The sequence below is a fragment of the Chiloscyllium punctatum genome, chromosome X (assembly GCF_047496795.1).
Source record: "Chiloscyllium punctatum isolate Juve2018m chromosome X, sChiPun1.3, whole genome shotgun sequence".
Lineage (NCBI taxonomy): Eukaryota > Metazoa > Chordata > Chondrichthyes > Orectolobiformes > Hemiscylliidae > Chiloscyllium > Chiloscyllium punctatum.
Window position 1 is genome coordinate 12,472,563 of NC_092791.1, and position 144,179 is coordinate 12,616,741.

General features: G+C 47.5%; 1 protein-coding gene across 4 annotated transcripts; it reads right to left on the reverse strand.

Moving 5' to 3' along the window:
• Positions 1–4,939: 4,939 nt before the first annotated feature.
• LOC140471345 (beta-1,4 N-acetylgalactosaminyltransferase 1-like) lies at positions 4,940–107,329 on the reverse strand. Of its 4 annotated transcripts, XM_072567368.1 has the most exons (13): positions 107,171–107,329; positions 107,008–107,059; positions 86,741–86,791; positions 70,549–70,764; positions 69,240–69,416; positions 67,056–67,162; positions 64,018–64,055; positions 57,065–57,245; positions 39,237–39,329; positions 36,225–36,412; positions 32,045–32,185; positions 21,018–21,255; positions 4,940–10,395 (listed from the first exon to the last, which is right to left on the reverse strand). In XM_072567368.1, exons 3-13 carry the CDS (start codon positions 86,743–86,745, stop codon positions 10,178–10,180), a joined length of 1,602 nt encoding a protein of 533 aa, XP_072423469.1. In that variant the 5' UTR covers positions 86,746–86,791; positions 107,008–107,059; positions 107,171–107,329; the 3' UTR covers positions 4,940–10,177. The 4 variants fall into 4 exon arrangements, with proteins under 4 accessions (XP_072423469.1, XP_072423468.1, XP_072423470.1 ...); XM_072567367.1 differs by lacking the exon at positions 107,008–107,059; XM_072567369.1 differs by lacking the exons at positions 39,237–39,329; positions 107,008–107,059 and having other exon boundaries at positions 107,171–107,328.
• Between the last annotated feature and the right edge of the window lie 36,850 nt (positions 107,330–144,179).

Below are 144,179 nucleotides of genomic sequence, written 5' to 3' on the forward strand. Positions count from 1 at the left end.
CCAAACAACATAAGCCTGACCTGACCTCTCAGACGCGCGGCCTGCCAATGTTTGAACTGTTACAATTCTTATCCTGGTGTTCTATCTCTTCATTGCCTCACTCCCCACTCTCTCCAGCCCAGCACAATCACTGCTCTCCTCCAATTATGGCCCCTCATCCCATCACTGACAGTCATGCCTTCGGCCATCAAAGCGGCGAGCTTCAGACTGCCCTCTTCTCCTCTTTAAAAACGGCAATTCTCTGGTTCAGTGTCAACATCTGTGAAATAACACTCTGGTGAGGCACCTTGGCATCTTTCACATCAGTGCAAGTGCTACGTAAACACCAGTTATTGTTGTAAAACAGACAGTTGCAAAGAAAAGCAAGGGAGTTCTCCTTCCAAAAACAAAAATTCCCAAAGAACCACGGACGCTGAAAATCAAAAACAAAAACAGTAAGTGCCGGAGAAACTCAGCAGGTCTGTGGAGAGAGACAGCGAAAGAGAGAGGGGGAGAGAGACTGACAGAGTTAATGTTTTGGGTCCAGTGACTCTTCATAAAATCCATACAGTGTGGAAGCAGGCCACACCAACCCTCCAAAGAGCATCCCATCCAGAACCACTGCCCTACTGCTACATTTCCCATGACCAATCCACCCTAACTTGCACATCCCTGGACACTATGGGACAATTTAGCACGGCCAATCCACCCTAACCTGCACATCCCTGGACACTATGGGACAATTTAGCATGGCCAATCCACCCTAACCTGTACATCCCCGGACACTATGGGGCAATTTAGCATGGCCAATCCACCCTAACCTGCACATCCCTGGGCACTATGGGACAATTTAGCATGGCCAATCCACCCTAACCTGCACATCTCTGGACACTACAGGACAATGTAGCATGGCCAATCCACCCTAATCTACACATCTTTGGTCTTGTGGGAGGAAACCAGAGCACCCGGAGGAAACCCACGCAGACACGGGGAGAGTGTGTAAACTCCACACAGATAGTGGCCCAAAAATCAAGCCCAGGTCCCTGGCGCTGTGAGGCAGCAGTGCTAACCACCGAGCCACTGTGCCGCCTTCTTCTGTGTTTGTCCAGCTTCCCCTTAAATGACTTCAAAATGCTTTGGGATGCAATGAGGTTACTTCTGAAATGTTTAATTCATTTGTGGGATGTGGGTGTTACTGGCTGGCCCAGCATTTATTACCCATCCCTAGTTGAGAAGGTGGGGGTGAGCTACCATCTTGAACCGCTGCAGTCCATGTGCTGTAGGGTGACCCACAATGCCCTGAGGGAGGGAATTCCAGGATTTTGATCCAGCGACACACTCAAGGAACGGCGATATATTTCCAAGTCAGGATTGTGGGTGGCTGGGATGGGAACTTGCAGATGGGTGGTGCTCCCAGTTCCCAAATTGTCTGAAGTTTAAAACATATTTGATAAAGTAGCGTATGAAAAGGTGGTTGTGGCTGATAAAGCAGGGTCAGAGTTCAATTAGACAGTAAATTAGCCCAAGATCAGCAAGTCAAAGTAAATGGTTTCCAGGCTGGAAAGTGAGAGACTATGGGGTTTCCAAGGGTATGTGCTGGAACCACTACTTTTTGACAATAGACAATAGGTGCAGGAGTAGGCCATTCTGCCCATCCAGCCTGTACCACCATTCATTATGATCATGGCTGATCATCCTCAATCAGTATCCTGTTCCTGCCTTATCTCCATAACCCTTGATTCCACTATCCTTGAGAGCTCTATCCAACTCTTTCTTAACATGTATATGTAGGCGTATCTTGGAAGAAATTAATATTTAAAAATTGCTAACGATTTCAAATTTGATGGTGTGACAAACAAGGATTCCAACAGGGCAGTATTATAAACAGGCAAGTGGTAGATGGCGTTTAACACAGAGTAGTGTGAAGTGTTGGAAATTGACAGAATGGATAAGGAGAGGGAATATTGAGTTTACTAGCCCAGTTTTAAAGAGCGAGAAGGGACAGAGGAAATTATCCATTTATGTGGCTGCATAGCCAATTGGCAGGCAGGCGCATTAACATCCAGTTCCAAGGACTGCACACATTGGCAAGAAAGACGAGGCAGAGCGCAAGAACAGAGGGACGTGGTGTAGGGGCAATCATTGAAGGTGCCAGGAGATATCAGATTGAGCGGTCAGCGAAGCGCGTGGGATTTTGCGTGTCACCAAGACAAGTGCGGAGTTTGGAAGTGGGCAAGTTCCAAAGAGGAACGTTCGGAAGAACATTTACTTCAGCGGCTTGGAACAAACTAGACCCGCGATGACTGATTTCAGAAGGAGAGTGGATGGACATCGGAGTGAAACTAATCACGGGGATTGAATGGGGGAAATGGGATTGACTGGACATCCCAACAAAGTTAGCATGGTCTGAATGGTTTCCTTGTGTGTCCTATTGACTCTAGGAAACATGGCACGTGGTAGATAGGAATCAGATCGTCTGTTTTAGTGACACTTGCTGAGGGATAAATATTGACCAGCGCTAGCAAGAACTCCCCTCTCCTTCTTCAAACTGTTGCTATTGTGCGTCCACCTGAGGGGCAGAAAAGGAGTCAGTTCAATGTCTCATCCACCTGCTACTCCCTTAGTACTGCACTGGGAGTGTCAACAGAGACTTGAACCCCCAACGCTTAGAGTCAAAAGTGCTTGTCCTTTCATTGGAGGAAGTGGTATTATCACTAGACAATTAATCCAAAAGAACCAGGAAAGGTTCTGGGGACCTATATTCAAAGTCCTGCCATGGCAGATTCAATATTAAAAAAATCTGGACTTGAGAGTCTATTGATAACAATTAAACAGTTATCAATGGTCAGGAAAAAACCCATCTGGTTTCACTAACACCCTTTGGGGTGATGTGGAGGTGCTGGTGTCGAACTGGGGTAGACATGTTGGAAGTCACTTCACCTGGCAAAGGAGTGTCACTTTGAAAGCTTGTGTTTTTCCAATAAACCTGTCGGACTATAACCTGGTGTCATGTGACTTCTGACTTTATCCTTCAGGGAAGGAAAGCTTCCCTCCCGACCTGGTCTGGGCCTACATGTGACTCCAAACCCACAGCCAATGGGGTTGACTCTTAACTGCCCTCTGGGTAATTAGAGATGGGGTAATAAAGGCTGGGCTTGGCCAGTGACACCCATACTCCTGTGAACGGGTTAAAAAAAAAGCCACAGTTGACCTAGATGATACTATTCATGCCCTCTATACCACTCTGCTGTTCAATTAGGTCACTGGTGATCTTCACGTCAAGCTCACTTACTTGTCTTTGGTCTCTAAGTCCTCACCTAACCAGAGAAGAGGATCAAGCTCCATTCTGACAGCTTCAATTCCTCAATCCACACCCTTACTAATTTCACCGCTGGACAGTCTCGCTCTGATGTTGGGATTAATGGCCCCTTCTCCTGTCCACTCCCACCAGGGGAATTCATTGTTCTATATATTCCCAACACATCCCTTAAAACATCAAACACGCATCAATCAGATCAGCCCAGAGCTTCCAAGCACAGCCAAAGTCAAGCCAATCTATGTGACTGGCTGGGGAGGTCTCACAATTGAACCCTTTAAGCCTTGCATTAGAATTGTGGATTCCCTACAGTGTGGAAACAGGCCATTCGGCCCAACAAGTCCACACCGACCCTCTGAAGAGTAAGCCACCCAGACCCATTTCCCCTACCCTATCACTCAGCATTTCCCCCTGACTAATGCACCTACCCTACACATCCCTGGGCACTATGGGACAATTTGGCATGGCCAATCCACCCTAACCTACACATCCCTGGGCATTATGGGACAATTTGGCATGGCCAATCCACCCTAACCTACACATCCCTGAACACTATGGGACAATTTGGCATGGCCAATCCACCCTAACCTACACATCCCTGGGCACTATGGGACAATTTGGCATGGCCAATCCACCCTAACCTACACATCCCTGGGCACTATGGGACAATTTGGCATGGCCAATCCACCCTAACCTGCACATCCCTGGGTACTATGAGACAATTTAGCATGGCCAATCCACCCTAACCTGCACATCCCTGGGCACTATGGGACAATTTAGCATGGCCAATCCACCCTAACCTGCACATCCCTGGACACTATGGGACAATTTAGCATGGCCAATCCACCCTAACCTGCACATCCCTGGACACTATGTGACAATTTAGCATGGCCAATCCACCCTTACCTGCACATCCCTGGGCACTATGGGACAATTTAGCATGGCCAATCCACCCTAACCTGCACATCCCTGGACACTATGGAACAATTTAGCATGGCCAATCCACCCTAACCTGCACATCTTTGGACTGTGGGAGGAAACCGGAGCGCCCGGAGGAAACCCACACAGACACAGGGAGAATGTGCAAACTCCACACAGACAGTTGCCTGAGGCTAGAATCGAAGCCAGGTCCCTGGCGCTGAGGCAGCAGTGCTAACCACTGAGCCACTGTGCTGCCCAGTGGGCAATTTAGAGTTCCCTTTGTGGGGGCTTTATAATGACTTTGGTCATTAAGTATATTCAGAAGTATAGTAAGTATCTCAGAATAAGGGCTGGCCCATTTAGGACAGAGATGAGGAATTTCTCCTCTTAGATAGGAGCGAATGTGTGGAATTCTTTGCCACAGAGGGCCATCGAGGCTGGGTCATTAAATCGATACGGGGCTGTGATAGACAGATCTCTCAGCAGGAAGGGAATCAAGGGAAAAAGCAGCAAAGTGGAGTTGATGATGATCAGAACGGCCGTGACCTCAGTGAATGGCAGAGCAAACCCGATGGGCTGAATGGCCTCCTGCTGCTCCTGTGTCTTGCTGTATGTCTGGAGTCACATGTCAGTCAGACTAGGTAAGGATAGCAGATTCTCATCTTTACAGCACATTGTGAACCCTGATGTGTTTTTTCCCCAAACGACAATCAGCAATAGGGCTTGATTCTAGACTTTTATTGAATTCAAATTGCACCGTGTGTCGTGGTCCTGGGTTCCTAGCCCAGTGACAGTATCAATATGCCACTGCCTCTGTGTATTCCTTTCCCACCATTTTGAAAATATTCAGCTTTATCCGGAATGATCTTGAACTGTCACAGTTTTGCTTGCTCACTTACTAAACCATGCAACACAGAAAGAGACCCTTCGGCCCAATCAGTCCATGCCGATCATAATCCCAAACTGAACTAGTCCCACCTGCCTGCTGCTGGCCCATCTCCCTCCAAACCTTTCCTATTCATGTCCTGATCCAAATGTCTTTTAAACATTGTAACTGTACCCACATCCACCACATCCTCAGGAAGTTCATTCCACACACGAACCATTCTCTGTGTAATAAAAAAATGCCCCTCATGTCTATTTTAAATCTTTCTCCTCTCACCTTAAAAAAATATGCCCCTAGCCTTGCAATACCCCATCCTAGTGTAAAGACACCCGCCATTCACCCTATCCATGCCTCTCATGATTTTATAAACCTCTATAAGGTCATCCCTCAATCTCCTACGCTCCCATGGAAAAAGTCCCAGCCTGTACAGCCTCTCCTTCTAACTCAGTGCCTCCATTCCCGGCAACATCCTGGTCAATCTCTTCTGAACCCTCCCCAGTTTAATAATATCCTTCCTGTAACAGGGGGACCAGAACTGGACACAGTTCTCCAGAAGAGGCCTCACCAATGTCCTGTACAACCTCAACATGACGTTCCCACCTCCTACACTCAAAGGGCTGAGCAATGAAGGCAAGTCTGCTAAACACCTTCTGAACAACCATGTCTACACTGGAAGCAAACTTTCAAACAATGATGTTCCTGAACCCCTCGGTCTCTCTCTTCGACAACACTTTCCAAGGCTCTACTTTTAATTGTTTAAGTCTTGCCTTTGTCAGTTTAACCAAAATGCAATATCTCGCATTTGTCCGAATGAAATCCCATCTGCTACTCTTCAGCTCAGTTTGTGAATTGATCAAGATCCCAACGTAATCTTGGATAACCTTCCCCACTATCCACTGCACCACCAATTTTGGCGTCATCAGCAAACTTAGTCATGGTGCCTCATGGATTCTCATTTGACCTTGATCTATCAACATCCCTTTCTCTTGCTGCCAACCATGCAGATTTACCGTGTAAACTTTTTTTTAAAAAACGGACTTGTTGTGACACATCTCTGGGGCAGATGGGACTTGAGCCCAGGTCTCCCAAGCCAAGAGGTAGGGACACTATCAAGAGCCCACCTGATATATAGGGTAAGCTGTTGAGCAACAGGCCATTAAATCAACTGCAGGAAGGGTAGAAATGGCTGCTCTTTGATCAGAAGCAAAGCAAGTGGGTGGCACGGTGGCACAGTGGTTAGCACTGCTGCCTCACAGCGCCAGAGACCCGGGTTCAATTCCGCCTCAGGCGACTGACTGTGTGGAGTTTGCACATTCTCCCCGTGTCTATGTGGGTTTCCTCCGGGTGCTCCGGTTTCCTCCCACAGTCCAAAGATGTGCAGGTCAGGTGAATTGGCCATGCTAAATTGCCCATAGTGTTAGGTAAGGGGTAGATGTAGATGTAGGGGTATGGGTGGGTTATGCTTCGGCGGGGCGGTGTGGACTTGTTGGGCCGAAGGGCCTGTTTCCACACTGTAAGTAATCTAATCTAAGCTTTAATGGGCGCTTGCTAAGTTGGAGTCATCAAGGGAAGCAACCTCAGTGCTGGGGAACGGAAGGTGTTTCTGCTGTTAGTATCAAGCTGTCCGAGGGCACATGTAGTTTACAGACTTCTGTAATGGGCTCCTTATGACTCTACTGAATAGCATGTCACACTGTGACTTTTCCACTTCTAACACCAGACATCTTTGCACCCTTTCTGAATGCGATTGGTGAAACTGATGGGCTTCTTTTTCCTGCTCACAGCCATGAGAAACTAGGCTTTTCAAAGAAAACATGTTCATAACATGCAAGCATTTTACCAGCATTTATTGCCCCGTCCCTAGTTGCCCCCTTGAGAAGGTGGGGGTGAGCTGCCATCTTGAACCGCTGCAGTCCACGTGCTGTGGGTGGACCCACAATGCCCTGAGGGAGGGAATTCCAGGACTTTGACCCAGCGACACTGAAGGAACGGTGATATATTTCCAAGTCAGGATGGTGTATAACTCTTGTTGCCTCTGTCTTTCTAGGTGATCGAGGTCATAGGTCTGGAAGGTGTTGTTGAAGGAGCTTTAGTGAACTGCTGCATTCGTGTTGGTGGTACACACTGCTGTTACTGAGCGTCGATGGCGGTGGAGCGAGTGGGTGTTTGTGGACGTGGTGCCAATCAATCAGCTGCTTTGTCCTGGATGGTGTCGAGCTTCTTGAGTGTTGTTGGAGCTGCCCCCATCCAGGGGCAAGTGGGGAGTATTCCATCACCCTCCTGACTTGTGTCTTGGAGATGGTGGGATAGGCTTCGGGGAGTCAGGCGGTGACTGACCTGCTGTAGGATTCCCAGCCTCTGGCCAGCTCTTTGTAGCCTGTGGTTAGTCTAGTTCCGTTTCTGGTCATTGGTAAGGCGAAGAAGGATAACGATGGGGCAGTTCAGTGACGGTAAAGCCACTGAATAACAAAGCAGAGATTTGGCTTCGGCCTTGTTGGGGGTAGTTAACATTCACGCCTGCAAAGCCAGCAAATTCGAGACTCTGACTCGTCTTCAGAGAGGAATTCTTTCTGAATGGAATTCTGAAAAAGATTCATAATGGTCCCGAGACAGTCACTCTGTTTCTCTCTTCACAGATGCTGCCAGACCTGCTGAGTTTCTCCAGTGTTCTCTGCGTTTCTTCCAGATTTCCAGCGTCTGCAGGATTTCGCTTCCTGTCAGATTGTGAAATCAGATTTCAGTGCTGGTGAAGTCACTAGTGAGGAGTGGTTTTCTGGCCCTCTGACAGGAACAATAAGTGTATAAGAAATATTGGAAGCTTGTAACAAAAGGATAATCATGGATAATGGACCAATGGCCTGAACCAGAGACTCACTAGGCCAGATGGTGTGAGTCAGTACCTTTATAACCTCAAATATCTTGCCAATATCAGTGCATGATTGAGCATAAAGAGAAATGTCAGTATCACTGAAATTGGCCACCTTGAACTTGGCCAAAGGTATTAAACAAGATTTTATAAAAAGACATTACAGGAGTAAGGTGACACCTTACAAGCTAGTTCTGTAAGGCACATTTTCTCAAGCATGTACCTTGACCGTCCTAAGGGTTCCAGAACCACTGGTGAGGAACATTGGACATCTTAAGGCCTGCTTCAGCCTTGACAGCAGACTAGAGAGTATAAACAAAAGAACGACCGAGCATGGAAGATTTCTGCTCTTTGTACAAGAACAAACTGTAAACAATGTATGGCTATAAAGCTTGATAATTTTCGATACATATCAGAGAGACGTGGGACTGACATTGGACAGGTGTGGGCCACAGACATGGGACAGAGCCAGGACAGAGTATCAGACAGAATTCAGCTGAGCTCGTTTTAGATGAAGACTGTTTGAATTAAACACAAAGTTGACCTGCATCCTGGAGTCCTCCTGTGATTTGTGTTGTGAGAACAGCCGCAACACAGGAGCTTGCAAAACGCAGCTTTGATCCTTATTTGCAAACCCCACCATGGCCTAGACCCTCGTTAACATGGGCCATCTTGGCCAGCCCCACAATCCCCTCCTTTAATTCTGGCTTCTTCAGCAACCCAAGTTGAAATGGTCCCACCACTGGCAGCCATACCTTAGGCACAAAGCTCGAGAATTCCAAAGAAGCCCCATTCTCTCTCTCTCTCTCCCCACCTTCCAACCCATTTCCCTTGACGAGGACTCTCCCGCCACATCCTTCCACGGCTTGGTGCTGGAATCGTATTCCAATAGTGCTCCCGCGAGGCTCTTCGGAACGCCCACAGAGGTGCTGCATGAATGCAGGCCAGTGCTGTTTAACAGTCCCAACCTGGAAGCAAAATGGTGAACTCAGCAGAGCTTGCCGGCTCTGTAGCGAGCTCACATTTTGTGCCCACTATCTCCACCCTACCCCGTGTGGAGTAGCTGGGGGAAGGCATTAAATGTTGCAGAGGAGAAGCGAAAGGGAAAAGGAAAAGATTGCAACTCGCTTCTACAACTGGAGGCGAAGGGCGATCTTGATTATATATCGTGGCAAGGAACGATACTTAGTAAATTGACCAGCAGGAGGACGGTGTGTAAACTGGGGACATGACAAGCCTGCATCGCTGGGCCAGGTGGGGGACCATTTGTTCCCAAAGTCAAAAATGCCAGTTGTACCCTGGCCTCAATGAGTGGCAATTCCAGGCCTTCGATTCAAAGTGCAAAGGGGCCCCCTTGTACACCCCGCCAGCTGACTCATATTTTTTTCAAAGCGAGACATGCTCCCAAGACACCCCTCCGTTGTATCGTCCAACCGGTGCTCACCCAACACAGTCCTGTCTTGAGAGGAACTAATCTTGCAATGGCGGTGGTGGTGGTGGGAGGGGGGAGGGCAAAGAAAGTCATGCCTTTCAAAGGAAGCAGCCAAGCCTTGACCCAATCTGCCTCCGGGCCAGATTCATTGGAGGGAAGCAACAATTTGACTTTTCGACTCAACGCTTTAGTCAGTTATTACAGGATTTTGAACCCTGGATTACAGGAGCAACTGGCACGAATCAGCTACACACTAAGTCAGTTGAAACGGCAGCGAGATCATCAATCAACTGCAGCTGCACCAACATTATTCGAGTCGGTCGTCTGGTTAAATTTGGAAATAGGGAGGCAGATGTGTACTGCAGCTGTATCCAGGAACAGGTACCATCTTGTTTGAAGTGACAGAGTGATTGCAGAACATTACTGAGGCAATTCTCAGTCTTGAAACTCAGCGAGGTCCTTGAGAAGCAAACACTTTAACAATTCAGCCATTTAAGAGAGCATTCTCAGTTGCCTGTTCTGGAATTCCAATTGTCTTTCAGCAGCCATCATGGATAAATTATTTTGCATTCCAAACTCCCAGCTAATCTGAGAGTTCTCCACGAGGTGATGGAATGAGTAGCAGTTCCTACCGTGATGTAAAATTCAGGCCCTAATCCTACACATCCATGTGTTTTGTTCAATTTGTAATGAGGACCCAGCTCTCTCTGCTTTGAGCATGACATTAAAGATTAGTTTTGATGTTTTTTTTTCTCTTCCCCCTTGCCATCAGTCCATTTAGTCCTTGACCATACACTTAAACCTGTTTTTCAAGTAAAACAGCCTTTGTTTCAGCTGGACATTAGCCTCTGATGACTTGGGGTATCGGAATTCTTTGTAGGTTTTCTCGTTTTCATCAACGCTGCTCCAGGGCAGTTTGATCTTGGTGGCGTGGTCTACAGTGACATCGTCACAAGAGCCAACATGAAGAATGCCCAGTCCATCGATAAAAAACTCTGCCAAAAGAAAACACAAGGTGCAGCCATTACCTGCACTCAGTGAACACAATCGCTACAAGGAGTAACTCATATTGGAACAGAGGTAAGTCAAAATGGTGCCACACTGAATCATCAATACAGTCACACTGAATCGTCAATACAGTCGCACTGAATTGTCAATACAGTCGCACTGAATCGTCAATACAGCCACACTGAATCATCAATACAGTCACACTGAATCATCAATACAGCCACACTGAATTGTCAACACAGCCACACTAAATCGTCAACAGTGCCACACTGAATCATCAATACAGCCACACTGAATCGTCAATACAGCCACACTGAATCGTCAATACAGTCACACTGAATCATCAATACAGCCACACTGAATCATCAATACAGTCACACTGAATCATCAATACAGTCACACTGAATCGTCAATATAGTCACACTGAATCATCAATACAGTCGCACTGAATCGTCAATATAGTCACACTGAATCATCAATACAGTCACACTGAATCGTCAACAGTGCCACACTGAATCATCAATACAGCCACACTGAATCATCAATACAGCCACACTGAATCATCAATACAGTCACACTGAATCGTCAATATAGTCACACTGAATCATCAATACAGTCACACTGAATCGTCAATATAGTCACACTGAATCATCAATACAGTCGCACTGAATCGTCAATATAGTCACACTGAATCATCAATACAGTCACACTGAATCGTCAACAGTGCCACACTGAATCATCAATACAGCCACACTGAATCATCAATACAGCCACACTGAATCATCAATACAGTCACACTGAATCGTCAATATAGTCACACTGAATCATCAATACAGTCACACTGAATCGTCAATATAGTCACACTGAATCATCAATACAGTCACACTGAATCGTCAACAGTGCCACACTGAATCATCAATACAGCCACACTGAATCATCAATACAGTCACACTGAATCGTCAATATAGTCACACTGAATCATCAATACAGCCACACTGAATCATCAATACAGCCACACTGAATCGTCAACACAGTCACACTGAATCGTCAATATAGTCACACTGAATCATCAATACAGTCACACTGAATCGTCAATATAGTCACACTGAATCGTCAATATAGTCACACTGAATCATCAATACAGCCACACTGAATCGTCAATACAGCCACACTGAATCATCAATACAGTCACACTGAATCATCAATACAGTCGCACTGAATCGTCAATATAGTCACACTGATTCGTCAATACAGCCACACTGAATCATCAATACAGTCACACTGAATCATCAATACAGCCACACTGAATTGTCAATACAGTCACACTGAATCATCAATACAGCCACACTAAATCGTCAACAGTGCCACACTGAATCATCAATACAGCCACACTGAATCGTCAATACAGCCTCACTGAATCGTCAATACAGTCACACTGAATCATCAATACAGCCACACTGAATCATCAATACAGTCACACTGAATCGTCAATATAGTCACACTGAATCATCAATACAGTCACACTGAATCGTCAACAGTGCCACACTGAATCATCAATACAGCCACACTGAATCATCAATACAGTCACACTGAATCGTCAATATAGTCACACTGAATCATCAATACAGTCACACTGAATCGTCAATATAGTCACACTGAATCATCAATACAGCCACACTGAATCGTCAATACAGCCACACTGAATCATCAATACAGTCACACTGAATCATCAATACAGTCGCACTGAATCATCAATACAGTCGCACTGAATCGTCAATATAGTCACAATGATTCGTCAATACAGCCACACTGAATCATCAATACAGTCACACTGAATCATCAAAACAGCCACACTGAATTGTCAATACAGTCACACTGAATCATCAATACAGCCACACTAAATCGTCAACAGTGCCACACTGAATCATCAATACAGCCACACTGAATCGTCAATACAGCCTCACTGAATCGTCAATACAGTCACACTGAATCATCAATACAGCCACACTGAATCATCAATACAGTCACACTGAATCGTCAATATAGTCACACTGAATCATCAATACAGTCACACTGAATCATCAATACAGTCACACTGAATCGTCAACAGTGCCACACTGAATCATCAATACAGCCACACTGAATCATCAATACAGTCACACTGAATCGTCAATATAGTCACACTGAATCATCAATACAGCCACACTGAATCGTCAATACAGCCACACTGAATCATCAATACAGTCACACTGAATCATCAATACAGTCGCACTGAATCGTCAATATAGTCACACTGATTCGTCAATACAGCCACACTGAATCATCAATACAGTCACACTGAATCGTCAATATAGTCACACTGAATCATCAATACAGTCACACTGAATCGTCAACAGTGCCACACTGAATCATCAATACAGCCACACTGAATCATCAATACAGTCACACTGAATCGTCAATATAGTCACACTGAATCATCAATACAGTCACACTGAATCGTCAATATAGTCACACTGAATCATCAATACAGCCACACTGAATCGTCAATACAGCCACACTGAATCATCAATACAGTCACACTGAATCATCAATACAGTCGCACTGAATCATCAATACAGTCGCACTGAATCGTCAATATAGTCACAATGATTCGTCAATACAGCCACACTGAATCATCAATACAGTCACACTGAATCATCAAAACAGCCACACTGAATTGTCAATACAGTCACACTGAATCATCAATACAGCCACACTAAATCGTCAACAGTGCCACACTGAATCATCAATACAGCCACACTGAATCGTCAATACAGCCTCACTGAATCGTCAATACAGTCACACTGAATCATCAATACAGCCACACTGAATCATCAATACAGTCACACTGAATCGTCAATATAGTCACACTGAATCATCAATACAGTCACACTGAATCATCAATACAGTCACACTGAATCGTCAACAGTGCCACACTGAATCATCAATACAGCCACACTGAATCATCAATACAGTCACACTGAATCGTCAATATAGTCACACTGAATCATCAATACAGCCACACTGAATCGTCAATACAGCCACACTGAATCATCAATACAGTCACACTGAATCATCAATACAGTCGCACTGAATCGTCAATATAGTCACACTGATTCGTCAATACAGCCACACTGAATCATCAATACAGTCACACTGAATCATCAATACAGCCACACTGAATTGTCAATACAGTCACACTGAATCATCAATACAGCCACACTAAATCGTCAACAGTGCCACACTGAATCGTCAATACAGCCTCACTGAATCGTCAATACAGTCACACTGAATCATCAATACAGCCACACTGAATCATCAATACAGTCACACTGAATCGTCAATATAGTCACACTGAATCATCAATACAGTCACACTGAATCGTCAACAGTGCCACACTGAATCATCAATACAGCCACACTGAATCATCAATACAGTCACACTGAATCGTCAATATAGTCACACTGAATCATCAATACAGTCACACTGAATCGTCAATATAGTCACACTGAATCATCAATACAGCCACACTGAATCGTCAATACAGCCACACTGAATCATCAATACAGTCACACTGAATCATCAATACAGTCGCACTGAATCGTCAATATAGTCACAATGATTCGTCAATACAGCCACACTGAATCATCAATACAGCCACACTAAATCGTCAACAGTGCCACACTGAATCATCAATACAGCCACACTGAATCGTCAATACAGCCTCACTGAATCGTCAATACAGTCACACTGAATCATCAATACAGCCACACTGAATCATCAATACAGTCACACTGAATCGTCAATATAGTCACACTGAATCATCAATACAGTCACACTGAATCATCAATACAGTCACACTGAATCGTCAACAGTGCCACACTGAATCATCAATACAGCCACACTGAATCATCAATACAGTCACACTGAATCGTCAATATAGTCACACTGAATCATCAATACAGCCACACTGAATCATCAATACAGTCACACTGAATCGTCAATATAGTCACACTGAATCGTCAATACAGCCACACTGAATCATCAATACAGCCACACTGAATCATCAATACAGCCACACTGAATCGTCAATACAGCCACACTGAATCGTCAATACAGCCACACTGAATCATCAATACAGTCACACTGAATCGTCAATACAGCCACACTGAATCGTCAATACAGTCACACTGAATCATCAATACAGTCACACTGAATCATCAATACAGTCACACTGAATCGTCAATACAGCCACACTGAATCATCAATACAGCCACACTGATTCGTCAACAGTGCCACACTGAATCATCAATACAGCCACACTGAATCATCAATACAGTCACACTGAATCGTCAATATAGTCACACTGAATCATCAATACAGCCACACTGAATCGTCAATACAGCCACACTGAATCATCAATACAGCCACACTGAATCATCAATACAGCCACACTGAATCATCAATACAGTCACACTGAATCATCAATACAGTCACACTGAATCGTCAATATAGTCACACTGAATCATCAATACAGTCACACTGAATCGTCAACAGTGCCACACTGAATCATCAATACAGCCACACTGAATCATCAATACAGTCACACTGAATCGTCAATATAGTCACACTGAATCATCAATACAGTCACACTGAATCGTCAACAGTGCCACACTGAATCATCAATACAGCCACACTGAATCATCAATACAGTCACACTGAATCGTCAATATAGTCACACTGAATCATCAATACAGCCACACTGAATCGTCAATACAGTCACACTGAATCATCAATACAGCCACACTGAATCATCAATACAGCCACACTGAATTGTCAATACAGCCACACTAAATCGTCAATACAGCCACACTGAATCATCAATACAGCCACACTGAATCATCAATACAGTCACACTGAATCGTCAATATAGTCACACTGAATCGTCAATACAGTCACACTGAATCGTCAATACAGTCACACTGAATCATCAATACAGCCACACTGAATCATCAATACAGTCACACTGAATCATCAATACAGTCACACTGAATCGTCAATATAGTCACACTGAATCATCAATACAGTCACACTGAATCGTCAACAGTGCCACACTGAATCATCAATACAGCCACACTGAATCATCAATACAGTCACACTGAATCGTCAATATAGTCACACTGAATCATCAATACAGCCACACTGAATCGTCAATACAGCCACACTGAATCGTCAATACAGCCACACTGAATCGTCAATACAGTCGCACTGAATCGTCAATACAGTCGCACTGAATCGTCAATATAGTCACACTGATTCGTCAATACAGCCACACTGAATCATCAATACAGTCACACTGAATCATCAATACAGTCACACTGAATCATCAATACAGCCACACTGAATCGTCAATACAGTCACACTGAATCATCAATACAGCCACACTAAATCATCAACAGTGCCACACTGAATCATCAATACAGCCACACTGAATCATCAATACAGTCACACTGAATCGTCAATATAGTCACACTGAATCGTCAATACAGTCACACTGAATCGTCAATACAGTCACACTGAATCGTCAATACAGCCACACTGAATCATCAATAGTCACACTGAATCATCAATACAGTCACACTGAATCATCAATACAGTCACACTGAATCGTCAACAGTGCCACACTGAATCATCAATACAGCCACACTGAATCATCAATACAGTCACACTGAATCGTCAATATAGTCACACTGAATCATCAATACAGCCACACTGAATCGTCAATACAGCCACACTGAATCGTCAATACAGCCACACTGAATCGTCAATACAGTCGCACTGAATCGTCAATACAGTCGCAATGAATCGTCAATATAGTCACACTGATTCGTCAATACAGCCACACTGAATCATCAATACAGTCACACTGAATCATCAATACAGCCACACTGAATCGTCAATACAGTCACACTGAATCATCAATACAGCCACACTAAATCGTCAACAGTGCCACACTGAATCATCAATACAGCCACACTGAATCGTCAATATAGTCACACTGATTCGTCAATACAGCCACACTGAATCGTCAATACAGTCACACTGAATCATCAATACAGCCACACTGAATCATCAATACAGTCACACTGAATCGTCAATATAGTCACACTGAATCGTCAATACAGTCACACTGAATCGTCAACAGTGCCACACTGAATCATCAATACAGCCACACTGAATCATCAACACAGTCACACTGAATCGTCAATATAGTCACACTGAATCATCAATACAGTCACACTGAATCGTCAACAGTGCCACACTGAATCATCAATACAGCCACACTGAATCATCAATACAGTCACACTGAATCGTCAATATAGTCACACTGAATCATCAATACAGCCACACTGAATCGTCAATACAGCCACACTGAATCATCAATACAGTCACACTGAATCGTCAATATAGTCACACTGAATCGTCAATACAGCCACACTGAATCATCAATACAGCCACACTGAATCATCAATACAGCCACACTGAATCGTCAATACAGCCACAATGAATCGTCAATACAGCCACAATGAATCGTCAATACAGCCACAATGAATCGTCAATACAGCCACACTGAATCGTCAATACAGTCACACTGAATCGTCAATACAGCCACACTGAATCGTCAATACAGCCACACTGAATCGTCAATACAGTCACACTGAATCGTCAATACAGTCACACTGAATCGTCAATACAGCCACACTGAATCATCAATACAGCCACACTGATTCGTCAACAGTGCCACACTGAATCATCAATACAGTCACACTGAATCGTCAATATAGTCACACTGAATCGTCAATACAGCCACACTGAATCATCAATACAGCCACACTGAATCATCAATACAGCCACACTGAATCATCAATACAGTCACACTGAATCGTCAATACAGCCACACTGAATCATCAATACAGCCACACTGAATCGTCAATACAGCCACACTGAATCGTCAATACAGCCACACTGAATCGTCAATACAGTCACACTGAATCGTCAATACAGTCACACTGAATCATCAATACAGTCACACTGAATCGTCAATACAGCCACACTGAATCATCAATACAGCCACACTGATTCGTCAACAGTGCCACACTGAATCATCAATACAGTCACACTGAATCGTCAATACAGCCACACTGAATCGTCAATACAGCCACACTGAATCGTCAGTACAGCCACACTGAATCGTCAGTACAGCCACACTGAATCGTCAGTACAGCCACACTGAATCGTCAATACAGCCACACTGAATCGTCAATACAGTCACACTGAATTGTCAATACAGCCACACTGAATCATCAATACAGTCACACTGAATCGTCAATACAGCCACACTGAATCGTCAATACAGCCACACTGAATCGTCAATACAGCCACACTGAATCGTCAGTACAGCCACACTGAATCGTCAATACAGCCACACTGAATCGTCAATACAGCCACACTGAATCGTCAATACAGCCACACTGAATCGTCAATACAGCCACACTGAATCGTCAATACAGTCACACTGAATCATCAATACAGCCACACTGAATTGGCGATAACAGGCCTTTCATACCACTTTGGCTGATGAGTGAGCAGACGTCAGCGTACCATATTTATGTAGACTGTCCTCAAGATTGTTAACCCGGCCAGTTTTCTGAGTGCATGGCAGTTAAAACCTTGGTCTAGTTTATGGTCACCCAAGTCATTTTTGACTGGCTTGATTTCTTGCAATTGGGGATCTCGAATTGGCTCTCTCCCTTTCAGTGAGGTTCACGGGAAGGCTATCCCTGTGAATGGAGTGGGCAGGTTGGGATGTGAAGGGAATCAGCCATGTTATCCAATCCTGATTATAACCTTGTGATTATAACCTGCTGGAAGGCGAGTGTGTCTTTTTTATTCATTCATGGGATGAGGGTCTCGCTGGCACGATCCAGCAGACATTGCCCAGCGAGAGGTAAAGAGGCAACCCATTGCTGTGGGTCTGGAGTCACCAGGTAAGGATGGCAGTTTCCTTCCCTCAAGGGCGTGAGTGAACCAGATGGGGTTTTTCCAACAATGGATCCACGCCATCATTAGTCTCATCATTCCAGATTTATTATTGAATTCAAACTCCACGATCTGTCGTGACGAGATTTGAACCAGGATTCCCACAACATCACTTGGCTCTCTGGATTACAAGTCCAGCGATAATCCCATGAGGCTATCACCTCCACTATCTCACGGGGCACTTGTGAACTGCAGCTGACCGGTGCTCACAATGCCCCCACAAATAGAACTGGGATTAGGTGCTTTAAATGTTAATTCAAAGGTAAATGGCAACCAGGTCACAGGGGACAACTGGCTTGTTGCCTTCTTTGAAGAGTGCTGTTGGGACCTTTCACAGGCAGCCATTTCCTCTGGCAGCCTTGACTGCTTCCTCTGTCTCAGAGGTGTGTCATAATGTGCCCAGACAGATTGATTAAAATAAACTGTAGGACAGGTAACTAAAAAAAAACTGGGTGAAGACAGAGGTATTAAGGAGGGTCTCAAAAGGAGGCAGAGGTTTAGGCAGCGAATCCCAGAGACTGGGACCTTGGCAGGGAAGGCACAGCCATCAATGGTAGCTGTGCCAGAATTCGAGTGACGCCAGGATTTCGGAAAATGACAGGCCTGGAGTGGTCATGGAGTAACAAGGATGGGAATTTGCAAACTGCTCAGTTGGGAAGGACAGTTCCAGCAAGGCCAGCCACGACGGGTTGGTGACTGACGTTACACTCGCCATGACTCCACATCGTGATTGTAAATTGAGACTTCGTCACATAAAGTCACACAATACAGCACAGAAACACACCCTTCAGTCCAACCCGTCCATGCTGACCAGATCTCCTAAATTCATCTAGTCCCACCTGCCAGCACCCGACCCATATCCCTCCAAACCCTTCCTATTCATATACCCATCCAGATGCCTCTTAAATGTTGCAATTGTACCAGCCTCCACCACACCCTCTGGCAGCTCATTCCATACACGTACCACTGTGTGAAAAAGTTGCCCCTTAGGTCTCTTTTATATCTTTCCCCTCTCACCCTAAACCTATGCCCTCTAGTTCTGGACCCCCCAACCCCAGGGAAAAGACTTTGTCTATTTATCCTATCCATGCCCCTCATGATTTTATAAACCTCTACAAGGTCACCCCTCAGCCTCCCACACTCCAAGGAAAACAACCCCAGCTAATTAGCCTCTACCTATACCTCGAACCCTCCAACATGCTTGTGAATCTTTTCTGAACCCTTCACAACATAGTAAGGAGACCAGAAATGAGCGCAGTATTCCCAAAGTGGTCATCCATTAATGCCTGCCTCACAGGGCCCTGTCCTCGTTGGCCAGTCTGACATTGAACAGAACCCTGGTGGCCTGATTGGACGGTGATTAGTTGACCAAATTTTTTTTTAAAAAGCCCTTTCTTTATCAATCTCCAATTTCCTTTCAAAACAAGACAATAACGGCATAACGAGGGGACGCATCAGACAGCCAGCTCTCCGAAAACCGGATGATTTTGTTTTGTTCTCTCCAGGATTCTTCCTCGCAATCCTGGAGACCCTGGAAGTTTAATTCGGATAAATGCAAGGTGCTGCATTTTGGGAAAGCAAATCTTAGCAGGACTCATACACTGAATGGTAAGGTCCTAGGGAGTGTTGCTGAACAAAGAGACATTGGAGTGCAGGTTCATAGCTCCTTGAAAGTGGAGTCTCAGGTAGATAGGATAGTGAAGAAGGCATTTGGTATGCTTTCCTTTATTGGTCAGAGTATTGAGTACAGGAGTTGGGAGGTCACGTTGCGGCTGTACAGGTCATTGGTTAGGCCACTGTTGGAATATTGCATGCAATTCTGGTCTCCTTCCTATCGGAAAGATGTTGTGAAACTTGAAAGGGCTCAGGAAAGATTTACAAGGATGTTGGCAGGGTTGGAGGGTTTGAGATAAAGGGAGAGGTTGAACAGGCTGGGGCTGTTTTCCCTGGAGCGTCGGAGGCTGAGGGGTGACATTATAAAATCATGAGGGGCATGGTTGGATAAATAGACAAGGTATTTTCCCTGGGGTGGGGGAGTGCAGAACTAGAGAACGCAGGTTTAGGGTGAGAAGGGAAAGATATAAAAGAGACCTAAGGGGCAACTTTTTCACACAGAGGGTGGTACGTGTATGGAATGAGCTGCCAGAGCAAGTGGTGGAGGCTGGTACAATTACAGCATTTAAAAGGCATCTGGATGGCCAATCCACCCTAACCTGCACATCTTTGGACTGTGGGAGGAAATCCACACAGACACAGGGAGAATATGCAAACTCCACACAGCCAAGGTTGGAATCGAACCCGGGTCCCTGGCGCTGTGAGGCAGCAGTGCTAACCACTGAGCCAAATAGGAGTAGATTGAGTTGGGATATCTGGTCGGCATGGATGAGTTGGACTGAAGGGTCTGTTTCTGTGCTGGACATCTCTCTGGGTGGGCAGTGGCAGGTCTGTGCCAAGTTGGACACTCGCTTACCTGAATGGGCGACCCGTGTCAGCCGGGGGTCAAAGCCCACCCGTTGCACCTTGTCCGTACGGGCCAGGAAGAAATTGACAACGCCGTCGGTCACCACGCAGTTTGGAAAGCCCTGCAGGACGTGGTAGTGGCCCATGCGGGTGTGCAAGCAGTCGCCCTCCTCTCCTCCTTGCTCCACGCTGATCTGGTGACGGAAAGTGGTGGAAAACCCCGTTTTCTCTCGCACCGCTCCTCCAACCTACAGCAGAACACAAGAGCAGGACGCTAGAAGTCTTGGGGGGGGTGGGTGGTGGCTCTATCGAGCCCGGGGAGGGGGAGCTATAAATGGAATGGCCCTCGGCCTACTCGCATTAATGAACAACAGGTCGTGACGACTGAAAGCTCACGTTATCGCGATAGGTGCGCCCGGAAGTGTGAATTCAAGTGCTGTAGAGGATGTCAAGTGGATGCCAGAACATGCAGGAATGAAAGAGACCCCTAATCCCAAATGTGCAAAACCACGGGGCCATCACAGACCAGTGGCTCCTCAGTTGGATGATTTTTGTTTGGACCCGCCTGCGTTTACACAATCCACGACTAATCCACTCGAACCTGCATATTCCTGGACAGTAAGGTCACTGTGCACAGGGTGGCACGGTGGCTCAGTGGTTAGCACTGCTGCCTCACAGTGCCAGGGACCCGGGTTCAATTCCAACCTTGGCTGTGTGGAGTTTGCATATTTTCCCTGTGTCTGTGTGGATTTCCTCCCACAGTCCAAAGATGTGCAGGTTAGGGTGGATTGGCCATGCTAAATTGTCCCATAGTGCCCAGGGATGTGCAGGATAGGGTGGATTGGCCATGCTAAATTGTCCCATAGTGCCCAGGGTTGTGCAGGTAAGGGTGGATGGGCCATGCTAAATTGTCCCATAGTGCCCAGGGATGTGCAGGTTAGGGTGGATTGGCCATGCTAAATTGTCCCATAGTGCCCAGGGTTGTGCAGGTAAGGGTGGATGGGCCATGCTAAATTGTCCCATAGTGCCCAGGGATGTGCAGGTTAGGGTGGATTGGCCATGCTAAATTGTCCCATAGTGCCCAGGGATGTGCAGGTTAGGGTGGATGGGCCATGCTAAATTGTCCCATAGTGCCCAGGGATGTGCAGGTTAGGGTGGATTGGCCATACTAAATTGTCCCATAGTGCCCAGGGATGTGCAGGTTAGGGTGGATGGGCCATGCTAAATTGTCCCATAGTGCCCAGGGATGTGCGGGTTAGGGTGGATTGGCCATGCTAAATTGTCCCATAGTGCCCAGGGATGTGCAGTTTAGGGTGGATTGGCCATGCTAAATTGTCCCATAGTGCCCAGGGATGTGCGGGTTAGGGTGGATTGGCCGTGCTAAATTGTCCCATAGTGCCCAGGGATGTGCGGGTTAGGGTGGATTGGCCATGCTAAATTGTCCCATAGTGCCCAGGGATATGCAGGTTCGAGTGGATTAGCCGTGGGAAATGCAGGGTCACAGGGATAGGGTGCTCTTTGGCGGTTGGTGTGGACTCAATGGGCCGAAGATGTGCAGGTTCGAGTGGATTGATCACGCTAAATTGTCCCATAATATCACAAGGATGTGTAGGCTAGGTGGGTTAGCCATGGGAAATCAGGGTTACAAGGTGGGGTGGGCGGGCGGTCTGGATGGGATGCTCTTCAGAGGGTCAGTGTGGACTTGATGGACCGAATTGCCTGCTTCCACACTCTGAGGATTATAGAAGACCTCGAGGCAGAAGTAGGTCTTACAGCCCATCAAGTCTGTTCTGCCATTTCATGACATCATGGCTGCTCTGTTCATCCCCAACTCCACTCTCCTGCCTTTTCCCCATCACCCTTCCATTCCCCTTCCTGATTAAACATCCCTCTGTCTCAGCCTTGAATATACTCACTGACCCAGCCCCTACAGCCCTCGGTGGGAAAGAATTCCACAGACTCACTCCCCTCTTTGTCTGCCTTTTCTGTGTGCTCCCTTATTCTGAGATGATACTCTCTGCTCATATACTCTCCCATAAGGGAAATTATCTTTCTGGATCTACTCTGTCAAGTAGAGAATTCCACATTTTAATAAGGTCACCTCTCATTTTTCTAAACACCAATGAGTATAGGCCCAACCGAGGCAACCTCTCTTCATAAGACAGACCCTCCAAACCAAGAATCGGCCAAGTGACCCTTCTCTGGACTGCCTCCAGTGTAATCTTTCAGACCCGGTGCTACGAGCTAGTGAGGGCAGGAATAGGAGGATAGAGCAGATGAATGCATGGCTGAGGAGCTGGTGTATGGGAGAAGGATTCACATTTTTGGATCATTGGAACCTCTTCCAGGGTAGAAGTGACCTCTACAAGAAGGATGGATTGCACCTAAATTGGAAGGGGACTAGCAGGGAGATTTGCTAGAGCTGCTCGGGAGGATTTAAACTAGTAAGGTGGGGAAGGGTGGGACCCAGGGAGATAGTAAGGAAAGAGATCGATCTGAGACTGGCACAGTTGAGAACAGAAGTGAGTCAAGCAGGTAGGGACAAGGTAGGACTAATAAATTAAACTGCATTTATTTCAATGCAAGGGGCCTAACAGGGAAGGCAGATGAACTCAGGGCATGGTTAGGAACTTGGGACTGGGATATCATAGCAATTACAGGGATGGGCAGGACTGGCAGCTTAATGTTCCAGGATACAAATGCGACAGGAAGGATAGAAAGGGAGGCAAGAGAGAGGGGGGAGTGGCATTTTTGATAAGGGATAGCATTACAGCTGTGCTGAGGGAGGATATTCCTGGAAATACATCCAGGGACGTTATTTGGGTGGGACTGAGAAATAAGAAAGGGATGATCACCTTATTGGGATTGTATTATAGACCCCCTAATAGTCAGAGGGAAATTGAGAAACAAACTTGTAAGGAGATCCCAGCTATCTGTAAGAATAATAGGGTGGTTATGGTAGGGGATTTTAACTTCCCAAACATAGGCTGGGACTGCCATAGTGTTAAGGGTTGAGATGGAGAGGAATTTGTTAAGTGTGTACAAGACAATTTTCTTATTCAGTATGTGGATGTACCTACTAGAGAAGGTGCAAAACTTGACTTACTCTTGGGAAATAAGGCAGGGCAGGTGACTGAGGTGTCAGTGGGGGAGCACTTTGGGACCAGCGATCATAATTCTATTAGATTTAAAATAGTGATGGAAAAGGATAGACCAGATCTAAAAGTCGAAGTTCTAAATTGGAGAAAGGCCAACTTTGATGGTATTAGGCAAGAACTTTTGAAAGCTGATTGGGAGCAGATGTTTGCAGGTAAACGGACGGCTGGAAAATGGGAAGCCTTCAGAAACGAGATAACAAGAATCCAGAGAAAGTATATTCCTGTCAGGGTGAAAGGGAAGGCTGGTAGGTATAGGGAATACTGGATGATAAAAGAAATTGAGGGTTTGGTTAAGAAAAAGAAGGAAGCATATGTAAGGTATAGACAGGATCGATCGAGTGAATCCTTAGAAGAGTATAAAGGCAGTAGGAGTATAATTAAGAGGGAAATCAGGAGGGCACAAAGGGGACATGAGATGGTTTTGGCAAATAGAGTTAAGGAGAATCCAAAGGGTTTTTACAAATATATTAAGGACAAAAGGGTAACGAGGGAGAGAATAGGGCCCCTCAAAGATCAGCAAGGCGGTCTTTGTGTGGAGCTGCAGAAAATGGGGGAGATACTAAATGAATATTTTGCATCAGTATTTACTGTGGAAAAGGATATGGAAGATATAGACTGTAGGGAAATAGATGGTGAGATCTTGAAAAATGTCCAGATTACAGAGGAGGAAGTGCTGGATGTCTTGAAACGGTTAAAGGTGGATAAATCCCCAGGACGTGATCAGGGCGGCACGGTGGCACAGTGGTTAGCACTGCTGCCTCACAGCGCCAGAGATCTGGGTTCAATTCCCGCCTCAGGCGACTCTCTGTGTGGAGTTTGCACGTTCTCCCTGTGTCTGTGTGGGTTTCCTCCGGGTGCTCCGGTTTCCTCCCACACTCCAAAGATGTGCAGGTCAGGTGAATTGGCCATGCTAAATTGCCCGTAGTGTTAGGTAAGGATGATGTAGGGGTATGGGTGGGTTGCGCTTCGGCGGGTGCAGTGTGGACTTGTTGGGCCGAAGGGCCTGTTTCCACACTGTAAGTAATCTAAGGTGTACCCTAGAACTCTGTGGGAAGCTAGAGAAGTGATTGCTGGGCCTCTTGCTGAGATATTTGTATCATCGATAGTCACAGGTGAGGTGCCTGAAGACTGGAGGTTGGCTAACGTGGTGCCATTGTTTAAGGAGGGCGGTAAGGACAAGCCAGGGAACTATAGACCGGTGAGCCTGACCTCGGCGGTGGGCAAGTTGTTGGAGGGAATCCTGAGGGACAGGATGTACATGTATTTGGAAAGGCAAGGACTGATTAGGGATAGTCAACATGGCTTTGTGCGTGGGAAATCATGTCTCACAAACTTGACTGAGTTTTTTGAAGAAGCAACAAAGAGGATTGATGAGGGCAGAGCGGTAGATGTGATCTATATGGACTTCAGTAAAGCGTTCGACAAGGTTCCCCATGAGGGATGGTTAGATCTCATGGAATACAGGAAGAACTAGCCATTTGGATACAGAACTGGCTCAAAGGTAGATGACAGAGGGTGGTGGTGGAAGGTTGTTTTTCAGGCTGGAGGCCTGTGTCCAGTGGAGTGCCACAAGGATCGGTGCTGGGCCCTCTACTTTTTGTCATTTACATAAATGATTTGGATGTGAGCATAAAAGGTACAGTTAGTAAGTTTGCAGATGACACCAAAATTGGAGGTATAGTGGACAGCGAAGAGGGTTACCTCAGATTACAACAGGATCTTGACTAGATGGGCCAATGGGCTGAGGAGTGGCAGATGGAGTTTAATTCAGATAAATGTGAGGTGCTGCATTTTGGGAAAGCAAATCTTAGCAGGATTTATACACTTAATGGTAAGGTCCTAGGGAGTGTTGCTGAACAAAGAGACATTGGAGTGCAGGTTCATAGCTCCTTGAAAGTGGAGTCGCAGGTAGATAGGATAGTGAAGAAGGTGTTTGGTATGCTTTCCTTTATTGGTCAGAGTATTGAGTACAGGAGTTGGGAGGTCATGTTGTCGCTGTACAGGATATTGGTTAGGCCACTTTTGGAATATTGTGTGCAATTCTGGTCTCCTTCCTATCAGAAAGATGTTGTGAAACTTGAAAGGGTTCAGAAAAGATTTACAAGGATGTTGCCAGGGTTGGAGGATTTGAGCTATAGGGAGAGGCTGAACAGGCTGGGGCTGTTTTCCCTGGAGCGTCGGAGGCTGAGGGGTGACCTTATAGAGGTTTATAAAATCATGAGGGGAATGAATATGGTAAATAGACAAGTCTTTTCCCTGGGGTCAGGGAGTCCAGAACTAGAGGGCATAGGTTTAGGGTGAGAGGGGCAAGATATAAAAGAGACCTAAGGGGCAACCTTTTCACACAGAGGGTGGTACGTGTATGGAATGAGCTGCCAGAGGAAGTGGTGGAGGCTGGTACAATTGCAACATTTAAAAGGCACCTGGATGGGTATAGGAATAGGAAGGGTTTAGAGGGATATGGGCCGGGTGCTGGCAGATGGGACTAGACTGGGTTGGGAAATATGGTTGGCATGGACGGGTTGGACTGAAGGATCTGTGTCCACACTGTACATCTCTATGACTCTAATTGGGGGCTGTAGAATGGTCAGCACCATTCGCAACTCGTCAGACACTGTCAAGTGACAAGTAACTTTCATATCACACAAAGCTAGGCTATGACCATCTCTAATGAGGGAAAATCTAACCACTGCCCCATGACACTCAATGGTGTTACCATCACTGAACCCCCTCCTATCAGTATAGCAGGAGCTACCATTGACCAGAAACTCAATTGGACTCACCATATAAACACAGTGGCTACAAGAGCAGGTCAGAAGTTAGGAAGGCTACAATGGGTAACTCCTCTCCTGACTTCCCAAAGCCTGTCCCACCATCTACAAGGCACAGGTCAGGAGGGTGAAGGAATACTCCCCACTTGCCCCTGGATGGGGGCAGCTCCAACAACACTCAAGAAGCTCAACACTATCCAGGACAAAGCAGCCACTTGATTGGCCCCACACCCACAAACACCCACTCCCTCCCCCCACCGACGCTCAGTAGCAGCAGTGTGTACCATCTACAAGATGCCCTGCAGGAATTCACCAAAGATCCTCAGGCAGCACCTTCCAAACCCACGACCACTTCCATCTAGAAGGACAAGGGCAGCAGATACATGGGAACACCAGCCCCTGCAAGTTCCCCTCCAAGCCCCTCACCATCCTGACTTGGAAATATATCCCCGTTCCTTCAGTGTCACTGGGTCAAAATCCTGGAATTCCCTCCCTCAGGGCATTGTGGGTCAACCCACAGCACATGGACTGCAGCGGTTCAAGATGGCAGCTCACCCCCACCTTCTCAAGGGGTACAACTAGGGACGGGGTGATAAATGCTGGGCCCAGCCAGTGACACCCACATGCCACGAATGAATAAATTTAAACTAACAGTCATCCCAATTGCAGAGGAACTAATTCTGAGGAATAAAGGGAGCATCAGGAAACATTGGTACGATTATCGAATGGGAAGAAATTGGGTGAGGGGAGAAAAAACAAGACAGTGGCGGCGGGGGGGGAGGGGGCTTCAGGTCAGTCTGAGACTGAAAACAACACCTCGGGTGGATAAGAACAAAACAAAAAAATGAATGGAATTAGAAATTTAAAGGCAAGAGTCATAGAATCTTCTTTCTCAGGCAAAAGGTAGTGGTGAGTCTGTATCAACCCTGTTTGACCATAGCTGGAGCACTGTATGCTGGTCTGAGCTTTGCACTACAGGAAGATACTCAAAGTTTGTGCGAAGATTTGTAGCTCGGGTGCTTGTTGTTGTGGTAAAGACAATGACTGCAGAAGCTGGAAACCAGATTCTGGATTCGTGGTGCTGGAAGAGCACAGCAGTTGCTTTCCTGTATACCTTTGTGGTGAATTCAGGAATGCAGGAAAGCCACACACACAGACCAAGTCCTAAGCAACCACCCCAACACACACAAAAGAAGTTGCATCAAGACACTGTTCAAAAGGGCCACAACACACTGCAGTACACCAGAACTGCAAAAAGAGGAAGAAGAACACCTATACAATGTATTCGCCAAAAATGGATACCCCCATAATTTCACAACAGATGCCTAAGGGAAAGACAACGGAATGAGGACATGCTACAACCCAAAGGACTAGCCACACTACCATACATCAGGAGCTATTCCAAACTGACAGCCAGACTACTGCGACCACTAGGACTCATAACAGCACACAAACCAACAGCCACTCTCAGACAACAACTCACCAGAACGAAGGACCCGATACCCAGCATGAGCAAAATCAATGTAGTGTACAAAATCCCATGCAAGGACGGCACAAAACACTACATCGGACAAACAGGAAGACAGTTAACGATCCGTATCCATGAACACCAACTAGCCACGAAACGACATGACCAGCTATCCTTAGTAGCCACACACACAGACGACAAGCAACATGAATTCGACTGGGACAACACTACTATTATAGGACAAGCCAAACAGAACAGCCAGGGAATTCCTAGAGGCATGGCACTCATCCACAGACTCTATCAACAAACACATCGACCTGGACCCAATATACCGACCACTGCAGCCGACAGCTGGAACTGACAACCAGAAGCGGCAGATTCAAACCACTACAAATAGCAAGAGAGTATTTCCCAGGGCAGAAATGACTAACACGAGGGGTCATAGTTTTAAGCTGGTTGGAGGAAAGCATAGAGGGGATGTCAGAGGCGGGTTCTTTACACAGAGAGTTGTGAGAGCATGGGATGTGTTGCCAGCAGTAGTTGTGGAAGCAAGGTCATTGGGGACATTTAAGAGACTCCTCGACATACAGATGGTCACAGAAATTTGAGGGGGCATACATGAGGATCAGTGGTCGGCACAACATCGTGGGCTGAAGGGCCTGTTCTGTGCTGTACTGTTCTATGTTCTACGTACTATAAATGCTGGAGGAAAGATCACAGAAGCGCTTCACAGGAGGCTCCCAAGCACTGAGGATGTCACCGAGACAGGGGACGAAACATCTGCAACACAAATTCCCAGCTCGGCGAACAGAGCCACAACAGGAAGATAATTGAGGAAATGGTTAGGATAGGGAACAGATTCATTTGGACCATGTCAGCTGTGAGGAGGATACAAATACTTGATAAATCAAGGCTGTTTCAAGGGCAGCACGGTGGGTCAGTGGTTAGCACTGCTGCCTCACAACGCCAGGAACCTGGGTTCAATTCCAGCCTCGGGTGACTGTCTGTGTGGAGATTGCCCATTCTCCCTGTGTCTGCATGGGTTTGCTCCAGTTCCTCCCACAGTCACAAAGATGTGCAGGCTAGGGTGAATTGGCCATGTTAAATTGCCCGTAGTGTTAGGTGGATTAATCAGGGGTTAATATAGGGAAGGGGAATGGGTCTGGGTGGCTTGCTCTTTGGAGGGTCAGTGTGGACTTGCTGGGCCGAAGGGCCTGTTTCCAAACTGTAGGAAATCGAATCTAGTCTTCATAAGGACAAAGAGAAGTAACTGAGGATTGATGGATGTGTTAAAGTTGTGAAAGGGTGGACCTATTCACAATGATTGAGTGGTTCTGGAATAACGGTACAGAGTTATTAAACGTAACAGCCTTAGAAAAGAGAGCGAGAGAAATGTTTCTACACAGGAACGTGGGGGTGCAGCATTCACCCTGAATTAATGATTGGAGCAGAAACCAAGGGTCAGTTCGCGGGGTGGTTGGAGGAAACGGGAATGAGGAAGACGTCAGTGCCGGAGATTCAGACTACTCGTGCGGACCAACACAGACTGGCTGATTGGAAAAGCCTGCTCCAATCTTGTCATGGCCACGTGCAAGCTAACGTTGGGAAGAACCAGTGCAGCAACCTTATCGGTGAACTAAATCTTCAAGATGGTGGGCCTCGTTTGGCAATGGGATCTGAGCCAGAGTGCTGACTTCGAGGTTTGGGGAAGCATGACGGCTCAAAAGATTTAAGGAGAGAGGCATGGTGCCAAGTGACTTGGAGTAACAACTTAGTGAGGGGCAGAAGGGTACCTTGGCATTGAGCTCGAAGGAAAGAGTGGGGAAGATGGTCAAGAGTGGGGGTTTCAAACGGGTACGAGGCCAGAGGAAGCAGAGACCTGGATGAGTGCCACCCTGCATCCCTGGCGCTGTGGGTGAGGCTAAGTGCAGCCTGGCAGGGTCGTTTTTGATGACAGACCAGTTTGGATATCAAGGGTGTCACTGTTGGGGCAACTCAAAAGGAGTGGAGAAGGGGACAGAGCAAGGAAGGGGACAGTTAACATCTGAGGATCATATCCCAAGATGTCGGTGGAGTTGGACACTTCAGACAGAGCTCGTCCGCTCCATCTGCTTCCTTTCTCTTTTTTATTCTCCCGGCCTCAGACTCCCAGCCTTGGACTCAGTGCAGGCCCAGTGAGGTGGCCTGGCAGGGCAATCTCCTGGTCGAGCATGGTGGTCTCTCGGCCTGGCGTGGCAATCTCTCACTGGTCCATTGGGGTGGACTTTCAGCCTGGCATGGCGGTCTTTTGGCGGTATGTGGCAGTCTCTCAGCCCAGTGTGGCTTCAGCGTGGACTTCCAGTCTTGAGGTGATTCCTTGAAGTGCAGTCCCACCGTCGCTAAGCACTTAAGAAAGACCGTAATGTTTGAACTTTCAGCTTTATTTCTTTATTTTCTACCAAAAATTACTGCAGTGTTTAACTTTTAACTTTGTTCTTTCTTTCTATCTTGCTCTTATGATTCTGTATCTCGGTACTTGTACCTAAGATGGTGTCATGTGTGGCCACGTTCTCCTGTACTCTGTACTACTCACACTTCCTGTACTACTTCCCACTGTACTCCTGCACTTTTGTACATCTGAGTGGGGAGCCACATTTCAAAAGGCGGCAGATGAGAACATCACTAAGTGCTGTCCCACATGTCACTGCCCATTGCAGCTTTGAGTTCTATCTCTCAACCAGAGAGTTTGCTGAATCTATCCTTCAGTACGCAGCAGAAAGAAAGGCCTGGTGCTCTGAACCGGTTCAGTACAGCCTGAGCCAGGACTTCAAACCATCCCCCTCGAGTATAAAGATTGTGCAACAGGGTACTTATCCACATTGAAACCAAGGTACACTAACCTGCAGGAAGTTGGAAAGGAAGAGCGTGAGGGCAAGGGTCACTGTGTCAAGAACACTGTGTAAAAGGCATGTGAGTCAGCGCGTGCCATACTGGGTTCAATAAATCCAAATTGGTAAGGCTATATCTGAGCTGGTGTTAATAATGTATTAGTTGAAAATGTGGTGCTGGAAAAGCGCAGCAGGTCAGGCAGCATCCAAGGAGCAGGAGAATCGATGTTTCGGGCATGAGCCCTTCTTCAGGAATGCAGGAGAATCGACATTTCGGGCATCAGCCCTTCCTGGAGAAGGGCTGATGCCCGAAACGTCGATTCTCCTGTTCCTCGGATGCTGCCTGACCTGCTGCGCTTTTCCAGCAACACATTTTCAGCTCTGATCTCCAGCATCTGCAGTCCTCACTTTCTCCTTAATAATGTATTACTTAATGTGAAATGAGCATACCAAAGCAATGTTACACAAACTATTATCCTTCCAGTGACCAGTTCCTCTGTTGCCCAAATGACATGTCAACCACATTCTCTGCGACAATTGCACCCATTTCACAAACTGGAACAATAGGGCTTTTCCCAATGTAAGGCTTTAGCTGACGGAGCAGTGGGTAAGTGTGATTCTAGATTGTGGAAATTAGGATGGTCCCAGATGGGCAAGAGAGAAGATGTCAGCAGTAGATGCCAGTTGGAAACATGATTCCCAATCACAAAGTTGTTCCGAAAACGGCAAAGCTTTCCGGCTGGCTGGTGCCGAGATCGGTGTGGCCATCTTACCAAATCCAGTGTTGTCTTCTCCAGGATGTTCACCAGCTTTTCGAGCTTGGTGTTTGCAGTAAAAATGAAGTCATCGTCGACCCAGAGCAGATATTTCGTTGTGACTTGGGAAATCGCCAAGTTCCGTCCAGCAAACCAGCCCTGCAGAGGGAAAAGACATTGATCAGATGCCACAGAATTCAGAATAGCTACACAAAGGCTCTCGTTCCATGCCCTGCTCCCTTTGGGAAAAGCAAACATCACGAGATATCGCTTGCTCCGAGGGATCCCTTTTCTGGAACCGACTCCACCTCCCCACCTCACTGAGATTTTTCTTTAGATTACTTACAGTGTGGAAACAGGCCCTTCGGCCCAACAAGTCCACACCGACCCGCCGAAGCGCAACCCATCCATTCCCCTACATTTACCCCTTCACCTAACACTGCGGGCAATTTAGCATGGCCAATTCACCTGACCTGCACATCTTTGGACTGTGGGAGGAAACCGGAGCACCCGGAGCAAACCCAAGCAGACACGGGGAGAAGGTGCAAACTCCACACAGAGAGTCGACACAGAGAGTCTCTCCACACAGAGACTTGCTTCGAATCGAGTTGTAACTGGCGACAGGATCGAAAGGGCGAGTGAAGCAGGGGTGACGCATCAGTTTCTTGACTGAGACACTATGGTTCACGAAATGGAGTTGTTTAAGCCTCCCCCAGATTGAGATAAAAGCAACATTTCCTCTGCTGTCATTATCTCCAATATTAACTGAGCTTGGGTAGAATTCGCTTATAAATTTCCTCTTTATTGACAGGCATTCTGTGGCGGAGGCTACCAGGGGAAATTCAAATGCAGCATATCACTGATTGATTAGAGTGGAAAAGGTTGCTCAAGGATTGAAGTAATTGCAAAGTACTTCACTGGAAACATAATTGCAGGTCCTCTAAAATCCACTTGTGGTGAGGAACTTACGGTCTCCCCCTTATCCTGGATGCCCGATGCTGACAGAAAGAGAGATGCTTTTTGCTCAGAATCAATGTAACTGAGAGCCCATTAAAGCAGGACATAAACGTTACCACATAGTGATCTCAAAGCGATAGCCACAATAACTGGCTTTTAGGAAGCAACCTTAATGTAATAAAACCTCCCAAAATGCTTTGTAGGAACAATTCTCGTCCAGGGCCTGACTCCACGCAGGAAGACGATTGAACTGGCAGCCAAATGTCTGAGCTAGGTTTGAAAGGAGCTCCTTATTTACTGGGCAAAGCAGGGGTGTGGGGAGGGCATTCCAGAGGGCAGAGTCTGGGCAGCTGAGGGCTGGTCCACCAACACAGATGCATGGGAAACAGGGGTGTGCAAGAGTCACAAATTGCAGGGATCTTGTTTCAGCAGTAAAGCAGTCAGTCAGTCACACTGCAGCTTCAAATGAATCCAACTCCTCTCTGAGGTTCTGCTCTAAGATGCAAAACTATTTATTTAACAAGTCCTAGGCAGCTCCTCCAACATATGTTCACAAGATATGTCCCCAATCCTTCAGTGTCACTGGGATTGCCTTCCTCAGGGCACTGTGGGCCTATGAACAGGGTTCAAGAAGGCACGCTTTCTGAAAGGAGCAACTAGGGACAGGCAATAATTGCTGGGGCTCAGCCAACAACACCGGCTTCCTGCGAATCTGCTTGCTTGAAAGAAAAGTGACTAACCCCAAAGGAACACCTTAATGGCTATAAAATGCTATGAGACGGCCAGAGGTCATGAAAAGTGCTATGTTTTAAAAAAAAATACAAGTTCTTCTTTCTTTTGGCTGTTCTTAGAACTGCAGCTTCTGGGATTATTTCTGAAATTTGTGGTCTCTGCTCACTTCAGCTGCAGAAACAGAACAGACTGGGGGAGGGGGGGGTGGGTGGGGGGTGATTGAATGGAGGTGTATAAAATAATGAGGGGCTTGGACAGAGTGGGCAAGGTCGGTCTGTTTCCCCTCACAGAGAGGTCACTTAGCAAGGGCTACAGATTGAAGGTGATTGGTGGAAGGATTAGAGGGAACATGAGGTAAGTCCTTTCCCCCAGGGGGTGGTAGGTCACTGCCCAGTTTAATGGTGGAGACTGAAACCTGCCCCTGCAGTCTTGGAACCTGCAGGGCGACAGAGCAAGGGCTCAAAAGTGGAGTTAGAGCAGGAGGCTAGTATAATCAACCACATGGACATGATGGGCTGAATGGCCTCTTCCTGTGAGCTAACTGTTCCATGGTTTCAGAAATAGCTATGGTATCTAGAACAATGCAATTAATGAGTACATTTGTGGTTGAATATTCTCAGAACTGTCAATTTTTGAATCTTTATTTCCTTAGTACTGGATTTTGTGTATGAATGCACACAATGAACTTCGGCCTGAAAGCTTGAGAATATTCTACCAGATACACATTGACAGGGTTTGAGCTACAGGGAGAGGCTGAACAGGCTGGGTCTGTTTTCCCTGGAGGGTTGGAGGCTGAGGGGTGACCTTATAGAGGTTTATAAAATCATGAGGGTCATGGATAGGGTAAATAGACAAGGTCTTTTCCCCGGGGTGGGGGAATCCAGAACTAGAGGGCATAGGTTTACGGTGAGAGGGGAAAGATATAAAAGGGACCTAAGGGGCAATATTTTCATGCAGAGGGTGGTACGTGTCTGGAATGAGCTGCCAGAGGAAGTGGTGGATGAATAGGAAGTGTTTAGAGGGATATGGCCCAACAGCTGGCAAATGGGACTCAATTAATTTTGGATATCTGTCAAGATTATTTGTCAAGAAAAGCACAGCAGGTCAGGCAGCATCTGAGGGACAGGAAAATCGACGTTTCGGGTAAAAGCCCTTCATCAGGACCTGCTGTGCTTTTCCAGCACCACTCTAATCTCCAGCATCTGCAGTACCCACTTTCACCTAATTTAGGAGATCTGGTTGGCGTGGATGATCTGGACCGAAAGGTCTGCTTCCATGTTGTACCTTTCTATGACTCTGTGACTGCATCATTCCTTCACTTCACCTACTGCTTCCTACCACCAGGAAAAACATTGGAGACCTGTTGAGTCTTGCGTCCATTTTCTGAACTCGGTAACAGCGCACTCCCTTCTGAAATAATTTTTACTCCCCTAGATTTGTTCCGTACGGGTTGCTCCATCTCACACCTTTCCCTTGTCTCAGCATTTGCAAACCTAAGCTGGCTGGGAGAAAGTCTTTTTGCAGAACGTTCAGACTGCCCAGTCAGAAGGCAATAGGACTGTGACTCTAGGCTTTGCCTTCCTTTCATTGGAGTCACTGGGATCCCCTACAGTTTGGAAGCAGGCCATTAGGCCCATTGAGTCAACACCAACCCTCCGAAGAGCATCCCACCCAGACTCACCCCCCCCCCCCCGCCCTATAATCCCACATTTCCCCATGGTGAACCTGCCTAGCCTGCACATCCCTGGACACTATGTGCCAACTTAACTCAACCAATCCATCCTAACCTGCGCATCTCTGGACTGTGGGAGGAAACCGGAGCACCCGCAGCAAGTCCATAGGGAGAATGTGCAAACAGACAGTCACCTGAGGGTGGAATCGAACCTGGGTCCCTGGCACTGTGAGGCACAGAGCTAACCATCTAGAGTGATCAGGGAACTCAAGTCATGAGAGACTGCTGCAGAAAGGCCATATTTCATGCTCTGTTTTAGAGATAGCTGTTACCTTGAACCACTCCAGAATATACATTTTCGAAAAAACTCATTCATGGGAGGTGGGCGTTGCTGGCTAGGCCCAGCATTTATTACCGATCCCTAATTACCCAGAGGGCAGTTAAGAATCAGCCACATTGGCTGTGGGTCTGGAGTCACATGTAGGCCAGGCCATCTAAGGATGGCAGATTTCCCTCACATTAGTGAATCAGATGGGTTTTTCCTGACAATGGTTCCATGGACGACATTGGAGTCTTAATTCCAGATTCTTATGGAGCTCGAATTCCACCATCTACCATGGCAGGATTCGAACCCAGGTCCCCAGGGCATTGCCCAGGTTACTCAGTCCAACGACAATACCACTAGGCCATCGCCTCCCCTAACATAGGCCCACTCTTATTCGTTTTACCGAGTCATTCCTAAGTTGCTCACTATATTCCCCATGTTACCACACACTTTGCACTTCAACTGAGTCGCTTGCTTTTCTCATCATGTCGTAAAACAAAATCATACTGCACCTTCCCAAATGGCATGAAGTACTGCTCAATGAAGTCTCCTTCAATCTTTTGTGGTTTGTCGCTGTCATCCGCAATGACAATGGTGACATTGGGGTAATACTTCCTAATGCTCGAGATCAGCTCCCTCAGCTTGTCATACCTCAGAAATGTTTTGGTTGCTATAGTCACCAAGCCACTGATGTTTTCGCCTAAAACACACAGAGAACAATTTGTGATCAACTTTCCTTTGAACCTATTGTCAAATATATCAATATACATAATACACCCTTTTGTCAACAAGAGGTGTAAATATTTCAGATCTGCCCTATCGTCCTGAAGAGGAGGGTGTCTTTCAGACACATAATCAATTAGATTAGATCATCACTCATTTGTACCGTTACTGTGTTAAAGCAGAATATCTTTCTTACTGGTTGAGTTCAAATCTTGAGGCAGCGCACTGGTCAGGACTTAATGCATTTCTAGAATTCCTACAGTTGCAGGCTATTTGGCCCATTGAGTGCACAGCCAAAGAGCATCACACCCAATCCCTGAAACCCGACATGAACCATGGCTAACCCATTTAAGTCTGCACGCAATGGGGAAACCTAGTGTGGCCCATCCACCCTAACCTACACACCTTCGGACTGTGGGAGGAAACCGGAGCACCCGGAGGAAACCCACACAGACACGGGGAGAACGTGTAAACTCCACACAGACAGTCACCCGAGGCTGGAATCGAATGCAGGTCCCTGGCGCTGTGAGGCAGCAGTGCTAACCACTGTGCTGCCTGCTTTCACCTTCCTTCCAATCTCTTTTTCTTCCCAAATCTAGCATTTTTTCTCTCTCTCTCTCTCTCTGTTGATCAAGGTGTTCCGAAAAAGTTTCTCTTAAAGAAGAAGGTGAGCCCACAATGAATTCAGTCAGAGGACTCTCAGGTTGCACTGCACACCTGACAACAGGCAGGACCACATCTGCAACTGTAGGCCAGAAGCCTGGCCTTTGCTCACACCTGACCCCAATTATGCGCTCCTCAGTGATGATCCGATCGAGAGTTCTTCCTGTGGAAAACCCGCACTCCACCGCTTCCGAACTGGCTTTGCCAGTTTGCCAGCCATTTGTATTGGAAGACTGACACAGTACTGGAAAGGATGTTAAAGAAAAGATCTTACAGCATTATATCAAAGGGGCTTTTTCCAGGTCAATACTTATGCCTCAGTCAACATGACAAAAATAGGTGACCGGGTCTTCAGACTTTTGTGGGTGGGTGCTTTTCATCTGCATGTTTGCTGCCAAATGATGGCCATATTTACCCTAGGGACATCCTGAAACCATAAGCTTTGCTTTCAAGATTAAGCATTTCATGAGGTCGCCATTCTCAAGAGGGGCCATTGTTTCAAATTGCCCAGAGAAACTCAGCAGGGTCTGGCAGACCTGTGGAGAGAGAGAAGCAGAGTTAACATTTCCAAATCCAGTGACCCTTCTCCAGGGCAGAATCCTGATGAAGTGTTATACCTGATTCGAAACGTTATCTGTTTTTCCCCTTTCTCTCTACACAGATGCTGCCCGAGTTTCCTCCAACGGGGAGTATTTTGACTCTGTTAAACTGCCTGAATCCCTACAGTGGGGGAACAGACCGTTTGGCCCATCGAATCTGCACCCACCCCCTGGGGAGCATCCCACTCAGACTCGGTAACCCTACATTTTCCATGGCTGATCCAGCCAGCCTGCACATTATGGGCAATTTCCCTCAGCCAATCCACCTAACCTGAACATCTTTGGACTGTGGGAGGAAACCAGTGGAAACCCACGCAGACACGGGGAGAATGTGCAAACTCCACACAGACAGTCACCCGAGGCAGGAATCGAACCCAGGTCCCTGGCACTGTGAGGCAGCAGTGCTAACCACTGGGCCATTGTCTGCTCAGGTAGAGCTTCAGCAAGAAAACTGTAGGCTTGATATCCTTAAACGTTTTGGATCCAAAATCCTGGAATTCCCTACCTAAAGGCACTGTGGGTCCACCAATAGCACATGGACCGCAGCAGTTCAAGATGCATTTATTGCCCACTGCTAATTATCCCCTGAACTGAGTAGTTTTGCCAGGACCATTTCAGAGGGTGGTTAAGTCAACCACATTGTCTGTGGGTCTGGAGGCACGTGTAGGCCCAGACTAGGTAAGGACAGCAGATTTCCTTCCCTACATGTTCCTTGAGGGCATTAATGAAACCAGATGGGTTTTAAACAACAATTAACAATGACCACCATTAAACCAACTCTTCATTTGGTATTTTATTTGATTCAAATTTGACCATTGGCCACGGTGGGATTTGAACCCATGCCCGATAGAATTAACTTGGGTCTCTGGTTTGCACGCGAGCAATTTAGCAGTTGAAGACTTAGCAAAGTTTAGAAGGTTGGGTTAGGTGTTCTCTCTCTCTCTCTCTCTCTCTCTCAAAGGAGAGAGAGCAAGGATGCACACGTTACTGATCCCATCTGGGAGTGGGGACAGAGCTTCCCCTGGCACAAGCAGCTGGCAGGGGAAGGACACTGGCGCAGGCATGTCGACCCAGAGGGCCCACGGTACGCGCAAGGGCCCAGGCAAAGAGGAGACGGAGAATAAAATGCTTCGCACATATTTTAAACGCTGCAACAGTGAGAACAGGCATTGCAAGCTTTCCTTTTTGAGCGCTTCAGTCAAAATTGGCGCCATTGCGCACGCAAAACCAGTGCTGTCCCGTTCCAAAAGCATTCGACTCCTATCTTTATGCTGTGACCTCCCACCCAAGAATGACGCAGTAGCATTGTGGCCTCGGGAGCATAAATGACAGGAAAATAAAAATTCCGCTGGAAGAATGCCAACCGAAACCAACCCTTGCCAATCAACAGTCAGAAAATAACAGGGACCCCACATCGTTCAGAGGTGGCATTAAAAGCTACCCTGTCACTAAAGACATGGGCTCTACTCTACACGGGGCTGGTTCTGTTGTGGGATTTATACAGAAGACGTCCATTAGCCCTGGATTAAAAACACTGACCTGGCTGGTCTTCAGAGCTGTATAGTTTTGGGATGGTGGCATGTCGGATTTTGATGACAAAAAATGCCTGATGTCCGTCTGTTTCGAGCTGCACTGGAAGATGTAAAATACACACACTGAGACCAGCAGCGGTTAACGCGTTACATACTGGACTGTCAACAGGACTCAGTTTAGACTCTCGTGACTGGCCAGTCCTGAAATCGCACAGTGCTCACTCTAACAAAGGTTCGATCCTTATTTAAAACTGTTTCCTTGTTTTGTGACTATAGCTGAGGATTCGCGGGTTCTACAGTGTTTGATTTCTTATTGTCACATGTCCCGAGATACAGTGAAAAGTACTGTTTTGCGTGCTATCTAGACAAACCATCCCTCAGGACCTGAGGGTAATAAAAACAGAATGCAGAATATAGTGTTATAGCAACAGCCTCTGATTCTGAGTTCAAGGAGATATGATTCACACATGAGCCTGGACAATTCATCCACAATTTTTAACCTTCACTAGTTTTCACCCTCTGTCCACTGCCTGGAGGAGGGTGTGTGTGTGACAGTGGAGTGTGTCACTGGGTAAAAGTCAACAGCGGGGGACTCTGCTGTTAGAGGGTGGGTACTGTGTACAATTTCATGGCTGGTCGAGGATCCATTACATATCAGATAGATTGAGACATTTTCTAGGAACTCTCCCAAGTTGCTTTGGTGGGGGCAGAAGCCCCCTAGAGGACAGGGCGATAACAAAAACAGGGTCTCTGAGCATCTCCTGTCAAAGTTAGCCCCACTCCACCCTCAAACGAACCATCAAGGCAGGCAGCTATCAAATGTCACTCTGCCTACCATGACCTAAGCCGTAGCCAGAACAGAGATGCTCAGGTAATTTCCTCAGTGACCCTATTGCCTGTCAGCAGGATCAATCTCACAAGCGTCATTTGTATTTTGTCACCCTCCTTCACTGACTGCATTTAGCTGGAGAAACAATTCGACTTGGAAGACAGTAAAATGAAGGGTTTGTAGGTTAGCCTGATCTTAGAGTAGGATAAAAGGCCGGCACAACATTGAGGCCCAGAGGGCTTGTACTGAGCTGTACTGTTCTGTTTTAAGTTTGTATCGGAAGATTTGGCAGTCCTGAATTCTGCAGTTCATTGAGAATATGGTCCAGATTTTATATGGAACACTGGAGAGGGGGCAGCTGATCAATGGTTGGGGAGGGAAGGGTTCGATGGATGGTAAGCGGTGTTATGCCTATCACCCTCCTCTCCCATAGTCTCTCCCTGGGACCCGCCAACAGTGGTAACCTCTCCCTCTGATTGGCTCTCAGGGAGGCGGGAAAACTCGTTGGCGATGCATGAAGGCTGACAGCAAACGAGCAGCGTCTCCGCCTCCTGACATACGGCACGCAACAGGTAGAGTTTCAGCGTCCGTCATTCTCAATTCCCCCACGTACTCCGCCAGAGTAAGGCCTCCTGGGAGAGACAGAGGCAAAATCCGAGGCTGAGCCATTCAAGCCTACAGCTGCCTGAGGGAGTTGTGTGTGACTCAGCTCCCTCCCTAACACGGGAGAGAAGATGTGCGAAACAAAAGGAAGATCCAGCATCGTTTTGTGCAGAAGATGGAGCAAGATCCTGGGCAACTCAGGAATAGTTGCTTCATAAACGTGCTAAGTTACTCCCAGGCTACGTTATGATGACTGGTGTATGAAGATGACAAATACAATTCCAGTCTTCAGTGTGCTCGCCTCGGTGTTCCTCACTGGTGTCAGGTTCTGATCTGCTTCTTCAAGTTTTCTATGGGTTAGCCCACGTATCACAGAGCACGGAGGTGGCATATTATTGAGTCAGATATCTGGAAGCTTATTGACAACAATGTATACAAATATGACCTCTTACGCTTAAATATACAGTTTGGGTTATAGCCTGACCTGTTACAGTTGTGCCTGCTCATTTGACCTACCAATGTCCCTTTCTCCTGCTCCCAACACTACAGATTTACTGTGTTCCCCAAAGTAGAGTGGAAAGTATTTTTAAAACCAACCTGTTCAGAGATATTATGACACAGCTCTGGAGCAGATGGACCTTGAACCCAGGCCTCTGGGTCCAGAGGTAGGGACCCTTCCCATTACACCACAAAAACCGATCAGATGCTTACTTTAATACTGCAAACATAATTTATTGACTAGTTTGCTGTCTACTAATTGATTGCAGAGAGTAAGATGAAGACTCACTCTACAGTGTGATGTCAACGAGTTGCCTTAAAATGATAGGGTCTTTCTGAGCTCTATGAGACAGAGGAGATGAATGAGGCCATTCAGCCCATCGAGACTGCTCCACCAATCAAAGACGTCACGACTGAGCCGATAATCCCCAACTCCACTTTCCTGCCTTTTCCCCATCACCCCTCCATTCCCCTTCCTGATTAAACATCTCTCTGTCCCAGCCTTGAATATACTCACTGACCCAGCCCCAACAGCCCTCGGTGGGAAAGAATTCCACAGACTCACTCCCCTCTGAGAGAAGAAATTCCTCCCCATCTGTGTCTGCAATGGGTGACCCCTTATTCTGGGATTGTACCCTCTGGTCCTAGACTCTCTCCCACAAGGGGAAACAACCTCTCCACATCCCCCCTGTCAAGTCCCCCAGGGAATCTTGGATGTTTCAATAAGGTCATCTCTCATTCTTCTAAACCCCAATGAGTCCAGGCCCAACCTCCTCAACCTCTCCTCATGGGACAGTCCCTCCAAACCCGGGATCAGCCGAGTGGACCTTCTCTGGGCTGCCTCCAATGTCAGTCTGTCTTTCCTCAGATAAAGGGACCCAAACCTGTTCACAGTATCCCAGCTGTGGTCTGACCGGTGTCTTGTATAGGTTTAGCAAATCCTCCTGATTTTTATACTCCATTCCCTTTGGAATAAAGAGCAACATTCCCTTGGCCGTCCCTATTCCCCGCTGGACTTGGATGCTAGCTTTTTGTGATTCATGGATGAGGATTCCCAAATCTCTCTGCTCTGTAGCTTTCTGCAGTCTTTCTCCATTTAAATAATATTCAGCTCCTCTATTCCTCCTGCCAAAGTGAATAACCTCACAGTTTTCCCCACCTTGTATTCCATGTGCCAAGTTTTTGCCCACTGGCCTAACCTGTCTAGATCCCTCTGCAGACTCAGTGTGTCATCCTCACCCCTTGCCTTCCCACCTATTTCTATGTTATTCACAAACATGGCTACCGTACATGCACTTTCCTCATCCAGTAATGTATATTGGCAATAATTGTGGCTCCAGCACTGACCCCTGTGGTATTCCACTAGTGATGGGTTGCCACCCTGAAAATGGCCCCCTTATCTCTACCCTCTGTCTTTTCTCAGTTCACCAATCCTCAAACCATGCTCATATACTGCCCCCAACACCATGGGCTGTTATCTTATTCAGTAACCTCATGTGCAGCACCTTATCAAACAACCTTCTGAACATCCAATATATTACACTCACCACTCCCCCTTGATCTCTCCGGCTTGTTACCTCCTCAAAGAATTCCAGTCAGTTTGTCAGACATCATTTCCCCTTCCTGGAACCCTGCTGACCCTGCTTGATTCCATTACGCATTGCAAAATGCTCTGCTATTACTGCACATCCTTTACAATAGACAGGTGTTAAATGAAATGGCCTATCGTTACCTGGAGTGCCATATGGAACTTAACAGAGACACTCCGGCCGGTGTACAACTGGAGGACTTTGCTGAGTTCCAATCATCACACTTTAGGAAGGATTGAAAGGGGATCTACACAAGTATTTCCAAAGTCTTGTTGGGAGGAGGGGGTCAGTTAGAGGCTTGGATCGGAGAAGCTGGAGTCGGGTTCGTTGGAACGAAGGAGACTGAGGGGAGAATTGATCGAGATGTTCGTGGTTATAAGGTTTACATAAGAAAACATTATTCTTGGTACAAGGCTTAGGGGCCTAAGATTTCTGGTTTTGGGCAGTGGCTGGGGTGCCAGCAGAGAGAAAAGTGAGGGAGAACTTTGTTTTTAACCCAGTGACTGGGCATGGAGGTGGTGAAAGTGGAGATGACAACTCAGTTTGAATGGAAATCAGATAAGCATGGGAGGGAAGAGGTCCACAGAGATGGGTGTGATATAATAAACTTTAGGACTCTTTAATAACTGCTCATGGATAGAAGGAGTCCATCCATCCAGTTCTTCTCTCCAGGATGAAAGAAGATACAGGGATGAGCAATAACTCTGGAATAAAGGGACAAAGACATGCTGTTACATAGGGAATTGAAAGCAACTAGCTATATTAACAAAACCATTTTGACATCTGCTCACTCACTGGCTGCAGTAGGCCAGAAGGACAAATGACAGCGCTGCTAAAGAATTGAAGGAGTTGATTGCAAGACAGGATGCGTCTTCAAGCAGAGAGTTAAGGCTAAATGTAACCAGGAACAGAGGAACTACCTCTGATAAGGAAGGAAGCTGCAGGCTCGAGGATCCCAGAGAGAAATCAATATTTTGGACAGGGAAAGAATCTAAAAGATCATCAATAATGTCACACCACAGACCGGAAGGATGAGGAACTGAATAAGACTTCGAAGAACAACACCACATAAGGAACAAACCCTGCACATCAGAGACATACGCTGTTGGGTCACTTGACTTCCCAAAGCCTGTCCCACCATCTACAAGGCACAAGTCAGGAGGGTGATGGAATACTCCCCACTTGCCCCTGGATGGGGGCAGCTCCAACAACACTCAAGAAGCTCAACACCATCCAGGATAAAGCAGCCGCTTGATTGGCCCCACATCCACAAACACCCACTCCCTCCCCCCACTCAGTAACAGCAGTGTGTACCATCTACAAGATGCACTGCAGGAATTCACCAAAGACATCACCTTCCAAACCCACTAGTACTTCCATCTAGAAGGACAAGGGCAGCAGATACATGGGAACACCATCCCCTGCAAGTTCCCCTCCGAGCCCCTCACCATCCTGACTTGGAAATATATCACCGTTCCTTCAGTGTCACTGGGTCAAAATCCTGGAATTCCCTCCCTCAGGGCATTGTGGGTCTACCCACAGCACGTGGACTGCAGTAGCTCAAGGGAACAGCTCATCCCCACCTTCTCAAGGGGGCAACTAGGGACAGGTAATAAATGCTGGGCCCAGCCAGTGACACCCACATTCTACATATGAATCATGCTAACATATTAACCAATCAGCTGCAGAGATGGTTGACATAGGAGAATGGATTATGAGAATGTCTTGTCACAAAAACAACGAGAAGTTAGATGCCTAAGCATGGGGGCTCAGTGGTTAGCACTGCTGCCTCCCAGCACCAGGGACCCGGGTTCAATCCCACCCTCAGGCAACTGTCTGTTTGGAGTTTGCACATTCTCCGTGTCTGTGTGGGCTTTCTCTCGCAGTCCGAAGAAGTGCAGGTTCGGGTGGATTGGCCATGCTAAATTGTCCCATAGTGCCCAGGGATGTGTAGGTTAGGGTGGATTGGCCATGCTAAATTGTCCCATAGTGTCCAGGGATGTGTAGGTTAGGGTGGATTGGCCGTGCTAAATTGTCCCATAGTGCCCAGGAATGTGCAGGTTAGGGTGGATTGGCCGTGCTAAATTGTCCCCATAGTGTCCAGGGATGTGCAGGTTAGGGTGGGTTGACCATGCTAAATTGTCCCATAGTGCCCAGGGATGTGTAAGTTAGGGTGGATTGGCCATGCTAAATTGTCCCATAGTGTCCATGGATGTGCAGGTTAGGGTGGATTGGCCATGCTAAATTGTCCCATAGTGCCCAGGAATGTGCAGGTTAGGGTGGATTGGCCATGTTAAATTGTCCCATAGTGCCCAGGGATGTGCAGGTTAGGGTGGATTGGCCATGGGAAATGCAGTGTTACAGAGTATGGCAGTGGGTGTGGGTGGGATGCTCTTTGAAGGTTTGGACTCGATGGGCCGAATGGGGGAATTGCAGGGATTATGAGGGGCATGGATAGGATAAATAGACAAAGTCTTTTCCCTGGGATGACAGTGTCCAAAACTAAAGGGCACAGGTTTAAAATGAGATGGGAAAGATCCAAAAGGGACCTAAGGGGCAACGTTTTCATGTAGAGGGTGGAGTGAGCTGCCAGAGGAAATGGTGGAGGTTGGTACAATTACAGCGTTTAAAAGGCATCTCGATGGGTATATGAATGGGAAGGATTTGGAGGGATATGGGCCGGGTGCTGGCAGGGGGGACGAGACTGGGTTGGGATATCTGGTCGGCATGGACAGGTTGGTCCAAACAGTCTGTTTTCTATGCTGTACATCTCTATGACACACCATAATATACATAGCTTTGGGCCAACACTGGAAAATGGGATTCTCAAGTTGAAGTTGTACAGGATATTGGTGAGGCCTCTTCTAGATTAGATTAGATTAGATTAGATTAGATTAGATTACAGTACAGTGTGGAAACAGGCCCTTCGGCCCAACAAGTCCACACCGACCCGCTGAAGCGCAACCCACCCATACCCCTACATTTACCCCTTACCTAACACTACGGGCAATTTAGCATGGCCAATTCACCTGACCTGCACATCTTTGGACTGTGGGAGGAAACTGGAGCACCCGGAGGAAACCCACGCAGACACGGGGAGAACGTTCTAGAGTATTGTGTCCAGTTCTGGTCGCCCTGTTATAGGAAGGATATTATTAAACTGGTAAGGGTTCAGAAAAGATTTACCAGGATGTTGCCGGGAATGGAGGTTTCAGTAAGAAGGAGAAGGTTGATAGAATATAGGACACTACAGGCCTTCGGCCCTCAATTTTGTGCTGACCATTTATCCTACTCGAAGATCAAACTACAATTGTACAAAGTGTGTGGTGGAATGCACTGCCAGCAGTGGTAGTAAAGAACCTACCTCTGACATCACCCCTAAACCTTCCTCCAATCACCTTAAAGTTATGCCCCCTCGTGATAGACATTTCCACCCTGGGGAAAGGTCTTTGGCTATCCACTGTATCTATGCCTCTCGTCATCTTATACACCTCTCTCGTCATCTCTCATCCTTCTTCGCTCAGACAGGAAAAGCCCTGGCTCCCTTAACCTTTCTACATAAGAGCTGCCCTCCAGCCCAGGCAACATCCTGGTAAATCTCCTTTGTACCCTCTCTAAAGCTTCCAGATCCTTCCTATAATGAGGTGACCAGAACTGAACACAATATTCCAAGTGTGGTCTAATCAGGGCTCTATAGAGCTGCAGCCTAACCTCGTGGCTCTTAAACTCAATCCCCCGCTAATGAAAGCCAACACACCACACGCCTTCTTAACAACTGGGGTGGCAACTTTGAGGGATCTATGGACATGGACCCCAAATTCCTGCCGTGCCTCCACACTGCCAAGAATCCTGCCTTTAGCCCGGTAATCGTCATTCAAATTCCACCTTCCAAAATGAATCACTTCACACTTTTCCAGGTTGAACTCCATCAGCCCAGCTCTGCATCCTGTCAATGCAACCTACAACAGCTCTCCATGCTATCATCACTCCATCAACCTTCGGGTCAACGGCAAACTTACTAACCCACCCTTCCACTTCAATGGAATAGCCCATCTTCATTTCAAAGCCCAACAGTGCAAAAGCAGGCCATTCAGCTCACTGAGTCTGCACTGAAGATCCTGGTAAATCTCCTCTGCACCCTTTCCAAAGCTTCCACATCCTTCTTATAATGTGGTGACCAGAACTGTACACAATACACCAAGTGTGGCCATACCAGAGCTTTGTACAGCTGCAGCATAACCTCCTGGTTCCGGAACTCAATCCCTCTATTAATAAAGGCCAAAACACTGCGTGCCTTCTTAACAACCCTGTCAATCTGGGTGGCAACTTTCAGGGATCTGTGTACGTGGACACCGAGATCTCTCTGCTCATCTGCACTCCCAAGAATCCTACCATTAGCCCAGTAATTTGCATTCCGATTACTCCATCCAAAGTGTATCACCTCACACTTGTCCATATTAAACTCCATTTGCCACCTCTCAGCCCAGCTCTGTATCCTATCTATGTCTCTCTGCAACCTACTACATCCTTCGTCACTATCCACAACTCCACCGACCTTAGTGTCGTCCGCAAATTTACTAACCCAGCCTTCTAAGCCCTCATCCACGTCATTTATAAAAATGACAAACAGCAGTGGACCCAACACCGACCCTTGCGGTATGCCGCTAGTAACTGGACACCAAGATGAACATGTTCCATCAACTACAACACTGTTTTCTTTCAGCAAGCCAATTACTGATTCAAACGCTATGTCTCCCACAATCCCATTCCTCCGCATTTTGTATAATAGCCTACTGTGGGGAACCTTATCGAACACCTTGCTGAAATCCATATACACCACATCAACCGGTTTACTCTCATCTACCTGTTTGGTCACTTTGTCAAAAAACTCAATAAGATTCGTTAGGCATGACCTACCCTTCACAAAACCGTGCTGACTGTCCCTGATCAGATTATTCTTTACTAGATGGTTATAAATCCTCTCGCTTATAACCTTTTCCAACACTTTACCAACAACTGAAGTGAGACTCACTGGTCTGTAATAACCAGGGTTGTCTCTAATACACTTTTTGAACAGGGGAACCACATTTGCTATCCTCCAGTCCTCAGGCACTATTCCTGTAGACAATAATGATTTGAAGATCAATGCCAAAGGCTCGGCAATCCCTCCCCTTGCTTCCCAGAGGATCCTAGGATAGATCCCATCCGACCCAGAGGACTTGTCTATTTTCACACTCTGCAGTATTTCTAATACCTCTTCTTTGTAAACCTCAATCTCTTCTAGTTTAGATGCAAGTATCTCTGTATCTTCCTCGCCAATATTTGCATTTTCTATAATGAACACTGTCGAAAAATATTTATTTAGTGCTTCCCCTATCTCCTCCGACTCCACACACAACTTCCCACTATTATCCTTGATTGGCCCTAATTTAACTCTTGTTATTCTTTCACCCCTACCTATAGAAAGCCTTAGGGTTTACCCTGATCCTATCCGCCAACAACTTCTCATGTCTCCTCCCGGCTCTTCTGAGCTCTCTCTTTTTAGGTCTTTCCTGGCTACCTTGTAACCCTCAAGCACCCTAACTTGAGTTTTCACATTGTGTTCTAACATAAGCCTTCTCCTTCTTCTTGACTAGGGATTCCACTTCCTTAGTAAACCACGGCTCTCGCGTTCTATACCTTCCTCCCTGCCTAACAGGTACTTACTTATCTAGGACACACAGGAGTTTTTCCTTCAATAAGCTCCACATTTTTAATGTGCTCATCCCCTGCAGTTTCTTTCCCCATTCTACGCTTCCTAAATCTTTCCTAATTGCATCATAATTTCCCTTCCCCAGCTGTAACGCTTGCTCGGTGGAGTACACCTATCCCTTTCCATCACAAAAGTAAACCTGACAGAATTGTGATCACTGTCTCCAAAGTGCTCACCTACTTCCAAATCTAACACCTGGCCGGGCTCGTTACCCAGTACTAAATCTAAAGTGGCTTCGCCCCTTGTAGGCCTGTTTACATACTGTGTCAGGAAGCCCTCCTGCACACACTGGACAAAAACTGACCCATCTATAGTACTCTTACTGTAATGATCCCAGTCAATATTTGGATAGTTGAAGTCCCCCATGACAACTACCCTGCCTCTCTCACTCCTATCGAGAATCATCTTTGCTATCCTTTCCTCTACATCTCTGGAACTATTCGGAGGCCTAAAGAAAACTCCCATCATGGTGACTTCTCCTCTCCTGTTTCTAACCTCAGCCCATACTACCTCAGTTAACAAGTCCCCAAACATCCTTTCTACAACTGTAATATTGTCCTTGACCAACAATGCCACATCTCCCCCTCTTTTACCATCTTCTCTATTCTTACTGAAACATCTGAATCCCAGAACCTGCAGCAACCATTCCTGTCCCTGCTCTATCCATGTCTCTGTAATGGCCACAACATCGAAGTCCCAGGTACCAAACAAGCCCTGGGCACTATGGGACAATTTAGCACGGCCAATCCACCCTAACCTGCACATCCCTGGACACTATGGGACAATTTAGCATGGCCAATCCACCCTAACCTGCACACCCCTGGGCACTATGGGACAAGTTAGCATGGCCAATCCACCCTAACCTGCACATCCCTGGGCACTATGGGACAATTTAGCACGGCCAATCCACCCTAACCTGCACACCCCTGGGCACTATGGGACAATTTAGCATGGCCAATCCACTCTCACCTGCACATCGTCGGACTGAGAGAGGAAACCAGAGCACCTGGAGGAAATCCAGAGAACGTGCATACTTCACACAGTCAGTCACCTGAGGCTGGAATCGAACCCGGGTCCCTGGTGCTGTGAGGCAGCAGTACTAACCACTGAGCCACCATACCACCCACACCCCTGTCTCTACCTACATAACAGGCATCTAGCTCAGCCAAATCCTTTGGTTGGAAGCAGCAATAAGACTGTGTCCTGTTGCCGCTTTGACATAGGCAAAACAAATGTCCATATATCTACCTCATTCTTTCACTGGCTGTATGGTTCGACTCTGAGTGCACCTGGAGGGCAGGTAAACACAGCCAAACAATTGGCCCCTTTCTTTCAGCCATTTGCCATCATGCATTTTAGCCATCAACAAAGTCTTAATTGCCAACATTCACATTTCGACGGCCAATTTCTGCCACCGTGTGATTTCCAAGAAGCAGGTGGCAAAGAACAGAACTGGGGCCCGAGGGTTGCACACTTTTAACAGCCTTTCATTTCGAGAGATACCTTGCAACCCCCCCCCCCCCACCCCGAGCCAACATTTTGTTGTCGGAGCATAATTAAATCTCCTTCCAAACCCTCCCCACTGTTATTAGACTCCTGATCAGACCACTTAAATTTCAAATCTAATGTTTATCTCACTCATTACATTGTATTCCTCACTCCGTTCTGTTACCCTAATGCACTTTGCATGGTATGATCTGCCTGTACTGCACGCAAAACTAAACTTCTCACTGTACCTAGGTGTATGTGACAATAATACATCAAATCAGATATATAATGAAACATAATGAACAACACATGGCTGAAATTCCCTATGCATAAAGCAGTGGTATATAAGGGTGGCACAGTGGCTCACAGTGCCAGGGACCTGGGTTTGAATCCTGCCTCACGTGACTGTCTGTGTGGAGTTTGCACATTCTCACAGTGTCTGTGTGGGTTTCAAACATGTGCAGGTTAGGTGAATTGACCATGCTAAGCTGCTCGTGGTGTTAGGTGCATTAGTCAGTGGTGGACCCTCCCTCTTTATGGGCATTTAAACGGGAATTGAATAGGCATATGGAGGATAGTGGGCTAGTGTAGGTTAGGTGGGCTTGGATCGGCGCAACATCGAGGGCCGAAGGGCCTGTACTGCGCTGTATTGTTCTATGTTCTATGTTCTAAAATGGGTTTGGGTGGGTTACTCTTCAGAGGGTTGGTGTGGACTTATTGGGCTAAAGGACCTGTTTCCACACTGTAGGGAATCTAATCTTTCCAAAAAAAAAGTCACAACGCAACAGGTCATGAATGCATCAATGGGAAAGGAGCTGGATAACCTTCCAATAAGGAACTATGAATGAGTAATCGTGCATGAACAACAAGCACTACAACAAAAAAAAAGGGGGGTTCGGTCTCACCAGTTAAAAATATCTTCTGCAAATGCTTATGGCTGCCATTCAGGTTTAAACGTTAATCTCATGACTGGAAATTTCATAATAAAGGCATTGCACGGGAACAAAATCTCCTGGAAGTCATCAACCTTAACCCACATAAGGAGAATTGGTAACAGTATATGTCTGCGATTATTTCCCAGTGGGGATTAAGGTCTATTGGGTTGTTGCATTCCACTGGGGGCAGGTGCAGTGAATCAAGTCCCAGTATTCCTGGTGCTGTGCTAAAAAAAAGTCTTTTTTTTGTAGGTAGATGCAGTACCCCAATTTACCTGACTTCACAGAAAGCACAGACTAGGTTTCAGTACCGAACAAGACTTCGTATTTATTATAAGTAATTATAGCTTCAGATATAAAACATTGGCAGACAAACTCGACTGAAACCCTAATCTCCTTATAAACATTCCTTTGCACACACACAAAATGTTTGGAAAATCGTTTATTGGGGGAGTTAGGGAAAAAATGGGATACAAACAGAAATTGCAGCATCTGTGGGAAAGAAGCAGAATCCTGTGACTCTTCATCAGATCTCCAGCATCCGCAATTTGTGTGCTTTATTACAGAAATAGATTTTCTTCGGATAGCCAGACCCTTGGTGTCCATTCTCTGGAAGTTTCCGTCAGTTTGTAAGAAACACAAAGTGACTGGTTCACTTGAAAACCATCTCTGACTTATCATCTCAAACATCACAGCTCACAGTAATCGCTGCAGCAAGTGACTGGCTTTCCTTCTTCATGCTTCAGAGAATCCTGACAGTGTGGAAACAGGCCCTTCGGCCCAACAACTCCACATTGACCCTCCGAAGAGTTACCCACCCAGACCTATTCCCGTACATTCCTCCCTGACAAATGCACCTAACCGGCACATCCCTGGGCACTATGGGACAATTTAGCATGGCCAATCCACCCTAACCTACACATCCCAGGACACTATGGGACAATTTAGCATGGCCAATCCACCCTAACCTGAACATCCCTGGGCACTATGGGACAATTTAGCATGGCCAATCCACCCTAACCTGCACATCCCTGGGCACTATGGGACAATTTAGCATGGCCAATCCACCCTAACCTGCACATCCCTGGGCACTATGGGACAATTTAACATGCCAATCCACCCTAACCTGCACATCCCTGGGCACTATGGGACAATTTAGCATGGCCAATCCACCCTAACCTGTACATCCCTGGGCATTATGGGACAATTTAGCACGGCCAATCCACCCTAACCTGTACATCCCTGGGCATTATGGGACAATTTAGCATGGCCAATTCACCCTAACCTGCACATCCCTGGGCACTATGGGACAATTTAACATGCCAATCCACCCTAACCTGCACATCCCTGGGCACTATGGGACAATTTAGCATGGCCAATCCACCCTAACCTGCACATCCCTGGGCACTATGGGACAATTTAGCATGGCCAATCCACCCTAACCTGAACATCCCTGGGCACTATGGGACAATTTAGCATGGCCAATCCACCCTAACCTGCACATCCCTGGGCACTATGGGACAATTTAGCATGGCCAATCCACCCTAACCTGCACATCCCTGGGCACTATGGGACAATTTAACATGCCAATCCACCCTAACCTGCACATCCCTGGGCACTATGGGACAATTTAGCATGGCCAATCCACCCTAACCTGCACATCCCTGGGCATTATGGGACAATTTAGCATGGCCAATTCACCCTAACCTGTACATCCCTGGGCATTATGGGACAATTTAGCATGGCCAATTCACCCTAACCTGCACATCCCTGGGCACTATGGGACAATTTAGCATGGCCAATCCACCCTAACCTGCACATCCCTGGGCACTATGGGACAATTTAGCATGGCCAATCCACCTGATCTGCAAGTCTTTGGGTTGTTGGCGAGGAAACTGGAGCACCTGGAGGAAACCCACACAGACACGGGGAGAATGTGCAAACTCCACACAGACAGACACCCGAGGCTGGAATCAAACCCATGTCCCTGGTGCTGTGAGGCAGCAGTGCCAACCACTGAGCTACCATGCCACTCTTATAAAGGAGCTTTTTTACTTCAGAGAACAGGCAACGTCTGCTGGGAAGAACAACTACACATACTCTGTCTGTGGCATATGTACGTCTCTCGCTCTCTCTCTCCTTTGTTTCCAGTTCTAAACTGCTCAGTTCGCTGAGAACCAGTCAGCTTCACTTGTAAACAGCTCCCCAGCTCCCGACTCTCTGCCCGTTGTAAGAAACCCCAGCCTCAAAATCAGAGTTCACAACAGGTCGCAACTTCCGCATCCGTGAATTTATGCTGGGATCAAACGAGCCGCAAGTGGGCCTGTATCTGTGTGGTATTCCCAGAAGACTACAAAATAAACAGTGGGAAAACTTAACACTCTCATCATCTCCCTTGTTGCTGGATGCCTGGACTGCTGTTTCGACAGCAGCCACTGCCTCGTCAGTGGCGCTGCTGAGCCCAGGATCTCCTGGGGCCTGATTCCAGGGGGAGGTCCCACTGGCATCTGCAGAATTGTCCAATTGCCAGAAGGTGGGCCTGCTTTAGAAGGGGCAGCTAAGGCCCCGTTGCCAATGGAGATTCCGGCCCACATGTGAAGCCTCAATCGGAGAGCTCTTTGGCCGCCAAGCTCGTGATCTCACCTCGGGAGATTTGCGCTGACGACAGACCCAGCACAATACTCATCCTTCAGGGGTTTCTCAAGGCCGAAAGGAGGCTAACTCACAAGATATGCCAAGGCCTGCTGTTAGCACAGCATATCGCGTCCACTCCTGCACAACCGTGGAAAATTAGATCAAAGCCTCCGCAAGGAAAGTATAGTGAAGGTGTTTTTGTTTGCTCTAAAGTGACCGTTGCAGTTGCGAGAGAGACTAAAAGGAGGAGGTCAGAGATATGAAACAAAGACAAGAAGGAAATGCAACAGCAAATTCTGACAAAAAGCCCTACCTTTGCCCAAGAGGGTGTGGCTTGAATTTGCTATCACAAGGAATGGTTATAGTGAAAGGCATGGATGCATTTAACCAGATAAACACATGAGGGAGAAAGGTACTGAAGGATATGTGAGCTAGGTTAGGTGAGGTATGATAAGAGGAGGCACACACAATAATTGGCTCCAATGACCTTTGTTTACAATGAATTCTTTCATGGGGCAAGCCTGTCATTATTACCCATCATTAATTGCCTCTTGAACTGAGTGGCTCTCTGAGCTATTTGACGGCAGTTAAGTCAGCCATATTGGCTGTGGGTCTGGAGTCACATGTAGGCCCAGACCAGGGAAAGGTGGCAGATGTCCTTCCCTAAAAGGACATTAGTGAACCAGATGTGTGTGTCATAACTGTCAACGGTCAACATTACCAAAGTAGTTTTTGATTCCTGATTTATTGAACTTCAATTCCACCAGTTGCCGGAGTAGGAAATGGAGCCACCTCCCCCAGCGTATCAGCCTGGGCCTCTGGATTACTAGTGCAATGACACCACAATGCCCCCCGTGTCTTTCTGTGCTGTCAACTGTATATAGAAGGTTAAGCAAAGAGTCTCCAATGTTTTCTGAGGGAAGTCAGACAGCAGAAAAAAATCTAGTACAGACCTAAAACACTTCAGACATGGCACTGTTATAGCGATAAACAGCATGGAAACAGGCCCTTTGGTCCAACCTGTCCATGCTGACTGGATATCCTGAATTCATCTCGTCCCATTTGCCAGCACTTCGCCCATATCCCTCCAAACCCTTCCTATTCATATACCCATCCAGATGCCTTTTAAATGTTGCAATTGTACCAGCCTCCACCACATCCTCTGGCAGCTCATTCCATACACATACCACCCTCTGCGTGAAAAAGTTGCCCCTCAGGTCTCTTTTATATCTTTCCTCTCTCACCTATGCCCTCTAGATTTGGACTCTCCCACCCCAGGGAAAAGGCTATTTTTACCCTATCCATGCCCCTCATCTTTTAACAAACCTCTAAGGTCACCCCTCAGCCTCAGACACTCCTGGGACGATAGCCCCAGTCTATTTAGCCTCGTTCTACAGCTCAAACCCTCCAGTAAACCGTTGCAAATCTTTTCTGTTAAATGCGTTTATAACAAAAGAGCAATGGTCGTGCTTTTCTACATATGGCAATACTTTGACATGCTGCCCATTCCCTATAAAGGCAGATTTATGAGGAAGAAATATCTTCTGTCTGACTTCAGAATGGCTATTTGCTAATCAACCAATCCAAAGATGCTGGTACCCACCTCTGAAGCAGGTGGGACTTGAACTCAGGGCTGCTCCTTCAGAGGTAGGGATTAGATTAGATTACTTACTTACAGTGTGGAAACAGGCCCTTCGGCCCAACAAGTCCACACCACCCCGCCGAAGCGTAACCCACCCATACCCCTACATCTACATCTACATTTACCCCTTACCTAACACTACGGGACAATTTAGCATGGCCAATTCACCTGGCCTGCACATCTTTGGACTGTGGGAGGAAACCGGAGCACCCGGAGGAAACCCACGCAGACACGGGGAGAACGTTCTAGAGTATTGTGTCCAGTTCTGGTCGCCCTGTTATAGGAAGGATATTATTAAACTGGTAAGGGTTCAGAAAAGATTTACCAGGATGTTGCCGGGAATGGAGGGGAGAACGTGCAAACTCCACACAGTCAGTCGCCTGAGGCGGGAATTGAACCCGGGTCTCAGGCGCTGTGAGGCAGCAGTGCTAACCACTGTGCCACCGTGCCGCCCACACAATGCTACCACCAAGCCATAAAGATCCCCACTTAGCTTCAGATTAAACCATCCCCTCCATTGAGCAGGTCTCTTAAGGGAGTAGGCCATGTTAAACACAGCATAACCATGCTCAAGACTGCAGATTAGAGTCATACAGCACGGAAACCGGCCCTTCGGCCCAACCAGTCCATGCCGACCATAATCCCAAACTAAACTAGTCCCACCTGCCTGCTCCTGGCCCATATCCCTCCAAACCTTTCCTATTCATGTCCTTATCCAAATATCTTTTAATCTTGTAACTGCATCCACCACTTCCCCAGGAAGTTCATTTCACACACTAACCACTCTCGGTGTTAAAAAAATTGCCCATTAAAAAAAAATCTTTCTCCTCTCACCTTAAAAATATGACCTCTAGCCTTGAAATCTCCCACCCTAAGGAAGAGACACCTACCATTAACCCTACCTATACCCCTCGTGATTTTATAAATCTCTTTAAGGTCACCCCTCAACCTCCTACGCTCCAGGGAAAAACGTCCCAGCCTAATCTTCATCACTTCCATACCCAGCAACATCCAGGTAATTCTCTTCTGAACCCTCTCCAGTTTAATGATACAGTGACCAGAAGTATCGATTTCAGGTTTTGGTCACCTTACTATAGGAAGGATGTTATTAAACTGGAAGGAGTGCAGAAGGAATTTACAAAGATGTTACCAAGACTCAAGGGTCTGAGTTATAGGGAGAGGTTGGACAAACTAGGGCCTTTTTCCTTTGCAGAGTAGGGGACTGAGGGGGGACTTTATAGAGCTGTATATGATCATGAGAGGCATGGATAAGGTGAATGCACTCAGTTTTTTTCCCCAGGGTTGGGGAATCGAGGACTAGAGGGCATCAGTTTAAGGTTAGAGGGGAAAGAATAAAAGGGAACCTGAGGGACAATGTTTTTTTTTTACACAGGGTGGTACGCATATGGAATGAGCTGCCAGCGGAAGTGGTTGAGGTGGGTACATTAACAATATTTAAAAGAGATTTGGACAAATCCATGGATAGGAAAGGATTAGAAGGATATGGGTCAAGTGCAGGGGAATGGGATTAGCGTGGATGGACATTTTGGTCGGCATGGACCTGTTTGGGTCAAAGGGCTTGTCTCCGTGCTGTCGGACTCTATGACTGGACATTGTATTCCAGAAGAGGCCTCACCAACATCCTATACCACCTCGACACGACGCACTAACTCCTGTACTCAAAAGCAATGAAGGCAAGCGTTCTAAGCAAATAAAAAAAAGAAAATCACCACAGAAAAGATACAATGGTGGCAATCTCAATGGTCCTCCAGCCTCCTCCCCGCGCCCCCTTTGACTCTATTCAGCCAACATTGTTAGGTAGCATTCCCCTCCCTCCCCGGTCATGTGACGGTGCAGCGATGTACCTGTGTCGGCCGTGTTGGGGTTGAAGATGGTGTTGCTGTAGGTGACGAACTGCAGTTGCCGGTTCAGGTTGTCTAGGCGAGAGCTCGACAGGGACATGTGCACCTGCCCTTCGCCTTGGATGGTCACCTCGTCCACCTCTGCCGCCACGTCAAAGGTTCCCAGCGTCGCCGTCAGGTTGACCTGTGGAGTTAAAGAGATGGGTTTGAGCAGAAAATCGGGCAACCGAGGCCGGTTGGTTTAATGCGAGCGGGAAACAAGTCAACGGATGAACTCTGGACGTTGGGGCTCCGTTAAGGAGAGAGCCAGCAGAGATCTGTGAGAGGCAGCTCAGGTCAATTTGGGTGTCCTGACCAAGTAACAGGCCAAGGGTCTGTCGGATTTTAAGTGGCTGTTCGAGAACTTCAGTGACAGACGCATGTTAACGCGGAGATGGGGTGAGTTGATGCATTCGGACACTTAATTACTGAGTTTGAAAAAGTGTACAGCAACAGAGGGACCTGGCGAGGGGGGCAGAGATCTTTGAAAGTAGCAGGACATACTGAGAGGATGGCCATTGGAGGTCCACTCAGCTGGTACTGGGCTACACCCTAGGAGAAGGGATTGGGTCACTTGGGCCCACATCAGTGTCGAAGGATGAGAGGGAGTCCAACTGAAGTGTGCACAATCCTAACAAGGCTGGACAGACTGGATGCAGGGAGCACGTTATCCCCTGGTTGGGTCCAAAGCCGGGAGTCGCAGTCATGGGATAGGCAATTTCGGACTGGAGTTGCGGAGACATTCCTTCACTCCGAGGGTAGGGATTCTGCGGAAATCTCATCCACAGAAAGCTGCAGAGGTCAAGCCACTGGAACAACAAAAAAAAAAGAGATAGGTAGGTGTTTATATTTTGGAAGGCTTGGAGGGGTAATGGCGAGAAAGTGGGAATATGAGATCGAGATAGGAGGGTCAGCCATGGTCAGGCTTGAATGACCTGCTTTTAACCCCAGTTTCGATGTCCCTGAAGCTGACGGGATCTTAGGCTTCAGAAAGATAGATGTGGAGTACAAAAGCAGGGAATGATACAAAACCATAACCGAGTTCTGGTTAGACAGCAACTGGGGTTTTGTGTCCAGTTCAGACTGAAGGCAAGAGCAAAGAAATGTCTGCCAATCTCAGTCCAAGATGGCCATCCCCTTACCCGGAGACTGTCCTCAGGTGTTCCAGGTTCCCAAGTCAATGCTGGGGGGATGGGGGGGAAAATGGGGGTGGGAATGACCTCTCAGGAGGGACCCTGTTATAGAAACATAGAAAACAGATGCAGAAATAGGCCATTCAGCCCCTCGAGCTTGATGTGCCATTCAATACGATCATGGCTGACCCTGGATCTCAAAGCCCCAAGGGCTTTGACACCTTTCGGCCTCGAGGAATCGATTCCTCTCTGAAGTCTCCGCAGTGATTTGGTCTCATCTCAGTCCGAAGTGGGCGAGTGTAAATCCTGAGACCGCGGCCTCTTGTTCTGGATGGGGAATTATCATCTGCACCTCTATTCTTCACCCAAAGGGTCGTGAATCTGTGGAACTCCCTGCCCAGTTGAGACAACCTTGTTGAAGGTTTTTAAAGGCGACGATAGGTAGAGTTTTGAATTAAGGGTTATGGTAAGCAGGCAGGTAAATGCAACTGAGGCTACAAAAAGAACAGCCATGGCCTCTCAGGAGTGGCAGAGCAGGCTCGAAGGGGCCAAATGGCCTACTCCTGCTCTCATTCTGACCATCCCAGTCAGAATTTTAACAAGATTGCCTCTCGAACTAGGGGGGAGGGGGGGGGGGGGGGGGTGCTCAGTGGCTAGTACTGCTGCCTCCCAGCACCAGGGATCTGGGTTCAGTTCCAGCCTCAGACGACTGTCTGTGTGGAGTTTGCACGTTCTCCCCTGTGTCTGCGTGGGCTTGGCAAACCTACTGGAGTTTTGTATTGATGCTGTAACTAATAGAATAGATAAGGGGGATCCTAGTAGCAATTAACCCAAAGGTGTGCATTGTCGTAATGAGGAGCACATAAAGGGGCTTCCAGGCAACTTAGATAAGTTGAGCGAGTGGGTAAATATGTACAGCAGAGGTTTCCCACTTTCACAGGGCAAACAGAATGGCAGAGTATGGTTTAAGTGGCAATAGACTGGCATGTGTCAGTGTACATAGAACAGTACAGGCCCTTCAGCCCTCGATGTTGTGCCAACCTTTTAGCCTACTCTGAAAATCCACATACACCACATCCACTAGGTCCCCCTTATCTGTTCTATTAGTTACAGGCCATCTAACCTGCACTATTCCATTTTTATCCATATGTTTATCCAATGACCATTTAAATGCCCTTAAAGTTGGCGAGTCTACGACTGTTGCAGGCAGGGTATTCCACGTCCCTACTACTCTGAATAAAGACACTACCTCTGATATCTGTCCTATATCTATCACCCCTTAACTTAAAGCTATGTCCCCTCGTGCTAGCCATCACCATCCAAGGACAGAGGCTCTCCCTGCCCACCCTATCTAACCCTCTGATTATCTTATATGTCTCAATTCAGTCACCTCTTAACCTTCTTCTCTCTAATAAAAACAGCCTCAAGTCCCTCAGCCTTTTCTCATAAGACTTTCCCTCCATACCAGGCAACATCCGAGTAAATCTCCTCTGCACCCTTTCCAAAGCTTCCACTTCCTTCCTATAATGTGGTGACCAGAACTGTACGCAATACACCAAGTGTGGCCGCCCCAGAGTTTTGTACAGCTGCAGCATGACCTTGTGGTTCCAAAACTTAATCCCTCTCCCAATAAAAGCCAACACGCTGTACGCCTTCTTAACAGCCCTATCAACCCGGGTGACAACATTCAGGGATCTAGGTACATGGAGACTGAGATCTCTCTGCTCATCTACACTACCAAGAATCTGACCATGACCCCAGTACTCTTTGTTCCTATTGCTCCTTCCAAAGTAAATCACCTCACACTTTTCCAAATTAAACTCCATTTGCCACCTCTCAGCCCAGCTCTGCAGCTTATCTAAGTCCCTGTATAACCTACATCCTTCTGCACTATCTACAACTCCACCGACCTTAGTGTCATCTGCAAATTTACTAACCCATCCTTCTACGCCCTCATCCAGGTCATTTATAACAATGACAAACAGCAGTGGCCCCAAAACAGATCCTTGTGGTATACCACTCATAACTGAACTCCAGGATGAACGTTTCCCATCAACCACCACCTAGCCAATTTCTGATCCAAACTGCCTCTGTATTTTTGTGCAATAGCCTACCATGGGGAACCTGATCAAATGCCTTACTGAAATCCATATACACCACATCAACTGCTTTACTCTCATCCACCTGTTTGGTCACCATCTCAAAGAAGTGAATAAGGTTTGTGAGGCATGGCCTACCCTTCACAAAACCGTGTTGATTATTCCTAATCCGCTTTACTTCCTTTCCAGATGATTATAAATCCTATCGCTTATAACCTTTTCCAACACTTTATCCACACCCAAAGTAAGGCTCACTGGTCTATAATTACCAGTGTTATCTGTACTCCCCTTCTTGAACAAGGGAATAACATTTGCTATCCTCCAGTCTTCTGGCACTGTTCCTGGAGACAATGAGGGTATAAAGATCAAAGCCAAAGGCTCTGCAATCTCCTCCCTGGCTTCCCAGAAAATCTTGGGATAAATCCCATCTGGCCCAGGGGACTGGGCCAGTTTATTACAAACAACAATTGCTGATAATTTCTTTTTTCCTGCAAAAGACATTGGCTTCTCCAGGATTTCTGGGAAATTCTTTATATCTTTTTTCGGAGAAGATTAAAGTAGTTGTTAAATAGTTCAGAATTGAATCTACCTCTGTGAGAGGCCTGCTCCTTCTGCTAAACTCCAGAGAATATTGATCCAGTTGACTCAGTCTCTCACCACAGCACAATCCTCTTATCTTGAGGATTGATCGAGTAAACCTTGGCTGCCCCACCCCCCGATACAAGTAGATCCCTCCTTAGATACAGAGATCAGAATGTGGTCCCTGTCCCACCCCCCAATACAAGTCGATCCCTCCTTAGATGTGGAGGCCAAGTGTGCAGCCATCACTCCCGATGCAGTCTCTCTGAAGCCCTGTACAAAGGAAGGGATGAGCCTCAATCTGCTGGTGAGCTACAATCCTGCCCTGTGGCAACAAAGTCCTTGCTCCTCACCAATAACAATCGCAATCTACAGTCTGGAGAGGGACCTTTGACAAGAACAGGGGGTGTGAAATCAGGGTCTACCGGCTCTGTCGCGCCATCTAATGGCTGACCTGTAACGTACCTCCCTGCTTCCATCTTTGCCTCACATCCCTTGACAAACAGTACATGAGTAGTACAGCATTTGGTCGACCGACCCTGAACCGGTCTCCATAACAGCATTGTGTGGGTGTCCCCTACACCAGATGGACTGCTGCCATTCAAGGTGGCAGGGGGCAATAAATACTGGGCCCAGCCATCGATGCCCATGTCCAATGAAAAAGGAACACTGCTCCAGTTGAAATCAGCGCAGTTATGGGTTAATCAATCTTGGCAAATATACAGTGCAGTTGGAGCACTGGGGTGTGGTTGAGAGACAAGTGGGGACTGGGAAAGCCAGAATTGATACACTCCAGGCAAAAGAAAAGGAACTAGCAATGCAACATTCTTGCAATACCTGTGACGAAAAAATACAAATTCCGTCTTCTTGCCTTCTAACAGACGGGTTTGAACAGCACCCAGGAGGGAGTTACTTTTCAAAGCACCCAGCCAACACTCAAATCAAATAACTACGCCTTGAGCAGGGAGAAAATACTGAAGGTTAGCAGGCTCATCTCTTCATCCGGGAAATTACTGTTGCTGATAATTTGGACAGTATCAAAACCTTCCCTATAATTCGCAGTGACAGGCCAATTCTAGGCAAACATCCCAACGTGCCTCAAGGGACCATAATCAAACATAACAGTGGACAACAAGCCACACAGGGAGACATTAGGACAGGTAACCAGTCCAAAATGGTCTTCAGGTGGGGGGGAGTGAGGCTGAGAGCTGGTTTGCTGTCAGATGAGGCGGCATGGTGGCTCAGCAGTTAGCATGGCTGCCTTCTAGCACAAGGGACCCGGGTTCGATTCCACCCTCAGGCGACTGACTGTGTGGAGTTTGCACATTCTCTCCGTGTCTGCGTGGGTTTCCTCCGGTTTCCTCCCACAATCCAAAGATGTGCAGGTTAGGGTGGATTGGCCTTGCTAAATTGTCCCATAGTGTCCAGGGATGTGCAGGTTAGGGTGGATTGGCCATGCTAAATTGTCCCATAGTGCCCAGGGATGTGCAGGTTAGGGTGGATTGGCCATGCTAAATTGTCCCATAGTGCCCAGGGATGTGCAGGTTTGGGTGGATTGGCCATGCTAAATTGTCCCATAGTGCACAGGGATGTGCAGGTTTGGGTGGATTGGCCATGCTAAATTGTCCCATAGTGCCCAGGGATGTGCAGGTTTGGGTGGATTGGCCATGCTAAATTGTCCCATAATGTCCAGGGATGTGTAGATTAGGTGCATTAGTCAGGGGGAAATGTCGAATAATAGGGTAGGGGAAATGGTTTTGGGTGGGATACTCTCCGGAGTGTCGGTGTGGATTTGTTGGGCCAAATGGCCTGTTTTTGTCGGGAGTCTATGAGCAAACACCGTTCGTTAATATGGGGAGTCAGAAGACGCTTTCAAAGCCCAGAAAATCTCTACAGTTTGGTTTTTCTGTTCCTTGACACAGTGTAACTATTTCATAGATTGGCCATGGAGTGTGGGAAAAAAAAAATCACAAGATCTGGTTCCGCCCCACAACCCATTTCATGGCTAACGGGACAGGGGCTGGAAAACACGCACAATCTTTTGATAATGTTCAACTGACTTGCTCTCCCTGTAGGAGCAAGTTCCAGAGTCCCACTGCTTAGGCCATGGAATTTAATAATAATAACGATATTTCTGCCCCTAGTTTTGGTAACTGATTGAAAGGGACCCATCAGCTCCTTTAAGAGCCATGGTCGGATTAGCTCACAGCCAATGCAAGTTTGACAATTGTGCATTCAGTAATGGGAGGAGATGACACAGTGCACTGACCATCCTCTGCCTCCACATGGACAAAACGACCCCGAGCCCTGCAGTCCCAGGCAGCTCACGACCAGCCTCCTTGATTCAGGCTCAAAAATTAACCCCCATTTCCTTTCCCCGCCCTCCCCGCTCCCCCCCCCCCCCCCCCACCCCCCAACCCCCACAGCCACTTTTCCCACCTTTGACAGCTGCCCAGCTCAAGTGGCAGCTTCAATGCGCAGGACGTCCTGCGTTTATTTCGCGCTTTGCACAACGGCAGGGCCCTTTCCAGCTGAGAAAGCGCTTTCCTGCGCAGGCGGTCAAAGTGTCGAAAAGGCGGCGCCCCTCCCCCATTTGCGCACAGCAAGATCCCACTCACTTGGAGCTGGCGGATAGATCAGTGGAGTGGTTGGTAGGGGGATGCCAGTGCAAGAACAAATCGTGCTGGGGCATGGCTTGACCTCATGTCCAGAGACAACTGACATTCAGCAAATAACGGGTTAACTCTGCAAGTAAACTCCGCAGTGGACAGGTGTAGACAGGAGGCCCCTTTGTTACTGAAACTGCAATATTCAACTGTTCAGGTTCACAGAGAAGTAAAGGGATGAAACCGAATCACAACGAACTCCATGCAAAGATTTGGAGATGCCGGTGTTGGACTGGGGTGGACAAAGTTAAAAATCACTCAACACCAGGTTATAGTCCAACAGGTTTATTTGGAAGCACTAGCTTTTGGAGCGACGCTGCACAACCACCTGAAGGAGTGACGCTCCGAAAGCTAGTGTGCTTCCAATTAAACCTGTTGGACTATAACCTGGTGTTGTGTGATTTTTAACTCCATGCAAAGAGTGCTTGTAGATATCTTACCCGATACAGTTTCCTGGACGGAGCTTGTAAACTTAAACCTGCAAGAAAGAAAACACATTAAGAGTAAGGTCGCATTTTGCTTCACATTAATTTTTCTTTCCTCGAAACACATGTTCGCGGGAGGTGAGCACCACTGGTAATGCCACTTTATTGCCTGTTCCGGGATGCCCAGAGCATCGAGAGCCAATTGTACCTGGACTGGATTAGAATCACGTCGGCCAGACTGAGCCAGGACAACAGTCTTCCTTCCTAGGTGGAACAAGTTCAGTTTTTATGACAGTTTGCCTGATGGCAACTGGGGAGGGGCAAACACAATCAAATTCAAAATTCACATCTCGTCCAGGGCAGGACTTCAAGTCATAACCTGCTCTTCCCAAATCACAAGGGAGTGAAAGGCACTGAACATGCTCAAATCATCTTCCATCTGATGAAGGAGCAGCGCTCCGAAAGCTAGTGCTTCCAAATAGACCTGTCGGACTATAACCTGGTGTTGTGGGATTTTTAAACTTTGCCCACCCCAGTCCAACACTGGCACTTCCGGTCAAAGACCAGAACCTGCATAAGCAATGAGTATGTTGGCACCTCGAACCTATGCCCTCTCGTTCTGGGCTCCCCTGCCCTGGGAAAAGACTTTGTCTATTTACCCTATCCATATCCCTCATGATTTTGTAAACTTCTATAAGGTCACCCCTCAGCCTCTGACACTCCAGGGAAAACAGCCCCAGCCTATGGGTGGCACGGTGGCACAGTGGTTAGCACTACTGCCTCACAGCACCAGAGACCTGGGTTCAATTCCTGCCTCAGGTGACTGACTGTGTAGAGTTTGCACATTCTCCCCGTGTCTGCGTGGGTTTCCTCCGGGTGCTCCGGTTTCCTCCCACAGTCCAAAGATGTGCAGGTCAGGTGGATTGGCCATGCTAAATTGCCCATAGTGTTAGGTGAAGGGGTAAACATAGGGGAATGGGTCTGGGTGGGTTACTCTTCGGCGGGTCAGTGTGGACTTGTTGGGCCGAAGGGCCTGTTTCCACACTGTAATGTAATCTAATCTATTCAGCCTCTCCCTATAGCTCCAACCCTCGCAACATCCTTGTAAATCTTTTCTGAACCCTTTCAAGTTTCACAACATCCTTCCTGTAGGAGGGAGACCAAATTATTTATTTCAAAAGAATCATGAGTACAATAACAATACTAATCAGCTCCAAGACCTGAATGAGTTGTTCGGCAATAACTACTGAGTTTACAGTGTAGGTTTGCTCGCTGAGCTATAGGTTTGATATCCAGACACTTCATTACCTGGCTAAGTACCATCATCAGTGGCGGCCTCCAAGTGAAGCGAAGCTGTTGTCTCCTGCTTTCTATTTATATCTTTCTCCTGGATGGGGTTCCTGGGGTTTGCGGTGATGTCAGTTCCTGTTTGTTTTCTGAGGGGTTGATAGATGGTATCTAGATCTATGTGTTTGTTTATGGCGTTGTGGTTGGAGTGCCAGGCCTCTAGGAATTCTCTGGTATGGCACGACACCCACAACACCATAAACAAACACATAGATCTAGATGCCATCTATCAACCCCTCAGAAAACAAACAGGAACTGACATCACCGCAAACCCCAGGAACCCCATCCAGGAGAAAGATATAAATAGAAAGCAGGAGACAACAGCTTCACTTCACTTGGAGGTTGCCGCTGATGATGGTACTTAGCCAGGTAATGAAGTGTCTGGATATCAAACCTACAGCTCAGCAAGCAAACCTACACCCTAAACCTCAACCTGAACAACAAATCTTCACAAACCTTGCAAAAACCACTGAGTGTATTGATCATTCATAAAACTCTACTCCCATTTCTCAGCTTAATTCACCAAACACTTGTGAATTGGGTGTCAAACCTCAGTTTTCCATTAAATTGAGTTCCGGCTGCAGCACCGACATGTACTGCAGCTGTGGCTCAGTGGTAACTCTTATACCTCAGAGTCTGAATGTTGAGGGTTCAAACCCCCTGGCAGTAACTTCTATTCCAAGCCAAGGCTCCCAGTGTAGTACTGAGGGAGTGCTGTGCTGTTAGAAGGGCCAGTTCACCAATAAGTTGTCAAACGGAGACCCCATTTGCCCTCAGAAAAGCTCCCTGTGGCGCTGTTTCAAATGAGGGCCAAAATTCATCCTTTGACCAACCTCACAAGAGATGGATGACTAGGCCATTGATCACAGTGCTGTTCGTAGACACTCGCTGTGCCCAACTTGCCTGCCATTTTTCCCAGGTTGCAACAGTAACTATGCTGCACAATGTCATTTACTGGCTGTCAAGGATTTTCCGCCATCCTGTGGTCGTGAAAGGTACTACAGAAATGCATGATCCTTTACTGACATCCCTTACGAATATGGTCTGCCTCAGCTCGTGAAATCTAACTCCAGGCAATCCTCTTTAAAAGCAAGCTGGATGCATGAACCTTTCGCTAATTCTTTGGTGGGGTGTGGGTATCATGCACAAGGCCAGTGTTTGTTGCCGTCCCTCGTGCTGAGCAGCTTGTTCAAGCAGTTAAGAGTTCATCGCAACTCAGAAAACGGCACACGCTCTCTCAGATTAGAAGCGACAAGGAGGAAGCCGTAGGATTGCGACAGGCTGTTTCACAGGAACAGGATCAGCTCCATTCAGCCCCCTCCTCAAATGTGTTACAACAGAACAGGACAACATTCATCCAGTCCCTTGACCCTACTGCACAGCAGGAGGCCATTCAGCCCTCCCCCTCCTCCAGCCTGTTACACAGGAACAGCATGAGGCCATTCAGCCCTCCCCCTCTCCTCCAGCCTGTTACACAGGAACAGCAGGAGGCCATTCAGCCCCCCTCCCTCCTCCAGCCTGTTACACAGGAACAGCATGAGGCCATTCAGCCCTCCCCCCCTCCTCCAGCCTGTTACACAGGAACAGCAGGCTATTCAGCCCCTTTCCTTGAACCTGCACGTTTAGCCAAAAGGGGAAAAAAACACCTCCAGCGATGACAGTCTGAAAAGGTTGCCACATATCTCGCGCAGTGGGTGGGTTCTGACCTGGGATGACGATGGTTTTGAGGGGCTGCACATGTAGCCCTTGCGTGGGGTATTCCAGAGGGGTGTTGGCTTTGGCGATGATCATGACGTCAGCAGAGGAATGGGACCTGTGCAAACAGCAGAGAAAACAAGAGGCACTCAGGAAACCAGAAAAGGGTGCAGACATCACGTGAGAAGCTAATCCCCAAATCGAGAGCTCGCTGTAGTCTGTTGTGGATTGGACCAGACCCTCTCAATAGTCAGAAGGTAGTCTCGACCCTAACTTCTTTCTTATTTTCAATGTAAGGCGTTGCATTCCGGATGCAATTCGATTGGTCCAATTAAAGCAAAACACAGTTAAAATTCAACAGAAGAAAGAACTGTATTGGAAAATTTAATAGACTAATAGATACAGTAACTATGAGAACATAGATACAGTAACTATGAGAACCCTCCATGTTGTGCTGACCTTTTATCCTACCCTAAGATCGGTCTAACCTACACGCCCTTCATTGTACTATCTTCCATGTGCCTATCCACGAGTTGCTTAAATGTCCCTAATGTCTCTGACTCTACTCCCACCGCAGGCAACGCATTCCACACACCCATCACTCTCTGACATCTCACCAATACCTTCCTCTCATCATCTTAAAGTTATGCCCCTTTGTGATAGACATTTCCACACTGGGAAAAAGCCTCTGGCTATCCACTCTATCTATGCCTCTCGTCATCTTGTATGCATCTATCAAGTCACCTCTCATCCTTCTTCATTCCAGTGAGAAAAGCCCTAGCTCCCTCTACCTTTCTTCATAAGGCATGTCCTCCAGTCCAGGCAGCATCCTGGTAAATCTCCTCTGCACCCTCTCTAAAGCTTCCACATCCTTCCGATAATGAGGTGACCAGAACTGAACACAATATTACTAATGAACTGTTACATTATAGTACCATCATAAACGCACCCTTGGCAAAAGGCAAATTCAGAACACAGGCTATCTCACATGCACCTCTGTGATCCTAAGAGGAAAAACATTTGGAGAAAATTCTGAGCGAGTGTCGGAGCCGGGGAGAGATTTCCTGCAGCTTCCAACCCTGCCGGGACCCCAGCAACAACTGCTGAAAGCTAAAACTGAAAATCCTCGTTCCATGGGAGTTTGACCCCACCCGTTCAGACTGCTTCTATTGTTCCACCCTTCTTTTTTAAAACAAAAAACCTGAGGCTTCACAAGGTGTTTATCTTCTCAGACTGTTCAGCGCCTGTCCCCAAATCTCTCTCTCCAAAAGAAACCTGGCCAAAACACACCCCTTAAAGCCACAGTATCATCACAAGACTAACGATGTAGTGAAGTTTTGCAGGTGATTGACTGCTTGACTGTTAACTTTAGGTTCTCTGTTGCTGGAAAAGCCCCCTTTGACCTCTCCCAGCTCCTTAAAAACACCCACCAATATCTGAGCCACTGTTGACTGATCAGCGTTCCCACGGATGGGGAGACTGGCAGCACCAGGGGGTGACATTGACAATGCCACCTCCGAGTGCCCTGGACAGATACCTCAACCCTTCCAAAAGGCAGTGGTGGGGTTTATCAATCTGGAGCTGGGGGAAGGTGGGTGTGGGTTGCAGACAGTAGGGATGGAGTCAGCAACTTTTAAGAAATATCTTTCCTGCAGGCTTCATCTTGACACAGGGTTGTGAGGGAGGGTGCTATCATGTGACACTGCATCATTTCCTGTGAAGAATAAATCGCTTGGTAATGCAGAACCGAAATATTTCTAAAACAAGAAATAAAATTGAAGTGTTTTTTTGGCACCCTCAACAGGAGTCAAACTTAAAAAAGGAATATCAAGTTGAACAGTTTGAGAAGAGGGTGCTGACTGGTTGAGCCATGGTTGGCATGGAGACACAGCAGGAACTGTAAACGGTCAATCTTTGTTAACTAATCAAATTCAGACCAAGAACGTAGGCCCTGATTGTTCAGCGCGTTACAAGCAAGAATTAGTAGCCTCTCTTACTGATTCCTGAGTGAAAAGGGAACAATGTATGGACAAATTCAGGCATAGGCCCTGGACACCTATACTGGGGCTTCTAGCACCATGGAGGTCGTTGTTATGGGACTGGCTGTCAGTCTTCATTGAACATTTGCATATCTATTTTATGCCTGCAAAATGGTAAAGGCCTTGATGTATGTAGTGCTATTTAGGACTACGTACCTTTGCAGAAATTGCTGATATTCTTGTTCCCTCCTTTTCTTCAATTCCTCCCGTTCGGCTTCTTTGAAGACCTGCTCAAACTGTTGGACGGAAACCTGGCGGAAAAGGTGCTTGGCAAAGGGGAGACTTATCACAGGCTCCTCTTTCTCACATCGGCAGCCATTCTTTGGAAGAAGCCTATGGAGAAAGAGTTTTGTGGGCGTCAAACACACTAATGACTCAAAGACTGGACACATGTTGGATACTTCTTCACTACTAGCTTCAGAAACCAAAATTAATGAAGGCAATCATTCGTACCTTCAATAATTAAATTGTCCCATAGTGCCCAGGGATGTACAGGTTAGGGTGGATTGGCCACGCTAAATTGTCCCATAGTGCCCAGGGATGTACAGGTTAGGGTGGATTGGCCATGGGAGATTGCCCCATAGTGCCCAGGGATGTGCAGGTTAGGGTGGATTGGCCATGCTAAATTGTCCCATAGTGCCCAGGGATGTGCATGTTAGGGTGGATTGGCCATGCTAAATTGTCCCATAGTGCCCAGGGATGTGCAGGTTAGGGTGAATTGGCCATGCTAAATTGTCCCATAGTGCCCAGGGATGTGCAGGTTAGGGTGGATTGGCCATGCTAAATTGTCCCATAGTGTCCAGGGATGTGCAGGTTAGGGTGGATTGGCCATGTTAAATTGTCCCATAGTGCCCAGGGATGTGCAGGTTAGGGTGGATTGGCCATGCTAAATTGTCCCATAGTGCCCAGGGATGTGCAGGTTAGGGTGGATTGGCCATGTTAAATTGTCCCATAGTGCCCAGGGATGTGTAGGTTAGGGTGGATTGGCCATGCTAAATTGTCCCATAGTGCCCAGGGATGTGCAGGTTAGGGTTGATTGGCCATGGGGAAAATGTGGGGTTTACAGGGGATACGGTGGGTCTGGGCAAGATGATCTTTGGAAGGTCGGTGTGGACTTGTGTGGACTCTTCAGTCCAGGATTCTATGACTATTCTATGATTCTAACCAAATCTAACTCCTTGAAACCAATGTATTGGCCTTAGCCACTTGCTGTGGCAGAGGATTGCACAGGCTTCCCCACTCTTTAGGTGAAGACATCCCCCCCCTCAGCTCAGTCCCCGACTGAGGCACACCTCTTCCCCCCCCCCCCCTCGCCCCGCCCCCTCCCTGTTGTGGACTCCCTGGTCATGGGGATATGGAAACCTGAATCCCCAGATACAGAAGGTAAACAGAATGGTTGGAGGTCCCGGGAGGGTCGGGGCTCTCCCCACGTGATGGAAGTACTGACAGGAAAGTACGGACTCACCCAGCCACGATCCCTTTGACTTTGTAGGAGATGTGGGCATATTTCTCAGACGGCTCCCAAACCCCTTGCTGCAGATGGCCCTCGGAAATCCCGGGAAATCGGTACCTGACGTCGACAACACGGTCAGGCTTCAGCGACCAAAGGCAAAGGAAGAAAATTCCCAGAGGCAACGTGACGAGCAAAAGGCAGCACAGGGGATTCCTGACAGGACGCATGCTGGAAGCAAGGGAACGTGACCAATCATTCCTTTCAGAAAGACACTGCAAATAGGTACACCGTCGATCGACTGAGTAAACAATCAGGAGCTAGTTCGCAAACAACGGGACTTTGCTTTGCAACGTCATCGATTTACAGAAGGTCAACAGCAGAACAGCAGGCCTTCCATCCCAAATCAAGCCTGCGCTTGTCAAAAACAACCCCCTGACTATTCATAGAACATAGAACAGTACAGCACAGAACAGGCCCTTCAGCCCACGATGTTGTGCTGACCACTGATCCTCATGTATGCCCCCTCAAATTTCTGTGACCATCTGTATGTCGAGGAGTCTCTTAAATATCCCCAATGACCTTGCTTCCACAACTACTGCTGGCAACACATCCCATGCTCTCACAACTCTCTGTGTAAAGAACCCACCTCTGACATCCCCTCTATACTTTCCTCCAACCAGCTTAAAACTATAGAACATAGAACAATACAGCACAGTACAGGCCCTTCGGCCCTCGATGTTGCGCCGATCAAAGCCCACCTAACCTACACTAACCCACTATCCTCCATATACCTATCCAATGCCCGCTTAAATACCCATAAAGAGGGAGAGTCCACTACTGCTACTGGCAGGGCATTCCATGATCTTACGACTCGCTGAGTGAAGAACCTACCCCTAACATCAGTCCTATATCTACCCCCCCTTAATTTAAAGCTATGCCCCCTTGTCATAGCTGACTCCATACGTGGAAAAAGGTTCTCACTGTCAACCCTATCTAACCCCCTAATCATCTTGTACACCTCTATCAAATCACCCCTAAACCTTCTTTTCTCCAAAGAAAACAACCCCAAGTGCCTCAGCCTTTCCTCATAGGATCTTCCTACCATACCAGGCAACATCCTGGTAAACTTCCTCTGCACCCGTTCCAGTGCCTCCACATCCTTCCTATAGTATGGCGACCAAAACTGCACACAATATTCCAGATGCGGCCGCACCAGAGTCTTATACAACTGCAGCATGACCTCAGGACTCCGGAACTCAATTCCTCTACCAATAAAAGCCAGTACGCCATATGCCTTCTTCACTGCACTATTTACCTGGGTAGCAACTTTCAGAGATCTGTGTACATGGACACCAAGATCCCTCTGCTCTTCCACACTACCAAGTAGTCTACCATTAGCCCAGTAATCCATCTTTTTATTACTCTTACCAAAGTGAATCACTTCACACTTAGCTACATTGAACTCCATTTGCCACCTTTCTGCCCAGCTCTGCAGCTTCCCTATATCCCGCTGTAACCTGCCATATCCTTCCTCACTGTCTACAACTCCTCCGACTTTCGTATCATCCGCAAACTTGCTCACCCAACCTTCTAACCCTTCCTCCAGGTCATTTATAAAAATGACCCCTTGTGTTAGTCATTTCTGCCCTGGGAAATAGTCTCTGGCTATCGATTCTATCTATGCCTCTCATTATCTTGTATACCTCAATTAGGTCCCCTCTCCTCCTCCTTTTCTCCAATGAAAAAAGTCCGAGCTCAGTCAACCTCTCTTCATAAGATAAGTCCTCCAGTCCAGGCAGCATCCTGGTAAACCTCCTCTGAACCCTCTCCAAAGCATCCACATCTTTCTTATAATAGGGTGACCAGAACTGGACGCAGTATTCCAAGTGCGGTCTAACCAAAGTTTTATAGAGCTGCAACAAGATCTCACGACTCTTAAACTCAATCCCCTGTTAATGAAAGCCAAAACACCATATGCTTTCTTAACAACCCTGTCCACTCTGGTGGCCATTTTAAGGGATCTATGTACCTGCACACCAAGATCCCTCTGTTCCTCCACACTACCAAGAGTCCTATCCTTAGTCCTGTACTCAGCTTTCAAATTCGACCTTCCAAAATGCATCACCTCACATTTATCCAGGTTGAACTCCTCTGCCATCTCTGCATCCTGTCAATGTCCCGCTGCAGCCTACAACAGCCCTCTATACTGTCAACGACACCTCCAACCTTTGTGTCCTCTGCAAAATTGCTGACCCATCCTTCAATCCCCTCATCCAAGTCATTAATAAAAATTACAAACAATAGAGGCCCAAGGACAGAGCCCTGTGGAACACCACTCACCACAGACTTCCAGGCAGAATATTTTCCTTCTACTACCACTCGCTGTCTTCTGTTGGCCAGCCAATTCTGTATCCAGACAGCTCAGTTCCTCTGAATCCCATTCCTCCTGACCTTCTGAATGAGCATACCATGGGGAACCTTATCAAATGCCTTGCTGAAGTCCACATACACAACATCCACAGCTCGACCCTCATCAACTTGCCTAGTAACATCCTCAAAGAACTCGATAAGGTTTGTGAGGCATGACCTGCCCCTCACAAAGCCGTGTTGACTGCATTTAATCAAGCCATGCTCTTCCAGATGGTCATAAATCCTATCCCTTCTATCCTATCCTATCCTATTCGAAACCCATTCCCCAGGACTAAGCCCCATAGCCTTGTCTGCATAGAGTATACATTTAAATCCTTTTTCAATGTGATGAGGGTTTCTGCCTCTCCCACCACTACAAGCAGGGAGTTCCAGATTCCCACCATCCTCTTGGGACAAAGGTCTTTCCCCATCTCCTCTGAACATCCTGCCCCTTGTCTTAAGTCGACGCCTCCTGGCCATTGATCCTGCTGTCAGGGGAAAGGTTCCTTCCTGTCCACCCTGTCGATATCCCTCATTATTGGATAGATCTCAGTAATGTCCCCTCCTCAATCTCCTCTGCTCCAAGGAAAACACCCCAGTCTGTCCAATCTCTCTCCATCACAGAAACACTACAGACCATGCAACATCCTGGTAAATCTCCTCTGCTCCAGACCAGGCAACATCCTGGTAAATCCCCACTGCCCCAGACCAGGCAACATCCTGGTAAATCCCCACTGCCCCAGACCAGGCAACATCCTGGTAAATCCCCACTGCCCCAGACCAGGCAACATCCTGGTAAATCCCCACTGCCCCAGACCAGGCAACATCCTGGTAAATCCCCACTGCCCCAGACCAGGCAACATCCTGGTAAATCCCCACTGCCCCAGACCAGGCAACATCCTGGTAAATCCCCACTGCCCCAGACCAGGCAACATCCTGGTAAATCCCCACTGCCCCAGACTAGGCTATATCCTGGTAAATCCCCACTGCCCCAGACTAGGCTATATCCTGGTAAATCCCCACTGCCCCAGACCAGGCAACATCCTGGTAAATCCCCACTGCCCCAGACCAGGCAACATCCTGGTAAATCCCCACTGCCCCGGACCAGGCAACATCCTGGTAAATCCCCACTGCCCCGGACCAGGCAACATCCTGGTAAATCCCCACTGCCCCAGACCAGGCAACATCCTGGTAAATCCCCACTGCCCCAGACCAGGCAACATCCTGGTAAATCCCCACTGCCCCGGACCAGGCAACATCCTGGTAAATCCCCACTGCCCCAGACCAGGCAACATCCTGGTAAATCCCCACTGCCCCAGACCAGGCAACATCCTGGTAAATCCCCACTGCCCCAGACTAGGCTATATCCTGGTAAATCTCCCCTGCACCTTCTCCAGTGTAGTCACATCTCTCCTATAATGTGGACTCCAGAACTCTACACTATACCCGAGCTGTTGGAGTAACGAATGTTTTGTCCAGTTCCAGCATCACCTCCCTGCTCTTAAACTCTCTGCCTCAGCTAATAAACGCAAGTATCCCAGATGTCTTTGTTACCACTTTATTCACCTGTCCTGATATCGCAAGAGACCCATGTATGTGCCTTTGATCAGCCTGCCTATATCCTTCTGATGAAGGGCTTATGCCTGAAACATCATCAATTCTCCTGCTCCTTGGATGCTGCCGAACCTGCTGTGCTTTTCCAGCGCCGCACTTTTCAAATCTATCGTCCTGGAAACTAAGACTATCCTCCTCACTGTTTACCTCCCTATCAATGTTCACATCATTCACACACTTACTGATTAACTCTCCTACAATCAATCAAGTCAGAGAGATGTACAGCACAGAAACAGACCCTTTGGTCTAACCCGTCCATGCTGACCAGATATCCCAACCCAATCTTGTCCCAACCTAATCTTGTCCCATTTACCAGCACGTAGCCCATATCCCTCCAAACCCTTCCTATTCATATACCCACCCAGATGCCTTTTACATGTTGCAATTGTGCCAGCCTCCACCACTTCCTCTGGCAGCTCATTCCATACACGTACCACCCTCTGGGGGAAAAAGTTGGCCCTTAGGTCTCTTTTATATCTTTCCCCTCTCACCCTATGCCCTCTCGTTCTGGACTCCCCCACCCCAGGGAAAAGACTTTGTCTATTTACCCTATCCATGCCCCTCATGATTTTATAAACCTCTATAAGGTCACCCCTCAGCCTCTGACGCTCCAGGGAAAACAGCCCCAGCCTGTTCAGCCTCTCCCTGTAGCTCAAACCCTCCAACCCTGGCAACATCCTTGTAAATCTTTTCTGAACCCTTTCAAGTTTCACAACATCTTTCCAACAGGAAAGAGACTAGAATTGAATGCAGTATACCAAAAGTGGCCTAACCAATGTCCTGTACAGCCGCAACATGGCTTCCCAACATTTAAATCATTTCCGTAAAACACAAATAGCAAGGGCCCCAACACCAAACCCTGTGGAACCAAACTGGTTACAGGCTTCCAGTTGGAAAACAAAAACTCCTGACCGTCACCATTTGGCCAATTCTGGAACCAATTTGACAACTTTGCTTGGATCCCTTGGCCTCTAAGCTTCGCAACCATTCCCAACCTTATCAAAACATCCACTGGGTATGTCAGTTCAATGGAAGATTTTTGTTGGGGGAGAATGGAGGGGGAAGTAATCAATGCTTGCCTCTCGAATTATTCACTCCCATTCTGTTCACATCTCAGGTGTTCTGGAACAAAGCACATCCCTTTCATCGTTTCGGCTCCTTCTCCTAAACCCTTTCCGTGGCTGAATGCCAAAGTTTGTTTCACCAATTGCTGCGCCATGGGAGATTTTATTCCACCGTGTCAAAGCAAGTTGTTGCCGTAGAACTTAAACTGCCAAAGGGAAAGTCAGCCTTCGAAGAGTCTCTCGCAACGGAGGGGGAAGTGAAAAGCTAAGAGTACTCCTGTAGCATTCAACTGATGAAGCTGGGGTTGTTTCCCTCCAAGAGGAGCTGGGATGGATGTCAACTGAACCATTATGAGCCTGGACATAGCAGATCCACAGAGACTGGCCCCTATTGGTGGAGGCAGAGCACCAGAAGTGGTTGATGAAAAGAACCAAAGGCAACAGGAGGGAAAAATGATTTTGAACTCAGCATGCAGTTAGGATCTGGACTGCAGTGCCTGGGAAATGGGTGGATACTGTTTCAGCCAATCGTTTTCCAAAAATGAACAGAATCGTGTCTGGAGAGAATGGCTAAAGACATGGGGACAGCCAGTATACACACCATGGACTAAATCGCCTCCTTCTATAATGCAACCATCTTTTTTTAATGAATCAGAGATGTTTCTACTAATCCAGGACCCGAGAGACAGAAGAAAAGAGGTATTTTAGCTCAAGAGTACAACTGACCAGCTCTACTGGTTTGACTCCATGGCGACCGGCTGTGAAATACAAAATGGAGGAAGCAGGCAAGTCAGAAGGTAGGTTTTGTCAAGCTCACACAGAAATATTTTCAGTGATTGGTCTCCACCTATGGCAGATTCTTTTTTGTTGCCTTTCAGGGCGTGTGAGGGTCACTGACAAGTCCAGCATTTGCTGCCCGTTCCTAATTGCCCTTCGAACAGAGGACTTCCCTCAGCCTTTTCAGGGGGCAGTTGAGAGTTGACCACATTGACTGTTGGTCTGGAATCGTTTGTAGGCCCAGACCAGGTAAGGACGGTAGATCTCCTTCTCTCAAGGATGTTAGATGGGTTTTTATGACAAATCACTGTTTGTTACCATGTCCACCATCACTAAGGCCAGCTTAAATCCAAGTTTATTAAGTGGATTTAAATTCTACCGCTTCCCCACGAGGTGATGAGCCTTAAAGACTCCAGACCACAGCAATGTGGTTGACTCTTAACTGCCCTCTGGGCAATTAGGGACAGGCAATAAATGCTGCTGAGCCAGTGATATCCACGTCCCATGACTTAATGAAAAAACTTCTTCCAGGCTCTCTCACCCCGAGTTGTAGGGTGGCAGGGTGGCTCAGTGGTTAGCACTGCTGCCTCACAGCACCAGGGTCCCAGGTTCGATTCCACCCTCGGGCGACTGACTGTGTGGAGTTTGCACATTCTCCCCGTGTCTGCGTGGGTTTCCTCCGGGTGCTCTGGTTTCCTCCCACAGTCCAAAGATGCGTGGGCCACGCTCAATTGCCCTATGGCATCCAGGGATGTGCAGGTTAGGTGGGTTAGCCAAGGGAAATGCAGGGTTACAGGGAGAGGGTGAGTCTGAGTGAGATGGCCTTCAGAGGGTCGGTGCAGACCCAATCGGCCAAATGGCCTCTTACACAAATCATACTCGGCATTTAAACCACTGTTGTGAGGTACTTTAGATTAGATTACTTACAGTATGGAAACAAGTCCACACCGACCCGCCGAAGCGCACCCACCCAGACCCATTCCCCTACGCCTAACACCAAGGGCAATTTAACACGCCCACTTCACCTAACCTGCACATCTTTGGACTGTGGGAGGAAACCGGAGCACCCAGAGGAAACCCACACAGACACGGGGAGAATGTGCAAACTCCACACAGTCAGTCGCCTGAGGCAGGAATTGAACCCAGGTCTCTGGCGCTGTGAGGCAGCAGTGCTAACCACTGTGCCACCGTGCCGCCCACAAAAGATTTACTTGTCCTTCAAAAGAAACCTAAAGCTTATCCATATGGTTGTCTTTCTGCCAAGTCCATGGCACGAATGCACAACTGTCTAAAAGCGTCAGGAGCTGATGTAGTTAAGCATGCAGCAAGGTCTGGACAATACTGAGGCTTGGGCTGACAAGTGGCAAGAAACACATGTGCCAGGCTATGACTATCGCAAAAAAAGAGACAATCTAACCATCATCCCTTGGTATTCAATGGTGTTACCATCACTGAATCCCCCAGTATCAGCATCCTGGGGCTTACCACTGACCAGAAACTCAACTGGACTAGCCATGTTGCAGATGTTCTATGTTCTATACCCTCTCATCTATCCAATATTGCCAATACAACTAAATTCAAATTCAATTGGATTTTGGTATCCTGGGCATAACTTAAATTAATTGGTTAAATTCAAGTCCAGTTTCATTAACTTGAAGCCTTTGGTTACATTTTCTCAATTCTCAGCACTCTCTGCACCTGTCACCTAGTCACAGGCACATGGGCTATGAAACTCTCCCAGCTCAGAAATGCAACCTCCTTCTTGTAGTGACCAAACACTCTTTCAAATTCATAACATCAATCTTTGCAGTATATTCCCCTCTTACTCTTGGGCTCTAACCTTCTTGACTTCTCTGTGAGCAAACATCCCAAAATTCTTTTTTTCCCCTGTCCAGGAGCAGTGGGAGACAGAGCGGAGGTAACGTGGAGACCAGGAGGATTCTGGGAAGGTAAGAAAACTGTTTAAACGCTGACCTTCGAAGCCCGCAGCCTTTTTTCTGTCCGGGAGAAACAGGAGATACAGCGGAGGTAACATGGAGACCGAGAGGGTGCCGGGAAGGACTTAGTATATGTTATGGGCAGCTGCAAAGCCTGAGATACTACACGTGTAGTATCTCCCTCCTGCCCCGTCCTCTAACCAGAAGAAAAAGACTCTGGAAGGTAAGGTTTTTATTTTTTCTCTTTCTTTTCTTTCATATATTTAAGACCATTGTTTGGTTTTAGTTAGTTGATATAAAGCTAAGGTTTACAATGGCAGGGGACGTCACACCCGTGACATGTGCTTCTTGCTTGATGTGGGAGCTCAGGAACATGGCTGACATTCCTGACTCTTATACTTTCAGGAAGTGTGTCCAGCTGCAGCTCTTATTTGAACGCATGATGGCTCTGGAGCTGCGGATGGACTCACTGTGGAGCATCCGCGATGCTGAGGAGCTCGTTGATAGCACGTTTAGTGAACTGGTCACACCGCAGATTAGAATTGCTGAGAGAGACAGTGAATGGGTGACCAGAAGGCACAGAAAGAGTAGGAAGGCAGTGCAGGTGTCCCTTACGGTCACCTCCCTCCAAAACAAGGGGGTGAGAATCAGAACTACATATCTGAGAGGGGGGCAGTTGTAGATGGGGCATTGACAGAATGTAGTGAATCTGTCGGGAAGGTTTCTCACACTTTGAAACAAAGGGATTGGTTAAAGTGTGTCTGCTTTAATGCAAGGATTATCAGTAATAAGAGTGACGAACTTAGAGAATGGATCAGTACTTGGGCTGTGGCCATAACAGAGACGTGGGTTTCACAGGGAGAGGAATAGTCGCTTGATGTTCCAGAGTTTAGAACGTTTAAAAAGAACAGGGTGGGTGGAAAAACAGGAGGGTGTGTAGCATTGATAATCAGAGAGTGCATCACAGCTACAGAAATGAAGGTTGTTGAGGAAGGTTTGTCTACTGAGTCAGTATGGGTGGAAATTAGGAACAGCAAGGGAACAGTCACCTCATTGGGGGTTTTCCACAGACCCCCTAATAGCAGTAAAGAGATTGAAGAACGCATAGGTGGGCAGATTCTGGAAAAATGCAGATGTAGCAGGGTTGTTATTATGGGTGATTTCAACTTTCCCAATATCGACTGAAACCTCCGAAGTGCAGATGGTTTGGATGGAGCCCTTTTTGTCAAGTGTGTTCAGGAGGGTTTCCTTACTCAGTGTGTAGACAGGCCGATGAGGGGAGAGGCCATTTGGATTTGGTGCTCGGCAATGAGGCAGGACAGGTGTAAGATCTCGTTGCAGGAAAACACTTTTGTGACAGTGATCACAACTGCCTCACATTTACCATAGCCTTGGAGAGGGAAAGCAGCGGTTACCAAGGAAAGATGTTTAATTGGGGAAAAAGAAATTATGACGCTAATAGACAGGGGTTGGGAAGTACAGATTGGGAGGAGGGGAGGCCATATTGGATTTGGTACTCGGTAACGAACCAGGACAAGTGGTGGGCTTGTTAGTGGGTGAACATTTTGGTGATGGTGACCACAATTCTGTGACTTTCACCTTGGTTATGGAGAGAGATAGGTGCGCACAACAAGGTAGATTTTACAATTGGGGGAAGGGAAATTACGATGCTGTAAGACAGGATTTGAGGAGCATACGTTGGGAGCATAGGCTGTCAGGGAAGGATGTGGTGGAAATGTGGAACTTTTTCAAGGAGCAGATACGACGTGTCCTTGATATGTATGTACCTATCAGGCAGGAAAGAAATGGTCGTGTGAGGGAGCCTTGGTTGACGAGGGAGGTTGAATGTCTAGTAAAGAGGAAGAAGGAGGCTTACATAAGGTTGAGGAAACAAGGTTCAGACAGAGCAGTGGAGGGATACAGGATAGCCAGAAGGGACCTGAAGAAAGGGATTAGGAGAGCTAAGAGAGGGCATGAAAAATCCTTGGTGGATAGGATCAAGGATAACCCCAATGCATTTCATGCGTATGTGAGAAACCTGAGAATGACGAGAACGAGGGTAGGTCCGATCAAGGACAGTAGTGGGAGATTGTGTATTGAGTCGGAAGAGATAGAAGAGGTCTTGAACAAGTACTTCTCTTCAGTATTTACGAACGAGAGGGACTGTATTGTTGAAGAGGAGAGTGTGAAACGGACTGTTAAGCTAGAAGAGATACTTGTTAGGAAGGAAGATGTGTTGGACATTTTGAACAATTTGAGGATAGACAAGTCCCCCGGGCCTGACGGGATATATCCTAGGATTATGTGGGAAGCAAGAGAGGAAATTGCAGTACCATTGGCAATGATCTTCTCGTCTTCACTGGCAACGGGGGTGGTACCAGGGGACTGGAGAGTAGCGAATGTTGTGCCCCTGTTCAAAAAAGGGAATAGGGATAACCCCGGGAATTACAGGCCAGTTAGTCTTACTTCTGTGGTAGGCAAAGTAATGGAAAGGGTACTGAGGGATAGGATTTATGAGTATCTGGAAAGACACTGCTTGATTAGGGACAGCCAGCACGGATTTGTGAAGGGTAGGTCTTGCCTTACAAGTCTTATTGAATTCTTCGAGGAGGTGACCAAGCATGTGGATGAGGGTAGAGCAGTGGATGTAGTGTACATGGATTTTAGTAAGGCATTTGATAAGGTTCCCCATGGTAGGCTTATGCGGAAAGTCAGGAGGCATGGGATAGAGGGAAATTTGGCCAATTGGATAGAAAACTGGCTAACCGGTCGAAGGCAGAGAGTGGTGGTAGATGGTAAATATTCAGCCTGGAGCCCAGTTACAAGTGGAGTTCCGCAGGGATCAGTTCTGGGTCCTCTGCTGTTTGTAATTTTTATTAATGACTTAGATGAGGGAGTCGAAGGGTGGGTCAGTAAATTTGCAGATGATACGAAGATAGGTGGAGTTGTGGACAGTGAGGAGGGCATTTGTCGTTTGCAAAGGGACTTAGATATGATGCAGAGCTGGGCTGAGGAGTGGCAGATGGAGTTCAACCCTGCCAAGTGTGAGGTTGTCCATTTTGGAAGAACAAATAAGAATGCGGAATACAGGGTTAATGGTAGGGTTCTTAGTCAGGTGGAGGAACAGAGGGATCTTGGGGTCTATGTTCATAGATCTTTGAAAGTTGCCACTCAGGTGGATAGAGTTTGTAAGAAGGCCTATGGAGTATTATCGTTCATTAGCAGAGGGATTGAATTCAAGAGTCGTGAAGTGATGTTGCAGCTGTACAGGACTTTGGTTAGGCCACATTTGGAGTACTGTGTGCAGTTCTGGTCGCCTCACTTTAGGAAAGATGTGGAAGCTTTGGAGAGGGTGCAGAGAAGATTTACCAGAATGTTGCCTGGAATGGAGAATAGGTCGTACGTGGATAGGTTGAGAGTTCTCGGCCTTTTCTCGTTGGAACGGCGAAGGATGAGGGGTGACTTGACAGAGGTTTATAAGATGATCAGAGGAATAGATAGAGTAGACAGTCAGAAACTTTTTCCCCGGGTACAACAGAGTGTTACAAGGGGACATAAATTTAAGGTGAAGGGTGGAAGGTATAGGGGAGATGTCAGGGTTGGGTTCTTTACCCAGAGAGTGGTGGGGGCGTGGAATGCCCTGCCCGTGGGAGTGGTAGAGTCAGAATCATTGGCAACCTTTAAGCGGCATTTGGATAGGTACATGGATGGGTGCTTAATCTAGGTTAGAAGTTTGGCACAACATCATGGGCCGAAGGGCCTGTTCTGTGCTGTATTGTTCTATGTTCTATGTTCTATGTTGGAAACCTGAAATAAAATCTTAATTCAATCATCATCCCTTGATAATTACCATCACTGAATCCTCCACTATCAACATCCTGGCGCTTACCATTGACTAGGAATTGAACTGGACTCACCACATAAACACAGTGGCTACAAGAGCAGGTCAGAGGTTAGGAATCCTGCAGCGAGTAACTCCCCTCCTGACTCCCCAAAGCCTGTCTGCAAGACACAAGTCAGGAGTGTGGTGGAATACTCCCCACTTGTCTCTGGATGGGGGCAGCTCCAACAACACTCAAGAAGCTCAACACCATCCAGGACAAAACAGCCACTTGATTGGCCCCACATCCACAAACACCCACACCCTCCCCCCACCGACGCTCAGTAACAGCAGTGTGTACCATCTACAAGATGCACTGCAGAAACTCACTGAAGCTCTGTTGACTGTATCTCCACATTTATTCACATAACTAAGCTCTGAGTCCTGGCTTACACAGCCCACAAAAACACTTGTTTGAACGCGTGCATTTGTCCATTAATGTCACTACTTCACTGACAGAAGAAATCTGTCAGCCTGTGCAACCTCCCAGACTGTTCAATGCTATCTCTGAAAGTCCAGAGGTACAACTAAACTGGAGATTACAGTGACTTTCATCTCCCTCTCTGAGTTTTATATTTTTCTTTTTTTTTAAGCATCTCTACCTTCCCCTTTTATTGTTAAAGGTACTTTTCATCTCCCTAGAGCACAGTCTCGACAGTGTGTTTATTTTTGGTGACTGAGGGACTTTTTGACAGACGTTAACCACTGAGTTCAACGTCGGGCTCCTCAGAAAATCTGTCAATTGGCAAAAAAAAAACGATCAGGACGAAGGGTTTGCAAGAAAGATTTTGATGAATGAGGTTGCTGGGATTGGAGGGTTTGAACTCAAAGGAGAGGGAGGATAAGCGGAGACATTTTTCCCTGGAGTGTCGGAGGCTGAGGGGGTGACTTTATAGAGGTTTATTAAATCATGAAGGGGCATGGATAGGGTAAATAGTCAAGGTCTTTTCCCTGGGGTGGGGGGAGTCCAGAACTAGAGGGGCATAGGTTTAGGGTGAGAGGGGAGGGGAAAGATTTAAAAGGGACGTAAGAGGCAACTTTTTCACACAGAGGGTGGTACGTGTGTGGAATGAGCTGCCAGAGGAAGTGGTGGAGGCTGGTACAATTACAACATTTAAAAGGCATCTGGATGGGTGTATGAATAGGAAGGATTTAGAGCAATATGGGGCAAACAGGCAGATTAATTTAGGATTAGGGTCGGCATGGACTGGTTGGGCCAAAGGTTCTGTTGCCATGCTGAGACAAAACTCTTGCTGGTGTAACGGAGATCATACAGTGAGCTGGCGTTGCCGTGGTAACACACACCTTTACCCGTGTTGTAGCCTGGAGCTGCGGAGAGTGGTTGTGGTGACGCCAACGTGGCTGAGCAGGCATGTCCTCCCAGTCATACTGCCTGCCATTGGAGGGGGCGCACATGTCGGAAGGATTTACAAATCAGTCCTCAACCTCTCTGACCACATTTCCGAATGCACCTTCCTGGCCTGTCAATTCCTGTAATGGGACTCCAACCTGGAGCTCCTAGCTCAGAGGCAGGGTCACTACCCACGAGACCTCACAGCAACAAATTTCTTACAAAAGGAACCAACGTTTTCTCCTTTTCATCCCTTCCTCCTCCAAACCTTGTGACGGTTGCTGGGATATAACCCCACTGCTACCCATAAGCCTTTGCCCCTGCGCTGTATTTCTAATTTTAACGCACTTTCCTCAAAAAGTAATTCATGTTCCTACGTTCTGCTGCATTTCAAACAACAGCATTGATGTGCGATGCACAGTGACAGTCAGGCCTAGAAACGATGGTTTGTCTCCATTTTGAATTGTTAAGCTTCAAATGTAAAAAAACATTGGGACTTGATCTGCACAGCCAGCTGCTCTCAACCAGAATTAGAAGTGGGCTACCATCTAGAAACAGCTTAGCCGATTTTGTAACCAGGGTCACATGATATATTTCCAGCCAATGCTGTCATCATGACTCAGCAGCGCCAGTCAGATGAGTGTCACTGGTTTGCAAGCCGACCAAGCCGAGCGGGTACCAGATGGTGGCACGGTCAGTCTGGACCAGGGCCAATGAGGACTTTGCAATGGCCTGTTCTGCCTCACACAATGCAGCACCACCTCTGTGGAACTGACTGCAAGAAAACGGGCAAAGACGGCTCTGGACTGGTTTTGCACAGGGGTTGAACAGCCGCACAGACTGAGGGGCTGCCACCTCGGACAGGACCTCTACCTGGACAGTTCATGGCTTGAATACCCTCCAAGCATGCCCACCCCCCCAATGTCCTCATTCTCCCTCTTAATGCCCAACACACCAATCCTCAAGGTGCCCTGTGTACCTGGGCTAACTGAAATGCGGGCTACTGTGTTAGGGGTACCAGTTAATTCCCATGTGTTGTCTAGTCAGTCAGAAAATGGTTTTAATGTCCACTTCCTCCAGTGTTGGAAGATTAATATTCAATTTCTGGATATTTGAGCTGAACCTCAATTGCTCATTATTCTGCAAGTGTAAGAATCTGACCCCTGAAATTTGTTGCAGCCCTCTTCAAAATGGCTTCCCCCCCCCCCCCCAATTTGCTGTCACCTGCAAAATTAGAAATTGTACTTCTGATTCAAAATTCCCAATCATCCGCCAAAATTGTGACCAGCAGTGGTTCCAATACTGATCCCGCCACATCCAACCTTCGACCAGCCTGCCCTGAACTCCCAGGCTTGCTCTGCAATCTGGTCTATCACTTGTCAGTGACTCACATATTTTCTGATTTTATTCATTAGTCGATTTTTTTTTTTACTTATTCATTTGTGGGGTGTAGGTGTTGCTAGCTGGGCCCAGCATTTATTGCCCATCCCTAGTTTCCCCCTTGAGAAGGTGGGGGTGAGCTGCCATCTTGAACCGCTATAGTCCACGTGCTGTCGGTTGACCCACAATGCCCTGAGGGAGGGAATTCCAGGATTTTGACCCAGTGACACTGAAGGAACGGGGATATTTTTCCAGGTCAGGATGGTGAGAGGCTTGGAGAGGAACTTGCAGGGGGTGGTGTTCCCATGTATCTGTTGCCCTTGTCCTTCTAGATGAAAGTGGTGGTGGGTTTGGAAGGTGATGTCTGAGGATCTTTGGTGAATTTCTGCAGTGCATCTTATCGATAGTACACACTGCTGCTACAGAGGAGGGTGGTGGAGGGAGTAGATGCTTGTGGATGTGGTGCCAATCAAGTGGACTGCTTTGTCCTGGATGGTGTCGAGCTTCTTGAGTGTTGTTGGAGCTGCCCCCATCCAGGGGCAAGTGGGGAGTATTCCATCACCCTCCTGACTTGTGCCTTGTAGATGGTGGGACAGGCTTTGGAGAGTTAGATGGGAAGTCACTCACTGTAGGATTCCCAGCCTCTGACCTGCTCTTGTCGTCACTGTATTTATGTGGGGAGTCCAATTGAGTTTCTGGTCATTGGTAAACCCCCAAGATGTTGATAATGGGGGATTCAGTGATGGTAACACCATTGAATGTCAAGCGGAGTGGTTAGATTGTCTCTTATTGGAGATGGTCATAGCCTGGCATTTGTGTGGTGTGAATCTTATTTGCCACTTGTCATCCCAAGCCTGGATATTGCCCAGAATTTGTTGCATTTGGACACGGACTGCTTCAGTATCTGAGGAGTCGTGAATGGTTCTGAACACTGTGCAATCATCAGTGAACATCCCCCACTTCTGACCTTATGATGGAGGGAAGGTCATTGATGAAGCAGCTGAAGATGGTTGGGCCCAGGACTCTACCCTGAGGGACTCCTGCTGAGATGTCCTGGAGCTGAGATGACTGACCTCCAACAACCACAACCATCTTCCTATGTGCCAGGTATGACTTCGACCAGAGAGTTTGCCCCTTGATACCCATTGATTCCAGTTTTGCCAAACTGGGCATCACTGAGCAGGTTATTGCTGAGCAGGTGCTGCTTGGTAGCACTGTTGGTGACACCTTCCATCACCTTCCTGATGATCAAGAGGAGACCGATGGGGTGGGAATTGGCCGGGTTGGATTTGACCTGCTTTTTTGTACAGGACACACCTGGGCAATTTTCCACATTGTAGATGCCAGTGTTGTAACTGTACTGGAACAGCTTGGCTGGGGGAGCGACAAGTTCTGGAGCACCAGTCTTCAGTCCTATTGCTGGAATGTTGTCAGGGCCCATAGCCTTTGCAGTTTGCACCTTATCAAAAGTCTTTGGATCAATTATATCCAGTACTTTGCTATTCTCCACGATCTCTGACTTTTGTAAAAGGTTCAATAGGATTGGTCAAGCAAGAATTCCCTATCTGAAGTTCGACTGGCTATTAATTATGATATTTCTCTTCTCTTGATGTTCTCCTATTCTCTCCTTTGGTCGGAATTCCATCATCTTTCCTATCATTGTTGGTAAGCTAACTGGTCTATCATCCCTTGGGTATGCTCTGACCTCCTGCTTTAGTATAGGAATTACAGAAACAATCTGAACATTTATTCAATACATTCCCCACTTTTAAAAAGTTGGAATTGCACTTACCTCATTCCTCATCTCATCAGTCCAAGTCAGTTTTATGGGTGTTCTCTCTCCCTGGTAAATACCAAAGCGAAATAATCATTTAATATTTCTGTCATCGCATTATCATTATCTTGAGATATTATCATACTCGATCAACAAACACATTGACTTGGATCCCATTTACCATCCCCTGAGAAAAAGAACAGGAAATGACATCACCACAGGAAATTGCATCACCAACTCAAGGAAACCCAAACAAACAATAAAGAGAAAGTGGGCCATGCCACCAGTGCTTCATCCAGAGGCTCACTGATGACGTTACCTAGTATGGCAATGGAACATTTGAAAATGAACCTTCCAGCTCAGCGAGCAAACCTACATCCAGATGTTATCATGCTGTATTTCTTAACGATCCTTTTCCCATCAGATCCTTCCATCTCTTCTTGATGTGCTTGTAAAACAGTCGTGTTTCTTTTACACTCACCAATAATTTAATTCTGTTACTTCTCTCTGCCTTCCTAACTGCTTTATGCTGTGTCTCTCCAAATCTCTTACTCTCTACCCCTGCAGTCTATGTACTGAATATGTGCCTCTTGTCTCACCCTCAACTGTTCTCTTATGTATTTATGGAGTCTGAGTCGTATTTAGTTTGTTACTTTTTCGCAAAGTATATCCCCCTTCCCGCCTCCCCCCTCTCACACTCACACATACGCACACACAAACGCACGAACTCTGTTAACACGATTTAAAAATTTTCCCTGTTGTTTTCTGCCAATATAGTCACCTGGGCCATTTTCTAAAATTCTATTATCAGCCACTGAAAATCCTCAGTATCCAAGGGCCCGAACACACCTTCCAGGTGAAGTAGCACTTTACTTGCACTTCCCCACAATCTAGTCTACTGCATTCACTGCTCACAATGTGCTCTCTTCTACATTAGGGAAACGAAGTATAGACCAGGGGATCGTCTACACAGAACACCTATGTTCTGCCTGCATACAAGACCCCTGAGCTTCCAGTTGCCTGTCAGTTTAACCCCCCACCCTGTTCTCTGGCCAACGTGTCTGTCTCAGCCTTGCTGCAGTGCTCCAGGGAAGCTCAGCACAAGCTGGAAGAACAGCACCTCATTTTCCACTCAGGGACCCTGCAGCCTTTAGGACTCATTATCGTGTTCAATAACTTTCGGGCTGGAGCTCTCCCATGTCCTTACTCCTACCCTCACACACCAGGCCTTGTTATCACACAGCCCATTGTGAGTCACTAACAGGCCCCATTAACAGCTATTCACCCTCCCAGCCAGATCGTTATCCACTCCTTTGATTGTCCAACTGTTCTTCTCTCTCTTTGGGCTCTATCCCCACCTATTCTTTACTCCTTATCCCACCCCCCCCACCCTCTCTTCTGCCTAAACTTCAATATTTTCCCAGCTACCATCAGTTCTGAGGAAGGGTCACACTACCCAAAATGCTAACTGACTTCCCTCCTCAGGTGGTGCCAGAACTGCTGAGCTTTTCCAGCAATTTCTGTTGTCATTTCTGATTTACGGCGTCAAGAGGAAGCATCCACTCCAGGTCTATTTTATCCACGCTTTGCATCATTTTAATTCCCTCAATTTGACCTCCTCTTATTCTTCGAAATTCCAGAGAGTATAGGCCTAAACTGTTCAATCTCTCTTCGTCCGACAAACCTCTGGGATCAATCTGGTAAACATCCTCTGAACTGCCTCCAATGTTGCTACATCTTCCTTCAAATAAGGAGACCAAAACTGTGCACAATACTCCAGGTGCAGTCACAGCAATGCCTTGTGTGCTTCCTTCCCTTCATATTCTATTCCTTTCGCTGTAAAAGCCAATGTTCCGTTTGCTTTCTTTATTACCTGCTGTACCTGTGTGCTAGTTTGCTGTGCCTCATGAACGAGTACACCCAGCTCCCTCTGCACCGGAGCACCCCGAACTCTCTCCCCATTTCGATAATAAGTCACCTTCCCATTTTTGCGACCAAAATGCAGCACCTTACACTTATCAGCATTAAACTCCATCTGCCACATTTTGGCCCGCTCTCCTAACCTATCGACATCCATTTGCAATGTTCTTATTTCCTCATTGCAATTTACCGTCCCGCCTACTATTGTGCCATCCAATCTGAAGCCCATCTAACCTACACTATTCCATGTACGTCCATATTGAATGAATGTTCCTTCCTGAGCCTCCAATCTCTACCATGACTGGATAGAGTTCGGTCTCCTCATGGAGAGATGTTGGGGAACATAGGGTTAAGGCAAGAGGAGGGAAGTTGAAAAAGGAGATGCGCAAGGCAAGGTTTTTTAAAAACCCAGAGGGCAGTAGGTATCTGGAACACGCTGCCAGGGGGAGGTGGTGGAAGCAACATCGAAGAGGCATTGAGTTGAAAAGTGTGGCGCTGGAAAAGCACAGCCGGTCAGACTGCACCCAGGCAGGAGAGTCAACGTTTCAGGCATAAGCCTTTCATCAGGAATGAAGAGGCACTGAGACAGACACATGAATAGAGGGATATGGACGGTGTGCAGGCAGATGGGAGGAGTTTAGAACGACATCCTGGTCAGCACTGACATGGTGGGCCGAAGGGCCTGTTCCTGTGCTGTACTGTTCTACATACTTGTCATAGTAATGTACAGCACAGAAACAGACCCTTCGGTCCAACCCGTCCATGCCGACCAGATATCCCAACCCAATCTAGTCCCACCTGCCAGCACCCGGCCCATATCCCTCCAAACCCTTCCTATTCATATACCCATCCAAATGCCTTTTAAATGTTGTAATTGTACCAGCCTCCACCACTTCCTCTGGCAGCTCATTCCATACCCGTACCACCCTCTGTGTGAAAAAGTTGCCCCTTAGGTCTCTTTTATATCTTTCCCCTCTCACCATAAACCTATGCCCTCTAGTTCTGGACCTTCCTACTTCAGGGAAAATACCTTGTCTATTTTATCCTATCTATGCCCCCCATGATTTTATAAACCTCTATAAGGTCACCCCTCAGCCTCCAACGCTCCAGGGAAAACAGCCCCAGCCTGTTCAGCGTCTCCCTATAGCTCAAGCCCTCCAACCCTGGCAATATCCTTGTAAATCTTTTCTGGTTTTACAACATCCTTCCGATAGGAAGGAGACCAGAATTGCACTCAATATTCCAAAAGTGGCCGAACCAATGTCCTGTACAGCCGCAACATGACCTCCCAACTCCTGTACTCAATACTCTGACCAATAAAGGAAAGTATACCAAACACTGTCTTCACTACCCTATCTACCTGCGACTCCACTTTCAAGGAGCTATGAACCTGCACTCCAAGGTCTCTTTGTTCAGCAACACCCCCTAGGACCTTACCAATAAGTGTATAAGTCCTGCTAAGATTTGCTTTCCCAAAATGCAGCACCTCGCATTTATCTAAATTAAACTCCATCTGCCACTTCTCAGCCCATTGGCCCATCTGGTCCAGATCCTGTTGTAATCTGAGGTAACCTTCTTCACTGTCCACTACACCTCCAATTTTGGTGTCATCTGCAAACTTACTAACTGTACCTCTTATGTTCACACCCAAATCATTTATATAAATGATGAAAAGTAGAGGACCCAGCATTGATCCTTGTGGCACTCCACTGGTCACAGGCCTCCAGTCTGAAAAACAACCCTCCACCACCACCCTCTGTCTCCTACCTTTGAGCCAGTATCTGTATCCACATGGTTAGTTCTCCCTGTATTCCATGAGGTATAACCTTGCTAATCAGTCTCCCATTCCCTTCTCCAGAAGGAGCGGAGTCACTGAGCTCAGCTTTCCGTTGATTCAATTGATATTTTTTTGGTTGATGAGGGAGTTAAAGGTTGGCGCAGATGGGAAAGTTAAGGCCAGAATCAAATCGATCACGATCTCATCGAACGGCAGAGGAGGATTGACTGGGCCGAATAGCCTCCTCTCGTTCTCAACTCTCCTGTTTATTTTTATTGTCTTGCTCTCGCTTTCCCAATCCCGTCCACACCACTATGGTCAGCGCTTGTGTGACAATCCGCCCCCTCCCCCCACCCCTCCACATTTGTGAAGAGGAGACAGGTCTGTGTTTGTGCTTAAGCTCCAACCAAGCTTCCTCTCATCCCTTCCTCCTCCTCGTTCTATCCTCATGGCGTTCAAGTCAAATTGTAGTGCACTGTCGCCATCTTCAAATCAATTCTCAAGGCTGCAAATCTTCACCTTCCCAGTCTTCGTTTCTGAGGACCGCCCGACTTCAGGTGAAAAGTTCGACCCTGGCCCAACCAACCACTGCTGCCCTTATCGTCTCTCCTCGTCCTATCAACCTCTGGCACTGGCTTTCACGATTAGGCCCGAGACCCTACTTCCCCCGACACTTCTCAAAAAGCCATTGTTTCGGAGAACAAAGTAACACATTGTTCAACGACGACCAAGTGGATCACACATTTTACTGATGTGTCCTCTTTTGAGTTAAACGCTACAAGCAAAACACTCCACACACAGCAACGACACACAAAGACCAGCATTATGCCAACCCCATGTGGCGGGCACACGAGAGGGAAAAAAAAAACAATCCTGCACCGATTCCACATTCTGTACAATTCTTATTGGCTGAAGTGTTTCAGAACTGAAGCACGATTCAGCACGGATAGAGGCCGCTCAGACTCTGGCACATCAATGTCTGCTTTCTTAAATCACCTCTGCCCCTGCAATGTTGTTTCCCCTCTTTCAGACAAATGATCAAATTCCTTTGGGAAGGGCCGCGATTAAAATCGAAGACAGCCCCAGGCAGTACCGTCTCCCCATCTTGAATAGAAGCTCCCTACTCTTGTTCCCTTCGTTTGCGTCATAGTTTCTAATCAACCTGTTCAAAGATGGCAAGATGCACCTCTGGAGCAGGTGAGATTTGAACCCGGGCCTCTTAGTCTAGAGGTAGGGACACTACCAATGCACCATAAAAGCCCCATCTCATGTCTGACATATGTGTGCCTTGCCAGTTTGAGAGGTGGACCTATATAGAGTCAGAGATGTACAGCATGAAAACAGACCCTTTGGCTCAACCCGTCCATGCCGACCAGATATCCCAACCCAATCGAGTCCCATTCCCCAGCACTTGGCCCATATCCCTCTAAACCCTTCCTATTCATATACCCATCCTTCCAAACACCCAGTCATTCATCTGTCTGATTAATGAGCTGAAATATAAAATAGAGGCTGCAATTATTTTCGACTGAAAAGAAGGGGCAGCATGCATTTTCATTTATTAAAAAATTGAATCAGAAACAAACCTGTTGTGACTTAAAACGAAAAGGCCAGGAAATCTCCTCGTTTGAAATTCTGGTCTCCCTGCTAGTGGAAGGATGTTATGAAATTTGAAAGGGTTCAGAAAAGATTTACAAAGCAGTTATAAGGTTTGAGCTATAGGGAGAGGCTGAACAGGCTGGAGCTGTTTTCCCTGGAGCATCGGAGACTGAGGGGTGACCTTATAGAGGTTTATAAAATCATGAGGGGCATGGATAGGATAAATAGACAAGGTCTTTTCCCTGGGGTAGGGGAGTCCAGAACTATTTGACAATGAAGGTTAGTTTGATCTTAGAGTAGGATAAAAGGTCAGCACAACATCGCAGGCCGAAGAACCTGTACTGTTCTCCGTAGAGGGCATAGATTTAAGGTGAAAGGGAAAAGATTTAAAAGAGATGTAAGGGGCAACTTCTTCACATAGAGGGTGGTGCGTGTATGGAATGAGCTGCCAAGGAATAACTCTATAAAACAATCCAAGCCTGTCTAGTCTCCCCTTTTAGCTCGATTTGTCCCTCCCAGGCAACATCCTGGTGAACCTACTCTGTGCCCCCCCTCTGGTGCGATCCCATCCTTCCTGGATGGAAGTGACCAGAACTGCACACAGTCCTCCAGCGGGAGCCTGACCAACACCCTGTACAACTCCAACATCACCTCCTTGCTCTTATACTCTATACCACCACTGATGAAAGTAAGAGAGTAGGAGATTCAAAGGATTTGCATAGCCCTTAATGAAGCGATTTCTCTGCATTTTGGTTTCAAATTGCTTCTCCCTTATCCTGAGATGCTGCCCAGTCTCTCAGCATCCACCCTGTCAAGCCCTCTCAGGTATATAATTCTTTGAAGTTTGTATCACATATAGAAAGGGGTTTAGCATGCTTGCCTTCATTGCTCAGTCCTCTGAGTATAGGAGTGGGAATGTCATGTTGAGGTTGTTGAGGACGTTGGTGAGGCCATTTCTGGAGTACTGCGTCCAGTTCAGGCCTCTCGGTCATAGATAGAATAGATAGAAGATAGAATCCCCACAGTGTGGAAACAGGCCCAACAAATCCACACCGACTCTCTGAAGACTAACCCACACAGACCCATTCCCCTACTACTCTACATTTACCACAGACTAATGCACCTAACCTGCACATCCCTGAACACTACGGGACAATTTAGCATGGCCAATCCACCCTAACCTGCACCATGCCTGGACACTATTCAGCAATTTAGCATGGCCAATCCACACTAACCTACGCATCTTTGGATTGTGGGGGGGAAACCGGAGCACCTGCAGGAAACCCACGCCGACACGGGGAGAATGTGCAAACTCCACACAGACAGTCGCCAGAGGTTGGAATCGAACCCAGGTCTTTGGCACCGTGAGGTAACATTGCTCACCACTGAGCCACCATGTCAACCCACAGATGTTATTAAGCTGGAGAGGATTCAGAAGAGATTTACCAGGATGCTGCAGGGAATGGAGGGTTTGAGTTATATGGAGAGGCTGGGACTTTTTTTCATAGGAGGTTGAGGGGTGATCTTATGGAACTTTATAAAATCACGAGGGGTACAGATAAGGTGAATGGGAGGTGTCTTTACCCGAGGGGGTTTTGGAGACAGGGGGCAGAGATTTTAAGGTGAGAAGAGAAAGATTTAAAACAGACATGGAGGGTCAATTTTATTTTACCCAGCGATTGGTTGGTGTGTGGAATGAGCTTCCTGAGTTACAACATTTAAAAGATATTTGGATAAGTGCAGGAATAGGAAAGGTTTGGAGTGAGATGGGCCAGGAGCAGGCAGGTCTACTTTGGGATTATGTTTGGCATAGACTCGTTGGGCCGAAGGGTCTGTTTCCCTGCTGCATGACTCTCAGAGCTTTATCTTTCAATCTGTGCTTTGCTGTCCAGAACACCTGGAAACGTCCCCTCTGCTTTTCAGGAGCGGCCATAAATTGCAGGATCATCATACCAGGTAGGAAACAGTTAAAAAAAAAAATCACACAACACCAGGTTATAGTCCAACAGGTCTACTTGGAAGCTGTCCTGCCAGATTATCTCCAAAGGCTGAGCTGGCATGCTCCTCAACCAATCACAATGTACGATCCAGAACATCCTGTCTCAGGTAGAAAGCTTATCATCTGTAACATCAACTAAACCAAATCGCATCATCATTCCGGGACACCAGCTGGAGATTTCACTGCTCAGAATGCTAGCCATTCACTGTCATACCTTTCCAAAAGGCAAGAAAAGATTTTGTGGAGATGGTGCTCCTTTCACCTCCGAAAAAACGTTGCGAGTCAGACTCCACCGTGTGGAATATTTCCCAAGCTTCTGGCTCTCAGTGTCAGCAGCAAAAACACTTCCCGGGATTGAAACCGGACGCTGACCTCGGCACCGGAAAAGACAATGGCAGAAACAGCCCCGTCGACCCGCCTCACTAACACCTGGGGCCTGGTGCCAACATTGGGGGAGCTGTCTCCCAGACTACTCCAACAACAGCCTGACATGGTCATACTCACAGAGTTATACCTTCCAGACAATGTCCCAGACACTACCATCACCATCCCTGGTTACACCCTGTCCCACCGGCAGGACAGACCCAGCTGAGGTGGGGATACAGTGGGATACAGTCGGGAGGGAGTTACTCTGGGAGTCTTCAACATTGACTCCGGGCCCCATGAAGTCTCATGACTTCAGGTTAAACCTGGATAAGGAACCCTCCTGCTGATCCCCACGTACTGTCTTCCCTCAGCTGATGAATCGGTACTCCTCCACATTGAACAACACTTAGAGGAAGCACCGAGGGTGGCAAGGTCACAGAATGTACCCTGGGTGGGGGATCCCAATGTCCACCACCAAGAGTATCTCAGCAGCAGTATTACTGATCGAGCTGGTCAGGTCCTAAAGGACATCGCTGCTAGACTGGGTCTGAGGCAGGTGGTGGGGGAACCAACAAGAGGGAAAAACATACTCAACCCCATCCTTACCAATCTGCCAGCTGCAGATGTGTCTGTCCGTGACAGTATCGGTGAGAGTGACCACCGCACAGTCCTTGTGGAGACAAAGTCCCACCTTCACATTGAGAATACCCTCCATCGTGTTGTGTGGCCTATCACTGTGCTCAATGGGACAGACTTCATACAGATCGAGCAACTCAAGACTGGGCATCCATGAGGCTCTGTGGGCCATCAACAGCAGGAGAACTGTACTCCAGCACAATCTGTAACCTCATGGCCCGGCCTATCCCCCACTCAACCATTACCATCAAGTCATGGGGATCAACCCTGGTTCAATGGAGGGTGCAGGAGGACATGGCAGGAGCAGCACCAGGTATTCCTGAAGGTGAGATATTAACCTGGTGAAGCCCCCAAACAGGATTACTTACACACCAAACAGCAAAAGCAGCAAGTGATAGACAGAGCTAAGTGATCCCACAATCACTGGATCAGATCTAAGCTCTGCAGTCCTGCCACATCCAGTCGTGAATGGTGGTGGGGGAATTAAACAACTCACTGGAGGAGGAGCCCCCACAAATATCCCCATCCTCAATGATGGAGGAGCCCAGCACATCAGGGCAAAAGGTCAGGCTGAAGCTTTCACAGCAATCTTCAGCCTGAAGTGCTGAGTGGATGACCCATCTCAGCCTCCTCCAGTGGTCCCCACCGTTACAGATCCCAGTCTTCAGCCAATCCCATTCACTCCATGTGATATCAAGCAACGGTCGGAGACACTGGATACTGCAAAGGCTATGGGCCCTGACAACATTCCAGCAATAGGACTGAAGACTTGTGCTCCAGAACTTGTCGCTCCCCTAGCCAAGCTGTTCCAGTACAGTTACAACACTGGCATCTACCCGACAATGTGGAAGATTGCCCAGGTATGTCCTGTACCCAAAAGGCAGGTCAAATCCAACCTGGTGAATTACTGCCCCATCGGTCTCCTCTCGATCATCAGGAAAGTGATGGAAGGTGTCACCAACAGTGCTACCAAGCAGCACCTGCTCAGCAATGACCTGCTCAGTGAGGCCCAGTTTGGGTCCCACCAGGGTCACTCAGCTCCTGACCTCATTACAGCCTTGCACATAGGAAGATGGTTGTGGTTGTTGGAGGTCAGTCATCTCAGCTCCAGGACATCTCTGCAGGAGTTCCTCAGGGTACTGTCCAAGCCCAACCATCTTCAGCTGCTTCATCAATGACCTTCCCTCCATCATAAGGTCAGAAGTGGGGGATGTTCACTGATGATTGCACAGTGTTCAGCACCATTCACGACTCCTCAGATACTGAAGCAGTTCATGTCCAAATACAGTAAGATCTGGGCAATACCCAGGCTTGGGCTTACAAGCACCATACAAGTGCCAGGCTCTGACCATCTCGAACAAGACAGAATCTAACTATCACCCCTTGACATTCAGCGGTGTTACCGCCACTGAATCACCACATTCAACATCCTGGGGGGGATTACGATTGATCAGAAACTCAACTGGACTCACTACATAAGCACAGTGGGTACAGGAGCAGGTCAGTAGCTCGGAAGCCTGCAGCAAGTAACTCCCCAAAGCCTGCCCCACCATCTACAAGGCACAAGTCAGGCGGGTGATGGAATACTCCCCACTTGCCCCTGGATGGGGGCAGCTCCAACAACACTCAAGAAGCTCAACACCATCCAGGATAAAGCAGCCGCTTGATTGGCCCCACATCCACAAACACCCACTCCCTCCCCCACTCAGTAGCAGCAGTGTGTACCATCTACAAGATGCACTGCAGGAATTCACCAAAGACATCACCTTCCAAACCCACTAGTATTTCCATCTAGAAGGACAAGGGCAGCAGATACATGGGAACACCAGTCCCTGCAAGTTCCCCTCCGAGCCCCACACCATCCTGACTTGGAAATCTATCGCCGTGCCTTCAGTGTCACTGGGACAGAATCCTGGAATTCCCCTCCCTCAAGGTGTTAAGTTCAATTTAGCAAAGAGCAATGGTACATCCCATGGATCCTTGGTAGATGTGAACACGGGTCTTAACAGTGAGAAAACTGTTTGTGAACCCATTGCACCAACTCCCAGCATAATGGCGAACAATTTCATATGTCTGTGTCTATGTAACTAATTCATGACTGCAATTCTACAGAAGATGCATCGGATTCCATCACACACCATGAGTTTGTAATTGCAGACGGACATTTTCCAAAGTTAAATGAATACAAAAAAATGTCCCAGCATGGATATGGTTTGACTAAATCACAGATGGTACAGATATGAGTCAGTTCTTTGGATCCTATCTATATGGGTTGCACACGGCTGGGAAAATAACAGCAGTTCCATGATACACAACACTATAGATGTGCAAATCAGCCAGCACATTTAGGAGAGCGAGAGACAGCTTATGGCTCTCGAATCTGCTGAACGTGTTCGCCAACGTAAAGCCCTCTGCCACTTGTCTCAGGCTTGCTCTTAGCCTTGCTGTTATTTTTAAGAACCTGCCGAAATTGCACAGTGACTGTCATTTCAACTCACTGCAGAAAATTAGGTCGAGCGATTAGCAGCGCAAGTATCTTTTTAAAACTAATTTTCTATCCAACGCCAATCAACCTGTGCAGTCAGGAGAGGAACAAGTAAGTGATACTGTTCAATCTCATTTTGACACGTCTTAGATTGTTCTTAGATTGTTCTTATTTAACATTTCAACCCCCTTTTTTTCCTTCTCTTTGTCTCCATTTCTCGCTCTCAATCCAATATTTGTTTTCATCTCTCGTGTATACTTGATTTGATCATTTTCCGTCATCTCTCTACTTTTATCCCCCCCCAATCCTTCATTCTTGTCTGTGGAGGAGATTGACCTGCAGTCTTTCACTGAGGTTCCAGACCACATTATTGCCAACGGACTCCTGAAAGCAAGTTGCAACTGAGACCATGTTGGCTAAAGGGGCCAAAAAAGAGCATTTTGAACCCAATAAGTGAGAAAATTATATCCTCAACGAAATGAGTTTCACCCCCATCTGGAATATTGAAGGAAGGTTTGATGAGGAAAGGCTGAAGGAACTGAGGCTGTTTTCATCAGAGACAAGGAGGTCACTCAATGGAGATGTACAAGATAATCAGAGCGTTAGGTAGGGTGGACAGTGACAGCCTTTTTCCTCAGATGGTGTCGGCTAACATGAGGGGACATAGCTTTAAATTGAAGGGTGAGAGATATAGGACAGGTACCAGAGGCAGTTTCTTTACTCAAGAGAGTAGTCGGGGCATGGAACGCCCTGCCTGCAGCAGTAGTAGACTCACCAACTTTAAGGGCATTTAAATGGGTATTGGACATACATATGGGTAAGAATGGAATGGTGTAGGTTAGATGGACATCAGATTAATTTCGCAGGTTAGCACAACATCGAGGGCTGAAGGGCCTGTACTGCACTGTAGCGTTCTATGTTCTATCCCATTAAGTGGAAATAAAGTTAGAGATGCTAAGCAGATACATTTTAATATTTAAAATTTAATATTTCATATTTTGACATTTTAATATTTAAAAATGCACAGTCAACAAGCTATAGCTCCCCAGCCTTGCAAATAAAACCAACTGAAAAAAAAAATAATTTGACATGGAGAATATTGAAATTTCTGATTCACTGATGCTGCTCACTCTCCAGTGACATAGAGGAATAGTATTACTGCTACGTCATTCATAAAGGGCTCAGAATCATTTCAAACTGCCAGATTCTCAATGTATTTTTCATTTCAATAGTTTCACAGCCAGTACATCACAGGGGCTGGAATTGTGATTTGCCTGATGACTAATGATCAACACAGTAATCAAAACAGAAAGTGCTGGAGAACCGCAGCAGGTCCTGGCAGTGTCTGTGGAGAGACAGATACACAGAGAGAGAGAGAGAGAGAGAGAGAGACAGACAGACAGACGGAGTTAGTGTTTCAAGCCCAAATGGCTCTTTTTTCAGAACAAAAGCAGACATTCTAGTAAGAGATTTGTTTCACATATCTGCTCATTTCCCCTTCTCCTCGACTAACTCTCTCTCTCTCTCTCTCTCTCTCTCTGTCTCCTCAAGGGTCCCCCGACACATCCAGTAATTCCCTTTGATTGTCATATCTATGGCATACGCTCCTTATCCACTTTCAGCTTCCCTTCGGTCTGCCATCACTCCTTCATCTTCCTCATGCTCTTAACTCAAACCTTCTCAGTACCTTCTATCTCTATATGCCCCCTGTCCTCGAGTTCAGTTTGTTTTGAATTTTTCCAATCATCCACGGAAATTTGAAGCATTTAATAATCACCTTTTTTCAAACATCAAAAGAAGCAACAATGTTGTTCTCTCATTCTTACAGCACAATAAGTGGCTCAGTGGTTAGAACTGCTGCCTCACAGTGCCAGGCACCCGGGTTCGATTCCAGCCTCGGGTGACTCTCTGTGTGGGTTTCCTCTGGGTGATCCCACAATCCACAGATGTGCAGGTTAGGGTGGATTGACCATGCTAAATTGTCCCATAGTGCCCAGGGATGTGCAGGTTAGTATGGATTGGCCATGCTAAATTGTCCCATAGTGCCCAGGGATGTGTAGGTTAGTATGGATTGGCCATGCTAAATTGTCCCATAGTGCCCAGGGATGTGTAGGTTAGTATGGATTGGCCATGCTAAATTGTCCCATAGTGCCCAGGGATGTACAGGTTAGTGTGGATTGGCCATGCTAAATTGACCCATAGTGCCCAGGGATGTGCAGGTTAGGGTGGATTGGCCATGCTAAATTGTCCCATAGTGCCCAGGGATGTGCAGGTTAGTATGGATTGGCCATGCTAAATTGTCCCATAGTGCCCAGGGATGTGTAGGTTAGTATGGATTGGCCATGCTAAATTGTCCCATAGTGCCCAGGGATGTGTAGGTTAGTATGGATTGGCCATGCTAAATTGTCCCATAGTGCCCAGGGATGTACAGGTTAGTGTGGATTGGCCATGCTAAATTGACCCATAGTGCCCAGGGATGTGCAGGTTAGGGTGGATTGGCCATGCTAAATTGTCCCATAGTGCCCAGGGATGTGCAGGTTAGGGTGGATTGGCCATACTAAATTGTCCCATAGTGCCCAGGGATGTGCAGGTGAGGGTGGATTGGCCATGCTAAATTGACCCATAGTGCCCAGGGATGTGCAGGTTAGGGTGGATTGGCCATGCTAAATTGTCCCATAGTGCCCAGGGATGTTCAGGTTAGGGTGGATTGGTCAGAGAGAAATGTAAAGTAAGAATATCGGGGACTGGGTCTGGGCTCTTCAGAGGGTTGGTGTGGACGTGCTGGGCTAAATGGTCTGTTTCCACACTGTATGGATTCTATTAAATAAAGTCGTAGAGATGTACAGCATGGAAACAGACCCTTCAGTCAAACTCGTCCATGCCGACCAGATATCCCAACCCAATGTAGTCCCATTTACCTGCACTTGGCCAATATCCCCTCTAACCCCTTCCTATTCATATTACTATCCAGATGCCTTTTAAATGTTGTAATTGTACCAGCCTCCACCACCTCCTCTGGCAGCTCATTCCATACACGTACCAACCTCTGCGTAAAAACGTTGCCCCTCAGGTCCCTTTTAAATCTTTCCCCTCTTACCCTAAACCTGTGCCTCCCTTGGACTCGGAGCTGAAAATGTGTTGCTGAAAAAGCGCAGCAGGTCAGGCAGCATCCAAGGAGCAGGAGAATCGACGTTTCGGGCATGGGCCCTTCTTCAGGAAGAAGGGCTGAAGAAGGGCCCATGCCCGAAACATTGATTCTCCTGCTCCTTGGATGCTGCCTGACCTGCTGCGCTTTTCCAGCAACACATTTTCAGCTCTGATCTCCAGCATCCACAGTCCTCACTTTCCCCTCCCTTGGACTCCCCTCCTCTGGGGAAAAGACCTTGGCTATTCACCCTATCCATGCCCCTCATGATTTTATAAACCTCTATAAGGTCACCCGTCAGCCTCCGACACTCCAGGGAAAACAGCCCCAGCCTATTCAGCCTCTCCCTGTAGCTCAAACCCTCCAACCCTGGCAACATCCTTGCAAATCTTTCCTGAACCCTTTTCAATTTTCACAACATCTTTCCTATAGCAGGGAGACTAGAACTAAACACAGTATTCCAAAAGGGGCCTAACCAAAGACCCCACAGCACTATTTTGAAGAGGGGGCTATTTCTCCCTGGGATCCAGGCCTCTCTCTCTCTCTCTCACCATTGAGATCACGAATAATCAGATTCACTTCTGATCTACAATGCAGACAAAGTGCACAGCCTCTCAAAACCACAATAGGAATCACCATTCCCAAAGACAGATGTTTATCTCATTGCTGGGTGTGGGAGCTTAATGTACACAAACCCATTGCCATGTTGCCTATAATACAACAGTGACTACACTCCCAAATTACTTGATGAACTGTAAATAATCTGGCATGTCCTGGAGTTGCAAAAGTTGCTACGTCAACGTAACCCTATTTTGTGTTCTTTACTCCTTCTGTCTGACTTATTCTGTCGCTCTTAAAAATTATCAATAAATTAATGTATTTCTCTTCCTTGCTTGCCAGTCACTGTCTGCTAAGACCATTAAGTTTGTATTTTCCCCAAGGCGTTATTATTTGAACCCAGCTGACATTACTACCGGATAAACTTTAATTGGTGACTATTCTTGTTTGGTTTTGAACAAGGTCCGTCGGTCACTAAAACACAAACATGTGACACTGCAGATCCAAGTTTCACAAAGTTTCTATAGGGAAAGAAATGAGGATAAAATAGAAAAAAAACTATACAACACAAATTTAAAGATTTTGAGACACTCGATTGTAAAATACTATCCCATGAATCCCAAAATCCTCCTTCACAGTGCTCAGACCAAGGAGAACTACAGTCTATTTTACATTTATGAGGCTTAGAATTTGATGGTTGCTTCGATTCCCTGTCTTGAGAATCTGACAGCCTCTTCCCAGCAGCCTTTGTACAGCAGAGCTCAGACTTTCTCAGTTTCAAATAACCCCTGCAGGGTTTCAACCAAACATTTCTGATCTGGAACTTTTAGACTTAAATTCCTCATGTTGAGGCAACAACTTTCTTACCAGATCTAAACAAGCTCCTTCCCTCACAGGAACAACTGTTTTAGACATCCAGATTCAGCCAATATTTCTGCAGGCATTGAAACTAAAAAGACTTTTATTCGAAACTGTGACTGTCTTGCCTAAGCCCAAACAAAACCTCCTGAAACCTTTTATCTGAAAGCGTTATGGGTTGTCTGCTCATGAACTCCTCTAATAGAAATAAAACCCCATTACTCTTCAGGCAAGTCTCTTCCTGATCTGATGTTTTGCAAGTTAATTATTGAACCTCTTCACAGACATGCAGGGCAAAAACCCAAATGCTGCCAGCTCTGGTTCAATATCTGAAATGAATACAGATAAATCACACACTTGCATCACCTTAAGGAAGACAGAACTATAACCTCAGCTTTTACTGAATATATACTGAGTGCTGTGCTCAAGAGAGAGCTGTAACATCAGAGGTCAGTTCGGGATTTGGAGTGGAACAGTTTTAAAGTCAGCAGCAAGTATTCCTTCGTTCAGACACAACATAGTTCATCAACAAAAGTTCATTTGGATTTGTTCCAACAAACGTAACAAAGTTTCAGCCTTTGGTTGCCAGGAAGAAAGTTGGGGGGTGGAGTGGGGGGGCGGGGGGCGTGCAGAGGAGATTTACCAGAATGATTCCAGGCATGGGGGATATTAGCTCCAAGGTTAGGGAGAGAGAAGATGGGACTGTTCTTGGAGCAAGGGAGATCGACAGAAGATATGATCAAATAACTATACAGCATGGATACAGACCCTTCGACCCAACCAGTCCATGCCAACCATAAACTAGTCCCACCTGCCTGCTCCTGGCCCATATCCCTCCAAGCCTTTCCTAGTCATGTCCTTATCCAAAATGTCTTTTAAACATTGTAACTGTACCCACATCCACCACTTCCTCAGGAAGTTCATTCCCCATACAAACCACATAAACCAAATAAACGCCCCAATATCTGTTTTACATCTCTCTCCTCTCACCTTAAAAATATGCCCCCTAACCTTGCAAACCCCCGTCTGCCATTCACCATATCTATACCCCTCATGATTTTTAACCCTCTACAGGGTCACCGTTCAGCCTCCTACACTCCAATGAAAAAAGTCCCAGCCAATCCAGCCTCTCCTTATTACTCAACCCTCCAATCCCAGCAACATCCTGGTAAATCTCTTCTGAACCCTCTCCAGCTTAATAATATCCTTCCTGTAACAGGGGGACCAGAACTGGACACAGTTCTCCAGACGAGGCCTCACCAATGTCCTGTACAACCTCAACATGACGTCCCACCTCCTACACTCAAAGGTCTGAGCAATGAAGGCAAGTCTGCTAAACACCTTCTTAACCCCCCTGTCTATATGTGATTAGGGGAAAGTGAGGGCTGCAGATGCTGGAGATCAGAGTTGAAAAGTGTGGTTCTGGTGTGGACAAAGATCTGCCAGCCTGCCTACCCACAGCATGGCCACACAGAACACAGAAATCAAGCCTGTCCAAACCATACAAGAAACCCCCAGAATGCCTCAGCATTGACCAAACAGGCTGACAAGGGAAACCTGGCATGACCACAGTCACTCGCAGACCAGGGAATACACTTCCCAAGACAAACTGACAATAAGCTTCCTGGACCAGATCAACACAGCTGTCCCAAAGCCCTAAGGGCAGTCTCGTACCCCAGGTGATACCAAAGCCACACAAAGGACAGGTCAGACGGAGAGGCACCTGAATACCCCGCTCACAGGAGAGAAACAATGGAAACATCTCACTGCCAAGGAACGAGGCATTCTCACCGACCCTCAAAGAGAGCTGGAATCTCCTGATTCCATTTACCCTCAAAGAGAGCTGGAATCTCCTGATCCCATTTACCCTCAAAGAGAGCTGGAATCTCCTGATCCCATTAAGAACTGATTGCTGCTGATAGGATGTTACATTGTATCTATACATTCAGAACATTCTGCTGATAACGGCTTTGTGATTATCACCATCGTAACTGGATTACTTGATTATTAAGACCATTGTATTTTCACTATTTTTAATTAGCCATCATTGTACAGTATTCCTGTAAAACTGGCTTGATTCTCAACTCAGGGAAGAGAGTTTCAGTTACCTGGTCAGACTATCTGTGCTGTTTCAGCTTGGTCAATTTCTCCTCCCTAATATTACTGTTAACAAATGGTTTGTTAACTTCACTTCGATCTGTGTTTTGTGATCTCTACTTTATTGGGCTTATTTCTCCGGCATCTGGAGAAGCGCGGCTGGTCAAGCAGCATCCAAGGAGCAGGAGAATCGACGTTTCGGGCATAAGCCCTTCATTAGGAATACTCAAATTGTCGATTCTCCTGCTCCTCGGATGCTGCCTGACCGACTGTGCTTTTCTAGCACCACACTCTTCAACTATGTATATGTGATGCAAACTTCAAAAGAATGATGTTCCTGAACATCTCTCTGTTCTACAACACTAACCATCTACTTTTAACTGTATAAGTCCTGCCCTGGTTTATTTTACCAAAATGAAATACCTCACTTTTATCCAAATTAAACTCCATCTGCCACTCCTCAGCCCATTGACCAGGATCTCTTTGTAATCTTAAATAACCTTCTTTGCTGTCCACTGCACCACCAATCTTGGTGTCATCGGCAAACGTACTGACCATGCCTTCTATATTGCCATCCAAATCATTTATATAACTGACAAACAACAGTGGGCCCAGCACCGATCCCTGTGGAACACCGCTGGTCACAGGCCTCCAGTCCGAGAAACAACCCTCTACCACCACCCTCTGTCTCCTAACATCAAGCCAATTTGGTATCCAATTGGCAAGCTCACCCTCTACCCCATGTGACCCTAACTTTACTAATTAGTCTGCCACGTTGAACCTTGTCAAAGACTTTACTGAAGTCTAGGTAGACAGAGTCTACCACTCTACCTTACAGATGGAGGGATACAAGAGGATAACAAGCTTAAACAAGAAAGGTACGTTCAATCTGCTTTCATTAGCTTATGGTACAAGGACTGAGGGAGGTGGGGGTCCACATTTTTAAGGCTTTAGACAAACGATGTGTTGTTGGTGGGGCGGGGGAGGGGAGGTAATGGGAAGACAACATTTATTTGAACGCAGTAGTAAGTGGTAATGACTTGGAACTCTCCGCCAACAAGTGAGGAGGAAAGAGACATGGGTGGTGAAGATTAGATTAGGTTACTTACAGTGTGGAAACAGGCCCTTCGGCCCAACAAGTCCACACCGCCCCGCCGAAGCGTATCCCACCCAGATAGGCATCATCCACAAGTTTGACTTAATTTTTAAGGGATTCGTGATCTGAATGAGCAGCTTTCAAAGGAGGGAAAGTGAGGCAAAAAGATTTCGGAAAGAGTTGCGGAGTTTACAGGGCCCTAGGCAGCTCAAGGCATGGCGAGCAGCGGCAGGGACATGAAAATGGGAGGGCACTGAAGAAGCCAGAATCAGAGTCAGAGAGATGTAGAGCACGGAAACAGACCCTTCGGTCCAACCCGTCCATGCCGACCCAGATATCCCAACCCAATCTAGTCCCATTTGCCCGCACCCGGCCCATCTCCCTCCGAACCCTTCCTATTCATGTCCCCATCCTGATGCCTTTTAAATGTTGCAATTGTACCAGCCTCCACCACTTCCTCTGGCAGCTCATTCCGTACACGCACCACCCTCTGTGTGAAAAAGTTGCCCCTTAGATCCCTTTTAAACCTTTCCTCTCTCACTCTAAACCTATGCCCTCCAATTTTAGACTCCCCCACCCCAGGGAAAAGACCTTGGCTATTCACCCTATCCATGCCTCTCATGATTTTATAAACCTCTCTGAGCTCACCCCTCAGCCTCCAACGCTCCAGGTATTGCTGGGCTTTATTGTAGCATCCTAGAAAGACTCTATATAAATGTATAATAAAATCAATGGGCTCAGAGATGTTATGACACAACTCTGGAGCAAAATGGGGCTTGAACCTGGGTCTCTTGGCTCAGAGGTAAGGACATACCACTGTGCCACAAAAAATCCAAATTCATTACCACTACACGTATTGGAGAGGGGCACAGCTGTTTGACCTCGACACTTTTTTGTCCTCCCAACTTTGGTCATGAGTCCAGAACTAGAGGGGCACAGGTTTAGGGTGAGAGGGGAAAGATATAAAAGGGACCTAAGAGGCAACTTTTTCACACAGAGGGTGGTACGTGTATGGAATGAACTGCCAGAGGAAGTGGTGGAGGCTGGTACAATTGCAACATTTAAGAGGCATTTGGATGAGTATATGAATAGGAAGGGTTTGGAGGGATATGGGCCAAGTGCTGGCAAATGGGACTAGATTGGGTTAGGATATCTGATCGGCATGGACAGGTTGGACCGAAAGGTACCGCACATCTCTATGACTGTAAGATCTGGTAGGTACTGGAGAGAGATTGGGTCTGAGAACATTCCTGTGAAGCACAGCGAAGGTGCTATATAAATTCAGTTGTTGGCCGAAAAGAATCCGAATGGGGATAGGCGGAAGAGTTCTTCAGTGTTTCTAATCTTCCACATTCCAGCAAACTACACCTCTGCTGAAAAAAAAATCACAGATAAGCGTTCTCCAACTTGCCCTTCTTAACACGCAGTCACTGTGCTGCCCACGTGATGATATTGCAGACCACGAATGCCCATATACCCCCCTCCCCAAACAGCCAAAGTCATTATTCTTTGCAAAACATGGACAAATCTGAGCTGGTTTTGCATTGAAAACATGCCCCCGTCTGTTTTTTTTTTGCTTTTTCAAAAGCAATTTCAGGGACTCTGTGGAAATCAATCTGATCCGTTGAAGTTCTTTCCATTTGTGAGAGAAAAAAAAATTTACGAATATCCACACACTCCAGCGTTTGCAATCTGACAATAGACCGGCAGTCATACAAAGAGCAATTGTGCATTTGGGCTGAAGCTTACCTTCTCAGTATCACTGGATGAACGTCCAAAGCGGGAATGTTTTGTTCATTCCCTAAAATATCATGGTTGCAAAACAAAAAAAAAATCAAATCAAAAGGAACACTAAAGATGTAGGTGTTTTTTTTTTCCTCCCCCCTCTGGCTCTCTTCAGGACTTGCCTTACCTGTTATGCGGTTAGCGGTATTCCTCCTCTCTCTCAGCCAACAGACAGACGGACTCCACATTCTGATTTTTCTCTCCGTCCCTCCAGCACTCTGCAGCTCTGCAACCTTTCCCGGTCAATGAGAGTGCGGCTGTTGCCCAGTGCTAGGATTCGCTCCCTCCAGTGGGATAGCCGCAGAATAGCAGAGAGAGAGAGAGAGAGAGGAATTTTACTCCACGTCTCGCCAGCAACAGACCCAGCTCCTGGACTTCTCAGCCCTATCGATTCGCGAGCAACTTTGAACAAGAAATGGACCTTTCCAGAACTGTGCATTTGTTTCCTGCAATGAGTTGGGAAGGGCGAGAGAGGGAATGCGTGCACGGATCTCAGCAAATTTGACAAAACAGAATTGGAGCGATGGCGAACTTGCTGTGCTTTGGATTCGTTGCAGACTAGGGGAGAGCTCTTGTGGTGCAATGGTAGTGTCCCAGCCTCTGAGCTAGGTGAACTCGTCCTGCCTGATCGAAGGGGGGGAGAGCAGTACACTAATAGCACGGCTGCTTTGTTATTGTGCGGTAGGAACTTACAAATTGGACAGGGAGTCAAGCCTGAGGTGCAGAGGCAGCATTTTCGTCCGAGCATCTCTGACTCGAGAAAGCATTGAACACACAATGACTGAGAAGTAGGCCATTCGGCCAGCCTCCTCTCCAAAGGAGCACGTCTAGGGCTTAAGACTGGGATGCAATGGCCAGTGGGTGCAGGCTATAAGCCAAATGACCTTCTGTGCTGCACTGTCCTCTCTGCAGTCCCTTGCATGTCGACCATTGACCTTGCAGTCAGAACTGGGTCACCCCTTTGTGTCTTCTAGTACAGGCACAGTGGTTTTTCCAGGGTGGCTCAGTGGTAAGCACTGCTGCCGCACAGGGCCAGAGACCTGGGTTTGATTCCAGCCTCGGAGTTTGCACATTCTCCCCGTGTCTGCAAGGGTTTGATCCAGTTTTCCCCCACAGCCCGCAGATGTGCAGGTTAGGGTGGATTGGCCATGCTAAATTGTCCCATAGTGCCCAGGGATGTGCAGGTTAGGGTGGATTGGCCATGCTAAATTGTCCCATAGTGCCCAGGGATGTACAGGTTAGGGTGGATTGGCCGTGCTAAATTGTCCCATAGTGCCCAGGGATGTGTAGGTTAGGGGGGATTGGCCATGCTAAATTGTCCCATAGTGCCCAGGGATGTGCAGGTTAGGGTGGATTGGCCATGCTAAATTGTCCCATAGTGCCCAGGGATGTACAGGTTAGGGTGGATTGGCCGTGCTAAATTGTCCCATAGTGCCCAGGGATGTGCAGGTTAGGGTGGGTTGGCCATGCTAAATTGTCCCATAGTACCCAGGGATGTGCAGGTTAGGGTGGATTGGCCGTGCTAAATTGTCCCATAGTGCCTAGGGATGTGTAGGTTAGGGTGGATTGGCCATGCTAAATTGTCCCATAGTGCCCAGGGATGTGTAGGTTAGGGTGGATTGGCCATGCTAAATTGTCCCATAGTGCCCAGGGATGTGCAGGTTAGGGTGGATTGGCCATGCTAAATTGTCCCATAGTGCCCAGGGATGTACAGGTTAGGGTGGATTGGCCGTGCTAAATTGTCCCATAGTGCCCAGGGATGTGTAGGTTAGGGGGGATTGGCCATGCTAAATTGTCCCATAGTGCCCAGGGATGTGCAGGTTAGGGTGGATTGGCCATGCTAAATTGTCCCATAGTGCCCAGGGATGTGCAGGTTAGGGGGGATTGGCCATGCTAAATTGTCCCATAGTGCCCAGGGATGTGTAGGTTAGGGGGGATTGGCCATGCTAAATTGTCCCATAGTGCCCAGCGATGTGGTGATTAGGTGCATTAGTCAGGCGGAAATGTAGAGTAATAGGATAGGGGGGATGGGTCTGGGTGGGAATGTCTTCAGAGGGTGAGTGTGGCCTGTTGGGCTGAATGGCCTGTAGGGCCTCTGTCAGCTTTTTGTAATTTCATGCTACCATTGGCCATCTAAGCCCAACAGTAAAGATCTTGCAGTGCAATGGTAGTGACTCTACCTCTAGTATAGGTGATCCTGGCCCAAGTCCCTGGAGGTGTGTCATTCCCATATCCTGGCGGGTTCATTAATATAAATGTAGACAAAGATTATTCACATGGATCGGGTTTCCAGGACGATGCCAGCATTTACTGAAATTAAACCTCGTGGATAAAACCACAGGGGAACTGAAAGGCAAGATGTTTAACTTATTGCTCCTGATATTTTAGGTCAACCCCGCTCAGAGAAGTTATGACACAACTCTGGAACAAGTGGAGCTTGAACCTGGATCTCCTGCCTCTGAGGTAGGGACATTAGCTCTGCACGACGAAAGCTCCAATTTCCTTGCCCTACAAATATTGGAGGTGAGGGGGGTGGTGGGTGAGGAACATGGCTGTTTGACCTATTGCAGGTGGATAGTTGGTTAATGAACTATTCAGGAATGTGAGCAAGCACCCCCAGTGTCAGGACCATCACAGTTCAGTCCCATTTTTCCCCAACCGCTACCCAAGCTGGCGCTTTCTATATGGTGAGTCACTGGAAGGAAAAGGAGTTCTGCCAACAATAGTGATGGTAAGGGAACAGACGTGGGCAATAAAGTGGCCAAGGCCTCCTTGCCAGGGGATGACTGGCAGCAGCCTTCCATTTGCATCCCCAATTTCCTTGCCCTCCAAATATTGGAGGGGGACGGGGTGAGGAACGTGGCTAAGTCCTGCTAAGATTTGCTTTTCCAAAATGCAGCACCTCACGTTTATCTGAATTAAACTCCATCTGCCACTTCTCAGCCCATTGGCCCATCTGATCAAGATCATGTTGTAATCTGAGGTAACCCTCTTCGCTGTCCAATACATCTCCAATTTTGGTGTCAACAGCAAACTTACTAACTGTACCTCTTATGCTCACAGCCAAATCACGAAATGACGAAAAGTAGTGGACCCAGCACCGATCCTTGTGGCATTCCACTGGTCACAGGCCACCAGTCTGAAAAACAACTCTCCACCACCACCCTTTGTCTTCTACCTTTGAGCCAGTTCTGTATCCAAATGGCTAGTTCTCCCTGTATTCCATGAGATCTAACCTTGCTAACTAGTCTCCCATGGGGTATCTCGTTGAATGCCTTACTGAAGTCCATATAGATCACGCCACCCCTTTGCCCTCATCAATCTTGTTTGTTACTTCTTCAAAAAACTCAATCAAGTTTGTGAGACATGATTTCCCACGCACAAAGCCATGTTGACTATCCCGAATCAGTCCTTGCCTTTCCAAATACATGTACATCCTGTCCCTCGGGATTCCCTCCAACAACTTGCCCACCACCAACGTCAGACTCACGAACTGGACCAAAGGGTCTGTTTCCATGCTGTACATCTCTATGACTACTCATTAAGCTTGGCTCACCCATGTCCCGAGAGGAATGCCGTTGGTGAGGAGGTACTAGCACTTGTCACACACTCAGTGGCTGGCCCAAAGCTAGCAGGCAGGGGTTGCCAACTGGGTTCCAACTCCAGAGGGCACATTTCTGAGCCTGATGTCATTCTGAACTGACACGCTAAGTAATGCTGCTGTGTGAGCATTGGAGGCATTCAAGAGCCAGCACCATCGAGCAGAATTGTTACGGCTCCAACAGAGGTCATTCGGCCCACTCTGCCTGCATGCCAGCTGTCTTGGAAGAGAGACAATGACGTCTCACACCTCCTTGGCTGTCTATGGTTCATTGCCAGTTATTTTCAACAGAATGCCCAGTTACCAATAGTCCTAGGCAGCGTTGTGACTCTTGGAGGGGTGTTCTGTCTGGAGATGCTGTTGCCTCCATTATCCAGGGCGGATTCATCATGTTGGAACATCAGCCAAACAGTTAAATCATATGGCACATTAAATCGAAGCTAAAACATTGCAGATGCTGGAAACCCGAAATGAAATGAAGTTAAAATCTTAATGTGACCACCACCCCTTGATTTTCAGTGGTGTTACCATCACTGAATCCCTCACTATCCACACCCTAGGGATCACCATTAACCAGAAACTGAACTGGACTCACCAGATAAACGTAGTGGCTACAAGAGCAGGTCAGAGGCTGGGAATCCTGCAGTGAGTTACTCCCCTCCTAAGTCCCCAAAGCCTGTCCCACCATCTCCAAGGCACAAGTCAGGAGGGTGATGGAATACTCCCCACTTGCCCCTGGATGGGGGCAGCTCCAACAACACTCAAGAAGCTCAACCCCATCCAGGACAAAGCAGCCGCTTGATTGGCCCCACATCCACAAACACCCACTCCCTCCCCCCACCGACGCTCAGTAACAGCAGTGTGTACTATCTACAAGATGCCCTGCAGAAATTCACCAAAGATCCTCAGACAGCACCTTCCAAACCCACAACCACTTCCATCTAGAAGGACAAGGGCAGCAGATACATGGGAACACCACCCCCTGCAAGTTTCCCTCCAAGCCCCTCACCATCCTGACTTGGAAATATATCACCGTCCCTTCAGTGTCACTGGGTCAAAATCCTGGAATTCCCTCCCTCAGGGCATTGTGGGTCAACCCACAGCACATGGGCGTTTTGTTAAAAATTCATTCACAGGATGAGGGTGTTGCTGGCCAGGTCAGCATTTATTGCCTGTCCCTAATTGCCCAGAGGGCAGTTAAGAGTCAACCTCATTGCTGTGGGTCTGGAGTCACGTGTAGGCCAGACCAGGTAATGACGGCAGTTTCCTTCCCTGAAGGACATTAGTGAACCAGATGAGGTTTTCTGACAATGGATTGATGGTCACCATTTGACTCTTAGTTCCAAATTTGTTTTATTACATTTGAATTCAACCATTGTGGGATTCAAGCCTGCGTCTCCAGAACATTAACTAGGTCAACAGTCCAATGAAAATACCACTGGGCCATCACCTTCCCCCTAAGCTGTTACCTTCCCACTGCAGTGGTTCAAGACTGATGTGGACGTGCTGGTGTTGGACTGGGGTGGACAAAGTTAAAAATCCCACAACACCAGGTGATAGTCCAACAGGTTTATTTGGACGCACTAGCTTTCAGAGCGCTGCTCCTTCATCAGGTAAGTAGTGGGGCTAGAAGCACTTTAACTTGGTTCAAGAAGGCAGTTCACCACTACCTTCTCAAGGGGCAGTTAGCAATGGGCCACATGCCTGTCAAAGCAAATATATTGCAGGTTCTGGAAATCTGAACGAGACACCGAGAAGGCTGGAGAAATTCAGCACCAGTGGAGAGAAAGCAAACAGTTCCAGTACAGGATGACTATTTCCAAACTCTGAGCTGTCGCTATGTAAGGGCCGGTGGGGTGGAAAGGACTGGTTTTCACAGTGAGTCAGCACCTGTGACACCCCTCTGCGTTCCCCCAACTAATGACCTACCCAAGGCACAACGATGCCAAGCAAAGGGAACCATCCACGCTAACCTGCACATCCCTGGGCACTATGGGACAATTTAGCATGGCTAATCCACCCTAACCTGCACATCCCTGGGCACTATGGGACAATTTAGCATGGCCAATCCACCCTAACCTGCACATCCCTGGGCACTATGGGACAATTTAGCATGGCCAATCCACCCTAACCTGCACATCCCTGGGCACTATGGGACAATTTAGCATGGCCAATCCACCCTAACCTGCACATCCCTGGGCACTATGGGACAATTTAGCATGGCCAATCCACCCTAACCTACACATCCCTAGGCACTATGGGACAATTTAGCATGGCCAATCCACCCTAACCTACACATCCCTGGGCACTATGGGACAATTTAGCATGGCCAATCCACCCTAACCTACACATCCCTAGGCACTATGGGACAATTTAGCATGGCCAATCCACCCTAACCTACACATCCCTGGGCACTATGGGACAATTTAGCATGGCCATTCCACCCTAACCTGCACATCCCTGGGCACTATGGGACAATTTAGCATGGCCAATCCACCCTAACCTACACATCCCTAGGCACTATGGGACAATTTAGCATGGCCAATCCACCCTAACCTACACATCCCTGGGCACTATGGGACAATTTAGCATGGCCAATCCACCCTAACCTACACATCCCTAGGCACTATGGGACAATTTAGCATGGCCAATCCACCCTAACCTACACATCCCTGGGCACTATGGGACAATTTAGCATGGCCATTCCACCCTAACCTGCACATCCCTGGGCACTATGGGACAATTTAGCATTGCCAATCCACCTTAATCTGCAGATCATTGGACTGTGGGAGGTAACTCTCACAGGCAGTCGCCCAAGAGTGGAATCGAATCTTGGTCCCTGGTGCTTTGAGGCAGCTGTGCTAACCACTGAGCCATCATGAGGGAAAAATTTTTTCACGCATCACTCATTGCATGTTATAGAGTCGTACAGCACGGAAACAGGCCCTTAGTTCCACCCAGTCCATGCTGACCATAACCCTAAACTGATCTAGTCCCACCTGCCTACTCCTGGCCCATATTCCTCCAAATCTTTCCTATTCATGTCCTTATCCAAATATCTTTAAACATTGTCACTGTACCCATATCCACTACTTCCTCAGGAAGTTCATTCCACACAGGAACCACTGTCTGTGTAAAACAAATTACCTGAAGAAGGGCTGATGCCCGAAACGTCGATTCTCCTGCTCCTTGGATGCTGCCGGACCTGCTGCGCTTTTCCAGCAACACATTTTTCAGCTCTGATCTCCAGCATCTACAGTCCTCACTTACTCCTAAAACAAATGACCCCTCATTTTTAAATCTCCATGCCCCCTCATTCATTTTTAATCTTTTATGTGCTGAAATCACCTTACCCACCCCCCCCACCCACCCCCGCCTGAATCTACTCTCTCCAAGTCACTCAGGAGTTTGAGAAGATCTGTCAGATTTTGCACTGGAACCCTGGGGTCAGTGTGATGAGCTTCATTCTGCAAGCTAAGCTTCCCAGGATATGGATCTGATAATCCGATCGCTGTGCTTGCAGTTTCCTGACACACGCTCTTGCATGACCACATGGATTGGTGCCAGGAATCTTGATTAGGAAGAAGGAATTTAATGCTTATCATCAGATACGTTCCCTTAAAAGGAGGATTGAATTCTGCCGCAACAAGCCAATGATATAATGGAGTCAAGATGTAATGTGAGCCAAATAAGGAAAAACACCTCATGGTTACATCACAAAGTAACCAGCAGTCTTTTTCTGAAGACCTGACTGTCGTTCTGAAATGCTCAAACAGTTACTAATGGAAGAGTAGCTGTCAGTGCATGGTACTGCATTGCTGCCAGCGAGGAGCTATTAAGATCTCACAGAAAGATGACCCACTTCTCTGATTCTTCCAGGCCATCAAGGCAACTTGGGGAGACCATGAGGCAGCAGACTGGAAGACAGAGAGAGGCAGGCAGGAAGAGAGAGAGAGAGAAAAAAAAAGATGTCAAGAGCCAGAGAGAGAGAGAGAGAGAGAGAGAGAATGGCATAGAGAGACTGACAGAGTCAAGGAGGCATGCAGGAACAGAAACCAACAGACTGAGAGCAAAATAGAGACAGATGGAGAGAGAAACGCGTATGAATGACAACATTGAAAAGGAAGCAAGAGCGTCAAGAGAAAAGGGAACGTGATGGGGATAATGAAGAGATATACAAAAAAAAATCGACTTCCTAGCAGAGTGCAGCATGTTGGCTCAGTGGTTAGTACTGCTGCCTCACACCACTAGTAGACCCAGGTTCAATTCCCCTCTCTTGGGTGACTGTGGAGTTTACACATTCTCTCCCTGTCTTATACCGTCTGGGAGCTCCAGTTTCCTCCCACAGTCCAAAGATGGGCAGGATAGCTGGGATTAGTAATGGGAAGTGCCTGTAGTATGCAGGTTAGGAACTGAAAGTTTTTAAAAAGGGCATTTCAATTCATACGTGGGCATAACTGTCTGGGCCCAGCATTTATTGCCCGTCCCTAATTGTCCCTTGAGAAGGTGGGGGTGAGCTGCCTTCTTGAACACTGCAGTCCATGTGCTGTGGGTAGACCCACAATGCCCTGAGGGAGAGAATTCCAGAATTTTGAATGGAAAATGCAGGGTTACAGGGTTAGGTCTGGGCGGGATGCTCTTCGGAGGGTCAGTGCAGACTCAATGGGCTGAATGGCCTGCTTCCACAATGTAGGGAGTCAATGATGATTCTAAAGTCTTAGAGATGCACAGTTGAAGGATGCAGTCGGTGGAGTTGGGCACAACAGATAAGATTCGCGGGGTATTTTGTATAGCATGCAATGAGTGATGCATGAAAAAAACTCTTCCCTCAGTTGGCAGCACACTCACCTCTGAGTCCAAACTCTGTGGGTTTCACTCCCATTCCAGAGACTGAGTCCAGGATGACATTCTAGTGTAGTACTGAAGGAGCAATCTTTCAGACCACACAATGGCCAAGATTCTGAGGTTCCAACAACAGCGAATGCTGAGATAGGGAGACAGTGGAGCGGGAATGTGCAGTCTCCGTTTGGGTGCAAGGAGACATTGCTGGCCAGAAAGTGAATTTGGAAGTCCCACGCCCAAGTTTCAGTCAGGCAGGAGCAGATAGGGGTTGGGGATTGCTCACATACTGTTTGCTCCAAGGTGGCGGCACCATTTTGGAAATTGGACATCCAGTCTTGGAGGCACCCAGTACAGAAACAGCCCATTCGGTCCAACCCCCCCCCCCATGCTGACCAGATATCCCAACCTAATCCAGTCCTGTTCCCCAGCACTTGCCACATATCCCTCTAAACCCTTCCTATTCATATACCCATCCAGATGCCTTTTAAATGTTGTAATTGTACCAGCCTCCACCACATCCTCTGGCAGCTCATTCCATACACACACCACCCTCTGCGTGAAAAGGCTGCCCCTTGGGTCCCTTTTAAATCTTTCCCCTCTCACCTTAAATCCTATGCCCCTCTAGTTCTGGACTCCCTGACCCTGGGGAAAATATCTTGCCAGTTTAAACTTGTGTAGCCTCTGTTTTGGAAGCCTTTTTAAACTCCATCTGGTGTGAAGACATGAGCCACAAATCAGAGGCAGAAAGAATCGAAAGCCAGGTAAAAATGGCATCGCTCCCTCTAAAGTTCATCGCAAAATGCCATCGCCTGAGTTATATTCAGGTTGACTAAAATGCTTCACGACAGTACTGTGGCTGCAGAAGCTATATGGCCATTACTTCATGTGGCTGTCAATTTGTTACTTCTGGCAACTAGTCAATCTACAATGAAAGATTACCCACTGGCTAAAGAAGCATCACCAGAACGAATCGTCTCCTCATGACAAAGTGCTGGGGAACAGGACTGGATTAGGTTGGGATATCTGGTCAGCATGGGGGGGGTGGGGGGGGTTGGACCGGTATTAGCTTGGTAAAGAACAGCTCCCAGCCATCTGTTTGGCTGTTTCAAAGCTCTGACAGATGTCTGAGCTGTTGGCTGGCTGTAGATACTTGAAGGATTCGGCAGTGATCATAATAAGGTCAGCCAGTGGACCTCCTAGAATATGAGTTCCCTGATTGGAGCTGTTAACCTGGTCCAATCCGGGACCTTTAGCTGACAGACATCTACTGGAACGTTACCCTGGAGTTGTTCAGGGAGAGGTGGGCGCTGCAGGGAGTGGAGTGTATTATTTCCCCCTCTAACTCTATTTTGATTTAATCCCTACCCTCCCCTTCACTGTTTTGATCACACAGCATTGCCCTTTGGTGTGAAGGGCTTGTCACTGGTCACTCGGATGTTTTCCTATCTTCCTGGTGGTGGAAACTGAATAAAGATTCGTACACCTTGTGTCTCACACCTGCACCCACGCAACATGGGTGCTGGGGAAAATATAAGCACTCCCGCAGTTAGGCGGTAGTGTGGGGGTTAAAAAAAAAGAAAAAAAACCTTCAAAGGCAAAAAAACAAAAAAAAACTGGAGAATCAGATATCCTAAAGAAAAAAAGAGAGAAAAATAAAAATAAATAGGACTGTCAGTGGTCCATTTTGTGTTAGGGAGGGGATTGTCTCTGTGCTGTCTGGACCACAGTGTGTGTGTTACTGCTGTTGGTTTTCTACTAACGAGGAGAATTTCCTTTATCTCTCCCCCTTGTTTCAGGTCGACTTTTTTGATTTTTGGTTTTCTTTATTTTTTTGTTGTTGTAAAAACAAAATAACATGGCTGTCAGATGTTCTGTTCACTCTGAGTGCTGACTTTGAGGGAGTTGGACCAGTGTCAAGGACTCACACAGTGGTTAGCACTGTTGCCTCACAGCACCAGAGACCTGGGTTCAATTCCCACCTCAGGCGACTGACTCTGTGGAGTTTGCACATTCTCCCCGTGTCTGCGCGGGTTTCCCCCGGGTGCTCCGGTTTCCTCCCACAATCCAAAAAAGTGCTGGTTAGGCAAATTGGCCATCAAAAATTGCCTGTAGTGTTAGGTGTAGGGGAAATGGGCCTGGGTGGGTTACGCTTTGGCGGGTCGGTGTGGACTTGTTGGGCCGAAGGGCCTGTTTCCACACTGTAAGTAATCTAATCTAATCTAATCAAAAAAAAATAAAGGATCACTTAGTGATGAGATACCAGCCTCTGTGGAATATTTCAGTCCCTAATTCCTGGTCAACTTTGCAACCATACTTGTAATGCACCTACCCACAGCAGACATGGCTGATCAGCACATTCAGGCCAATACATTTGGACATGGAAACAGCAGGGGTGTGCCTGTCTCCAGAAAAAAAAAGAAAAAAAAAATCAACTGAAACGCTCACTGCTTGTCACTGGCCACTCGGGTGTTTCCTATCTTCCTGGTGGTGGAAACTGAATAAAGATTCGTGCACTTTGTGTCTCTCACTGTGTCTCACACCTGCACACACACACACCATGGGTGCTGGGGGGAAAAAAAATGAAAGAAAGAAAAAAAAATAAACAGGAGCATCAGAGGTTCTGTTCTCTCTGAGAGCTGGCTCTGAGGGAGCTGGGTCAGTGTTCAAGGGAAAAAAAAACAGGAGATCACACCTGCACAAACACACCATGGGTGCTGGGAAAAAAAATAAGCACTACCGCAGTTAGGCGGGAGTGTGGGGGTTAAAAAAAGAGAAAAAAAAATCAACTGGAACACTGAGGGTTCTGTCCACTCTGAGCTCGCTGGGTCAGTGTCATACACCATGCACATGTTAACAAAGCTGAAAATGTGTTGCGGGAAAAGCGCAGCAGGTCAGGCAGCATCCAAAGAGCAGGAGAATCGACATTTCGGGCACGAGCCCTTCTTCAGGAATGAGGAAAGTGTGTCTAGCAAGCTAAGATAAAAGGTAGGGAGGAGGCACTTGGGGGAGGGACGTTGGAAATGCGATAGGTGGAAGGAGGTTAAGGTGAGGGTGATAGACCGGAGTGGGGGTGGGGGTGGAGAGGTCGGGAAGGAGATTGCAGGTTAGGAAGGCGGTGGTGAGTTCGATGGTTGGGACTGAGACAAGGTGGGGGGAGGGGAAATGAATCTGAACTCAGATTTCTCCAGTTTCCTCATTTCCCCTCCCCCCACCTTGACTCAGTCCCAACCATCGAACTCACCACCGCCTTCCTAACCTGCAATCTCCTTCCCGACCTCTCCACCCCCACCCCCACTCCGGTCTATCACCCTCACCTTAACCTCCTTCCACCTATCGCATTTCCAACGCCCTTCCCCCAAGTCCCTCCTCCCTACCTTTTATCTTAGCCTGCTGGACACACTTTCCTCATTCCTGAAGAAGGGCTCATGCCCGAAACGTCGATTCTCCTGCGCCTTGGATGCTGCCTGACCTGCTGCGCTTTTCCAGCAACACATTTTCAGCTCTGATCTCCAGCATCTACTGTCCTCACTTTCTCCACATGTTAGCAAAGGGTGACTTGGTGACAGGATACTGACCTCTGTTAAACTATTTCAGAGTCTGTGCTGGTGAATTTATTTGCACCATACTTCATGGGAATGTCAGTTTAATGGCTTCCCCTCCCTCCAATCCACCAGGGAATTCAGCTTTGCAATGGTTGTTTGCATAGTTGCTTATGGAAGTGTGCGTTTACTTGTTTTGACAGATTTATGAGCTTCTGAATAAGGCTAATATTAATGGAATGTAAATGCTTGTTTAACTAATGTTTGTTTATTTTGACAGCTTTACAAAGGCTTCCAAATGTCATTGTGTATTCTGTTTATCTTGTACGTGGGTGAGATGGGGAGGGCGGGGTCAGGGTCAGAGGGGAGATAAAAGGGTTTGGAGGTCGGAGGGGAGTAGAGTGAGCAAAGCTATTATGAATGTAGGGCATTGAGGGGTTAAGGGGGCTTGGCTCTGATCTACAGAACTGGGCCAATGTCTCTGCAAAAGGTGGAGGGGCGTTTGAACCCAGCCAGCTTGGTTTCAGCCGCCCGATAAAATTCCCACCAGATGGAATCCCGTGATGGGAGTGGAAAACTGTCATCAGAAAAATTCCCAGCTCCTTCATGAAAACTCAGCCTGTAATCTTGAACCCCAAGTTACCAGAAATGGTTTGGTTCATTCACAGGATGAGGGCATCACCGGCTAGGCCAGTATTTATTGCCCATCCCTAATTATCCAGAGGGCAGTTAAGAATCAACCAGATTGCAGGCCTGGAGTCCTGTGTAGGCCAGACCAGGTAAGGACATCAGATTTCCCTCCCTAAAGTGAGCCAGAAGGGGTTTTCCCCAACAATTGATAATGGTCATTAGATTTGGTTTTTATTCCAGATTTTTATTCGATATAAATTTCACCAACCACCACCAAGAGATTTGAACCCATGTCCCTAAAGCATTAATCTACATCTCTGGATTACTAAGCCACTGACATAACCACAATGCCACTGTTTTCCTGCCTGTTGCCTACAGTTATTAAACCTATCCTCCCTCCAGGGGAGCACACGGTGCAGTGCTTTAGACCAGGGCGAGTGTCACAACCTATCAGCTCCCCCATTGTCCCTACTCATCCCGCATCCTCACATCGGAATTCCAGATCCTGCTCCCACTCAGCCAACACCCCCTCCCCACCGCCTCACTGGGGTGGGAGAAGCGCTGAGGGTCGTTGAGAGAAATCGGGAATGCGGGCTGGCTTAACTGGGGAAGGTGGGCCCAGGGAGTCAGGCAGAGAGAGGAGCTAGGATTAAACCTTGAATGAGGAAAACTGAATACCTCTCAGCTCACTGTAGGGAGACCCCATACAGGCATGGCTCAGGCTGAGGGCTGTGGCTGTTGTTGGATTTGCATGCAACCTGAGGCCTCACATCTCACTCCACCAATGGATCTACAATGGAGTTGGGAGAGAAAGATCTGCTGTCGTCCATTGGAAAGGTCCACATGTAGTTGCAATTGCAATCAGTGTCTATGTGACACGACTTCCCTGCAAGATCTGGCCATTATCCCAAGGTTCTGTCTGCTATCCCAGCTAAACATAAGAGACCTTGGAGTGCAGATTCATAGCTCCTTGAAAGTGGAGTCCCAGGTAGATAGGATAGTGAAGAAGGTGTTTGGTATGCTTTCCTTTATTGGTCAGAGTATTGAGTACAGGAGTTGGGAGGTCAAGTTGCGGCTGTACAGGACATTGGTTAGGCCACTTTTGGAATACTGCATTCAATTCTGGTCTCTCTACTATAGGAAAGAGGCTGTGAAATTTGAAAGGGTGCAAAAAAGATTTACAAGGATGTTGCCAGTGTTGAAGGGTTGAGCTACAGGGGGAGGCTGAATAAGCTGGGGCTGTTTTCCCTGGAGCATTGGAGGGTGAGGGATGACCTTTTAGAGGTTTATAAAATCATGAGGGGCACGGATAGGGTAAATAGTCCAGGTCTATTCCCTGGGGTCGGGGAGTCCAGGGCTAGAGGGCATTGGTTTAAGGGGAAAGATTTAGACTACCTGCAGCGTAGAAACAGGCCATTTGGCCCAACAAGTCCACACCGACCCCCCATTTACCCCTGACTAATGCACCTAACGCTATGGACAATTTAGCATGGTCAATTCACCCTGACCTGCATATCTTTGGACTGTGGAAGGAAACCAGAGCACCCGGAGGAAACCCACACAGACACTGGGAGAATGTGCAAACTCCACACAGAGAGTCACCTGAGGCTGGAATCGAACCTGAGTCTCTGGCGCCATGAGACAGCAGTGCTAACCACTGAGCCACTGTGCCACACCAAAGGACATTTAAAAGGGACATAGAACATAGAACAATACAACGCAGTACAGGTCCTTCGTCCCTTGCGCCAACCTGTGAAATTAATTTGATGCCCATCTAACCTACACTATTCCATTTTCATCCATATGTTTATCCAATGCCCATTTAAATGCCCTTAAAGTTGGCGAGTCTACTACTGTTACAGGCAGGGCATTCCACGTCCCTACTACTCTCTTGAGTAAAGAACCTATCTCTGACACCTGTCCTATATCTATCACCCCACAATTTAAAGCTATGTCCCCTCGTGCTAGCCATCACCATCCAAGGGAAAAAGGCTCTCCCTGCCCACCCTATCGAACCCTCTGATTATCTTGTATATCTCAACTAAGTCACCTCTCAACCTTCTTCTTTCCAACGAAAACAGCCTCAAGTCCCTCAGCCTTTCCTCATAAGACCTTCCCTCCAGACCAGGCAACATCCGAGTAAATCTCCTCTGCACCCTTTCCAAAGCTTCCACATCCTTCCTATAATGCGGTGACCAGAACTGTATGCAATACTGATGGTGCGACCGCACCAGAGTTTTGTACAGCTATGGCTCTGAAACTCAATCCTCCTACCAATAAACGCCAACACGCCATCTGCCTTCTTAACAACCCCATCAACCTGGGTGGCAACTTTCAGGGATCTATGCACGTACATTCCGAGATCTCTCTGCTCATCTACACTACCAAGAATTTTACCATTAGCCTAGTACTCTGCAGTCCTACTATTTCTTCTGAAGTGAACTACCTCACACTTTTCTACATTAAACTCTATTTGCCACCTCTCAGCCCAGCTCTGCAATTTATCTATGTCCCTCTGTAACCTGTAACATCCTTCCGCACTGTCCACAACTCCATCAACCTTAGTGTCATCTGCAAATTTACTAACCCATCCTTCTACACTCTCATCTAGATCATTTATAAAAATGACAAACAGCAATGGCTCCAAAACAGATCCTTGTGGCACACTCTGGTAACTGAACTCCAGGATGAACATTTCCCATCAACCATTACCCTCTTCTTCTTTCAGCTAGCCAATTTCTGATCCAAACCGCTAAATCACCCTCAATCCCGAAACTCCGTATTTTGTGTATTAGCCTACTGTGGGGAACCTTATCAAACACCTTACTGAAATCCACATACACCACATCAACCACTTTACCCTCATCCACCTGTTTTGTCACCTTCTCAAAGATCTCAATAAGGTTAATTCAGCACAACCTACCCTTCACAAAACTGTGTTGGCTATCTCTCATCAACTTATTCCTTTCCAGATGATTATAAATCCTATCTCTTATAATCCTTTCCAACACTTTACCCACATCTGAAGTAAGGCTCACTGGTCTATAATTACCAAGGTTGTCTCTACTCCCTTTCTTGAACAAGGGGATAACATTTGCTACCTTCCAGTCTTCTGGCACTATTCCTGTAGACAACGACGACAGAAAGATTAAAGCCAAAGGCTCTGAAACCTCCTCCCTAGCTTCCCAGAGAATCCTAGGATAAATCCCATCCAGCCCAGGGGATTTATCTATTTTCAGATCACCCAAAATTGCTAAAACCTCAATCCCATCTAATCTAGTAGCCTGTATCTCTGTATTCTCACTAACATTGCCCCCTTCCAATGTCAATACTGACAAAAAGTATTCATTTAGTGCTTCCCATGTCCTCAGATTTCACACATAACTTCCCACTACTATCTTTGATTGGCCCTAATCTTACTCTAGTCATTCTTTTATTTCTGATATACCTATAAAAGGCCTTAGGGGTTTTCCTTCATCCTACCTGCCAAAGACTTCTCATGTCCCCTCCTGGCTCTCCTCAGCTCTCTCTCGAGGTCTTTCCTGGCTAACCTGTAACTCTCAAGTGCCCTAACTGAGCCATCACATCTCACTCTAACATAATCCTTCCTCTTCCTCTTGATAAGATCTTCAACTTCTTTAGTAAACCATGGCTCCCTCTCTCGACAACTACCTCCCTGCCTGGTAGATATATACATATCAGGGACCCGCAGTAGCTGGCCCTTGAATAAGCTCCACATTTCAATTGTGCCCAACCCCTGCGGTTTCCTTCCCCATCCTATACATCCTAAATCTTGCCTAATCGCATCATAATTGCCTTTCCCCCAGTTATACCTCTTTCCCTGTGGTATATACCTATCCCTGCCCATTGCTATTGTAGACATAACCGAATTGTGGTCACTATCGCCAAAGTGCTCACCTACCTCCAAATCTAACACCTGGCCTGGTTCATTACTCAGTACCAAATCCAATGTGGCCTCGCCCCTTTTTGGCCTGTCTACATACTGTCAGGAAACCAGCCTACACACACTGGACAAAAACCTGACTCATCTGAAGTACTAGAACTATAGTATTTCCAGTCAATACTTGGAAAGTCCCCCATGATAACTACCCTGTTACTTTCACTCCTATCCAGAATCCCCTTTGCTATCCTTTCCTGTACATCTCTGATCTATTCGGAGGCCGATAGAAAACTCCCAACAGGGTGTCTGTTCCTCTCCTTTCCTGTTTCTAACCTCAGCCTATACTACCTCAGTGGATGAGCCCTCAAGTATTATCTCAGCTGCTGTAATATTACACTTGATTAACAATGCCCCCCCCCCCCACTACCACGATCTTTTCTGTTTAGATTATAATAGAGTGCTTACAGTGTGGAAACAGGCCCTTTGGCCCAATAAGTCCATACCGACCCGCTGAAGCGCAACCCATCCAGACCCATTCCCCTACATTTACCCCTTCACCTAGCACTACGGGCAACTTAGCCCATAGTGCCAGAATTTGTGATGTCTCTGATTGTGTTTTCGAGATCCTTGAGGGGGGGAAGGGGAGCAGCCCCAAGTCGTGCTCCACATCGACACCAATGATGTAGGTAGGAAGAGAGATGGGGATCTAAGGTAGAAATTCGTACTGAAACATCTAAATCCCAGAATTCGCAACAACCATTCCTGACCCTCCTCTAGCCATGTCTCTGAAATGGCCACAACATTGAAGTTCCACGGACCACCCCATGCTGCAAGTTCACCCACCTTACTCTGGATACTCCTGGCATTGAAGTAGACACATTTCAAACCAACATCCTGATTGCTGGTGCCCTCTCGGGACCTTGCAAAACCTATCCCTGACCTCACTACTCTCAAACTCCTGTACACTGAAACGACAATTCAGGTTCCCACCCCCCTGCTGCATTAGTTTAAACCCCCCCCCCCCCCCGAAGTGCATTAGCAAATTCCGCCCCCCCCCCCCAGAAAGAACCCCAGTTATCCAAGAATCCGAAACCCTCCCTCCTGCACCATCTCTGCAGCCACGTGTTCAGCTCCGCGCTCTCCCTGTTCCTCACTTCATTAGATGTGGCATGGGCAACAAACCAGAGATAACAACTCTTGATGTTCTAGCTCTAAGCTTCCATCCTATTTCCCTGAATTTCTACCTTAAATCCCCATCTCTCTTCCCACCTATGTTGTTGGTGTCGATGTGGAGCACGACTTGGGGCTGCTCCCCTTCCCCCCCTCAAGGATCTCGAAAACACAATCAGAGACATCACAAATCCTGGCACCTTGGTGGCAACACGCCAACTGTGAGTCTCTCTCGGTTCCCACAGAACCTCCTATCTGTCCCCCTCACAATGGAGCCCCCAATGACAACTGCTCTGCTCCACCCACTCCCCCCCCTCCCTTCTAAGCAACAGGGACAGACTTTGTGCCGGAGACCTGTTCCCCCATGGTAAGTCGTCCCCACCAACAGTACTCAAAACGGTATACTTGTGTTGAGGGGAATGGCCACAGGGGATCACTGCACTGCCTGCCGATTCCCTTTCCCTCCCCTGATGGTAACCCATCTACCTTCCTCTTGTACCTGAGGTGTGACTACCTCCCTGTAACTCCTCTCAATAACCCCCTCTGCCTCCCGAATGATCCGAAACGCATCCAGCTCCAGCTCCAGTTCCCTAACACCATTCTCGAGGAGCTGCAGTTGAGTGCACTTCCCAAAAATGAGATCGGCAGGGACACGAGAGTGGTGACCCTTACCTCCCACTTTTTCACACAGAGGGTGGTACGTGTATGGAACGAGCTGCCAGAGGAAGTGGTGGAGGCTGGTACAATTACAGCATTTAAAAGGCACCTGGATGGGTATATGAATAGGAAGGGGTTAGAGGGTTATGGGCCAGGTGTTGGCAGGTGGGACTAGATTAAGTTAGGATTTCTGGTCGGAATGGACAGGTTGGACCGAAGAGTCTGTTTCCGTGCACTGCACACCGGTACGACTCTAAGACATCGAATGGTCCTATTTCATGGTCAATATTTGTCCCTCTGCTATTTATCACTAAAAGCAGAGGGAATGCCATTCCTACCTTGGTGTTGCTACAGCACATGGACTACAATGTTTCAAGAAAGCAGCTCACCACCACCTTCTCAAGGGGGGCAATTTGCTACAGGGCACTTTGCGAGGTCCTGAAGGCTTTCATGGAAAGAGAAATCTTTCTTTCTCCTTTCAGGTGTGTGCTGCTGAAACCGGTATCTTGTGCAGTGTTTGTTGTTGATGGATACACTTGAAGGTCGCCATCTCCCATTGCTTCTCGTGCTGAGCTGAAGTACACAATTATTTCTTTATCGAGAGTGTGGCGCTGGGAAAGCGCAGTAGCTCAGGCAGCATCCGAGGAGCAGGAGAATCGACGTTTCGGGCAAAAGCCCTTCATCGGGAATATAGATGTGACCATCAACCTCCTGTGGCTCCTTTGAAATGGAAATAGGACTTGTTTGTTCACTTTATTCATTCAAGAGATGTGCCTGGGCCCAGCATTTATTGCCAGTCCCTAGTTGCCCCCTTGAGAAGGTGGGGGTGAGCTGCTTTCTTGAACCGCTACAGTCCGTGTGCTGTTGTTATAGAGCAGGCCAGACCCCCTCGAAACGTTTTAAGAATGTAGCCCGGAACTGAACTTTTCTCCTTGTTTTAAGTCGATGTAAAGTAGATATCCCAGGCGCGACACAGCTGATCAAATCACTGTTTCCAAAAAAACAGAATTTATTCACATACGAACAAAAGAAACCTGAATTTAGAATAACTGTTTGAAAAAAAAGCTATTTGACAAGAAAATACAACTTAACAAAGAGCTGTTCAGATTTCCTGCCACATCCCATAACACGCCCCCCCTTGGCAAAAAAAAGGTAAATTCAAACACAGGAGAGAGATGTCAGAGAGAGAGAGAGATCATTGTGGAGCTGTTTCTCTGGGTCCCCAGCTAAAACGAACCCAAAACCAGAAAAACCCTTGAACTGGGAGAATGGAGTGCAGGTTCATAGCTCCTTGAAAGTGGAGGCGCAGGTAGATAGGATAGTGAAGGCGGCGTTTGGTATGCTTTCCTTTATAGGTCAGAGCATTGAGTACAGGAGTTGGGAGGTCATGTTGCAGCTGTACAGGACATTAGTTAGGCCACTTTTGGAATATTGCGTGTAATTCTGGTCTCCTTCCTAACAGGAGGAAGTTGTGAAACGGTTCAGAAAAGATTTTTCAAGGACGTTACCAGGGTTGGCGGGTTTGAGCTCTAGGGTCTGTTTCCATGCCGTACATCTCTATGACACGATAACTGGCCACTCCCCATTATACAATTGCTTAAAAAAAATTGAAAGCCTTTTCTGATTGTTGTTAAAGTCGTCGGTTCAGACATTTCAGCACCTCTGCCTTTATGACCCCTCTCAGGAAAGAAAAACAAGGGCAGAGTAACCTTGTTAAAGAAGCAGCATTACCATGTGCTGTGGGTTGACCCACAATGCCCTGAGGGAGAGAATTCCAGGATTTTGACACAGTCACACCGAAGGAACGGTGATATATTTCCAAGTCAGGATGGTGTGTGGCTTGGTGGGGAACCTGCAGGGGTTCCCATGTACCTGCTACCCTTGTCATTCTAGATAGAACTGGTTGTGGTTGGTATTGGAGTAGCATACTGGAAATCAAGACTCCACTATTCCCAGAGTGGTCACAATAGTTAGAATGTACTCAAGACGCTGGTCCATTTGCCCATCTTTTATAACAAACAGGGGGGGAAAAAAATCAGGCATGTTATGGATGCAGAGAAAGATTGTGAAAGAGTTCAGTGTCTACAGGATTTGCTGATCAGAAACCGTCTTTCTTGATCTTCCTTCTCTGGGTACTTTCACTTCTTTTCAGGAGGTACAGGATGGCTGGCTCACAATTTATGAAGGTCCTTGACTTATCAATCAGAGGTTACGGCTAATCACAGCTGATGAAGAGAGAGCAACTGATCATATTGCTATGACACAGGGTAAACCCTCCTGCTTAATTTAACCCAGCAACGCAGAAAAGACTTGTCTCATGCAGTAATCTGTGAAAGTCTGAGAGGCCAAGAACTATTTAAAGAAAAAATTCACAACTTTACTTCTTAAAGTATAACAGAGAATAATTGACCAGCAACTATTTACACCTCCTTTCTCTAACCTATCTTTTATCTTCCCTTCCATGATACAAATCCGATAAAACCACCCGATTAACATTTACCAAAAATTCAAGGTTTCAAAACTAGCCAGCTGTTGGATCTTAAACATAGAACGTAGAACATAGAACATAGAACAATACAGCACAGAACAGGCCCTTCGGCCCACGATGTTGTGCCGAACTTCTAACCTAGATTAAGCACCCATCCATGTACCTATCCAAATGCCGCTTAAAGGTCGCCAATGATTCTGACACTACTACTCCCACGGGCAGCGCATTCCATGCCCCCACCATTCTCTGGGTAAAGAACCCACCCCTGACATCTCCCCTATACCTTCCACCCTTCACCTTAAAATTTATGTCCCCTCTGTTGTACCCGGGGAAAAAGTTTCTGACTGTCTACTCTATCTTCTATTGGATCTTCCTGTATCTTTTCTTCTTTTTAGAGATTATGCTTCACCAGTCACAGATCGACAAAGGTACCTTTGAGAGAGCTATTTTGTTGGTGGTGTGGTAGTTCTCCTCCTAACTGTTCGATTTTTCCTGGTATTATACCCCCAAAACATTGGATTGTGTCATTGGCTTTTAAGATTGTCATTATATTCGATTCAAACTTCATTGGAATTTGATATTTTTCAGTGTATAATTTGAACTGATTGACCTAATTCAAATCTGTGTTTGTCTCCATGCAACCAGCTACCCGAGCTTTCGACGAAGTGTTACATTGTTAACTTATTGAAAACACTTATGGCTGTCATGCAGTTCTGTTAGCTTTTAACTCTCATAAAGGTACAGTGCACCTACATCTTCATAACAATATTACCTAGCGAGAAAGCTCCTTCATCTCCAGAGGCCCAATATTTTCAGCCAACACATTCACAGCCCCAAACTGGTCACCTCCCTGAGAACCAATCATATAGCTGTTGCCGGGCAGAAGGACTTTGTCATCAATGACTAGTCATGAGAACAGACCAATCAGTTACCTGTTGCCAGCTAAAGTTCTATTCTTGGCTCCAGTTCATCTGCAAGCCTCCATGCTGGAACAGGCAGCTGTGTAAAAAGGCATTTGCAGTGGGTGGACGGTTAGTAGTGTTTAAAAAGTGCAGTGATCTTTCAGTCATCCTTGGATTTACAACAGTCCTTTTCCCATTTCAGCCTGCAATCAAAAATATTGAAAAATAAAAAGGAATAGTCTGGTGCTATTGGAGGAACCTCAATGAGTTTCTGCAGTGCATCTTGTAGATGGGACACACTGCTGTTACTGAGCATCGGTGGGGGGAGGGAGTGGGTGTTTGTGGATGTGGGGCCATTCAAGCAGCTGCTTTATCCTGGATGGTGTTGAGCTTCTTGAGTGTTGTTGGAGCTGCCCCCATCCAGGGGCAAGTGGGGAGTATTCCATCACCCTCCTGACTTGTGCCTTGGAGATGGTGGGACAGGCTTTGGGACTTAGGAGGGGAGTTACTCACTACATGATCCCTAACCTCTGACCTGCTCTTGTCATGTGTGTGTGTGTGTCTGTGTGAGAGTGTGAGTGTGTGTGTCTGTGTGAGAGTGTGTGTGTGTGTGTCTGTGTGAGAGTGTGTGTCTGTGTGTGAGTGTGTGTGTGTGTGTGTGTGTCTGTGGGAGAGTGTGTGTGTTTGTGTGTGTGAGTGTGTGTGTGTGTGAGTGTGTGAGAGTGTGTGTCTGTGTGAGAGTGTGTGTGTGTGTGTCTGTGTGAGAGTGTGTGTGTGTGTGTGTGAGTGTGTGTGTGTGTGAGTGTGTGTGTGTGTGTGTGTCTGTGTGAGAGTGTGTGAGTGTGTATGTGTGTGTGTGTGAGTGTGTGTGTGTGAGTGTGTGTGTCTGTGTGAGAGTGTGTGTGTGTGTGAGTGTGTGTGTCTGTGTGAGAGTGTGTGTGTGTGTATGTGTGTGTCTGTGTGAGAGTGTGTGTGTGTGTGCCTGTGTGAGAGTGTGTGTGTGTGTGTCTGTGTGAGAGTGTGTGTGTCTGTGTGAGAGTGTGTGTGTGTGTCTGTGTGAGAGTGTGTGTGTCTGTGTGTGTGAGTATGTGTGTGTGTGTGAGTGTGTGTGTATCTGTATGTCTGTGTGAGAGTGTGTGTGTCTGTGTGAGAGTGTGTGTGTCTGTGTGAGTGCGTGTGAAACTGTGTGTGTGTCTATGTCTGTGCTTCTGTCTGTGTGTGTGAGTGTGTGCATGTATGTGAGAGTGTGTGTATGTCTGTGAGTGTGAGTGAGTGCGTGTGTCAGTGTCTGTGTGAGAAAGTGTGTGTGTGTGTGTAAGTATGTGTAAGAGAGAGACAGAGTGTGTCTGTATCTGTGTGAGAGTGTGTGTGTGTCTGTGTCTGTTTGTGAGTGTGTGTGAGAAAGAGTGTGTGTGTAAGAAAGTGTCCGTGTGTATCTGTGTGTGTGTGTGAGAGACAGAGTGTGTGTGTATGTCTGTGTGAGAGTGTGTCTGTGTGACTGTGTGTGTAAGTGTGTGTCAGTGTGTTTGTGTGAGAGAGAGTGTGTGTGTGAGAGAGAAAGTGTGAGTGTCTGTGTGAGAGTGTGTGCGTGTGTGTGTCTGTGTGTGTCTCTGTGTGTGTGTATCTGTGTCTGTGTGTGTCTCTCTGTGTGTGTGCCTGTGTCTGTGAGTGTGTCTGTGTGTGTATGTGTCTGTGTCTGTTTGTGAATGTGTGTGTGAGAAAGAGTGTGTGTGTGTGAGAAAGTGTCTGTGTGTGCGTCTGTGTGAGAGTGTGTGTGTGAGAGAGTGTGTGTGTATGAGAGTGTGTGTGTGTCTATGTGTGTGTGTGTGTGTGTGAGAGAGAGACAGAGAGAGAGTGTGTGTGTGTGTCCATGTGAGAGTGTGTGTGTCTGTGTGAGAGTGTGTGTGTGTGTGTGCGTGTCTGTGTGTGTGTGTGCGTGAGTGTATGTATGTGTCTATGTCTGTGAATGTGTGTGTGAGAAAGTGTCTGTGTGTGTCTGTGTGAGTGTGTGTGTGTGTCTATGTCTGTCTGTGTGCGTGTGTGAGAGAAAGTGTCTGTGTGTGTCTGCGTGAGTGTGTGTGTCTGAGAGAGAGTATGGGTGTGTCTGTGTGAGAGTGTGTCTGTGTCTGTGTGCGTGTCTGTGTGTGTGTGAGTGTGTGTCTGTGTGTGTGTGTGTGTGTATGTGTGTGTCAGTATGAATGCATGTGTGAGAAAGTGTCTGTGTGTGTGTGCATGAGAGTGTGTGTCTGTGTGAGTGTGTGTGTGTGCCTGTGTGTGTGCCTGTGTGTGTGCCTGTGTATGTGTGTTTGTGTATGTATGTATGTATGTATGTGTGTCTGTTTGTGAACGTGTGTGTGAGAAAGAGTGTGTGTGAGAGAGAAAGTGTGTGTGTGCCTGTGTGTGTGTCTGTGTGAGTGTGTGTGTGCGTCTGTGTGAGTGTGTGTGTGAGAAAGTGTGTGTCCGTGTGTGTGTGCTTGTGTGTCTGTGTCTGTATGTGTTTGTGTGTGTGCGTGTGTGTCTGTGTGAGAAAGTGTGTGTCTGTGTGTATGTGTGTGTGTCTGTGTGTGTGTATGTCTGTGTGAGAGAGTGTGTGTGTATGTGTGTGAGACTGTGTGTGTCTGTGTGAGTGTGTGTGTGCATGTGTGAGTGTGTGTGTGTATGTGTGTGAGACTGTGTGTGTGTCTGTCTGTGTGTGTATGAGTGTGTATGTCTGTGTGAGAGAGTGTATGTGTGTGAAAGATTCAACAGACAATCAAGGTATTTCTCAATGTATAATTTCAGTTACATCGCACTGGAAACGTTTGCTATAAATTCTGTGTCTTACAATTGTGTCCTCCACAACCATCTGATGAAGGAGCGTCGCTCCGAAAGCTAGTGCTTCCAATTAAACCTATTCAACTATAATCTGGTGTTGTGTGATTTTTATCTTTGTACACCCCAGTCCAACACCGGCATCTCCAAATCAAGATTTCACTGGGGCTGCAAGAGGGCAGTAATACTCCAGACCTCCTAAATCACAGGTTCTCCGACTGATTTCAGAGAGGTCAGCGTGAACAGTGAGCTGTGGGCAGAATTCCTCCTTGACATCATTGTATTTCTCACGGTCTGGACTTGTGCAAATCATTCGGAAGAATTATCTCACACCATCTGAGGTCAGAGAGTCCCTTCCTGTAGCCTCAGCAGAACAGAATTGTAAGGGTGTTGTTTAGAAACAGGTCAAGTCAGTCTCGCTGACAATGGGAACGCTCCTGAATGAACAGAGGTGTTTCAGAGTGTAGGAGCTGATCGGTTACATAGCATACTGCAAGCACCCACAGCCTGGATTACTCCAGACCAAGGGGATGTAACCTTCGAGTTAGGGTGGGGCTGTTTAGGGGTGAGATCATCCAATGGGATCAAGTGTTATGGAGCTGAGGACAGCTGATGAAGTGAAAATAGGGATCAGCTGCGATCTGGCTGAATGGGAAACCAGTCTCAAGGGACTGAATAACTCCTATTTTTCCTGCATTTGTGTGCTCAAACAAATAGTCGTTCCGCAATTTGACAGGTCAGAAAAGTGTGTTTAGAAACAGGTTAAGGATCAATTTGTAACTCACCATGCACCTCCTCAACACACACACACACACACACACACTCTCTCTCACACACACACTCTCACACTCCCTCTCTCACACGCACTCACACTCCCTCTCACACACACACACACTCACACACACACACTCCATCTCTCACACACACTCTCCCTCTCACACACACACATACAATCTCTCTCTCTCTCACACACACACACACACTCCCTCTCTCACACGCACACTCCCTCTCTCACACAATCTCTCTCTCTCTCACACACACTCTCTCTCTCTCTCTCTCTCACACACACTTTCACACACACACTCCCTCTCTCACACACACTCACACACAAACTCCCTCTCTCACACACACACTCCCTCTCTCACACACTCACAGACACACTCCCTCTCGCACGCACACACTCACCCCTCTCACATGCACACAATCTCTCTCTCACACACACACACTCACACACACATTCTTTCACATGCACACACTCTCTCTCACACACACACACTCGCTCACACACACACTCACTTTCTCTCTCTCACACACACACACTCACACACACACTCCCTCTCTCACTCACACACACACACTCCCTCTCTCTCACACACACTCCCTCTCTCACGCAATCTCTACCTCTCTCACACACACACTCCCTCTCTCTCTCACACACTCCCTCTCTCACACACACTCACACACACACTCCCTCTCTCTCTCACACACACACACTCTCTCACACACGCACACACACTCCCTCTCTCACACACACACACTCTCTCACACACACACTCCCTCTCTCACACACACACACTCACACACACACTTCTCACACACACACTCCCTCTCTCACACACACACTCACTTTCTCTCTCTCACACACACACACTCACACACACACTCCCTCTCTCACTCACACACACACACTCCCTCTCTCTCACACACGCACACACACACTCCCTCTCTCACACACACACTCCCACCCCCTCTCTCACAAACTCACACTCACACACACATTCCCTCTCTCACACACACATACACAATCTCTCTCTCTCACACACGCACACACACACTCCCTCTCTCACACACACACACACTCCCTCTCTCACACACACACTCCCACTCCCTCTCTCACAAACTCACACTCACACACACACTCCCTCTCTCTCACACACACACTCCCTCTCTCACACACACACACTCACACACACACACTCCCTCTCTCACACGCACACTCTGTCTCTCACACAATCTCTCCCACTCTCACACACACACTCCCTCTCTCACATACACACACACTCTCTCACACACACACACACTCTCTCACACACACACACTCACACACACACTTCTCACACACACGCTCCCTCTCGCACACAAACTCTCTCACACACACACTCCCTCTCTCACACACACTCACTCACATACTCCCTCTCTCACACACACACTCCCTCTCTCACACACTCACACACACACTCCCTCTCGCACACACACACTCACACACACACTCCCTCTCTCACACACACTCACACACACACACTCCCTCTCTCTCACACACAATCCCTCTCTCACATGCACACAATCTCTCTCTCTCACACACACTCTCTCACACACACATTCTTTCACACGCACACACTCTCTCTCACACACACACACTTGCTCACACACACACTCACTCTGTCTCTCTCATACACACACACTCTCCCACATGCACACACTCTCTCTCACACGCATACCCAAACGCACTCACTCTCTCACAGACAGAGACAACACACTCTCAGACACACATGCACACATTCTCTCTCTCTCTCTCTCTCACTCACACACACACATACACATATACACACAAACACAGTCTCTCACACACATACACACACACACCCTCTCTCACAAACATATACACACTCACTCACTCTCTCTCACACATACACACATTCATTCTGTCACAGACACACACACTCACTCTCTTTCTGACACACGCACTCTTTCTCACACACACGCTCTCTCACACACACTCTCTCACACACACATTCACACTTAAACTCTCTCATACACACACACACTCACTCCCTCACATACATACACACACACTCACACACACACACTCACTCCCACACATACACACACTCATACACTCTCACATAGACACACTCACTCCCTCACATACACATACACTCACACACACACTCACTCCCTCACATACACACACACACTCACTCCCTCACACACACACACTCACTCCTCCCCCACACACACACACTCACTCACTCACACACACACACACACACACTCACTCCCTCACACACACTCACTCACTCCCACACACACACACACACAATCACTCCCTCACACACACACACACACACTCACTCCCTCACATAGACACACTCACTCACTCCCTCACACACACACGCTCACTGCCTCACATAGACACACATACACACTCCGTCACTCACACACTCACTCCCTCACATAGACACACGCACACTCACACCCACATACACACTCACTCCCTCACATAGACACACACACTCACTCCCTCACACACACACTCACTCACTCACATAGACACACACTCACTCCCTCACACACACACTCACTCCCTCACATAGACACACACACTCACTCCCACACACACACACACACTCACTCCCTCACACACACACACTCACTCCCTCATATAGACACACACACTCACTCACTCACGTACACACACACTCACTCCCACACACACACTCCCACACATAGACGCACACACTCACTCCTCACATAGACACACACACTCACTCCCTCACATACACACACACACTCACTCCCACAAATAGACACACACACTCACTCCCTCACACACACACTCACTCACTCACATAGACACACACTCACTCCCTCACACACACACTCACTCCCTCACATAGACACACACACTCACTCCCACACACACACACACACTCACTCCCTCACACACACACACTCACTCCCTCATATAGACACACACACTCACTCACTCACGTACACATACACTCACTCCCACACACACACACTCACATTCACTCCCTCACACAGACACACACTCACTCCCTTACACACACACACTCACTCCCTCACATAGACACACACTCACTCCCTCACATACACACACACTCACTCCCACACACACACTCCCACACATAGACGCACACACTCACTCCTCACATAGACACACACACTCACTCCCTCACATACACACACACACTCACTCCCACAAATAGACACACACACTCACTCCCTCCCACACACACACTCACTCCCTCACATACACATACACACTCACTCCCTCAAATACACACACACTCACTCACACACACACACTCACTCCCTCACATAGACACACACACTCATTCCCTCACATACACACACTCACTCCCTCACACACACACACTCACTCCCACACACATACACTCACACACTCCCTCACACACACACACTCACTGCCACACACACACACTCACTCCCACACTCAGACACACACACTCACTCCCACACTCACACACACACACACACTCACTCCCACACACACACACACTCACACACTCCCTCACACACACGCGCTCACTCCCTCACACACACACTCACTCCCTAACACACACACACACTCACTCCCTCACATAGACACACACACTCACTCCCTAACACACACACACACACACTCACTCCCTCACATAGACACACAGACTCACTCCCTCACATTCACACACACTCACTCCCACACACACACAGTCACTCCCTCAGACAGACACACACACTCACTCCCTCACATACACACACACTCAATCCCTCAGATAGACACACACAGTCACTCCCTCACATACACACACACACTCACTCGCACACACACACACTCACTCCCTCACACACACACACTCAATCCCTAACATACACACACATTCACTCCCTCACATAGACACACACACTCACTCCCTCATATAGACACACTTACTCCCACACACACACTCCCTCCCTCACATAGACACACACACTCACTCCCTCACATACACACACACTCACTCCCACACACACACAGTCACTCCCTCAGACAGACACACACACTCACTCCCTCACATACACACACACGCTCAATCCCTCACATAGACACACACAGTCACTCCCTCACAGACACACACACATTCCCTCCCTCACAGAGACACACACACACACTCACTCCCACACACACACTCACTCCCTCACATAGACACACAGACTCACTCCCTCACATTCACACACACTCACTCCCACACACACACAGTCACTCCCTCAGTAAGACACACACACTCACTCCCTCACATACACACACACTCAATCCCTCACATAGACACACACAGTCACTCCCTCACATACACACACTCAATCCCTAACATACACACACATTCACTCCCTCACAGACACACACACACTCCCTCCCTCACAGAGACACACACACACTCACTCCCACACACACACACACTCCCTCACATACACACACACACTCACTCACACACACACACAAACACTCACTCCCTCACATACACACACTCTCCCTCCCTCACATAGACACACAAACACTCACTCACACACACACACACACACTCACTCCCTCACAGACACACACACTCACTCCCACACACACACACACACTCACTCCCACACACACACACACTCGCTCCCACACACATTCACTCCCTCACACACACACACTCACTCCCTCACATACACACACACTGACTCCCTCACATAGACACACACACTCACTCCCTCACATACACACACACTCACTCCCTCACATAGACACACACGCACTCACTCCCACGCAAACACACACACACTCACTCCCACACACACACACTCACTCCCTCACATAGACACACACACACTCACTCCCACACAAACACACACACACTCACTCCCACACACACACACTCACTCCCTCACATACACACACATACTCACTTCCTCACACTCACACACTCACTCACACACACACTCACTCCCTCAGATAGACACACACACTCACTCCCTCACATACACACACACACTCACTTCCTCACACTCACACACTCACTCACACACACACACACTCCGTCACATAGACACACTCTCACTCACTCCCACACACACACTCACTCCCTCACACACACACACACTCACTCCCTCACATAGACACACACACACTCACTCCCACACAAACACACACACACTCACTCCCACACACACACACTCACTCCCTCACATAGACACACACACACTCACTCCCACACAAACACACACACACTCACTCCCACACACACACACTCACTCCCACACACACTCACTCCCTCAGATAGACACACACACTCACTCCCTCACATACACACACATACTCACTTCCTCACACTCACACACTCACTCACACACACACTCACTCCCTCAGATAGACACACACACTCACTCCCTCACATACACACACACACTCACTTCCTCACACTCACACACTCACTCACACACACACACACTCCGTCACATAGACACATTCTCACTCACTCCCACACACACACACTCACTCCCTCACACACACACACACACTCACTCCCTCACATAGACACACACTCACTCACTCCCACACACACACACTCACTCCCTCACACACGCACATACACACACTCACTCCCTCATATAGACACACACCCACTCACTCCCGCACACACACACTCACTCCCTCACATAGACACACAGACTCATTCCCTCACATACACACACACACTCACTCCCACACACTCACTCACTCCCTCACACACACACACTCACTCCCACACACACACTCACTCCCTCACATAGACACACTTACTCCCACACGCACACTCACTCCCTCACATACACACACACACTCACTCCCACACACACACAGTCACTCCCTCAGACAGACACACACACTCAATCCCTCACATACACACACACACTCAATCCCTCACATAGACACACACAGTCACTCCCTCAGACAGACACACACACTCAATCCCTCACATAGACACACATACTCACTCCCACACACACACAGTCACTCCCTCAGATAGACACACACACTCACTCCCACACACACACACTCACTCCCTCAGACACACACACTCACTCCCTAACTTACACACGCACTCACTCCCTCACATAGACACACACACTCCCTCCCTCACATAGACACACACAGTCACTCCCTCACACACACACACACACTCCCTCCCTCACAGAGACACACACACACACTCACTCTCACACACACACACACACTCCCTCACATAGACACACACACACTCACTCCCACACACACACACTCACTCCCTCAAAGACACACACACTCACTCCCTCACAGAGACACACATACTCACTCCCACACACACACTCACACTCACTCCCACACATACACACACACACTCACTCCCTCACATAGACACACACACACTCACTCCCACACAAACACACACACACTCACTCCCACACACACACACTCACTACCTCACATACACACACTCACTCAATCCCTCACATAGACACACACAGTCACTCCCTCACAAACACACACTCCCTCCCTCCCTCACAGAGACACACACACACACTCACTCTCACACACACACACTCCCTCACATACACACACACACTCCCTCCCTCACATAGACACACACACACTCACTCCCACACACACACACACTCGCTCCCTCACAGACACACACACTCACTCCCTCACATAGACACACACACTCACTCCCACACAGAAACACACACACTCACTCCCACACACATTCACTCCCTCACACACACACTCACTCCCTCACATACACACACTCACTTCCTCACATAGACACACACACACTCACTCCCACACAAACACACACACACACTCACTCCCACACACACACAGTCACTCCCTCAGATAGACACACATACTCACTCCCACGCACACACAGTCACTCCCTCAGATAGACACACACACTCACTCCCACACATACACACTCACTCCTTCACACACACACACTCACTCCCTCACATACACACACACACTCACTCCCTCACATACACACGCACACTCAATCCCTCACATAGACACACACAGTCACTCTCTCACATACACACACACACTCCCTCCCTCACAGACACACACACACTCACTTCCTCACACTCACACACTCACTCCCACACACACACACACACACACACACACTCCCTCACATAGACACACACTCACTCACTCCCACACACACACTCACTCCCACACACACACACACACACACACTCACTCCCTCACATAGACACACACAATCATTCCCTCACATACACACTCACACTCACTGCCACACACTCACTCACTCCCTCACACACACACACTCACTCCCTCACACACACACACTCACTGCCACACACACACACACTCAATCCCACACTCACAAACACACACTCACTCCCACACTCACACACACACTCACTCCCACACACACACTCACACACTCCCTCACACACACACACTCACTCCCTCACACACACACACTCACTCCCTAACATACACACACACTCACTCCCTCACATAGACACACACACTCACTCCCTCACATACACACACACTCACTCCCTCACATAGACACACTCACTCCCACACACACAGTCACTCCCTCAGACAGACACACACACTCACTCCCTCACATACACACACACACTCCCTCTCTCACATAGACACACACACTCACTCCCACATACACACACACACACACACTCACTCCCTCACAGACACACACACTCACTCCCTCACATAGACACACACACTCACTCCCACACACACACACTCGCTCCCACACACACTCACTCCCTCACACACACACACTCACTCCCTCACATACACACACACTCACTCCCTCACATAGACACACACACTCACTCCCTCACATAGACACACACACACTCACTCCCACACAAACACACACACACTCACTCCCACACACACACACACTCACTCCCTCACATAGACACACACACTCACTCCCACACACACACACTCACTCCCACACACACACACTCACTCCCTCACATAGACACACACACTCACTCCCTCACATAGAAACACTTACTCCCACACACACACTCACTCCCTCACATAGACACACACACTCACTCCCTCACATACACACACACTCCCTCCCACACACACACAGTCACTCCCTCAGACAGACACACACACTCACTCCCTCACATACACACACACACTCAATCCCTCACATAGACACACACACTCACTCCCTCACATACACACACACTCACTCCCACACACACACACTCACACCCACACACACACACACACACACACTCCCTCACATACACACACACACTCACTCCCTCACATAGACACACACACTCACTCCCACACACACACACTCGCTCCCACACACACTCCCTTCCTCACACACACACACTCACTCCCTCATATACACACACACTCACTCCCTCACATAGACACACACACTCACTCCCTCACACACACACACTCACTCCCTAACATACACGCACACTCACTCCCTCACATAGACACACTTACTCCCACACACACACTCACTCCCTCACATAGACACACACACTCACTCCCTCACATACACACACACTCACTCCCTCACATAGACACACACACACTCACTCCCACACACACACACTCACTCCCTCACATAGACACACACACTCACTCCCTCACATACACACACACACTCACTTCCTCACACACACACACTCCCTCACATAGACACACACTCACTCACTCCCACACACACACACACTCACTCCCTCACACACACACACACACTCACTCCCTCATATAGACACACACACTCACTCCCACACACACACACTCACTCCCACACACACACACTCACTCCCTAACATAGACACACACACTCATTCCCTCACATACACGCACATACTCACTCCCACACACTCATTCACTCCCTCACACACACACACACTCACTCCCACACACACACTCACTCCCTCACACACACACACTCACTCCCACACACATACACTCACACACTCCCTCACACACACGCACTCACTGCCACACACACACACACTCACTCCCACACTCACACACACAGACACTCACTCCCACACTCACACAAACAAACACACTCTCACTCCCACACACACACTCACACACTCCCTCACACACACACACTCACTCCCTCACACACACACACTCACTCCCTAACATACACACACACTCACTCCCTCACATAGACACACACACTCACTCCCACACACACACACACTCACTCCCTCACATAGACACACTTACTCCCACACACACACTCACTCCCTCACATAGACACACACACTCACTCCCACATACACACACACACACACTCACTCCCTCACAGACACACACACTCACTCCCTCACATAGACACACACACTCACTCCCATACACACACACTCGCTCCCACACACACTCACTCACTCACACACACACATTCACTCCCTCACATACACACACACTCACTCCCTCACATAGACACACACACTCACTCCCTCACATAGACACACACTCACTCCCTCACATAGACACACACACACGCACTCCCACACAAACACACACACACTCACTCCCACACACACACACACTCACTCCCTCACATAGACACACACACTCACTCCCACACACACACACTCACTCCCACACACACACACTCACTCCCTCACATAGACACACACACTCACTCCCTCACATAGAAACACTTACTCCCACACACACACTCACTCCCTCACATAGACACACACACTCACTCCCTCACATAGACACACACACTCACTCCCACACACACACAGTCACTCCCTCAGACAGACACACACACTCAATCCCTCACATACACACACACACTCAATCCCTCACATAGACACACACAGTCACTCCCTCAGACAGACACACACACTCAATCCCTCACATAGACACACATACTCACTCCCACACACACACAGTCACTCCCTCAGATAGACACACACACTCACTCCCACACACGCACACTCACTCCCTCAGACACACACACTCACTCCCTAACTTACACACGCACTCACTCCCTCACATAGACACACACACTCACTCCCTCACATACACACACTCACTCAATCCCTCACATAGACACACACAGTCACTCCCTCACATACACACACTCCCTCCCTCCCTCACAGAGACACACACACACACTCACTCTCACACACACACACTCCCTCACATACACACACACACTCCCTCCCTCACATAGACACACACACACTCACTCCCACACACACACACTCGCTCCCTCACAGACACACACACTCACTCCCTCACATAGACACACACACTCACTCCCACACAGAAACACACACACTCACTCCCACACACATTCACTCCCTCACACACACACACTCACTCCCTCACATACACACACTCACTTCCTCACATAGACACACACACACTCACTCCCACACAAACACACACACACACTCACTCCCACACACACACAGTCACTCCCTCAGATAGACACACATACTCACTCCCACGCACACACAGTCACTCCCTCAGATAGACACACACACTCACTCCCACACATACACACTCACTCCCTCACACACACACACTCACTCCCTCACATACACACACACACTCACTCCCTCACATACACACACACACTCAATCCCTCACATAGACACACACAGTCACTCCCTCACATACACACACACTCCCTCCCTCACAGACACACACACACTCACTTCCTCACACTCACACACTCACTTCCTCACACTCACACACTCACTCACACACACACACACACACACTCCCTCACATAGACACACACTCACTCACTCCCACACACACACACTCACTCCCACACACACACACACACTCACTCCCTCACATAGACACACACAATCATTCCCTCACATACACACTCACACTCACTGCCACACATTCACTCACTCCCTCACACACACACACTCACTCCCTCACACACACACACTCACTCCCACACACATACACTCACACACTCCCTCACACACACACACTCACTGCCACACACACACACTCACTCCCACACTCACAAACACACACTCACTCCCACACTCACACACACACTCACTCCCACACACACACTCACACACTCCCTCACACACACACACACTCACTCCCTCACACACACACACTCACTCCCTAACATACACACACACTCACTCCCTCACATAGACACACACACTCACTCCCTCACATACACACACACTCACTCCCTCACATAGACACACTTACTCCCACACACACACTCACTCCCTCACATAGACACACACACTCACTCCCTCACATACACACGCACTCACTCCCACACACACAGTCACTCCCTCAGACAGACACACACACTCACTCCCTCACATACACACACACACTCAATCCCTCACATAGACACACACACTCCCTCTCTCACATAGACACACACACTCACTCCCACATACACACACACACACACTCACTCCCTCACAGACACACACACTCACTCCCTCACATAGACACACACACTCACTCCCACACACACACACTCGCTCCCACACACACTCACTCCCTCACACACACACACTCACTCCCTCACATACACACACACTCACTCCCTCACATAGACACACACACTCACTCCCTCACATAGACACACACTCACTCCCTCACATAGACACACACACACTCACTCCCACACAAACACACACACACTCACTCCCACACACACACACACTCACTCCCTCACATAGACACACACACTCACTCCCACACACACACACTCACTCCCTCACATAGACA

What these genes read in the sequence shown, in the direction of transcription:
- LOC140471345 (XM_072567367.1), bottom strand. An exon ending in TATCAGCAATTTCTGCAAAG is followed by an intron (nt 67,163 to 69,239) that starts GTACGTAGTCCT and finishes CTGTTTGCACAG; the next exon opens with GTCCCATTCCTCTGCTGACG. An exon ending in CAGCTCTGAAGACCAGCCAG is followed by an intron (nt 36,413 to 39,236) that starts GTCAGTGTTTTT and finishes TGTGTGTTTTAG; the next exon opens with GCGAAAACATCAGTGGCTTG.